The sequence below is a fragment of the Scleropages formosus genome, chromosome 3 (assembly GCF_900964775.1).
Source record: "Scleropages formosus chromosome 3, fSclFor1.1, whole genome shotgun sequence".
Lineage (NCBI taxonomy): Eukaryota > Metazoa > Chordata > Actinopteri > Osteoglossiformes > Osteoglossidae > Scleropages > Scleropages formosus.
Window position 1 is genome coordinate 4,231,037 of NC_041808.1, and position 124,078 is coordinate 4,355,114.

The 124,078-nt window shown below is 47.7% G+C and overlaps 6 protein-coding genes across 17 annotated transcripts; 2 read left to right on the forward strand and 4 right to left on the reverse strand.

The window, feature by feature from the left end:
• Window positions 1–3,744: 3,744 nt before the first annotated feature.
• Window positions 3,745–37,811, forward strand: LOC108934887 (calcium/calmodulin-dependent protein kinase type II subunit gamma-like). Of its 7 annotated transcripts, XM_029250006.1 has the most exons (22): window positions 3,745–3,879; window positions 6,701–6,795; window positions 23,936–23,995; window positions 24,436–24,490; window positions 24,589–24,654; window positions 25,850–25,922; window positions 27,058–27,160; window positions 27,246–27,329; window positions 27,414–27,508; window positions 27,596–27,718; window positions 27,822–27,905; window positions 28,445–28,487; window positions 29,536–29,598; window positions 30,863–30,903; window positions 31,050–31,094; window positions 31,848–31,902; window positions 32,346–32,447; window positions 33,634–33,783; window positions 33,879–33,954; window positions 34,076–34,170; window positions 34,652–34,900; window positions 35,000–37,811. In XM_029250006.1, the coding sequence occupies exons 1-21, from the start codon at window positions 3,815–3,817 to the stop codon at window positions 34,882–34,884; spliced, it is 1,806 nt and encodes a 601-aa protein (XP_029105839.1). In that variant the 5' UTR covers window positions 3,745–3,814; the 3' UTR covers window positions 34,885–34,900; window positions 35,000–37,811. The 7 variants fall into 7 exon arrangements, with proteins under 7 accessions (XP_029105839.1, XP_018608581.1, XP_018608582.1 ...); XM_018753065.2 differs by lacking the exon at window positions 33,634–33,783; XM_018753066.2 differs by lacking the exon at window positions 33,634–33,783 and having other exon boundaries at window positions 31,848–31,893.
• Window positions 37,812–38,181: 370 nt separating this feature from the next.
• On the reverse strand, window positions 38,182–69,619 carry LOC108934866 (bifunctional heparan sulfate N-deacetylase/N-sulfotransferase 2-like). Of its 4 annotated transcripts, XM_029250688.1 has the most exons (15): window positions 69,366–69,619; window positions 44,830–44,922; window positions 43,371–44,655; window positions 42,253–42,340; window positions 42,010–42,164; window positions 41,632–41,817; window positions 41,320–41,448; window positions 40,761–40,943; window positions 40,422–40,518; window positions 40,218–40,341; window positions 39,960–40,134; window positions 39,666–39,836; window positions 39,218–39,327; window positions 39,024–39,126; window positions 38,182–38,936 (listed from the first exon to the last, which is right to left on the reverse strand). In XM_029250688.1, the coding sequence occupies exons 3-15, from the start codon at window positions 44,391–44,393 to the stop codon at window positions 38,811–38,813; spliced, it is 2,670 nt and encodes an 889-aa protein (XP_029106521.1). In that variant the 5' UTR covers window positions 44,394–44,655; window positions 44,830–44,922; window positions 69,366–69,619; the 3' UTR covers window positions 38,182–38,810. The 4 variants fall into 4 exon arrangements, with proteins under 4 accessions (XP_029106521.1, XP_029106519.1, XP_018608551.2 ...); XM_029250686.1 differs by having other exon boundaries at window positions 43,371–44,922; window positions 69,501–69,619; XM_018753035.2 differs by having other exon boundaries at window positions 43,371–44,922.
• A 1,760-nt stretch (window positions 69,620–71,379) lies between these two features.
• LOC108934874 (neurotrypsin-like) lies at window positions 71,380–86,206 on the reverse strand. The gene is made up of 14 exons (XM_029250734.1): window positions 85,585–86,206; window positions 83,950–83,992; window positions 79,880–80,122; window positions 79,615–79,753; window positions 78,552–78,730; window positions 77,816–77,963; window positions 77,158–77,336; window positions 76,885–77,026; window positions 76,396–76,610; window positions 75,160–75,301; window positions 74,527–74,805; window positions 74,255–74,377; window positions 73,875–74,155; window positions 71,380–73,749 (listed from the first exon to the last, which is right to left on the reverse strand). The coding sequence occupies exons 1-14, from the start codon at window positions 85,699–85,701 to the stop codon at window positions 73,433–73,435; spliced, it is 2,547 nt and encodes an 848-aa protein (XP_029106567.1). The 5' UTR covers window positions 85,702–86,206; the 3' UTR covers window positions 71,380–73,432.
• A 7,694-nt stretch (window positions 86,207–93,900) lies between these two features.
• Window positions 93,901–100,666, reverse strand: LOC108934879 (arrestin domain-containing protein 3-like). 2 transcript variants are annotated; one of them, XM_029250576.1, is made up of 6 exons: window positions 100,388–100,666; window positions 99,716–99,776; window positions 99,429–99,576; window positions 95,644–95,740; window positions 95,070–95,326; window positions 93,901–94,860 (listed from the first exon to the last, which is right to left on the reverse strand). In XM_029250576.1, exons 1-6 carry the CDS (start codon window positions 100,647–100,649, stop codon window positions 94,384–94,386), a joined length of 1,302 nt encoding a protein of 433 aa, XP_029106409.1. In that variant the 5' UTR covers window positions 100,650–100,666; the 3' UTR covers window positions 93,901–94,383. The 2 variants fall into 2 exon arrangements, with proteins under 2 accessions (XP_029106409.1, XP_018608565.2); XM_018753049.2 differs by having other exon boundaries at window positions 93,901–94,951.
• Window positions 100,667–104,122: 3,456 nt separating this feature from the next.
• Window positions 104,123–110,006, reverse strand: LOC108934873 (arrestin domain-containing protein 3-like). The gene is made up of 8 exons (XM_018753042.1): window positions 109,745–110,006; window positions 108,746–108,806; window positions 108,469–108,616; window positions 106,530–106,626; window positions 105,089–105,345; window positions 104,854–104,970; window positions 104,462–104,519; window positions 104,123–104,184 (listed from the first exon to the last, which is right to left on the reverse strand). Exons 1-8 carry the CDS (start codon window positions 110,004–110,006, stop codon window positions 104,123–104,125), a joined length of 1,062 nt encoding a protein of 353 aa, XP_018608558.1.
• Window positions 110,007–117,155: 7,149 nt separating this feature from the next.
• Window positions 117,156–121,303, forward strand: LOC108934878 (uncharacterized). 2 transcript variants are annotated; one of them, XM_018753046.1, is made up of 4 exons: window positions 117,156–117,233; window positions 118,559–119,234; window positions 119,814–119,943; window positions 120,177–121,303. In XM_018753046.1, exons 2-4 carry the CDS (start codon window positions 118,685–118,687, stop codon window positions 120,613–120,615), a joined length of 1,119 nt encoding a protein of 372 aa, XP_018608562.1. In that variant the 5' UTR covers window positions 117,156–117,233; window positions 118,559–118,684; the 3' UTR covers window positions 120,616–121,303. The 2 variants fall into 2 exon arrangements, with proteins under 2 accessions (XP_018608562.1, XP_018608564.1); XM_018753048.1 differs by having other exon boundaries at window positions 118,563–119,234.
• Window positions 121,304–124,078: the final 2,775 nt, after the last annotated feature.

Genomic DNA, 124,078 nt, shown 5'->3' on the forward strand with positions numbered 1-124,078 from the left:
GGGGTGGGAGGCAGACCTCACCGGGAGCTCGGGGGAGGGCGGGCTATAGAGGGGGTGTCATATTTCTCTGCAGAGTCACCGTTTAAATAAAAACACCGATGTGCCGGAACATCAGCGCTTCAAATATTACAATAAAACGAGAGACGGAGGCGTCGTGGCTGTGGAGTCTAACCGCTGATCAGGCGTGTGGGGGGGGGGGGGGGGGGCGCGTGTGTGTGTTTGTGTGTGGGGTGAGCTATTAAAATCTCTTGCTGGGAAGAGGCCTTCTCCAGAAGCAAGTTTTCGGGGTTTCTTCACTCGCAGGTTATTAATCCCCCCCCCCCAGTCGCTCGTGACCGTCTCGCTCCCACGAGGTGAACCGTGCAAACGAGTTGCTGTAATAATTGAATTTTTTTTTAACAGCAAATGTGAAATAATGCCTAAATATTGTTAATCTCAATCCACTACCAAAAAACAATATTTTATAGGGTCCACCTGGTACTGCAGGTGTTAGAGCTCCTGCCTTGGACTCAAAGGTGGTGGGTTCGAATCCCATCTCCAGCTGTAGCACCCTTGAGCTCCAGAAAATTACCCAGCTGTGTAAGCGGGTGAATCGGTGTAAGCTGCATTGGAGAAAAGCACCAGTTAAATGAGTAACTGTGAATGTAATTCTAGTACTTGAGTACTACTGCCTCTGCTGGAGTGTAAAACCACAGTAAAAGCTGCTGACGGAAGGGAATTGAGCGTTGGCCTCGCAGTCGGAAAGCAGCCAGCAGTGACCTCCCTGTAAAACCACGAGAAACACGCGCATGCGAAGAGCTCACGGCCCTGTTGGCGGTGCAAAGGCTCTTAATGAGGCTCGGCTGCCAGTCGCCACGTATAGAAGCCAAGAGGATCAAGCGCAGCTGTGGGCAACTAGTTCCTGTGGAAGGGAACCGGGTTCGAAGTGTCGCAGGAGCTCGGCGCCAGGCTCCCAGCATCCTCGTGCTCTGCGTGCGTAGGCACCTCGAACCGCCTCTTCCTACTCGTCCTCCTCGCTGTGCGGGAGGAGGGGCTTTGAGCCCAAGAACCGGCGAAAATCCTCGATCCGAAGACGCCGACGTCCTCGGAACCTCAAAGCAGCGGTCATTGTCACGCTTTGCGGTGAAACGGGAGCCAGAGAGGTGGAGGCAAACGTACGTGATGGTGCTCGCCCTCTGGGGCCGCTTTGTACCGCGAAATCACCCCGGTAGCCAAAATTCCCCTTAGCAGGAGGTCGTCTTGTGATTATTTTTTACTGAACAAAATATCCTCAGTTCCCGACCAAGAAAGGTGGACAAGCGGGTTCGACGGGGTCTTGAGAAGTGATGTTTGGCAGCTCGAACCCGATACTCCACACTGGACCCGTCCAGTTTGATCGCGATCTGACCTCACCCGCTGCGCCACCTACCGGCCTCATTGTGACAAAGGCAGTGAGCGGGAAACCGCCCTCTGCATCCGGTCCCATTCGAACCCCCACGTCCGAACGTCTGAGGGGGTTTAAATCGTCGGCCCTCTGCGTAAAAAGGCATCACATGACTGTTCTGTACTTTCATTACTGTCATTTACTCTGGTGTGGCACACATTTCCGCTTTGGGAAGAGCTGCCCTGATTCCGTGAATAATGAGCCGCCTTAATTACAGTGACGTTAAACATGGGAAGCAATTCCCAAAGTCTGTGGGGGGAGGGGATATGAGTACAGACACACACACACACTGGCTGAACCTTTCAGAAGGGTAAGGCTAAGGTAACGGGTAGCAGAAAGATAAGTGAAACGGCAATGATAAAAAAGAGGGTAAGGGTGAGGTAACACTAGGGGAACAGCAGGGTAACAGTGGAATAACTGGAAAAATAGTGGGGTAAAGTGATGAAGCAGCAGGTTAACTGGAGAAAACAGGTTGAAGGTGGGGTGACGGTGGAGAAAAAGCAGGGTAGCAGTGGGGTGAAGTGTTGAGACAGTTGAGTAAAAGCGGGGTCAGCTGTGGAGAAACACTGCGGTGACGCTGGGGTAACGGCGAGGTAAGGCTGCGTCGCGAGGCTGCGCACGCGGCCGGTTCCTTGCGTCGGGGTACCTTGACCCCACAACCATCCGGTGTCCGGAGGGGTGGGGGAGGGGTTGCTCCGAGGACGCGGTGACCCCTCCCGCTCCTCCCCGACGGACACACAGCTCTGCAGGCTGCCAGCAGTAATGTGATTGCGGCGCATTACGGTAAACACAGAAGCCCCTGATGTGTCGAACCGGAGGCCTTTCATCCTGCGCGTCGCTCAGAAAATCATTAGAGCTCCAGCAGGACTAATGGCCTGATGGGTTTAAGTGTAGCACCCCCCCGCCCTCCGCACCGTTGGGGCTGAATGACGACATCCCTTTTTTAACCCGTCACGAGCTCTCCGCTGCCCCCTGGCGCCTCTCATCGGTGTGGCACAGCGCCCCCTACCCCCGATGGTGTGGCGGTGGATGGAGAGTGTTTGCGACCGCGGTTACGTCACACGGGGTCCGTGGTCGCTCGCCTCGAGCGGGACGGAGCCGCGTGGAATCGCCGCAGTTTTAGGGAAACGAACGCAGATTTATCTGTGGTAAGAGGCGAGGGAGCTGGGGGTCCAGTTTGGGTCGAGAACCCAAAGCTCCTGCGGAATGCAGATCGTGTGCAGGATTAACAGCGATCTTCATCCAGCAAAGGGGTAGAAAAACACGGCTGAGGCGGCTTAAGTACTGGCTGAGCCGCCGCCTTACACTTTCACTCCATGGACTCGGGTTCGAATCCCCCCGCCGCTGTAAAACCTTCGATCGGGACCCTTACCCGGATTTGATACAGTACAATTTACCCAGCCGTGTCACATGAATTCTACAATAAGAGTGATCCAATGAGAAACTGGGGGTGAGGTAGTTAAGGAACTGGAAATGTGAGCGAGGGGTTGTTGGGCTGAGATCCACGGAGGGTGTGAACAGTGGGGTGTGAGCAGCGCCAGTAGGTTGTGGGTGCGAGTGTCATGGAGAGGCCTGTGATGGGCAGTTTACTGTGTCGTCACTCGGTATTTGCGGACGACCCCAGTGAGAACTGGTTAAGGGACTTTTTTTTGTCCCCCAAATACCTGTCAAGTTATTCTGCCCTCTTTCAAGTGAAACTGTCAATTACTGTTCTTTGACTTTTCTGCACGGTACCGGTGCTGAGTGACATCAGCATGCAAAGCGGACCTCACAGAGAGCAGTTTCAGCACCTCCCATCCATCTTGACATTTTGGGAGGAAACCAGAGCACCCAGAGAAACCCACACCGAAAGTCCATAGGACTGAGAATGACCTGGTTTCAAAACTGCGCTGGACCAGTACTGCCATAATCATCATCATCATCACCACCACCACCACCCCACACGCATCGCGGCCACGGAGGAGTAAACACACTGATCCTGACAGCACATGTCACGTGGTCGGTGTTGCTCAGCGCGCCATCTGGACGGACATGTGGAAAAAGGAACTTCATTAAAATCATATTGCAGTAAATAAACATAGAGATCGATGCCATATCCTACAGGTGTCATTCGTTTCTGTTTATGCGGCACATGCTTCATATTTGGGCCTAAACGCTGAACTCGCAGCGCGCGCCCCCGAATCCCCCCTTCCCGCCCTCTCTCTCTCTCTCTCTCTCTCTCTCTCTCTCTCTCTCTCTCTCTCTCTCTCTCTCGCTCTCTCTCTCCCCTCCTCCTCCTGACTGTGCTCCTCCGCGCGCGGGCGCGCGCACGCACACGCAGGCGCGCACACTCGGCGAGGCGGACCTCCTCCTGCGGAGCTCGTGCGACAGGCGGCTCCTCGCGCCCGCAACATGGCCTCGATCGTCACGTCCACGCGCTTCACGGACGAGTACCAGCTGTACGAGGAGCTCGGCAAGTAAGACACGGGCCTAAAGAGCACCTTGCGCACCATGATCTGTACCCTGTTTTTACCTTGATCCATCCAGCGTTGAGTCTTTTGCCTGCTCCTCCTCCTGTGTATGCCGCGCGCGCATACACACACACACACACACACACGCGGGCAGGACGAGCTGATCGCGAACAGAACTGACACTGTGATGCGCATCACCGCGTTATTACCGTCATTTATCGTTACTGTATTGAACGGGCTCGCGCCACTCGCCGCATCATCGCCCTGGCTGTGTCGCGCGGGCTGCGCTCCGCTCGTGCAGCTCTTAAAACTCGGGCGTCTTTCCCTCGGAAGTTATTTGCGCAGAAGACGCGTTTTCGGTTCACGTTCCGCTCCCTCGTCGTGTGCCGCGTACCGCCGTCCTGCGGGCTCGCGCGGCGAAGCTGCGGCGGCGGGCTCGCGACTGGAGGCGCGAGTCGAGTGGCCGCTCGCGATGTGCGCGCGCCTGCGTTTGGCTCTTTGTTGTAGCAGCGTGTCACACGGGAGCCGCGATGCAACATGTCATGAGGAACCGGGGAAACCGGGTACATGTAGGTACATGAAGGTAAATGTAGAGTGATGGTACAGGTACACCGAAGGTACAGGTATATAGTGATGATCCAGGTACGCTGGCTGAAGGTAAATGTAGAGCGATGGTACAGGTACATGGATGGAAGGTGATTCATGATGAGTACAGTGATGGTCTAGGTACACGGAAGGTAACAGTACAGTGATTGTAAAGGAACACTGAAGGCACAGGTACACTTATGGCAGAGGTACACTGAAGATACAGGTATAGTGATGCTAGAGGTACACTGAATGTAACAGTACAGCGATGGTGGCGGTACGCTGAAGGTACAGGTGTAGTGATGGTAGTGGTACGCAGAAGGTAGATCTACAGTGGTGGTAGAGGTACACTGAACGTAACAGTACAGTGGTGGTAGAGGTACACTGAAGGTAGAGGTACAGCGGTGGTTCAAGTACAGTGGTGGTAGAGTAGAAATACAGGTACAGTTGTGGTATTGGTACAGTGATGGTATATGTGCACGTACAGGTAGAGAGACGGTACAGCGAAGGTACATGTGCACAGAACGTACAGCTACATGTGGTGGTACGGGTACGGTACAGGTAGCACTGTCGTGTGGAGACCCTCTGGGGTCACCGGAAAGGGCCTCCTGGAGATGTGCCTGTTGGAGAAGCTCGCTTTGGTCCACGGCTTTGCTGAAAATCACACGTATACCGAGTGTACGAGGTCCCGAATTCGCGTACTTCATTGAATTGGCTGGATTTGCTGAATTCACTTAATTCACTGAACTTACTTCATTATTTGCACAATTTACTGGATTTTACTGAATGTCCCCAGTTTGCAGAATATACCGAATTTGCAGACGTTTCGGATTCACTCTTTATTGCGATTGTAATTTGAGTCTGAAGAATTAAGTTCTCTCATTTCACTGGATCTACTGAATTCCCCGAACTGAGTCCCTCTCCCACAGACCCTGTGTTAAAGTCACACCGTGTTACAGTGTAAAGAGTCACTGTTATAGTCTGGAGAGATGCTGTGTTACCATGTAAAGCCATTGTGTTGCAGTTTATAGTCGTATTGTTACAGTGTAGAGTCATTGCGTTATGGTGGAGAGCTGCAGTGTTATATTGTAAAGTCACTGTATTACACTGCAGAGCTGCTGATTTACAGTATAAAGTCAGTGTTACCATGTAGAGTTGCTGCATTACAGTGTACAACTGCAGTGTTACTGTGTAAAGTTATCACATTACAGCACTGAGTCATCATGTTACGGTGAAAAGCTGCAGCATTGCAGTGTAAAGTCGTTGTGCTATAGTGTAGAGCTGCAGTGTTTATAGTGTAAATTCATTACGTTATAGTGTAGAGCTGCAGCGTGAAGTCATTACGTTATAGTGTGGAGCGGCAGTGTTATACTGCAAATTCATTGCGTTATAGTGTAAAGTTGTAGTGTTACAGTGTAAATCCATTACGTTACAGCGTAGAGCTGCAGTGTAAAGTAATTTCATTATAGCGTAAAGTCATTATAGTGTAGGGCTGTAGTGCTATACTGTAAATTCATTGCGTTATAGTGTAAATCCATTATGTTATGGTGTAGAGCTGCAGTGTAAAGTCATTATGGTGTAGAGCAGCTGTGTTATAGTGTAAATTCATTGCATTATAGTGTAGAGCTGCAGTGTAAAGTAATTTCATTATAGTGTAAAGTCATTATAATGTAGAGCTGTAGTGTTATACTGTAAATTCATTGCTTTATAGTGTAAATCCATCATGTTATGGTGTAGGGCTACAGTGTAAAGTAATTTCATTATAGTGTAGAGGTGTTGCGTAAAGTCATTACAGTGTAGAGCTGCAGTGTTATAGTGTAAAGTTGTAGTGTTACAGTGTAAATTCATTACGTTAGGGCGTAGAGCTGCAGTGTTGCAGTGTGATGTAATTGTGTTACAGTGTAGTGTTGCTCTTAGTGTAGAGAATCACTGTTTTACGGTGTAGAGCTGCAGCCTTAGTTTAAAATTATTGTGCTAGTGTAGAGCTGCAGTGTTATAGCAGAAAATTGTGTCACAGTATAGAACTGCAGCGTTACATTTTAGTCATTGCATTGGTGTAGAGCTGCAGTGTTGGTGTGTAAAGTCTTTCTGTTATAGTGTAAATCCATCTCGTTACAGTGCAGAGCTGCAGCGCCACAGTGTACAGTCGTAGCATGATTGCGGTGTAGAGTTGCTGTATTACGGTGTTGAGTCCCGGTGTTGCCAAGCTCTGATCGTGTTGCCGTGCTTCTCGTCCTCGCAGGGGCGCCTTCTCGGTGGTGCGCAGGTGTGTGAAGAAATCCACAGGACAGGAATACGCTGCTAAGATCATCAACACAAAGAAACTCTCCGCAAGAGGTGAGGCTGCGATGGCTGTTACGGTGTAAAGTGTCATAGTGTCGCAGTGTTACTCACACACTGCTACAGTGTAAAGTGTCCCAGTGTTAGTGTTCGTCACACACTGCTACGGTGCAGCGTTGCTGAGGTCGTAAGTGACCATGAACTACTTCGTGGGGGGCGGAGTGCGATGCCGTTGTGTGCGTGCACGCGCTCGTTGACCGAAGCGCCCCCTTGTGGCATCCGGCTGTATCCCACAGCTGCTCCTCTACCGAACCACAGGCATCTGCTAGGGTTCCATCGATGGGGCGTTGCTTGCGGACCGTGGTTAAAACACCCCGGCTGTGTGTGTGTGTGTGTGTGTGTGTGTGTGTGTGCGCGCGCGCCGCTGCCTGAGCGGCGGTAATTTCAGAGTGAAACCTCTGGGTTGCACCGTGGTTCTTGCGCAATTAACGGGACCCGACCCCCCTACCGGTTCGCTTGGCAAGGCGTGCGCCGCTGAGGGCCCGTGGCTAACGGTGCCGTTCCTTCCCCACCCCCCCCAACGCGCTCCACTGTACAGCACAGCGATGCCGTGTAAACGACTATTTCGTGTATGTGCCATTGAGCTTCGGTGTCACACGCCCATCGTTTCATAAGCCAGGAAGACTGAGTTGAAGCTCCACCCACCAGTGACACACGGGGGCAAGTGACAATGACAGTGTGCTGAGGGTTTTGATGTGCTTTGGCTGCAGGTGGGGTCGATGCCGATCTTACTCTGCTAACCAGAGATGGGAATTCAGGCTTTCCATTGGGATGTGCTCAAATCCCACAGAGGGGCCGGATCTGAACTCTCCCTCATTTGAATGCGAGATATTAAACAAAGTTGCGCAGTTCAATTTGCATGGGACATTTGTACCGCAACCGTTCACGCTGCCGGGTGGATATTTATCGAAGCAATTCGGGTAAAGTGCCTTGATTAGGCTTTATCGGTGACGGTCGTGTCCGCTCTGGGGGATCTGAACATGCAACCTTCTGGTCACAGTTGGTGTTTTGTCCCACCCGCTTCATCACTGAGGCCTGCGGAGGGGAAGGAGCCCTTTGGGCGGGGGTAGGTGTCCCACTAGAGCGATGACGTCACTGGCCGAGAGTCAACGCAGGTGCACGATTGGTTCCTTCAGCCGGGGGCTTTGATCTTCATCTCATGGTGTTCATCTCCTTTTCATTTATTTATTTATTTATTTATTTATTTATTTAAAATATTTAAATACGGACCGTTTTCCGAAGATTCCACGGAGATGTCCGTTCGCAGCGATGGCTGTTTTCCTGGACGCGGTTCACTCTTGCGAGATGTTCGCTACCCCCGCTCACAATGCGAGGGGGGCCATCGCTGCTGGTTTATCGCCGCCTCTCGCTTGGATCGCGGCCCTGGCGAAACGTAGCTCTCTGTTACGATCAAACGAAATCTCTAGCGTGAACGCGTTTCGCATTTACATTTATTCGTTTCGCTGACACTTTTCTCCAGAGCGGCTTACGCTGGTTTACCAGTTTAAACAGCTAGGCAATTCCGTACTGGAGCTGTTCGGGGTAAGTCCCTTGATCAAGGGTATTACAGCAGGAAATGGGATTCAAATCTGCAACCTCTGAGTCTAGAAGCAGCCATTCTAACCGCTATGCTGCCTGCTGCCCCCATAGTTATTCCTATGGCTGATGCATATGACTAATATATATAAAATTAATTAATAATATTAATAAATGTTCCATTCTAGTGGAGGGCAGCAGTTGAGACCGCGCTCCGTAAAAGGCTCTGGTCCCTAGACGAGGGCATCCGTGTTGGTGGCAGATGTTCATCCTCTCCTTGGCGTCCTCCTTAAGTGTCCAGGCTGCGAAAAGTGGTAACCTGGGGGTAATCTCTAGGGTGAACGTACGCATGATGATACTGCGGTAGTTACCGCGGTTGCCTGGCCTTCGCAGCGTTCGCTGGGAGCTGTAGGTGAAGACGTAGGTGCAGCTGGGGCTGTGGGACGGGTGCGGAGCCAGTAAGCGGCTTTTGCTTCGTTGTTCTATATAAGCCCTGAACCGCGGAGGATGTGTGGGCTCAGTTGCTGGGCTACCTGCTAGGGATATTCAGCATCTCTCTCTCTCTGTGTTTCTTCATCTCTCTCTGCTTTACTTATTTATTTATATTTTACAGATTGTTTTGTTTATTAATTTATGTGTATATTTTTTACATTGTCTAGTATTTCCAGCACATTTTCTAGTCCCGCGACGTTCCCTCCGCCTGTACAAATAGTTTTTCCTGGGATGTTTACGTTGGTGCTGTGGATCGGTCGTCTTTATCCGAGCGTTGGGGGATTGTCGTTTTACCGGCGTCGGTCTGGTTTGGCCCCGTTTGGCCTGGTGGTCCCTAGTCGGCTTTCACAAAGGGCGCGGCGCACTAGGGACCGTGGCTTTGGCTTTACATTTTTTTTTGCTTAGCAGATGCTTTTCTCCAAAGTGACTCACAATGTTAAGCTACTTAGGTTGCTGTAATAAATGGGTAAAAGCGGGTGGTACTCACTCAATGACCGAGTTTCGTTCCTACGACCAGGTCGTTAAGCAAATTGGTCGATAAGCGAGGAGCCGCACTTTACCGATATTTCAAACTTATTCTACTGTTAGTAGGTTTGTGTCAACCATCTTTAGCTATTGTTTTATGTCCCCTTTGCACCATTTATAACATTTTTAGTATATTTATAGTATATTTAGTATATTTTCGCCCACTTCTTGTACTATGGGGTGCAAAATAAAGTATGAATTTATAGACGAAATATGTAGTCTTGGAGATTGCGAACGCCAGTGTAGCGAATACTGACCGACTGCAGGAACGAGAGCGAGAAAGGGTGATGCGAGATGAGATGCGTGACGCTGAGACGCCGCGCCGCCGTTTCCACGACCAAAGTTTTCGTACAGCGTACGATACCGACCGGTCAGAGAGCTGGTCGTAAGTCCGCGCGGTCGTTAAACAGGTAGGTCGTTAAGTGAGGAGTGCCTGTATTTGTAATTTTTTTTTTTTTTTTTACGGGCACGATTAAGGGTAAGGACCTTACTCAAAGGTACTACAGCTGGAGGTGGGAATCGAACATGTGACTTTGGGTACCAAGGCAGCAGCTCTAACCACTACGGTACCAGCTCACCCCAGTTTAAAAACTAGTTTGTTTGGGTTGAAGCAGTTTGATTTAAGAGCCTTTCTACCTGGATGTTGTGATGGATTCAGATGGACAACGTCTTGGTCACAAAGCTGGTCCCTTAACCATTCCATTTGGTCCCTTACTGCTAGGCTGCCTGCTTATGGTACTTCTATTAACTTTGGTCCGCGTCATTCGTGATTGCTCCCATTTGGCTTCGTCGAGTCCCCCCGAGACGCGCAGTGCTGGGAGATGCACTCGGAGCGGATCGTACAGCGATGTGGAAACTGCACGTATCATCGTGAAATGGTAGATTCGGGGTTCTGGATACGCATGACAGATGTGACAACTTATAATTTTTATTAAATGTTAAGGTTTATGAGCGGGAATCACTTTGGTCCCACGCAGCGAAATAACGAAGATGCGATGCGACTGCTTTGCATGGTGCTCAATGAAATGCGACTCCCTTTTTTATTTCCTCCTTTTTTATCGGACTCCAATCAGACCGTGCCCCTCGCTTACGATTCAGTGATCCAGAACGGTAACGCGGCCGTATAGGTCAGAGGAAATGCCTCGCTCGGGAGGCCGGTTTGCCGCAGCACTTCTTCCAGTGACCGGCACGTGTCCTAACAGACGGAACTTATTATTTTTCCATATGGCCAACGTCAGGGAGCTCCTTTTCTTCCCTGTATCACCAAGGATACCGGAGTTGATTGTATCTGCACTCTTGTCTTGTCGGAGGGCTTCGGTTGGGACCTTCATCTCCATTCCGCTCCTTGTACGGCTCTGGTAATCAGACAGTAAGTACGACTTCCGCCGAGGGACGTCAGCCGTCTTCCTAGTTTGCTCTCCTGCCAGGGCATCCGCCGTATTGTGCGGCAGCTGAGGGATCATCCCATAAGCAAGGTGTCATGATGTACGTGTCATTGCAGTTGGCAGCCTGTCTAGGGAATGAGTAAACGGTTTTCAGAGACTCCCCGGCATTTAAAAAAAAAAATATGGTGCATTCAGATGCGTCACCTTTCATGTTTGTTTCCTAAACTTTAGGTCCGTCTGGGTTTTTCCACCAGTGGCACCTGTACGTTTGGCACCTGCCTGCGGAGGTCTGGGTTGTTCATTCAGCGTCTGCAGAGGGGTCATTGGAGTGGCTTGCACTGATTCTTCAGTATCATATATAATAATGTGGATGTATGTGCCCACCTCCTGGTTCCTCCCGTTATGAACATACATTTACAGTTAGTCATTTAGCAGATGCTTTTCTCCAAAGTGATGTACATCTCCTAGAAAATACAGTGTATTCATTACATTATCAGGAAGTGACTTAGATGCAGATGCGTGATTCCAAAGTGCAGTTAATTTCTTACCTTCCACCATAAGAACCAACGTACATCACACCAGTAGCCGCATAAAAGTTTATCCATTATTCAGCAGTTATGATCACAAAGCTATCGAGCGCAAACATTTACACGTTACCACGCACTTAAGAGATCAGGGGAGAAGCGAGTCTGGAAGAGGTGAGTTTTAAGACCCTTCTAAATGTAGAGGGAGATTCGGCAGATTAAGCCGAACTGTTTGCGGCGTGGAGAATGATCAGGTCTCGTAGATACTGGGGAGCAGTTCTGCTGATGCTTTTGTAGGCCATAACCAGGGTCTTACTTTTGGTCCGGGCAGCTATAGGAAGTCAGCGCAGAGAAACGAGTAGAGGAGATACATGGGAACGCTTCGGCAGGTCAAACGCAACTCGGGCAGCAGCAGCGTTCTGTATCAGCTGTAGAGGTTTGATGGCAGTAGCAGGAAGGCCAGACAGGAGAGGGCTGCAGCGTCCGAGTGGGATATCACCATGGCCTGGACGAGTAGTTGGGCAGAGTCGGTTGCGAGATAAGGACGGATCCTTCGGATGCTATGCAGAATGTATACAACAAAGACTGCAAAGTAATGATCCGTGGAATAAAAAGTGAGAGATTCAAAAGAAGCCTATTTAGGGTTAAGCTTTCAGTAGTTATGAGATTTTTAGTGGAAAAAACAGACATGATGGAACTAAGAACCTTAGGAGTGGTTGGAGCAAACTGGGAAATTAGGGACGTTTTGGGGGAGGTGACCCCCCCCCCCCCCCCTTTTTTTTTTTTTTTTTTTTTTTTTTAGGTCTGGGGTCCTGTACGAAGCCAGGAAGCTCTGTCCTTCGGTTCTTCCTCCGTCTGAGGCGTTGGCTGGTTGGAGGAGGATGCGAGATGACAGGCCTCTCTACGCTGTGCAGTTGCTCCGATGAATCATCCTTGGACGGACACCAGGTTTAGGTCCTTTTCTGCGGAAACGCTCCCGCGTTTAATAACCCTCGTGGTGCTGTGCTGAAGATCCGTAACGCGCCTCCTAAGTGAACCTATATTGCACTTTCTCCATTCCGCTTCATCTTCCGTATCTGATAACAGCTCGGGGTCTCCGCTCGCGGCGCAATACAGTTGACTCGGTCCTATTCGGAGCCGCGCGGCAGCGTGTTGGTGCATCCGCCCACGGTCCTGTGTAGGTGAGCCGAGAGGGGTGGAACGCCGTGAGATCTTAGCGGCGCTTGGAAGGAGCGCGGTGCTCTGGTTACTCATCGCAGTGGGTGTCGCGCGTCGACCACGCGGCAGCAGAAGCAGCAGGAGCAGCAGCGCTCCTCCTCGTGTTTCGTCTCGCGTTTGACCTCAAGCGCGTTGGGCGTCATCGAACCGTGCGCCTCGGGCGTGGGGTCGACGCGAGCGCCGCCCGGCGCGTCGCGTCGCCCACGTCCGATGAGAACCGGTCCCTCTGTGGCGGCTCGACCTTGCGGGACCGTGAGATTACCCATCTTCGATTAAATTAATTAATCGATCGAATAAATTAATCGATTAATTTAACACATTCGACCAAACTTGTCCAACACTGACACTTAACGATATCCCCAACCTTACAAAAGCAGCCCCTTCCTGAAAAATCCCAAGTGACCAGTGCTGTGAAGACGGAGGCGATTATTGGGTTACTGGAGTCGGAAAAAACGTACCGACTCCGACTAAATGTACCATATATGCTGGTGTATAAGTTGATCCGGTGTATATGTCGACCCCCCCCAAGATTAGAGGTGGTATATAGGTTATGGTCTATATTCGCCGGATAAGTCGACCCCCAAAATAACGTGCAACTTTTGGGCAGTCGTCGAGTCGGAAGCGATTATTGGGTTACTGGAGTCGGACTCAAAGGTTTTGTGTACCGACTCCACAGGCCTGGATGTAACGCAAACTCTCATAAATCGAAGACGTGATTTCGGTTATTTTCGGTAGTTAGAAACGGTTTTTACAATTTTTCTCAGTGGCCTCTGTGTTCCTGAGCCCTGAAATTGACACCCATTGATGATAAAATATCACAATCCCATCGATTCAAGGAAGCTTCAGTAGTTAACGTCGGTTATCGTGACGCGAGAAGATCGTTTTCCTTCGTTGGTTACTGTTTAAAACTGTGTGAGTGTTTAGCCGCGCTCCTTTAACTCTTTGATAGCTGTTACGCACCGAGCGCTGAACAAACACTCTCTCGCACACACGATACTCTGTTTATGTACTGATTTGACTTTTAATACAAAAAACAGGACGGTAAAGAGAAAAGAAATCGGTGAAATCAATGAATGGAAATGAACTGACACTGAATTACTGGATCCCCCCCACTAACTTGTGTTAGTGTCCATCTGTCTGTCCGTCTACCAGCTATCCATTCATCCATCCATCCGTCTAGCTGTCCGTCTATCAAACATCCGTCTGTCCGTCCATCCATCCATCCTCTCCATCTGTCCATCTAGCTGTCCATCTATCAAACATTCATCCATCCATCCATCCATCTGTCCGTCCATCCATCCATCCATCTGTGAGTGTGTCCATCCATCCATCCATCCGTCCCTCTCTGTCCATCCATCCATCCATCCATCCATCTGTCCGTCTAGCTGTCCATCTATCAAACATTCATCCATCCATCCATCCGTCTGTCCGTCCGTCCATCCATCCATCCATCTGTGAGTCTGTCCATCCGTCCATCCATCCGTCTGTCCGTCCGTCAGTCCGTCTAGCTGTCCATCTATCAAACATCCATCCATCTGTCCATCCATCAAACATCCATCCATCCATCCATCCATCTGTCCGTCTAGCTGTCCATCTATCAAACATTCATCCATCCATCCATCCGTCTGTCCGTCCGTCCATCCATCCATCTGTGAGTGTGTTCATCCATCCATCCATCCGTCCCTCTCTGTCCGTCCGTCCATCCATCCATCCATCCGTCCCTCTCTGTCCATCCATCCATCCATCCATCCATCCATCCATCCGTCTGTCCGTCCGTCCATCCATCCATCCATCTGTGAGTCTGTCCATCCGTCCATCCATCCATCTGTCCGTCTGTCTGTCAATCTGTCCGTCCGTCAGTCCGTCTAGCTGTCCATCTATCAAACATCCATCCATCTGTCCATCTATCAAACATTCATCCATCCATCCATCCATCTGTCCGTCCGTCCATCCATCCATCTGTGAGTGTGTCCATCCATCCATCCATCCGTCCCTCTCTGTCCATCCATCCATCCATCCATCCATCTGTCCGTCTAGCTGTCCATCTATCAAACATTCATCCATCCATCCATCCGTCTGTCCGTCCGTCCATCCATCCATCCATCTGTGAGTCTGTCCATCCGTCCATCCATCCGTCTGTCCGTCCGTCAGTCCGTCTAGCTGTCCATCTATCAAACATCCATCCATCTGTCCATCCATCAAACATCCATCCATCCATCCATCCATCTGTCCGTCTAGCTGTCCATCTATCAAACATTCATCCATCCATCCATCCGTCTGTCCGTCCGTCCATCCATCCATCTGTGAGTGTGTTCATCCATCCATCCATCCGTCCCTCTCTGTCCGTCCGTCCATCCATCCATCCATCCGTCCCTCTCTGTCCATCCATCCATCCATCCATCCGTCTGTCCGTCCGTCCATCCATCCATCCATCTGTGAGTCTGTCCATCCGTCCATCCATCCATCTGTCCGTCTGTCTGTCAATCTGTCCGTCCGTCAGTCCGTCTAGCTGTCCATCTATCAAACATCCATCCATCTGTCCATCTATCAAACATTCATCCATCCATCCATCCATCTGTCCGTCCGTCCATCCATCCATCTGTGAGTGTGTCCATCCATCCATCCATCCGTCCCTCTCTGTCCATCCATCCATCCATCCATCCATCTGTCCGTCTAGCTGTCCATCTATCAAACATCCATCCATCTGTCCATCCATCCATTTGTCCATCCATCCATCTGTCCGTCTAGCTGTCCGTCTATCAAACATCCATCCATCTGTCCGTCTAGCTGTCCATCTATCAAACATTCATCCATCCATCCATCCATCCGTCTGTCCGTCCGTCCATCCATCCATCCATCTGTGAGTCTGTCCATCCGTCCATCCATCCGTCTGTCCGTCTGTCTAGCTGTCCATCTATCAAACATCCATCTGTCCATCTATCAAACATCCATCCATCTGTCCATCCATCAAACGTCCATCCATCCATTTGTCCATCCGTCCGTCCATCCATCCATCCATCTGTCCGTCTAGCTGTCCGTCTATCAAACATCCATCCATCCATCCATCCATCCATCGTGGATGTTGTTTGGAGAGTCCAAAGTAAGGACCATACACCTCGTAAGTCGAAGTTGGGCTCTGAAATGAAACTCCTAATAAAGTCACAATGTATCGTGTCTTGGCGGTTCGACTGTATAGGGTTTAAATGTCAGTTTCAGGAGCTCGGTAAGACCGAGACGGATCGCCAGCAGACGGCCAAAGCTGAGGTCGCTGCTTCGGACCCGGTGGGATTCAAACCTGCCTGGTATTGTCCTGACGCTCCTTATGGGGAGATGTTCCTGGACGGTCTCCTTCGGTCTCTCCTTAGACGGACCCGTGAACCACAGACGCATCAATCAGGTGGCGAGGCGTCACCGCGCAACTCTCGCGGAGGACCGGGGGCCGGAACCATCCAGAAACGCTGGCAGATAAATATCGAGCCACCGTTTGTTTTGTTTATCGCCCGTTGCTCTTGGCCAACGTGGGCAGCGAGAAGTTTCCCCCGGAGGCCGCCGCGCTCATCTTGTGAGCTCCTCACACTGGTGTAACATAAACACGGAGGTGTAAACACCTTCGCATGGGGCGCCCAAACGCCACGGCCCGTTGGCCGACGTGCGTGCGCGTGCGCGCGTCCTAGTGTTCTGGAGAAGCTCACAAACACCGCCACTTCCAAGGAATAGCCAGCGTTGGGGAAGAGGAAGAGGGAAGAGGGTCAAGGGGCACTTTGTCCTAGTTTTTAAAAAAATTAATATTTTTATTTATAGTTATTTATATTTGCGTGCGAGGCTGAGGCCGGTCGACGCAGAGCGCGGGGCTCCCAGGAGCCGAGATCCACGACAGTCCGACAGGCCGCTCCGCTCGGATCCCGGTGCTCCTTCCAGGCGGAAGGATGTCGTACGAAGTTATGGTCTCGGGTTTGTGTGCTTCGAACCCGAGATCATAACTTTGTGTGGCATCCTTGCCATATCTTTTTTTTTTTTTTTTTTTTTAACATTTTGGGTCCTCGCATTGGTGTGTGTGTGCGTGAGCTTCCACCTTTGCATCGGAAGGACGCGGGTTTGAATCCCATCTCCTGCGGCAGTGCCCTCGAAGAAGGTGCTTGCCCTGAACTGCTCCAGTAAAAACCACCCAGCTGTATACATGGGTAAATCAGTGTAAATAGCTTAATACGCAAACGGATATATTTTAAGCAGGTTCGTATTTAAAAATAAATTCATCGGACATTGTCAACCTTGTTAATAAGTCTCAGCAGACCGAACTAATAGACGTAAACACTTATTTATTTAGTTATTTATTACAATCTTTTAAATTTTCATTTTTTTTTTTAAATACCTTAATTATTTGTCTACCTCTCTTTGTTTTTTTGTTTTCCCAAATAACATGGGTTTGTTTGCTTCGATCGAAACGGCGTCGTACAGTAAATGATCCTTTGGGTTCTGTTTCTTCTGTCACGATGTTGCAAATATTCAGGTCCCCCCCCCCCCCCCCACAAGTTGACCGTTCGGTCGTCTGCAGCTCCTCCTCCTTCTGGACTCCTGTTCTCCCAGGTGGCAGAGCTCTTAATTACTCGTATTTGCAGCGTAAGCTAATTAAGGCTGCGTCGGTGAGCCTTCGGGGGAGGGGAGACCGAGCGAAAACGGGGCCACCGAGCAGCGGGTAGAGAAGGTGACCGCCGCCGTCACCGCGGGCCGGAACCTGGGGGCTCGCGGTCGGGAACGGTGACCGAGCGCTTGCGCTGGACCGTGACTTGGTGTTCAGCATTGGCAGTGACCATCCTTTTGGCCTTGAGCTCATGGTAGCCTGTGACCGTGACCGCGGTCGTCACCGTGAACCCTGTGAGTCCTGGCAGATGGTCATCTCCATACCCGCCGATCTTGAGCTCATCGTTACAGTTGAAACGGTTTACAACTTGTGTTATTGACCGTAGGCAGCGAAAGCCTTGACTAAGTGCAGGGGGCGATCGGAAAATTCTCAGAACGAACCTTGAGAGAGACGGAAAAACGTGTCGAATTTTTCCGAAGATGAAAGAGACGGAAGCAAACGGACGACGAGGGATGTGGAGCTGAAGAAGCCGTTTTAGCCGTTACCCTCGAACAAGCTGCTTCCAGCCAGACTCTCCTTCAGCCCAGTTTCACCCTGGCAGCTTCGTGGTCCCGGGAAGCAAAAGTGTCTAGGTCCTCAGTTTTGGCCTGCTGTGGTGGAATGAGATCCCACTGTCCCTCAGAGCTGCTGAATCCCTCCCAACATTCAAGAAGGGTCTCAAACCCCTCTCTTTCAGAGCCACTTTTCTCTGGATCTGCTAATTGCTCCACGAACGTGTATCGCGCCACCTGTCACGGTCCGTCGCTTTGCGTTTCCCATCAACTGAACGAAGGATCGCGCGGCGACGTTCGAGTGTCTCTGTCTTCGGCTCTCCGTCTGTTGTCGACGCGCTTCCGTTTGTTCCGAGTTGTACGTCGCTTTAGACAAAGAGATTACGGCTACTGCCTTTGGGCCCAAAGGTTGCGGGTTCAGATCCCACCTCCAGCTGTTACCCCAAGCAAGGTACTTACCCTAAATTCCTCCAGTAAAATAACCAAGGTGTATAAATAAGTAAATAGCTAAGTAGCTTAACATTACAATTTGATTTGGGGAAAAGTGTTAATTAGATGAATAAATGTAAATTAATTAATTAAATGTCACACACAGGTGAGCCTTTCACCTCCTCCACCTTCTGCAGAGTACTTTAGCCGCTAGGAGACCAGGCGTCCAGACATAAAGTGACGCCTCCCGATGATGCCTCCGCGGCTCCCGCGGTTCCGTTTCTCCACCTGCCCACCGTGTACACCTGTCGGCCCCGCCCCTTCGCCACCTTCGGCGGTGGCGGCCCCTCCGGCGTTCCTTAATAATGCACCAGCGAAGCCCGTAATCCTTCCAACAAAACAACTCGTAAATTATTCAGTGGCCTCTTAACATTGCTGCTGCGAACAAGCGGCATGCCTGTCGCCCTGGGGCGCCGCGCTCACAGGGAGCGAGAGGGACGTCCTGCTCTGTGGTACAGTAGCAGTGTTCCTGGTTCGAGATGGCCGGGCACCTGCTGTGCTTTCCTCGATTTAACCTGTGCTGTCTGCCCTTCCTTTTTCCATATCCACACTGCCCCCTGTGGCCAGGTGGTGCAACAGCAGGGTTTTCTTTTTCTTTTTTTTTTAATTTAATTTCTATTTTTTAGGCTGCCATCCATCTACGTTGCTGCTAAGCCCTGGAATCTGTGTATTTTTAGTAATCCGGGCCTCGTTGACCGCCCCCCCCCCGGCCCCATGGGTAAACCTCTGCTAGCACAGATAAACGGGGGTAATCTCTTACAGCCTCCGCATCCCACCCTGCCCCTTTCCGGCGGTTTCTCGGTCACCACCGGTCAGGGGCTTCGCTCAGGCCTCAGATAAGCACCCCCAACCCTAACTTTTAAGATCTAATACAATATTTAAGTGTTAAACAAAATAAGAATTAGAAGAAAATCCAGGTGTTGAGTAAGTGACACCTTTTTGCTTCCGCTCGTCTTTAATTGAAAAGTAACGAACATCTTGTTCATTTACATTAATTCACTTATCTGACACTTCTCTCCAAAGCGACTTTACGGTGTTAAGCTACTTAAGGGTCTTTATCCAGTCATACAGCAGGGTAATTTTTACTGTATCCAGTCAGGGTAAGCGCCTCGATCGAGGGTACTACAGCAGGAGGTGGGATTTGAACCGGGGCGCTTCCAGTGCGCGGCAGCGGTTCTGACCGCTGCGCCACCTGCTGTTCGGTGCCCACAGTTGCTCTAATTGTTCATAGGATAGCGATGTACCCTGCTCACCCTGCCCTTTACTATGAATTTAGTGGGGGTACTCTGTTGGCCTGCCCCCCCCCTGGGTGATCCCATCTACATGGCTTATTGTACCGCAACTTAGGAACGTCCCAGTTGTGTTCGTAAGGTAGGTACAAGTGTACTTTTTTATTTCAGTAAATATTTGTTGAAGTAACACCTTAACGAGAAACACCGAAGCTGCAAAATAAACAGCTAAAATGTTTCAAAATCACGTGTAATAATTTCTCCATGATGTCATCTGATGTAGAATGTACAGCAAAGATCTTCGTGTGTGTTTTTAGTCCCGATAGACGTATATATTTATTTATTATACGGCAGCGAGCGATGCGGTACCATTGATGGGTGGCGCAGGTTCAACCGCCCGTTGACCGTGTGCCGAACGTAGGGTGACCGGGGGGGTGGGTGGGTTTGGGGCAGAGCAGCGGCTACAGGGCTGCGGCTGAGCAGCTTGGTTCACACGTGAATAATGAATGTGCTCAGCCGCCTCCTCCAGGAAGGTCTGCGGGGTGAAGATGTGCATCCGCCACCCTGCGCTCGTCCTCACGCCGGCGCACCTTTATTTACTTTTACACCGATTCACTTACCAGGCGCTGTTCTTTTTGGTTAGTGAGGTACGACGAGGGTAAACAAAAGTGCATTTCGCCACAGACGAGAAGATTAGTTCTCGTGGAATTGACGTTTATGCCAATAGACCTGGAAAACCTACAAAGAAAAAGCAACTATAAAATACAACTCTAAAATAATGTAGCATTCGCTTATACTTTAGTGTAGATGAAAAAAGTTAAATATTAAATGTACTGAAATTAAAATGGATTGTTCTTATCTCTATTCTGAGAGTAGAGTATAAAAAAAGCATATATAGGATGGAGAGAAAGCTTTCACATACAAGCCCACGTTTGCTACTACAACTGTATCCAATTCCAAAGAGGTTTGTTAGTGCGATCAAAGCAAATGTCATATAGGGAAAAAAAATACTCAAACATGAAGAGTTGAGTGTATAAATTTTCCTTTTGATTCTAGGCATCCTTGGGGGTAATTTTGGGGTGAACTTGGGATGAGCTTTGAGTAAATTGGGATTTTGCCCCTATAAGGAATAATGGAATTTGATTTCGTCTGGTTTTGCGGTTTTCGATTCCTTTTGAAAAACAGAGTGGGATTCCATAATGAGGGACAAGTGTTTTTATCAAGTAGATAACATAGGGCAAGTTCACGAAACAGATTGATCAGGAGACAAGTGGGTCTGAAGGAGATGGGTTTAGAGACCCTTCTGAAGGGATTCAGCAGCGCTGAGGTGCAGAGGGAGAGAGGCGAGGAGGGCTGGACGCACAGGAACGCTTCGGCAACTCGCTCTCTCGGACGAGCCGTGTCTCCCTGGTTTGAGTTGAACACCAGAACCGTTTATAGACAGAAAGGACTCTTCGTCCATCCAGCAGACCAGAGGGAGCAGGCCGGAACCTGGCAGGTCAGGGGTCGCACCGCGCACTGGTGTAATCGTGTTAGCAAGTCCCTGTGAGTCCCAGCCTAATCCCCAGCAGCCTAGCACGTCAGGACAGGGGTGGGGGGATGACGTCTCTGTCTTGTGATGACGCCTTTAGCCAGATCTCGGTTTCGACCAAGATGACGACGGCGCCACACGAAATCGTTTTTGCCCCGTTGGCGCACTTGAACCAGACAATCCATTGTGTTGTGTGTCGAAATCCCCGGATAACACTGCCGCTGCCCCGTCGCCTTCCCCCCCAGAGAGCGCGCTTAACCGTAAAATAATCCGGCCGCGTGTCACCCGAGGAGGCAGAAGGCGGTCCAAAAAACAAACCAAACAACGTTGAAAGTGGTGGGGTCTCATTAACACCTTTCGGAGAAGGCGCGGTAAATAAATATGCAAATACAGACATGCGTCACTTAACCCTGGGGATCCGTTCATACAGTGTACTTATACACACCTAGATGGTATAGCCTCGATCATAGTGTACTTATACACACCTAGATGGTATAGCCTCGATCATAGAGCAAACTTATACACACCTAGATGGTATAGCCTCGATCATAGTGTACTTATACACACCTAGATGGTATAGCCTCGATCATAGAGCAAACTTATACACACCTAGATGGTATAGCCTCGATCATAGAGTGTACTTACACAAACCTAGATGGTATAGCCTCGATGCAGTCAAGAGACGCGATAAACACATGATTTATGGTGCTGCTGCTGGCGTAACACAGCATACTGTTTTACAGTAAACTTTTTTTAATAAGTAGAAACACACACACATATACACTGTCACACACACACACTGGCTGAAACCGCTTGTCCCAAGTAGAAACAGTACACTGTAAAATATCGATAAAAATTACAGTATAGTAAATACATAAACCAGTAACAGGTATTTATTGTCATTATCAAGTACTGTGTACTGTACATAATTGTATGTGCTATACTTTTATACGACTGGCAGCGCAATAGATTTGTTTATTGCAGCACCACCACGAACATGCGAGAAACTCGTTGCGCTACGACATCGCTAGTCAATAGGAATTTTTCAGCTCCATTATAATCTTATGGGACCACCGTCGTGTATGCGCTCAGTCGTTAAGCGAAATGTCGTTAAGCTGAGCGTGACTGTAGTGCTAAAAGTACGGTAGTTTCTTGCCGGCAGCACTAGCTGCTGATTTCAGGGTTTGTATCTGGATGCCAACGGTGGAAAGTTAACATCCATTCAAGAGTGAGTATGGATTATGATGGGCACTTCAGAGGCTCATCAGGGACTTTGCTTGAGGGGCAAAGCTCTTTTTATGCCTTGACGTCACTTGGCCGCAGGGGAGAGGTTGGAACACGTGATGAAGTGGTTCGGAGGGCCTACGGTGATCTTTCCTCCAACTTTCTGGTTCTGGAACTGCGGGCCCCTCTGCGAACGGGATAGTATTTTCAAATCTGGCCTCATCCCAAGCAGCGACTCCCAAAGCAAGGTAATTTTGGAGGAGTTGAGGATGGAGCAGATTCAGGGCAAGTCGAGTTTTTCTGACTGTCTCAGGAGCTACATCCTCTACTGAGCCGCCTTCATGCTGGAGTTTGTATTGCCCCACACATTCCCACCGTCCTCTCTGAGGAGGTCGTTGGATCGGCACCCGAGAAAATGATCTTGCGAGGCAAACATTGTCAGCCGAAGCCCCAGGAGGGACCTCGCGTTGCCACCTTGACTTGCTTCAGTCCAGGTATCTGTTGGAGTGGCTGGTGCAAGGAGTCTTGAACTGGTAACGGCACGATCGTGGTCCAAAGTCAGGATGACCCCAGAGAGACCGAGTTCGGAGGCCCGGCGAGAACCGTGCTCAGAAGCCAGCTCTGTAGCCCAGAGCCGTTTAAGGGTAAAATTACAGAAGGAAAAAATCTTCTTCTGCAGGTCAGATTAGATATTCCAAGACAAAAAACACCTGGTACCCCAGAGCGGTCCATGACTTTCGGTAGCGATAACTGATAATCTCTCCATTCATCACTTGCATTTTACATTAAAACTGTACTTAGTAGTTACATAGATCATGCATGAACTGGAATCCATAAAGTAAAATACACAGTAAAACCAGGAAATGTATATACTGCATGACGGACACTTAAAAACAAGTTAACGAAATTCTGGTTTCCCCAAGAGTCTATAGATTCAGTTTAAAAGAAAATGTTACCGCAGTAAGTGAAGGAGTGGAGAGGTTCTCAGACTCTGCAGCTGTATAAAGGTGGCGACCCTGTGTCATCGGGGTCCTTTTCGGTAGAGCCGAGGACTGGCCTTGGTGCACCTCCACGGCGCCGCTTCTGATGTCGCCCTTTTCTCCTCGCTGGTGGCTTTTCCTCCTTGAAATGGGTCTCGGGGTGTAAAACACGAGGGAGATACCGTGGTAAGACGGCACCGTCGGGAATGAAACGCGGACCCCGTTTGAGAGGTGGAACGGGTTTGGGAGCCGCCTGATGCTCCTGGTCACGGCACCAAATTCTCCTCTTCTTTACAATGATGAATTATGCGCAAATGAGCCATCATGCGGTTCAGATGCTGAGCACGTTTGTGAGCGCTCTCAAAGGTCGCAGGTTTGAATCCCACCTTCAGCGGAAGTACCCTTGAGCAAGGTACTTACCCTAAATTGCTCCAGTAAAATTACCCAGCTGTATAAATGGGTAAATAATTGTAAAGTATTAACACTGTAATTCGTTTTGGAAATGTAAGTACCGCGGTTTTTACTCTCAATCAATGCAGTAAAAATGACCCTGCTGTATAAGAGTGCAGATACTCATCCAAGAGGCCCTGGACTCAGTTGCTGGAGTTCCAGGCTGAGGTTCGAGGACGATGGAGCCGGGGTGACCTCCACTCTGTCCCGTTCACCCCCCGCCATACCCCGCCCCCCGTCACCAGGTGCCAAAACACACATACACTGACCATGCGGTTGATACTCGCTAGGCCCGTACTGGGGTGCTCACCTGAGGCTTGTCCTCGGTCTCATGTCGGTATGGTTTACCCCAGGACTCCGCCCCCTCGCTACTGGTCCCCGCACTTTGAGGACTCACTGCTGCTTCTTCTCTGTTTGCCTTTAGACCATCAGAAACTGGAGAGAGAGGCTCGCATCTGTCGTCTGCTGAAGCACCCCAACATCGGTGAGTGTGTGAGTGAGTGTGAGTGCAGCAGAGTGGGTTAGAACGGTTTTTTTTTTTTGCACATTCTAACTTGTGTTTAACATGCCAGTTTGACAGCAGGTGGTAACAGTGCTCGTTCTCTTCGAGCGATTCCCTCGATTGACCGTAGCACCATTCCCCCAAGACTCTGCCCATCCCCCGTTGTCGCTGTCCCTCGTACCCGTGTCATTGTCCCGCATCGTTCCCCGTGCTCCCTCGCACCCATACCCCTGCCCCAGGTGTCGCTGATCAGTGCTGTAGTTTGAACTGTCACCCGGGTGTTCCGGAAACATCTCGGAGCGACCTGCCACCAGTAACTTCCTGTATTCACTCGGGGTGATTGACCGCTGTAAAGGGTGCTGTGAAAACAGTAAAAAGGTGTGAACCACAGTTCCCCTTCCTGTATCTGTCTCGCCCCTCAGTCCGCCTCCATGACAGCATCTCGGAGGAGGGCTTCCACTACCTCGTCTTTGACCTGTGAGTACCCGAGTTCTGGCCCGCGGCGTGTGATGTCATCAGGTGTGCTCTGCCTCTTGGCGGCGCCCATAACCACGCCGCTGTTTTCTCATCTGCAGGGTCACTGGAGGGGAGCTCTTCGAAGACATTGTCGCTCGGGAGTATTACAGCGAGGCTGATGCCAGGTGAGCAGGAATTCTAGCTGTTGCCGTGGTTACTGTCCGTTACCTGCGGTTACCGGGCACATGCAGAGCAACAACCCGATCCAGGATGGGTGCCGCACACATACGCGGCCGCTCAGAGGACACGTTCGCTACAAGGGCCATGAGTGACTCGTCTAAGAGGAAGGAAGTTCCTCTCGCGCGGATTGCGTTCTCAGGGTTGCCATGGCGATTCAGCCGTTGTATTGGCAAAGCGGCAGGTTGAGCTCAGCGGTTCTGGAAAAAAAGACGGCACAGCTGGGCAGGAGCAACAGATGGCAGAGAGGTTAAGGCTGTGAGCTGAGGCCCGGTTATGGCCCCTTTGAGCCCCGTTCTCTCCGCACATCCTTAGTCAGTCTAAATGAGGTGTGTGTGTGTGTGTGTGTGTGTGTAGTCTGCGTATGTCACTTCTGGATTTCAAAGTGATCGCAAGTGGTTCAGGGTTTAAACCGCTCGGCACTCCCTCCTCTAGGGCCGGACTGTGCTTGGCACTGGGTTTGGACCCGCGCTTGGGGCATCTCAGTGGAGACGGGTCGCAGACCCCGGTGGGGGGCGGCGGATAGGGAGGACCGCTCCCTATTGGGCAGGAAGCGGCTCTGGCACCAGTGCAGCGGAGCCTTGGGTATAGAATTGGCCAAATTTGGGCACGAGGAGCTCCCTTCGCCACGTCCGAGACCGAGCTCCTCCCCGCTCTGTTCGCCGGTCGCTCTGGATCACCGCGGTGTTCCTCGCTCTCCTCCAGGGGCCCTTAGGGTTAGGACGGGGAGTTAAACAAAACGCTGCTTCCCACCGGTTTCCAATGAGCCTCAGGCGGTCGGTCCTTTTTGGGGCAGAATTTTGGGCAGATGTGCGGCTTGGCCTCTTGGACTCCTAACCACCCTGTGTCGGCAGTCTCACCTCGACATGGACGGCGATGTAATGGGGACAGGCTGCGCTAAATCAGGAGCACAGCGACCGCAGTTACAAACAACCCGGAATTACGAACAAACAGAGTTACATCGCGTAGGGGGGCGTGTCCCTCGAGTGGGTAAAGCAGCGGGTCATGGGCTCCTTCCGACATTCTCCCGATTCCACTCTGGGATTCTGTGGCCAGTCGAGCGAGCGGTTGGTTGGTGACTGGTTCCGTTGAACCCGTGATCCAGTCCCGCTGTCAGCTGTGTGTCTTTGTGTTTCTGTGCAGCCACTGCATCAGCCAGATCCTGGAGAGCGTCAGCTACATCCACCAGCATGACGTCGTGCACAGGGACCTCAAGGTGAGCACCTGTCGCCACGGCAACCTCGCAGACCGGTGCCGCATCACCCGTCGCCATGGCAACATGCTGCGTCATGACTTTCTGTCTCCTTGTCTGGGGGGACGCCTGGTGTAGGTGTGGAACATCTGTGTAATCTGCGGCTTGGGCAGGCTGTGTGTGTGTGTGTGTGTGTGTGTGTGTGTGTGTGTGTGTGAGAGAGAGAGACGGAAGCTTGTGCCTCTTCTGCCCGTGCTCTGACCCCATTCCAGGCCTGAAGCAGGCGAGAGAGGGGGCGGCGTGGGGGTTACTGCCATGGTACATGGGACTGTTCGTTACGGGCAGCAAAAATGAGCAGAGCTGTAGCCAGCAGGTTGCCATGGCGACGACTAGCGTGCACATCTCAAGCGCGGTGATGGGCGGCACTGAAACACTCACCCAGGGTGACCCAAGCAGAGATGAGCGCCTCCTCCGGGCAAAGCACTCCTCCACGTCGTGGGCGCTGCTTCCCTACCCCCGGTGGCGCCCCCCGGAGAGCTGCACAGAAAGAGCAGCGACAGGAAAACTCGAGCGAGTTGTCGCACAAGAGGTCATGCTGTGGTGACCTGTGCCAAAACAGGCCCTGTGGGAAAGTGTGTCTGCAAGGACCTTGGTGGGAGCAGCACGCACACAGACACGCAGACAGACACACACACAGGGTTCAGTCTGCATCTTCAGTTTAAATCTTGGCGCCCCCTTGTGGCCAGTAGTGGAACAGCAAGACGAGCTGTTACTGCGCTGAAATGAACCGCAGCGTGGTACGACACACTACCCACAGTTCCTTTCGCTCGGCGGACTCGCTCACTCTCGTTCCCTGTGTGGTCAGGGAAACGGCATCCCTCTTTCTATAGAGGTGAATATAATGTGAAACAGAATATATGAATGGAAACCGCAGTTGGTGTGTGTGTGTATTGGTTAGAGCTGCTTGCTTTTGCCCTAACGACCCAGGTTCAAATTGCACCTCCTGCTGTAGTAGCCCTGATCAAGGTACTGACCGTGAATTTGCACCATAAAAATGACCCTGCTGTGCAAATGGATAAATTAGTGTAAGTAAATGTGTGTGTGTGTGTGTGTGTGTGTGTGTGTGTGTGTGTGTGTGTGTGTGTGTGTGTGCACGCAGCCCGAGAACCTGCTCCTGGCCAGCAAGATGAAGGGTGCCGCTGTGAAGCTCGCCGACTTTGGCCTGGCCATTGAAGTGCAGGGTGACCAACAGGCCTGGTTTGGTAAGATGCTCTCTGTGCGGTGTGTGTGTGTGTGTGTGTGTGTGTGTGTGTGTCTCTCTCTCTCTCACCGCTCCTTTCTGTACAGGCTTTGCAGGCACCCCCGGGTACCTCTCTCCTGAGGTCCTCCGGAAGGACCCCTATGGGAAGCCCGTGGACATCTGGGCCTGTGGTAAGTGCTGCGGCCAGGATGCCTGTCGAAGTGGGCGGAGCCAGCTCTGAGCGTGACCCCGCCCACTGTCCCGTGTGGCTGCAGGTGTGATTCTCTACATACTGCTGGTGGGATACCCCCCGTTCTGGGATGAAGACCAGCACAAGCTGTACCAGCAGATCAAAGCTGGCGCCTACGATGTGAGTGTCCAGGAGTGTGTGTGTGTGTGTGTGTGAGAGAGAGAGAGCGAGCATGTCCTGTACAACAACTCTGCCCATCTCTCCTAGTTCCCCTCCCCCGAGTGGGACACGGTCACTCCGGAGGCCAAGAACCTTATCAACCAGATGCTGACCATCAACCCGGCGAAGAGGATTACGGCTGACCAGGCTCTGAAGCACCCGTGGGTCTGCGTGAGTGTCTGCCCCTCCCCCGCTCCTCGGTCCACTTCCTCTTCCTGTCGTCTCCCTCTGCCACCGCATGACACTGTCTCCCCCTGTCCCCTCCCTCTCGCAGCAACGCTCCACCGTGGCATCCATGATGCACCGCCAGGAGACAGTCGAATGCCTGCGCAAGTTCAACGCCCGCAGGAAGCTCAAGGTTGGCCTTCCGTCTCAGACGGTCACGGGTTCGAACGCTCGTTTCTCCGTGATTTCAGCGCGATGTCCAAAGCTGTTGGCGTTCAGTGCTGCTTTGGACGTTTGGATGTCCGGTGGACGTGTTTAAGCCAGGATTGCGGTCTCTCGGCGCTCGCCGCACTTTCAGCCTCGGGTCCTTCTGCTGAAGGTCCTCGACATGTCAACTGGATTCACGTCAAGATCATGTCCTCCGGGTTTGGACGTCCGGCAGTGTAGTACTTTGTTTTTACACCCCGAGGGACTCTTCAGAGCACAACTGTTAGATACTATGTTTTACCATGACCGAGAATGTAGTTCAGCGTCTTTACCGTGGTTTGGATTCTTATTGCCGTTGTCCTTCGTTGACCTGTGGTCGCTGTTATTTTAAGTAATGATTCAATAAACGGAGGGAGAGAACGCTCTTGTCCAGGTGAGGACGTCTCCGCGGACTGTTCCGGAACACGGCACGGTCCGGGCGCGTTTGTCCCACGGAAGCTTTGACCGCCACTTCTCCTCTTCCAGGGCGCCATCCTCACCACCATGCTGGTGTCCAGAAATTTCTCAGGTGAGTGGAAAGGCCTTTGGGGGCGGAGCCAGGAGTCTGACTCCGCCTCTGACGCACCTGGAGTCCATGTGCGTCCTCTGCCTGGTCCAAGAGGACTGACTGCGTGTCCCCCCCCCCCCCCACTTCCAGTGCTTATTAGTCACACTATCATTTATTTCAACTTTATTTTTAGTAGTAGATATTGTATGAGATTTGGTCACTGACATGAGTTTTTAACCATTATTTTATTGATATTTTTTTCTCCCGTCACACAGTTCATTGTGTTTCAGCTGAAACCCCCCCCCCCCCCCTTTTACCACACGACAAGTCCACATTTACTCCATTTCCACTACACTTTTGTTTCCCAAACGCGGTAATCACATTAAAAATACAGGTTGCAGAAAAAAAAATTTACATCGACTAATTTCAGGAAACGCGACGCCAGACCTCGGTGCTTCCGTGTTCATACATGGTACGATCATGTTAAAAAAAAAAAGCGTAAAACACCTTTAAAAGCAGTCAACACAAGTTTTACACTCACTCATTCAGCTGACACTTTTTCCCCTAAGTGACTTAGTGTTTTACCCATTTACAGCTGGGTAATTTTACTGGAGCAATTTAGAGTAAATACCTTGTTCAAGGGTGCTGTAGCTGGGATTCAAACCCACAACCTTTGGGTCCAGAGGCAGCAGCTCTAACCACCACACTACCAAGTGTGTGGACAATAAACATTAAAAACTACTCAACTCATCCTACTGATACACAGTTAGAAACAGTTTTTTTAAAAAAAAAAAAAAAAAAAAAATCACACCCGCTTATTAGTCGACTGTTTTAATTTTCACACCCAGGGCTCTGTTAGGGGTCCCGCACTCTGTAGACCCCACAGGCTCCGCCCACCTGCCCCCAGTGGCCTTCGCGCACACGGGTGCATTGTTTCAGTTTTTTCCCCCCCAAAGAGGAAACGGCGGGAGGTTTGAGGTGAGAAACGAACGGGGTTTCGAACCTGCGACCACCCGGTTGCCCCGCTGTCGTGTTTCTCCTGCCAACTCAACGCCTCTCTGTCCACTAGTGGGCCGGCAGCATACGAGCCCTGCTGCTGCCACCACCAGCACTGCTGCTCTGGCGCAGGAAGGTACGTGACGAGCGCCACGCGGGAGCCCCGCCCCCTCTCGCCCGCATGCCAGCATTTCGCACGTCGCTCCTCGTACCGCACGAGCATGCGGGCTGTGGGGTCGGGAGAGCCGCGTGGCGCTCGGCCGTGTTTCGGGGACTGGCAGGAGCGGGGTTGGCTTGTTGCCTTCCTGAACCCGGGGGAGGGCAAGGGTCGCGGCGCCCCCTTCCCCCCGGCATGGAAAGAGCCCCTGCTGTGCACAGAGGGGAGGTGCTCATGGGAAATGTAGTCTTAATGGGGAGCTGAGCCAGGTGTATGTGGGCAGGGAGCTGCTGTGTGTCTGCTTTGGGCCATCAGAGGTGAAGCTACTCCTCCTTTACCTAGGTCACGGGAGGGGAGGGGGGGAACGGAGTAAAAACCTAGAGGTCACACCTTCCACACACACCTCACATACTGCCCAACCATCCTTGCAGCTTGAGTGTGTCACACTTATGGGGGGGGCAGTGCTCCAGCTCTCCAACCAGTGGGGACAGAGTGTGTGAGTGCCGCTGAACCCCAACCATGCCCTCTCAACCCTCCATTGCCCTGGTGTCCCCCCCACCTCCCTTACTTGATATTTCCATCAACTGCCCCACATCACCCTGATGTTGCCCCCTTCGCCCCCAGTGTTCCCTCATCGCACACGGCATCACGTGTCAGCGCTGCGTGTTCATGTTGTGCCGCATGCGAGCGTTGCCATGGCGCCCTGGTCGTCGCGGAGCTCCGCTCACTGCACCTTCAGCGCCTTGTGCTGGCAGCCCCCCCCCTCCCATTCCCTGGGTGCCGCTGGCTGACAAAGTGCACCCTGGGAACTGCGGCGCTTGAATGCGGAGCCCCTGGGCGCCCCCTAGTGGCCCGCAGCCTCATTGCAGCGGCGCATGAAGCCTGAAAGCTGCGTGTGCATGGAAGCCCCCCCCACCTCCGCAAATCAAATGTATTGATCTTTGTTTAAATGTCTCCTTTTTATTGTCGCCACCTCTTCCTTTTATGGAAGGTAAGAAATAAAGCAGTGTGAGACTAAGCTGCCTGTGTGTGTGTGAGAAGTGGCCCAAACCAGGGAGCTCAGGAAACCTCTACGTGCAATTGGACCGGACCATCTCTCCCGATGTCGGTTTTAGCGTGTCCGTTGGTGTGACGCGTCCTCACAAACATGGCGAAACAGTTGTACGCAGAAGATTATTTTAAAGTTGGAAAAAGCCGCTGATGATGATGATGAAAAGTGTCAATCTCTGTTTCTCTTTCGCAGCCTGTAAAAGTTTACTGAACAAGAAGTCGGACGGTGCGAAGGTGAGTGCGTGCGTCCCGGCGCCGTTCCCCCTTGTTTTTGGTTTGGGTTCGAACCCCGACCTTCGCACCGTGATGATCGGTGGGATGATGAACTAGTTAGTGGTGGTTGTGTGTGTATATGAGATCACATCTCCTGCTTCCTCTAGGAGCCTCAGACCACTGTTGTGCACAACCCTTCTGATGGCATCAAGGTAAGACTCTTCCACTTTTACACACACACACAGTGAATCTGTAAGCAGCAGGTGCTGTAGTGGTCTATTGGTTTATTTATCTGACACTTTCTTCCAAAACTGCTTATACTTACCCCTTTATACAGCAGGGATATTTTTACCGTGTCACCTCCGAGTAAGTACCGGTCAGTGGAACAACAGCAGGAAGTGGGATTCGAACATATGATCTCCAAGTCCACAGCCAATGGCTATAACCACTATGCCACCTACTGCCCACATAACTGTACATTTCTTATTTCTTCACATTGTTGAGTTCCGAATTCCTTCTCAGGCAGAGGTGTGTGTGTGAGAGAGAGAGAGAGAGAGAGAGAGAGAGAGAGAGAGAGAGAGAGAGAGAGAGAGAGAGAGAGAGAGAGGAGAGAGAGAGAGAGAGAGAGAGAGAGAGAGAGAGAGAGAGAGAGAGAGAGAGAGAGAGAGAGAGAGAGAGAGAGAGAGAGAGAGAGAGAGAGAGAGAGAGAGAGAGAGAGAGAGAGAGAGAGAGAGAGAGAGAGAGAGAGAGAGAGAGAGAGAGAGAGAGAGAGAGAGAGAGAGAGAGAGAGAGAGAGAGACACAAACCCCCCCAGAAAGGTTGCCCTGCCATGCTAATGAACTCTGGGTTTTGTTTTCACTCTTTTCTCTCCGGGCTCCGTTTGTGTCCCCTCGCTCTCTCCGTGTCCACTCTCTGCCCGCTCCCCATCCACTGTCCACTGCCCGTCCACTCTCTGTCCGCTACAGGGCTCCACCGAGAGCTGCACCACCACCGAGGAGGAGGAGATGAAAGGTAGGAAAGGTACTACTGCCCTTTACCTCCCGATTTACTCTTTGAGCTTCAGCCTGACGGGGGGCGTTGGGGTCCAGCGAGGAGCCTCCCAGAAGCCTACGTAACCATGCGTCGACCCCACCCTGCCCCCGCAGGGCTCAGATCAGCCCCCCCGCTGTGTTGTGGCGCCAGTCACACTCTGTCCTTGCCATGTGGGCTAATGGCTTCTGTGTGTGTGTAGTGCACGCGCTCAATTAAATGTCATTGTTTGTAATTTTATCATCATTTTGTTATCAGTTTATTGTGTTATTTACTATGATTTATTATTAAATTATAATCCTGCTGTCCAAACGGATGTTTTCTTTCGTGTGGCATCCAGTGTGTGCCCCCCCAAACACAAACACACACACACACACTCTTACTCACATGCGCTCCATCTCTCTCTCTCTCTCCCGGGGGGCGGCTGGCCACAGTGTCGGGGCCTGGCACCAGCTGTGACAGCGCTGTGATGAGCCAGTGCAGTGCGACCGAGGAGCCGTCGCCCCCTACAGGGTCTCCGCAGCGCTCACCGGCCAGTAAGTGGGGGCGTATCGCAGAGGCCCCGCCCACAAATCTTTCTCCCATGGAATTCTGGGACCTCTCTTTGTGCTGGGCTCTCTCTTGCCCCCTATCTTCCAGATGTCTTTACCCTTTCCAGAAAATTCTTCTTCTTTCCTTGCGGCACATGAATGTACTTCCTCTGTGACGTTCTCTTTGCTCACCTGGCGCCCCCTTATGCCACCCATTCCCGCCGCCTCCTCGTCCCCTTTACCTCAACCCAGGTGTGGAACCTCCTTTGCTTTTCCTCTCCCACTGAGACTCTGCCTCCTGCTCCTTGATTTACCATGCTGGCATAGTAAGTGGGGTCTACCTAACCCTCCTGCTGTCTTTCCTACCTTCACTTCAGTCATTTCTCTTTTTGAACTCCACTTCCCATGATGCATTTGGTCTTCTGTGTGTGGGCTTTTCTTCATATTCCAACCCAGCTTTTACTGCCCTTATGAGTTGAGCACCAGTGTGGTGTTGGTTCTTCTCGCCCCCTCCGATCGGCCTATTGATACATCTGCATGGAACACGCGCCCCACCACGACCAACCGCGACCAGGGGAGAAGACACTACTCCACCTCTCTGCAGACGTTCTCTCAGCCTCATCTAGGTGGTGGTGTCTGTCATCGGCTACTGTTTGTTTACCGCGGTGACATCTGCTACTGTGGCCAACAGGATTAATTTTATAAAATGATTTTGCTCTGTTGCGTTATTGGAGCATAGAGTGCTGCCTCACACACACACACGGAGACACACACAAAAGGCTCAACAAGCCGCACTCCGGTTTGGTATCCAGGTCAATCTGACCTGACTCACATGTTCTTGTTGTCACGGGCTGGTTCATGGGGAACGGTCAGCTGACCCTTCTGTACCATGGTTACCCTGGTCAGTGCGTCTCCGCTGGGGTCCAAAGGACCCGTTACAGCCTGTCTCCTGATTAGATCCCGTAGCCCTTCCCACTCCGGCTTCCTGCTGCACCTGTCAGATTCAATATTTGTTTTTTTTTTTTTTTTTTTTTAAATGTGGTGGTGTCCTTTAACTTCATCTTTTCTTCATGTCTGCTTCTCTTCGTGTGCAGTGCTGCATGGTCCGTGTTGTTGTGCGACGGTTCCACGTGTCCAACGTATCCAGGTGTCCGTCCCGTGCTCTGTGCTCACGGTGTCTTGTGTCTTCCAGCTGTCCCGCTGCATGACATAAAGCGCATGGCTTGGAACAGTACGGGACGTAGCTCTTGTCCCGAGTTAGGGCGCGTTCACTCGTTATCCCCCGCCGTTCCTCCCGCGCAGGCCCTTGCCCTGCCACAAGGGGGCAGCACCACGGCTCAGCGTAAGTGCAGGGCTGCGCTGCAGGCCGTAAACACGGCGTCCGCGCGCCTCCCGTCCCGCCCGCTCCAATGCTCCTCTTCCCTTCCTGTGTTCCAGCTCGCAAGCAGGAGATCATCAAGATTACAGAGCAGCTGATCGAGGCCATCAACAACGGCGACTTTGAAGCGTACACGTGAGTCCCCAGCATGCATCGGGGCTCGGCGGCAGGTCCGCGCCAAGCCGGCTTGCCGTCGACCTGCGTCGTGCAACTCGCGCGCTCCGGCTCTAGCAGTTGCATCTCGTTTCTTCCTCAGGAGAATTTGCGACCCCGGGCTGACCTCCTTCGAACCCGAAGCGCTCGGCAACCTGGTGGAGGGCATGGATTTCCACAAGTTCTACTTTGAGAACTGTGAGGAATGCTCTCCTGCCCCGTGGGGACCTTTTCTCTTTCTGTGTTGTGTTCTTTAAATAATGTGCGACAGCAAGAGGCATGGTGGTTCGAGCCGCTGCCTGTCGACTCACGTCGCAGGTTCGAATCCCACCTCCTGCTCTAGTACCCTTCACAAGGTACTCGCCCTTAGTCGATATGGTAAAAACCTACTCAACTGGGTAAATTTTCTCTTTTTAGAGAAAGCTGTACGATAAACAGGACAGCTGGTAGTGTAGTGGTAAGAGCCGCTGCCTTTGGACCCAAAGGTCGTAGATTCAAATCCCACCTCCGGCTTTAGTACCTGTGAGAAGGTACTTGCCCTAAATTGCTCCAGTAAAATTATCCAGCGGTATAACTGGGAAAATAATAAAGTAGCTTAACGTTGTAATTCGCTTTGGAGCGTCAGATGAATGAATGTAAACGGATGTTTAAATATGTAAATTTTGTCGCTCGATTCCAGTACTGAGCAAGAACAGCAAGCCGGTGCACACGACCATCCTGAACCCGCACGTGCACCTGATCGGCGAGGATGCCGCCTGCATCGCCTACATCCGCCTGACGCAGTTCATCGACACCCAGGGCCGCCCGCGCACCAGTCAGTCGGAGGAGACGCGCGTGTGGCACCGTCGCGATGCCAAGTGGCTCAACGTGCACTTCCACTGCTCCGGAGCGCCCGCCGCACCCCTGCAGTGAACCACCGCGGGCACAGGTGGGCCAGCTGGGATGGGCACACGGGTCGCCGTTAGTCGGCCATTGGACCTCGCTCTCACGTCCCCGCTGTCTGTCTCTGTCTCCCCCCCACTGCCAGCTCGCCTGGATCCCGAAGCCGATTGGAGCGTCTTGTCTCCGCATTTGGATCGGTGCCCGAAGCTGGCCGAAGGAGACCTCCTCGAGTTTTCAACACACGATTTAAAAAAAAAAAAAAGCAACAAAAAAAGGTAGAAACCAAGTGACCATCAAAGGAGTCGGACCCCAGCCGGCGGTTGGGGAGCGGCGGCCGCGCCGAGGCCGTCCCTGGGTCAGTGCATGCATCTGACACCCGGTGTCCCCGTCTCACGGATCCGGCTTTCCAAAGTCCTGAAGGTGTTTTACGGTATCAACACACACACACACACCCACACACACACACACAGCTGTTCATATATGTACTACAGTAACGAATGAAGGTTTCGGCGAGATCAGTTTCGTGCGCGTTGAAGGAATACAGGCGTCGAAATGAAACCGGAGTTCTGACTGTTTGAAGGGGTAAAAATGCATCTGACAATGGGGCATGGGGTTGGGGGAATCAAGGGGGGGGGGGCGTGGATTCTGACTTTTAGGAACCATACAACGCACATGGTGGGTGGAGCCGCTGCGGCGCGCGCAACCGTCACTCCAAATCACACAGCCAATACGATCACTAAAAGCACCAAAGTGTAGAGCTTAGGCATTTCTGACTTATTTTTGGATTGTTTTGTTTTATTTTTTTTCTTTCTTTCTTTCTCTCTCCTGGGGAAAAATGGGACGTTTGTCGTACTTTGTCGCGCTGTTGTGGAACCCCTCCTGTTCAAATGATGCATTTTGTGTTTTCGGAGACTGGTGTTTTAAAAAAAAAAAAAAAAAAAAAGACAAAACAAAAAAAGGAGGGTGTTTATTTAACTTGTATTATGTATTTAGGCACACGTGTGTGAATACACACACGCGCACATAGATGTTATTTACGTATATATGAAGAAAACGCGAACGTCTGTCACGTTCCGGGTGGGGGTAGGATTAAGCCCCGCCCATTTGGCTGCTTGCTCGGCTTGTGTTTAACAGCCTGTGTCTCCGTACCTGCGAACGCGTTTGTAACGGTACGGCAAACAAGCCTCGTTTTGCCTATTTAGTGGTGCGCCGCCCACCTGCTCGCCCTGCCCCCGCCTTCCTTTGGGTGGCGCCATGAACCGCCCGCCCACCCATGCAGCTGAAGTTGTGCGTTCGGCCGTTGAGGAGCAGCTCCCTCGTTACCGGGTGGCGGAGCGCGGGGTTTGGAGGGGCCGGAGCTCTGCCCCTCACAGGTCAGAGGCCGCACGCTCAGTCCTGACTCCCTTCTCTCTTTCATATGCTTTGCTACAATTTTTGAGGTGATATATTTAAAAAAGGAAAAAAAAAAAAAAAAAGAAAAAAGTGTATTTAAAGGAAAAATGGCGTGAACTGTTTTGCACACTCACTTTGAGACTTGATGCTGTTACGTTCACTGTACGTGGACTCGATTTCAGGTTGGCCGTCCCCGCCGTGGGGGTGGGCGTTCGAGGACTCAAAGCGGCGCGGTCCGTTTGTCTCTCCGTGTCCATCTGTGTGTCCCTGCAGTGCGCGCTGGTCTCGCTGGTCGCCGTTGTTCACCGGAGCTCTTGGCGCTCAGACCCCGGTGTGACCCGGGAGGCTCCCTGCAGTAATGTGTGTATGTGTTCCCCCCTTTGGCCAAGCCCTTGGTCGCTTGGTTTGGTCTCTACTCGTTCCTGTTGTGAGTCGTGGTCGTGCCGTGGTGGTCTTAGACGTGCTCGTTATTCCGTCTCGTACTTATTGATTCTGTACATATAGCCCAGTGGGATCGGAGCAAAGGGAAGGGGTTCGAATCGCAGCCCAGTCAATCATGCAGTTGCTTTCTGGAGAAAGGAGTTTTCACCCCACCCCCCCCCGCAGACACACACAGACACACCTGCACAGCGCATGTTTTATACACATTTGCACACTAAACTGTAATATTATGCACGTTCCGACACGGTGTGTATTTGTCATGGGGCCAGGAGAATTACACTCAGCATCTACACCCACACACTCACCGCAATGGACCAGTTCGATAGCACAATTCCGACGGAGATCCTTGCATCCCGGTTGTTCGCCGTCCTAGTGCGAGTGTGAGACGCCCGGCCAGAACAGCGAACAACTTCCTGGGGCCAAATTCCTCAACCTCACATTTTAATTAACATTTTTAAATTAATTTTTTAGCGCCTCGTGACAGAGTGCACCCCCGTCTCTCCGGCACGCCGTGCACTCTCTAGCGTCCATATCCGCGTTTGTGTTTTTGTTCTTTAATATTTAATTTGCCGTCGGGTGCGGGAATTTGGCTACCTTGGCTGATGAGGAGCGTCGCGGCAATGAAACGGAACCAAGTGTCCGGAAGCGGCGGCTCACTGATCAGCCATTTGACAGCACATGGCTCACAGAGAAGAGAATTATATATGCAGTTTGAAATGGAAGCTATATGCATGTACTTTCTGGTAAATATTTTTCACCGTCTGTGTTTATGTGATAAATGAAATTCTGTGTGTTTAGCTGCATCTTTGAGATAAATGAGAACTGATCCATCTCGGATATAAAGTTACGTATCGCCTTTAAAAAAGGAAAAAAAAAAAAAAAACCTCTGGAAAGGAACAGAGGCCTCTGCTTGCTCTACTTCATCCTAGTAAATCTAACATAACAGTATATTATGGGGCAAATTCAATATACTCACTTTTAAATTTGGATGCTGGATTTTGCATGATTATTAAACAAAAAATGAATTTAAGCCTATCGAGTGTTTGAATGTTAGTATGTCTTCATTATAGCTTTGTTATTGAAACTCGATCTGGAAGTATTTAATAAAAATAACCTTTAAAGTTTGTCAGCCCGAGTCCTTTCCTTGTCCGGGTCGTGAACTCGTGTGGGATCAGAACCCGAGCATCACCCGCAACCCAATCCCAGTGCCTCCTGTTTCCAGCTCTACACTCCAATATAGCATTTATTTCTGCAGAAATTGTCAAATGTGCTCCCACAAAAATATTAAAACAAAAAGTATTTGTACCTGCTGCTTCTGGGTCCCTGGGCTCAACCGGAGATCAGGTCTCAGGCTGACTAATGTCCGAGAAAAGACCCACTGCAGAAGTTAGTCTTCCATCCATTGTGAAAGTTGACCTGATTCCTCCTACATAACATTTTTTAAAAATGTAAAATAAAGGTGTTATCTGAACTACTAGTGACCATCGTAAAGACAAAAAGGCAAATGGCTCAGCTCTTTCGATGCCTTTATTGGGAATATACTACTGTTTTTACAAAAAAAAAACCCCAAGCAGCCCAAGTTAAGGACAAACAGTTTTAGGTTCATTTGTCGGAGACGAGGACTCGAGCTCAATTCAAGCACTTGATTTGCAATTTACCCGTCATGTTGTGTGCATCCACATCTTCTCCCGCTTCTTCTTGTATGTCTCCACCATGGGAGACATGACGCTTACCGTCTGGACTGCAAGCGGCTGCTGGGCCTGCGATTGGCCGGTCGGCTGTCAACAAGCCACCCAATCGCAGCATTAGAACAACCCAACAGTGGCTCTAATATTATTGGATTGATATTATTCACTGATGCTCCAACAACAGCTTTACTTCACCCGCAGAGGTCCTCGCGCCCCTTCCTGCCACTCAAATGACGGCTGTGTGGGACAGGTAAACGTCTCCATCTTCACCTTTGCCTGCAGGGAGCGCCCGCTCTATACCTCCTTTCTGTAGCACAGGGTCTAAACCAAAACATCATCAGCTGAGGATGTGCTCATCCCCCAGAAGGCACCCGAGGGTGGCTCCCCGGTGCGGGACGGGAACGGCGCCCCGGCTTGGCGGTTCTACTCCCCAACTCAGCGCCAGCCCTTGCTCTGCAACTCCTCTCTCAGCCAGGTGGGGGCAGCCAGCCCCATGCGTCCCAGCAGCCTCAGCAGTTCCACGTTGCGCTCGTGGTAGTGTTCTGTCAGGAATGCACGGGTCTGTGGGAGGGGGCAACAGGGCACTGGGTTAGAAATGATTATTATTGCCTCTGACAGAACTGTGCGTGAGATGACGGATGGGGGCACCTCTGGCGCCATGGCTGGGTACTTCCTGCCCTTCCCTTTGCCCAGGCACTTGGTCCGACCGCCGTCAAGCTTCTGGCACCAAAATCCTTTAGCCTCATCAAACCTGGAAGGCAGCGAGAAGAGAGTGTGTTCTATAAGTTGTCCCCGAGATAGAGACATACAAATGCATGTCATATGCAACCAGCAGCACTCACGTCAAGGCTTCCGTGTAGTTAAAGTGAGGCGTGACTCCCAGGAACCTCTGGATGCCGTCCATCACCAGTGCCGGGTTCAAGCGAAACAAGGAACCGTCCACTATCATGATCTGGATAGTCGAGTGCCCAGCAGAAGGAGAGCAAGATGTTAGAAGACTTTCTGCTCTCTCAGCAACACTTTCTCTAGTAAGTGGTCAGGGGAGCTGGATGGACTGAAAGCAGCGCTCTGGTTTCCAAAAACACATTTCAGGCAACTGGTGACTCAATTACCTGTAATGTGTGTTACAATACTCTGCTGTACAAATGTGTGAATGACTATAAGGAGTTTACAGTAATGTATTTAACAGTGTAAGTCCACTCATATAAAGGTCTGAATAATAATAGTGTCATCCTTTGTAGCTAAATGACACATTAACAATAAATGTCAGTGTGTGGGGGTCTGCGCTACCTGGCTGTGTTGGAAGTGCCGCAGCCAGCGTTCCAGGTGTGTGGCGTAGGCCCCCGGCACCAGGCTGCTCCGCTGCAGAGCCCGCAGCTCCGGGGGCGAAGAGGGTCCCGCTGTCACCACCTGGTGGAAGGTATGGTTCAAAGCAGCAGGATCCTGGTGTGCCTTCTGATGCTACATCACAGGAGGGATGAGAGGGATCAATAAGACACTGGATTAAAAAAAAAATTGTTTTTAAAATGTCTGAATTATAGTTTCAAATCTGGGTGGGATCAGAGGTTGAGGTCACACACGTACCTGGTACCAGGAGTATGCCCGGTCGGCCGGGTTGATAAGCATCGTCAGGATCTTGGCCTTGGGGAGCAGGGCAGCCACCCGCCTTGGCGCTATTTCCGAGTCGAAGTAGGCAGCGCTCTTCTCAAACAGGAAGTCGGTGCTGGCGTTGGATGGGAGGGGGAAGAACTCCATGTACCTGTGTGAAGGGGGAGGAGCTTCATGTAAAAAGTGCTCCAATCAGATTGTACACGTGTTCGCTTCAACAACCTGAGATGTTACCAGTCGATGCCACGGTGGTAGTTGGATCCACTGAAGAACTGGACCTCCTCGAAGGTTAGCTGGCTGGGGAAGCTGCTGGCGATGGCAGGGTGCAGTGTCAGGAAGTAGTGCAGGGCCGTCGTGCCTGAGAAGGCCGCAATGTTTAATCTCGACTTGCCACTCCCAGATCTACATCATCATCGAGACGACCGTTTGAGGTCTTACCGGTCTTCTGTGGTCCGACCACCAGGAACTTGGGCAGTCTATCGCAGGTCTTCTCCTTGGACCAGATGTCTTTGTGGCGCTTGTCGTGACAGGGGTTCTGAGGATAAGGAGTCAAAATATTACTTAGGTTTAACGGCGTAAATCTGTTACTCCATCACAAATAATTTTTTTTGGCAAGGACTGAAAACACCTGCAGGTTAATGTATGGTTTGTATTAAACTGGATTATTCAGCGGGAATCCTAACAAAGGCCGTGTATCACAAGCTCAAAAGAGAATTTAAAAAAAAAAAAAAAAATCAACATCCTGTGTAACAGAACCGGAGGTGCTTTTCCACGGACCTGCCACAAGGGGTCCTTCTCCTCAGGAAAGATCTGGAAGTACTTGCGAGCTAGCTGTAGCGGAGGCAGTGTTTGCAGTCGCAGGTTTGTCCAGCACTGCACGAACCGGACCAGGGACTCGAAGGTATAGAGGCCCAGCCGGTCGTTCCCATAATTGGACAGGTGAGTCATGAAGATTGTGACCTGCGGGTGAGGGGGTGGGGCCGGCGAGGAGAGGAGGGATAAAAGGGTCACATCGACTGCACGATACACTGTTTGTATCTACAATGGCAAACCTGAAGAGGTTTACACCGCAGGAGTGTCTGTGGTGGAGGGTGAGGTTGACATGACAAAATTTATACTTGTGGTGCTATGAAAAAAACTTACATTACTATAAAAATGACTATAAAACCTATTAGGCCAGTTTCCTCTTTTTACAGCATTTTTGCACAGAGGAAAGCTGGAAAGGGGCTAAAAAAACAAAAACACTGTATGTGCAAGTTGGGGGAGCAACAAAAGGTATATGCAGGTTTTTTTTTTTTTTAAGTTGAATTAATTGAGGGATGCAACTGCTGCTCACCGGGTTGAGCAGAACGGTCTGGAAGAGCTCTCCTCCGCGGATGCTCTTGTCCAGCTCCTGTGGGCCTCCGGGATATTCGCTGTAAAAGATGGTGTGTGTGAAAAGGCCACACGTCTGCCTGGGCAGGACCTGCAGGGAAAAAGACGCACGCGTACACACACGGTAGAGAGAAGACAACACACAGGCTCATGAGATCCAAATGAGTGATCATACTTAAGAGTGACCTTCGCCGGCTCAGCAAGAGATATAAAATAGTTTTCTTCATCACCATCTCCACTAGGCTGCGGAGCTAAGTGTACCTGTGCGTCTCACCTGGATGCCAGCGTGAATGAATCCTCGACGGTAGCGGGCGGGACGTAGGTGGGGATACTCCTCTGTGCTGGTCACCTGGATATCCCACACCGTCCTCCAGGCTTCGTACAATTGGCTGTGCACAGGATAAACCCCCGAGTGGTGGGGGGCCACGGCGTAGCCCATGTCCGTGGGGATCCCATGTTCCTGGCAGGTGGGGGGCCGGAATTTTTAGAGCTTGGTTCCAAAGTTCTCCTGCCAACCCCAGCTCCCCCAGGGGCACCACCCCCCCCCCAACAATCCCCATCATTTCTCCTCAACAGGCAAACAGGAGAACGAAGTTTCCCCATCTGCCCCGATCTTTCGTATGGTCCCCTGCAGGCCCCCCGCTTTGCTCACCTGGGCGAAGACTTTGTTGAGGCGCATCTGCTCGGCCAACACGCTGACGTTGTGGAAGAGGTGTGGCTGCATGTGGCTCCACATGTGAGGAAACCACCAGAACTGTCTTCTGTGCCGCAGCAGCATGTCGTCCCCGTGGTCCTCCTTGTCCGTGCCTATCGGGAAGGAAGTCCGAGGTCAGGACGCCGGGGCTGGGGTGGAGTAGAGTAGAGCGAACTGTGTCATCTCCAGCGCAGTACTCACCAGTGTGGTAGAACTTTCCAGAAAAGCCCAGGTTGAAGGTGAAATTTGGAACCAGAGTGCGAAGTCTGTTCTGCGTGCTGAGCAGAGCCTGGGAACGAGGGGGGTGTAAAAGGTACTTTACATCAGCGAATCACTGGTGTCGAGTCAAACATCATCCTTACAGCCTGCATCAGGTTGGACTGCCACTTAATTTCATACGAGCTCTAGTTGATGACAGGAAGTTTCACATAAAGGTTGAGAAAATGAGCAGGAACCGGAAATGTCAGGCTGCTCTGGCTTTTATTTACCCCACCGGTTCACTAAGGGTCTCTTTTCGGGGGGGTGTATCCAGGCTTCAGTGGGGGGTTTTGAGGTTTCCTTCCTAGTGCGAGTCCTTAACTGTGACTCCATGATGTGCACTTGCTCCCAGGTACGAAAAAGTGATCGCAGTCACTAACTGGTAGTGTCACCTTTAGCTGCAATGACTGCAACTAAATGCTTTCCTGTAACTGTAGACCAAGGTTTCAAATTACAGTGGAGGAATTTTGGCTGCCTCCTTATAACAGAACTACTTTAGCTCAGCAATATTTGTAGATTTTCAAGCAAAAACAAGCAAGTTTCAGGTCCCGTCACATCTCAAGCGGATTCGGGTCAGGACTTCGACCTGCTTCTTCAGAGCACAGCGCTGTACGTGGCAGCAAACCTCACAACCACCGCAGGAGTGTGTGTCACCTTAACTGAACTCACTTTGACAATGTTTACAGCTGCAACGGTAAGAAGACGAGATACGTTTATGGAGCGGGTTGGTCAATAATCGGTATTGAACAGGAGTTTTGCGGAGACAGTGCATTTTTATTTTCAGTCATTTTAAATTTACTTTCAATATCACTCCAAGATAACCTATATTTAAGTCCTACAAGAATTTATAGCTATATCAAAGAGTTCTACAAAATGTAAACTAAATATGGGCGATGGCTGTATTAAGCTTTTTCTGATTGTAGCTTAATGGTAAATGTGACTTCAGAGTTATAAATAAAACGAGTTGTGAACAGACTTCCGGCGGCAGCTGTGTTCGTAACCTTAGGAGTCTATTATTGAAAAGACACAACGGAAGTACAAGCGGACAAAGAATGACCCACCTCCACATCAGACACCTTCATGCGGGTCCCTTCCTTGCCTACAAAGATGTCGTCCACATCAACCAGGAGGTGGCGCTCCAGCGGCAGGCAGAGCCGCCTGGCTGTCAGGTAGGCGACGGCATCCACGAATATGAGTTTGTGCAGCCAGAAAGAGAGGTCGTTGCCAAAGAGCACCCTCTGGATGCCGTCGTGGAGACCCAGGTCCTGCAGCACTGTGGCATGCCCCGGCCCTCGAGCTCCTGGGGGCGAAGGACCTTTCCCAGCGCTGGCCAGCAGCACCGGCTCATACGTGCTGTGGTTAAACCGGAAGACGGTCCAGCCGTCTCCAGGCAGAGGCCCAGGCTCAACCGCGTTGGGCCGGGTGACGAAGAGCAGGGGGGCGGCGGGGTTGACATGGTAGTCCCTGAGATCCAGACCCGAGTGCAGCAGCAAGGGGAAGCCGCGGAGCTGAGCAGCAGGCGGCGAGTTCCCACCAGGCCGGAGGAAGCCCACCACCCCGACACTAAATTCCACGCAGTATCTGTCCAGCAGCTTGCGGTTCCAGGCATCCAGGTTCACATACTTCAATAGGTTCTCAAAAATGATGAGGGCGTAGCGGCCTCGGTCGCGACTGGCCAGCGTGGGCATGGTGCCCTTTCCGGGTGCGACCTCAGAGCGGTGCCGGAAGTGGCTCGTCTCCAAGATGGCCACGATTTCCTGGCCCAGCTGGGAGTAGAGGCTCTCCACGAACACCAGCACCACGGGGTCTGTGCGTGGGCTGCCTGTGGGCTTGACCTTGCCTGTCCGGCGGTGGCCAGCCAGCGCGGACAAGAGAGGAGGAGTCCGCTGGAAGCCTGTAGGGGGAGCTGCTGCCCCGCATGTGGCCATAGGCAAAGGGGGCGGCACCTCTTTGATCTTGGGGCTGCTGCTCACGTAGTACCCCAGCAGAGCCATGGACAGCAGGCAGAAGATGATGAGAGCCAGGACGAGGCGGTGGAACTCTGGCCGCCTTGCGGCCCGCGCCACCTTCCAGGCGCTCACCATAGTCGCCGGAGGAACGAGATGTGTGGGTGGATGAGCCGGACCTGGAGGTGCGGGCGGCGGACGCTGGCATTGAATTCTGCCGGAGGGTGCCCATGGAAGCTACGTCACCGTGACCCCCATTGCCCATTCGCTCGCTCGGCGCCCTGCGTTCCTCGCCTCTGCGGCACCCGTTCCGTCTCTCCTCGGTGGGTCCTGTCCTCTCGGCGTGTCTCCTCGCTCGTCCTCTCCGTCCTGAACGCTCCTGCTGCCGCCTCCCAGGCTCCTTAAGAGGATTGCGTTTCTGTGGGTCACGCAACCCCACCCCCACCTGGACCCCTCCCCTGCTCCACCTCCTTTCACTGCCTGCTTCTTATAGGTTGGCTGTGTCCTTCCTTAGCCACACTTTCACCAGCCACCCCCCCAGCTCACACACACATACACACATACAACATCCAACCATTTGCTCCGGCGAGAGGTTCTCCCTCCTGCCATCTTCAGCCCTTTCTCTTGTGGGTTCCTGCAGTTGCCACCATGTTCTGGACCCCCACACCTAGAGGACAGGGAACAGGAATCAGTGGTCAAACACCACACAATCACACACTGCCCATTTAATTATACAGGTGGGTAATTTTTTTTACTGTATATGTCAAGGTAAGTACCTTGATCAGGGGGCGCTATAGCAGGAAGTGGCAATCGATCCTGGATACTCTGAGTTGAGGGTAGCGGCTAAAACCACAACACCTTCTGTCCTAACGCCGGAGCAGTCAGGAGCTGCTTATCGGACCTACGTAACGCGACTCGTCGGTGAAAGATGTGATGGCAATTGGGGATTGATTGCTCGTGCCTACTATGTTTTCACTGTCATCTGGGAATTTCAAAATTTCAAGGCCTGTGTGATAGAACCTCTAACTTCTACCATCACCTGATAATGCAGCAGATGTGGGAAAAGAACCAATGTTTACAGTGAGCCGCCTTCTGGATCCTGTAACACCACCTCTCACTGCGTGTGTAGCTGAGGAAGGGCGTTATACACGCTGCCACGGAGAGTTATACGAGAAAGCCCATCAGGATTGCGCCCGTGAAAGAGGAAGTTGATGAGAAGCTGGGTGTCACACTTCCTTTGGCTTGCTCCCGACCCGGTTGACCAAAAGCAGAGCCGTCCGTCCACTGGGTCTCTGATTTTCCCATCAACCCCGCCCCCCCCCTTAACCACCTCATTTTGTCTCTTCCTTGATCGTCCTACCAACTCCTTCCCAGGGATCCCAAAATAGCCCCCCTGGCCATCCTCTCCCCCACGGAGATAGCCTTACAGGTGTGACTGGAAAAACCGTGTTTAGGATGTGCCGTGCGTGTTGGGGGATGCGGTTACCCGAGGTGACTCGACAAACACGAACATCAACATTACCAAGGATTTCGGAGCGAAGCTCAAGGCCCACGCGTGTCGCACCTCCTCTCTTTGACCTCAACTCAACCCCTGCAGTGCAGATCCTCCCCAGCTGGACCTTTGCAAGACCCTGTATAGACCTCTTTAAGCAGAGCTGACCTAACCAGAAGCTCAGGGATAAGTCCACGTCCCACTGGTTCGACAAGACCTCGGACCATCGCTGGAACCCTGGTCACGTTTAACGTCCAGAGTGAGACTCGGCGTGCTGGAAGACATCACGAGGATGGCCAGGTCACGTTTGCTGCATCGTCAGTATAAATAGCCGCCCGTGGTGGGAAAGTACCGCCCCCCCCCGAGCCTTGTCCGAACCCCTCCGTTGAGTCACAAACAGAAGGCTGGACACACCGATTCTTTAAATGCACCAGGATGAGAGGGGCCCATGCGTGTCAGCGAGCAGGTGGCCAGAACCGCAGCGGCTGCTTGGTCACGCGATGCACATGGGCCAACAGTTATGCCCCTCAACCGCTGATAAACAAAGTCAAATGGAAAGGAAAGGTATCCTGTAAACAAATCATTTAAGACTTTCGGGAACAGGACAGCAGCTAAAAGGAAAAGTGATGGCTGGGAGGGGGGCAGTGGACCAGTAGCCCCGCCCCCACAGCTAACATTGTACTGCAGATGGCAAGCAGCAGCACCGGTAACTGTAGATTCCCATTTATTACGGAGCCGGGGAGCTGATCCGACCCATAGCGCAAACGTGGCTATTAATAGCCTGTGAATGACACGGAATCCAGGTCAACCGCTGACACGTCCGAGCGCTCGCCTGCCTGCCGCTACCGACACCGGATGCGGACAAACAAAACGTTTTTTCCGCGCAAACGTCCTCTTCTGAGAATCTCTTTAGACGCGAGAAGATTCGATTTATTCAAAACAGTTCAAATTAAATATTTGCACTTTGCAGGTGTGTGCGCGTGCATGTGAGGTTCTCCTTATTAAGTACAGTCTTATATGACAAGACTCTGTGCTAATCTGCATTAATCTCCTCCTACTCCCACTGACACCATCACATCCACTTATTTCACCTCTTGGCTCCCTCATCCGGGTCACAGTGCCCGCTGTGTGATGCTCGGTGTGTGTGCTGTGCATTGGGGGGGATGATCACTGGAGCTGGTTCCTTTCAACAATGTGCTATCAGTGTCAGAGAGCTCAGCGCACACAGTAACCGCGGGGTCCCTCCTGTGTCCGGGTTCGAGTGCAGACAAATCCCAGTGGACCCCCAGGGCCACAACTCAGTGCACATCATTACAGCTGGATGCTGACAGTGGAAACTAACAATGTAAAGCATAAAGTAATATATTGATTAAAATGTCAACTACGTTTATTTACATTTTACCCTGGTTTTCAATCCTCCTCTCTGTCCGTGTTGCTTAGATACGCTCATATACAATCTTACGACTGTATTGTGTTCAGCATTTTATTACATCTTCCTCCAAATTTACTGCATATACTACTCTTATGATCTGTATTTTGAATATATCTAAAGGAGCGTTCGTCATGTCAGATTCCTTTTGTATGCAATTATATTTTCCATTATTTATCTTAATCGGATTTTAGATGGAGGGGCGAAGGGACGCAAACCACGATCAGAGGATACGGTTGCGGATGAACTTTATGTGCAGTAGCACAAGTCCACCCAGAGATGGCGTAAGAGGGTCAGCACTTGCAGACCTCCCCAGAGGAGTGTTTCCACTCCAGGGGCTTCCCTACATTATACCTGATCTTCCCCAACCACGCAAAAATGGACCTAGACGGTTCTGCCACACAAAAACCATGCTAGCGCCTCGCATTGGAAAAATCACGATCGTTTTGTCACTGCTCCAGCTCGCTCACTTGTAAGCTGTGTGTTAAAGATGGGAAATGCTGCTTAGGTTTTTTTTTTTTTTTTAAAAAAAAAAAAATCAGCAAGGTACGGTAAAAATGCTTTTTGGTACAAGGCTTCGAAAGCAAGTAAACAACACGGGGAACCAGAGCAGCTGGCCTCCCCTCACACCCGCTGGCTGACTGGGTGGACAAGCGAAACGGACACCATCCAATGTCCCAAGATCAGTGCGGGTGCCAGGTGTGTGCGTGTGTGTGTTCGTTCATGTTCTCCTGATCAATAAAGGAACATCTTAGAACGAAATCTCTCCAGAAGGATAATAACCCGCAAAAGATGGACATTATGAGGACATGACCACAAAACTAAATACATGTCTTTTTTTTTTTTTTTTTAAATAAATAATTAAAATAAACATGCAAAAGTCTTGTCACCAATTTTAATATATTTTGAGTTCCACCAGGATGGAGGTAAGAATCATTCATTAAAGAAGTAGTAGTCAAAGTAAAAACCCATAAACAATGGAAAACAAATGTGTGTGTGTGTTTGGACATCAATAGATCATTTGTTCTTTTTTCCCTACACCACCACTTTGGCTTTGTAGATAAGCATATCTCTACTCTTTTCTTTATAAACCAGACTATTCTGGTTCTTTGGCAAAATGAAATTCTCCTTTTTTGTCTATTTTTCATCCTTCTCATTTTAACAGTAAATGATGAAATGTGTAATTTTTAAATTTAAAAAAAAAAAAAAAAAACCAACATGGTCACAGCGCAGTTCCTGATCTGGAAAGTTCCGTAGAACGACTGTCATCACTTCGTCGGAGCACAGAAGGAAGAAGCTCGGAAGCAGAGTGACGACGCTTTTCGGGGGCGGATTTTCTCTGGCGTCTAGGAGGAGGAGGAATGACGACAGACCTTCTTCAGCTCCTACCTAATGAGGCCGTCGGAGGCAAAACCCTCCGCAATCCCCACGTCCACAACATGTGTCCGAGCCCCTTCACGGCCCCTCTATTACTCCATTTTACCTCATATAGGTTGAAGAAGCTTCAGAGTACGTTCCTTCTCTCTTCAACGTGATAAATGTTTGAAATCTTTAAAGCTGCACTTCGACATGAGGCCGAACCGTGTCACCGAACCCTCGGCCAAAACGGGACCGTAACTCATCTTTGTCCCACCGTTCCTGTCACCGATGTACTTCCCAGCAGGCATGGAGGTTCACACATCCAGGTATGGGAGCGTGCAGGCGTGTGGAAAGGCTCTTGGCGGGTGACAGGTGTAGGTGTGTGAGGGTGACGGGCGAGCGGGAGGAGACAGGCATGTGCGCCAAAGCTTGAAGGAAAGTATCAAGAGTGTGAAAGGTGAAGGTGTGGAGATGTGTGAGGAAATGGAAGGAGGTCTATATTTAGAAAAGTGCGTGCGTGTGTGAGAAAGAGAAGCGCCACGATGACCCAGCTGCTATGGAAACATGTGCCTTGCTGCATCCAGAGCTGCTCTGCAGGCCACACAGAGCAGTGGTGTTACGGCATTAAGCAGATGTTCCATGTCCAGTTAACTCCCAGAGTGTGTTATGCAGCTGGCAGCGAAAGGCAAACAAGCGCCACTGACCACACCGGTGTGGAGTAACAATGCGGGAAACTTCCGGAAAGCAGCAGCGGTGGAAGATGGTAGAATATGCACTGTTCATTTGCTGGAGTAGTTCCAGACCTTTAAACACAGACGGTAAAGCAGACATGGAGGGATCCAACTGCCTCCCTCCCTCCCTCCTGTTGAGTCTCTCCCCCACACACACACACACACACACACACACACACACACACACACACACACACACACACACACACACACACACACACACACACCCCAATGCCAGCAGCAGTGTTTGACAGACAGCTCAATTAATGACCCATCACACACTCCATGTCAGCAAAACCTGACAACATCGACAACTCTCCTTGACAGGGATATGGACCTGTGTGTGTGTCTAGTGACAACAGCGATGACAGTTTTATAGCGCTCTGGGTAACGAGTTTACCTGAAAGTGTATGGAACCGTCAGCTATTTTAATGGGAGTGTGTTTTCTTGTGCTTCTGACTTGTCTTGATATTCAGTGTGATTTACTGTGTAACGTAACAATGGTGTGTGTGTGTGTGTTTGGTGTGTTTCCGGTGACTAGCGATGACAGCTGAGTATGAGTCATTATTTGAATTCCCCTAAAAGTGCATGAATGATGCGATACTTTAATGAGTCCAACTTCTTTTACGTTCATGACGCTTTGACTTAAGTGGGGGGGGGAGCCAAACACTTCATGTAATAAAGTTTAAGTTGAACATGTGTATGTCGGGGTGGGGGGGGTTGGGACACACCACACGCAAATTAGTGAACTGTTCTCTCCAATCCCATGCAGGCCTATGTGGACATGTCATACTGCCCTGTAAGGGGTGGAGGGCGAGCAATCAATCACAGAGGATTCGACAAATTCAGAATCATGGTTCAACTTCGGGGGGGGGGGGGGGGGGAGATGGATGGAATCATTCATGAGAGACTTGGATTTGGACTTTCATTTTGAGTCTCCATCTCCATGGCAACGAAATCAACATTAAGACCGTGCTGTAGCCGACCGCAATACACAGCCCTGGACATGGACACGGGTTCGGAGTCGGCAAAATGTGAACCTCCGTCTCGAGGGGACGTGAATACCTCGAAGACAAGGTAGCTCGTCCACCAGGCCAATAGACACACACACGCGTGCTGCTCGAGTCCACCGCTGCCTCACCATGTCATTCTCCATGCCACCGCAGCCAAATGTCACACTAAACACCACATAAATGCTCTCAGCACCTCCAGGAGGCTCCTGGCACACTGGTACATGGGAGGGGGCCCAAGGGAAGTGGACACAAACATTTACATATATTCAAATCTATGTGTGTGTGTGTGTGTGTGTGTGTGTGTAGGATCTCTGTTTTGGAGCGGTTGAGTTGTAGGTGGTGATTAGACATCCATGCAAAGATGTCTATCAGGCAGGCAGCGATGAGCGCAGAAATGTCTGATGCTCCAGGTGGAAAGGAGAGGAAGAGCTGGGTATCATCAGCATAGCAGTGATAGTTGAATCCATGGGAGACGATGACAGTGTCGTGGGAAGAGGTGTAGATTGGGAGCAGTAGGGGGCCCAGTGGGACACCAGTTGAGAGAGGCAGAGCAGAAGAACAGGAGCCCCTCCAGACCACCTGGTGGGATCTGTCAGATAGGTAGGACTCAGACTTAGTGCCTTTCCTCTGATCCCAAGCTGACTAAGAGAGGAGAGTAGAATCTGGTTTTTGACAGTGTCAAATATTGCAGAAGGTCGAGGAGGATAAGGACCGAGGAGAGGGAGGCCTCTCTAGTCAACCAGAGCGCATCAGATACTGCCTGGAGTGCTGCCTCGGTGGAATGACCAACTTTGAATCCAGACTGATATCCATCGAGGAAATGGTTCCAGGTGAGGATTTTAGATAGCTGATCACAGGCTGCCCGTTCTAGGGTTTAACACAGTAAAGAGAGGAGGGAGACTGGCCTATAGTTTTGGACTGAATTAGGATCCAGAGAGGGTTTCTTTATCAGAGGTGAAATGAGGGCAGTTTTGAAAGCATGTGGGAAGAAGCCAGAGGACAGCGAGGAGTTGATGATCTTGGAGATTAAGGTGGAGAGCTATGAGGAGATGGTTTGTAGGAGTGTCGATGGGATCGGCTCTAACGAGCAGGTGGTGGCGGCCCTGTGTAATATCAGGAGGTCGGAGATTTCAGTTTCTGACAGTGAGACTGAGACCAAAGGCAACTCTCGCTTCCTCTCATGGTCCAGGAGGTCCAGGTTGTTCTTTGAGCAAAGCACAAACACTACAAATGCATGTGACATTCCAGGAGGTCGGAGGGTTTAAAAAACTCTGCAGGAGCTCCACTTCTCGAACCATCGCAACCGTGGTCAAAGCGGTCAAAGCTTTCGGCGGTGGTTATTTAACACAATCTCCTCCGAGGAGACGCTGCCAGCGGCTGCGCTTGTCCACTAACCACACAACTGTTGAACACGGCCTGTCCTATGAGGTCACCGCCTCATGCTCGGTCACTCCCTGGACCCAGCACACCAGTGTGTTAAAATAACGTGTAATAATTTCTTTCTTTTCTCCATGATGTGAGATGATGGGGGGGAACACTATCATAAAATACAAACATAGATGTATACAGTGCTGCTTTAAAATTTGTGAACCCTATAGAGATGGTCATTATTCTTGCATTTAATATTTAAATAAAATAAATACTAGATCTCAAATAAATACATAATTTAATGCACCCATTGTTTTTTTCTGTGAGAAAAGCATCTGCTAAATGAATAAATGTAAATGCAAATATATGACAACTTGGGCTTCACTTATTTTTACACCTGCACTACTTGCGTGTTTTTACTACACACGATTTCCTCTACAGCAACATATGGAATTGGTCATTACACATCTAATACATTACATGAGAAACACCGATTCTCATTAAATATCCATTTCATGGTGAAACCAAGGGATACAAAGGCTTCACATACTTTCAAGCAGCGCTGTATATTTATTTTACCACATGACCTTTAAAATAGGTACACATTATGATGTGCATCGAAAGATCTTCTGGAGAAGTGCTGAATCCTCCTCAACTCTCGAGAAGGGTCTCCGAAGACCTCTTTCAGACTCTCTTTTCCGAGTCCTCAATCTGCACCATAAATGTGTGTGACATTACCTGTCAAAATGACCTTTGCTTTTCCTGTGGATGCTCTATGCACTTACCTGTCATTTGCGTTCATTTACATGCTGACATCACACAAACTGACTGTACCTGGAACCACGCGTCTGTATACGTCTCTGTCGGCAAAACACACTTTCGTTTTCGCCGAGTTGCACTGTGCCTTGGAAAAGCGTCTCCTAGATGAATAAATAAATCATGCATATTTAGGTCTATTTGCAAAGCATACCAATACTTATACCAGGAACATCTGTGAGAAGTAATGAAGAACACTTACGAGCACGGTCCCTAAAGTGAACAGGGTCCGAAAATGACACTGTAGTAAAAACACACCAATGACGATGTTCGCTGGGAAACACCCACAAATTTTACACCCGCAGAACACTGAATTTAAGGCGCTCATGAGCACTTGAAAAAATATCACACGTAACACTGTGTCCGCAGGAACTGTAAATACCACCAGTGGTGGGGGGGGGTCAAAGCGTGAATCCAGGAGGAAGTGACCTCAATCCCTTAAACATAAAACGGAGGAAAGAAAATAGGAAGTAGAATATCAGAAGCTCTTTGCTGCATAAAATATGGAGTCTGCTGAGTTTCTCATATACAACTCGCTGTTTACAGGCCCCTTGCAGGGTTTTAAAAATATACTTTTCCCCTCCCATATGCGCTGTGTCTGTAGGACTCATTTCCCACGTGTCCTCCAACAGCACTGACAGCATGACAGGCCTCCGCTGGCATTTCCTTTCTGCCCCCCAGGGAAAAATTGAGCTGAATACGAGCCGCTCGCCACAGTGGGGAGGTAAAGAGAAATGCTGCAGGGCGGCAGGGTTCAAGCCGACGGGCGCTCGTCTGCAGGGGGCCCCGCAATCGCCCCGCTCTGCAGTAGATCCACCTCCAGCCTTGTTCCGACACCAGCGTGAACGAGCAAAGCTGATCCAGGTTACAAACTATACGCAGGACGAGAGGGAAAAGTGCAGCAATATGGCGGGAACTGCTGGACGGAGCATCGTGGGAAACCACAACGCTGCAGTGTCACAGGTTTGGAGCTGGTCGGCGAACCCAAGCTCACCTGTCTCTACTGAGCACTCGGGTCACACCATGTGATTTGGGACAGGTGAAAATCATCTGGAGGAATCACCTTCCTTCTCAGCTATGTACCAGGATGCCAAGCGAATGCAGACTTGGGAAAGTGAAATGGAATATTCTCAGGTGTCGTGACCTTCTGGGAGCCGATAGTTCTCACTGAGCATGTCCCCCTCCCCCTCTTGCCCCAGCTCTGTGAAACAGCCCCTCTAAAAACAACCCAGGCAAAAAAAAAAAAAAGGTGAAAAAGCTGTGTTTGTGCTATTTAAAGTATTCTCATTACTTCGAGATATTAATGATGGTTTATGACATCATCCAGCCCATCTCGCCCCACATAAATCAGGCTTTTGCTGGTCTTTGTCTAGACTACAGTTTCAGGATCTCAATGGCCTCCGAAGATTCCACACCTCTCATTTGGATCACAAGTCCTGCTAAAGGAAGTAAATGCAAATAAATAAATAAATAAATAAATTAAAAAAAACCACAAACCAGAGAATGTTTGTACCTTTGAAAATTCATAACTCAATGGTTTCGAACACGTATAGCTGTTGTATTAATAGACTCCTCAATTGTGAGAAACAGGTCTGTTACATAAATTAATTTAAAATCATTATGAATCAGTTGAGTAGAATTTGGAGAAACGGATAAACAAGATTGAAGGGATCTGTCATCATCTGAGTGGGACACGTCAGCTATAGACAACACTAGGAACAGAAAGACGTGACAAAAGTCTCAAAACGCAGCAGTCTGCAAAAATCAAGAGGCGGTCGACAGCTCTTCATTAAAGACGACTGTCTCAAATGAGATGGTTCCCGTCTCTCGCTATCTTTCTCCTGTCTGACAGGAGACGGCAGGCTGTCTCCTGCAAAAATCATGCTGCCAGTCACCATCGCAACCCCTCCCCCCACCCAGCGGGAGGGAACGCAAACCCCAGCTCCCCCTCCTGGTCGCCTGCTCGCTCGCAGACGCGTCCGGCGAAGATCAGGCGTGGGGACTCGGCGGGACACCGTCTCTGCTAATCAGGTTCTCCCAAGATAAGAGGAGGATCAGTCAAACAAGCGGAAGGAATCAAATTAAAGGAGGCAAACCACCACCCCCCACTTCACTGGCAGAATGTGCTGGAACATCACAGATTCAGGAGAGGCACACTGTCAGTGCGACACCCTCCACCTTCAATCCGTTCCTGCCATCGAATACCAGCCCTTCGCTGGCACACGTGGTCCGACACCACAGACACACACCACACACACAGAGTCCCAGCGATTTCCAAGACACACACTTCACGTCCTTTCAACGCGTCCCACTTTAACAGCGGCGGCCTGTAAAGACTGCGCTGGGAGACAGGATTTACGTGACTGCCTTGTCTGATGAGCATTCAAGGGGGGGGAGTCTTAAGACACAAGGAGACGATACACACAAAAATAGAACAAAGAGGCTGTGAGACACACAGACCACTTTCAGAATCAGACATCAGTCTGTATCAACAGCCAAGGACGAGAGTCAGTGAGAGTCACCTGGAAGAAGACAAACAGCCCACGGTGACAAAGAGCCCTGATGTACGGATGTTAACTTCAGCCCATACTCTTATTTATTTACTTATTTTCCCCACCAGAAACTGAGACGGCATCCATGTGGCATAGTGGTTAGAGCCGTCGCCTCGAAACATCCAAGGGTTCGAATCCCGGCTCCCACTGCAGTACCTTCAGTCAAGGCACTTGCACTGAATTTAAAGAGCAAAAACTTCCCAGCTATATAACCGAGTAAATCATTGTATGTAGCTTTGTGTAGAAGTGTATGGACAGATAGTTAAAGTTCATTAATCTCAAAGAAAATTGCACAAATCTGACCCAGCAGTTCAACCTGAACTGCTATAACAGGACCTGAACTGCTGAAAACTCAAACTCTGTCCACATTTAAAAAAGGTCTGAAAAATCATCTCTTCCAGATTCACTTCATGCATGATCGCTTAAGCTCATGTAAGGTGTAAATGTTCATGCACCAGAACTTTAATATCATGCCCAGATAACCCTTTACACAGCCGCTACTCCTGTAACGTACATAAATGTTTATATGTATCTCTAAAAAAAAAAAAAAAAAATAGTAGAAAGGTGATCAGGAATCGTTGATATTCTGATACTTTTATGCAGCTACTTGTGTGATGAACATTGGTTCATATGGTGGAAAGAAACAAACTGACTGTACTTAATCACACGCCAGCAACTATGTGTCTCTTTCTGCTAACTATGAGATGTACATCGCTTTGGAGAAGAGTGTCTGCTAAATGAATACAGATAAATGTAAACCTAATGAATAACTAATTAGTTGGAATAATATACATTCACACGTGAACAAATGTCCACTTGGAGTGCAGCAGACAGCAGCATGTCAGGGGGCAGCGTAACAGCTGGTTTTGTTCTGTCCGTGTGCAGGAAACCCCATGTGAGCCCTGCTCCCAACTGGGGAGGTGTCTTAACGGTCCTTAAGGACAGCTATAACAGGACCGTTTTTACATTGCTAATGGGGTATACCACCTAAAAGGGGCTTCAGGAGAACACCGAAGTGGAAACATGCCAAGAACTGTCTAAAAACAGAACTCAAACAAGAAAAAAATCCTTTTTAAGTAAAACCTTAAAAGGCCTGAAAAAAAGAATTATTAATGCTTTTGGTAACAGGCGAAAGGATGGCGTCTCCCCTGACGAGGGCGTCTTCAACCAGGGAGGAGGAACATCGAGACCTTACCGATGGCTGCTCTGTCAGTCCCCTCCTTTCTCCCACATCCTTCGTACTGCTGGGCTTCAAAGGGCAGCGTGCCGAATCCCATCCCTTGGGCCTCGCTAGAGCTGAAAGTGCAGGTACATCCTTCTATGTGACTCTGCTGACACTGCATTAGTCTTGATCTACAACCAGTCAGAGTGACGGCAGTAAAAAGCACCCAGAGTGTGGGACCGCCTTCATTCAACTCAGCTGCACAGTGTTTACAGCTCACATCTGGTCTAGTGCTCCTGATAGGATCAAGATGAACATTACTCACGTTCTAAATCAGTCAATAACAGTCATGGAGTAAGAGTTAGTGGTCATACTAAAAAGTTTCTCAAGTTAAGCAGAAAAACTAAAATGTCTTATGAAGTATTTCTTACAGCTACATCTAAGACTTTTACATAAATTAACCAGTGAAACAAAATTGAGGTGAAAACTGATCATAAGTTTTATGGAGCTGGTGTATAAGCCTTGTACTGGCAATACATACATGTCAAGAAAGTATTTGTGAACATGGAATGTGATGAAGTGACCTAAACACCCCGTTCACTAGCAAACAGTGCCCCTTGGTATCTTTTGTTCTCCTTTCTCTCAGCCTCTGGACCAAACGCCAGCAAGAATCCTTTCAACCTCTTCCTCAACCTCACGGTGAGAACCAAGGTCATGCGATGTCTATGCCAGCCAAACGGTTTCTGCGTGATGGACGCCAGCAGCGATGCCAACTGTCGACACTCAGCGACCCAGGCGTCTGACACCTTACGGGACTCGGCTCGCTCCTGCTGTACCCATTACTCCCCACTCCGTTTGAGATGGAGCTGAGAAGAGAGAGCCCTTGGAGAAGAGGTCATTTGCATGAGAACCCAAAAGAGAATCATACAGATGATGCGTCTAGCAGGATTTTGAAGCTCCCTTTACATCCCAGATTGAATTGTCACCGGATGCTCGTGGTAGGCAAGCTGCTGGAAACAAAAAAAAAAAAAAAAAAAACCCTGCAGATGGTTTCTTTCAGCACAGATGGACAAGATGTAAAGAACCTTTTCAATAATTCAATATGTAATTATAAGCAGTAAGTGGCCAATCTTTTATGGTTGTACAAGTGAGCAATGGGTTTGGGGGGGGGGGGGGGGGGGGGTCAAACAAGCTGAGAAGCATTGCCATGGAGATCCTGTTAAGGTTACAAGCTTTGAGTTCACTGCAGCTCCCTTATGGAAATGGAAACCAGTGACTCAGAAGAATCCTGGAACACAAGTGCTGTAGCAACATTCTGCTAGAACTGAAGCTACAAATTCACCAAATTTCTTGGAAGAGGAACCACAATAAAAGAAACAGTGAAGAAATTTGAGTCTCTGGGGAAGAACAAGGAACAGGAAGTCATTGACACAATGAGAATGTATTTCAATCTCTTTGTAGGTCCTGCTGGCAGCTTGGTTCGTTAAACCTTCTCCTCAGTGTCACTGTGCTGAATTATAGATGCATCCAAGCACTTTGTCTCATTGAATATGGAGCCATCAATGTCACAAATATCATCAACATAATCAGCATCAGGAGTATCCAGGAAACTTGAAAATGCACACAAATGCAGCCAGACCTTCTGTACGAACCCTAACCAGACATGTATTACCATTCAGCTGGTACTCACTAAGGAGACTTACAAACCCAGTATTCACTGAAGCACGCAACAGAAGATCCACAACCAGGGGTCCTTCCTCTGTGGTGAACAACCTTTTCAAGGTATAAATTCAGCTCATTTACAGGTAGGATATGCACTGCTGCCCAGCAGATCATTCTGAGTTTATGACAGGTCATTTCCAGCTGCAGTACTCAAGAAGTACAACAGAGCAGATTTTGGATCTCCTACCGCTGTATTCCTAGCCCCATCCCGATTTTTCTACATGATGCAAAACTTTAGACCTGCAGCTTCCTAAGGCATCACAACAGGTCCTTGTGTCACAGGTACTGACTGATGTTCCCTGGTTGTCATGGAGACCCTACTTAGACACATACATCCGTTTACACTCCTACACATAGTGGATCTAGCAGACCAGCAGGGGTCCATTTCAAACAGGTAAAGAGTGTATAGTGGCAGGAGATATTACAGAACCTGGCTGTGGTAGAGAAGAAACCTGAAACTCATGAAGAAAGAAGATCAAGGAAATGGATTTCTGCTGATATCTGACACAACCAGGATAGAGGACACGACTGGACCATTCAACAAGAGCGCCAGAGGGTTACAACCACTTTTCCAATCATCTTCTCCACACTCCATTCGACCATGATGATGAAGACAAAGCAAATCCACTCAAGGAAGGGTTCACATAAACCATTCAGTGATGCCCTCTTTAATGGAGCACATTCACAGCTGTTCCATCCCTCCACCGGAAGTGAATGAATAAATTGGAAATCAGACCAACAGGAATGCACGACAAGAGCTTCATCTTCATCCAGACCCCTCTGGAATGAACCACTGGTGTCTGGGTCAGGACAAATAAAAACATCGAGCTGGACCCACTTGGCAAAGCAGAACCAGGAAAGGACCATATCTATTAATGAGACAAACTCCTTTTGGCTCCATTTGCCTGTGTGTGTGTGTGAGAGAGAGAGAGAGAGAGAGAAAGAGAGAAACAGCACAAACTCGAGATAGACAACACAGTCCTGTCTCATGCTGTGAACCAAATTAGACACGATCACAGAGAGATACAGATGGTGTGGATTTAATTATTAACAGATTCAAAGCCATGAATCATTTATCATTCGGCATTTCCATTCTCTGAATGTAAAATACGACGGGGTAGACGTGGGCCAGCCGGCGGACAGTCTCCTTGGTGCCTTGGCTCAGCATGTGTGGAGAAACAAAGCTGGGCCAGAGGCGGTCGGAGTTTGATCGCCCTGCTGTGCCAGTGCCAATGAGGGAGGCCTGTGCATTCAAGTACTCTATTTCTCCTGGTAAAAGAATAAATTTAAAAAAACCTAATTACTTTATTTTCTACAAATTACTTTACTTCCTACAAAGACATTTCACAAATCACAGTTTTGCTTCTTTCCAAAGGTACGGCGTCTGGCTCAAAGACACCGAAGATGAAATATACAGGCCCATGTTGAACGACACTGGGCCGATGCTCACAATCTTCCCATACCTTTTCTGACAAGCGTTGGTTTCTGAGAATAATAATCTTTTCTAAATCACGATAAACTATAAATCGCTGTTTGTAAATCAATACACAAAAAAAATGTGGAGGTGCCCTGGCTGAAGTGATGTTCTGCAAGTCCAAGGGACACAAAACCTCTGCATTTGAAGTGAGTGACTGAAGGACTGAGCTGCTTTGAAGGTCTTTACCAATGTTAAAAGTATCATCTGCGGCCCAAGTGTGAAATACATGTAGGACAAAATTCAACACAGTTCTGACTGGTCAGCACTAAACTTTGAGTTTCACTGCAAGGGAAAAACATGACTGAAAAGCAATTATGGCCAATGAAATTGGCAAAAGAAAGCTCAGAATAACTCGTGAAATCCAAGAGGTGCTGCTAGTGGTTTCCAGTAACAGTGACATCATTGGTTTTTGGAATAGGAAGTTATAATATTGACTGTGACAAATTCAAAAGCAACGAGAGTCACAAACACATAAAAACAAATTTTTCCTTTACAAATGTACTCAAAAAGTATCTGTGGCAAACACTGCTCTGAAAAATACAGTTTCTCAGGATTCCTGCTTTGTCTTTGTTTCCCCCAAGGTGGGGTGTAACTAGTATGCATGGCTGAAAAGTGGTTGGTTGTGTTGAACCACCTCCAGCTCACCCAAACATTATAAGAATCCAGACACCCAACGAACGGGATGTGAGCCCATGCCTGACCCATGAACTACCTTACCACCCCAAAATGATTCCCTAGAATCAAACACCCATATGATGCCTGCGATGAGGCCCAATGTACTAAGCAGAACAATCCCTTCCAGATAAACACCGTGGTGCCCGTGTTCCCAGGACTCAGACAAGGTGGGGACAAGCGGAGTGCATTGTGCTCCGTGAATAATTTACTCCCCCAGCTGAGTCAGACCCAGATTAGAAGAGCTGACGCTAAAAATTAAATACACATGAGGGACCCTACCTGGAACAGCCTGCACAACAGAAAAGACTACGGTACAAACCACAGGAAGGTGGGTCACCAGGAACTTCACGACACTATTATGTCCCTACAACAAGGAAGCAATTTATCTTGGTCGCTTAGCAACCTCGATAATCCAGTTCTGGGCGACAGGCGAGCAGGACCACGCTGAACAGCAGAGCGAGAACAGACACGGTGAGATTGAAGTAAAAACAAAGAACAGAACAAAAGACAACAACGAAGCACGGTGAGAGAGAATAAAGTCAATCTGAACACCGACACAACATGAAAGCAAAGACACAATAATATGATGGATGACTCCAACATCTCCTCTCACCAAAGTGGGCCCAGCTACCACTCATGGGCAGTTGGAGGACCCCCCACGGTTTTGCCATCTGTCATGCCATTACCCCTCGGCCTGCCTGTTCACCCTGACTCCACAGGGAACGTCTGCTTGACCAGGTGGAAAAAAGAATGTGTGCAAAGAAACACTGACTAGGATCAGGTCCAAAACAGGTGACAAACCAGTCATCATAATCATCACCACCACCATCATTCTAATATGTGTTAATCTACACCCAGGCTTTTCATATGGAACACAGGTATTGGCTCCTCACAAACTTCACAAGATCAAAGGAAAGGGAGACCCACCAAAAGTAAGATCTTCAACAGAATATTATGCAAGCATATGGATATCATATGGATAATTAAACAAACACCAACTTTCAGGATGCCATTCCACACTGTCATGCATTGGCAAAACATTTAAACACCAACAGGAGCAGCAGCTCCAGCAAACTCTTAACATCAGAGGAAGGAAACCTCAGCCGTTGCTACAAAGATGCCCTCTGACTGTTGAATTGGCCCTTTCAGCAGCACGGTTCAGCATGCGGCTCCCAGGGAAGCCTGGCAGGAAGCAACGTGGAGTCCGACGGAAAGCGTTGCCCCCATATTAGCGCCCCAAACCGCCGATTTGTTTACACGCAGTTCCTGGGGTTTGAGGGTCGACATCAGGGCTCCAAGGGGACTTCAGAGAGACTTGTTTGAGGAAGACACCATTGTCGCCTGATTTTCATGTTATTTTTGACTTGACGCCAGAACGCAAAGTGACGCATAAAGATTATGGATGATTAACTGCCACATGGATATTGAAACAGACAGAAATACAGAAATTCTCCAACTTAGACATGATATAAAAAATAGATCTGTTTGCAAGTCTATTTGTTTATAAGTGCTAAATATAGTCCATTTGCAGAAAAACTGTGAAACAGACAGATAAATCCCACATAAACATAAAAGGTAAAAGTAGGAAGTGCAATAACTGCAAAAACAGTGGATGAAAATAAGCAAGAAAAGTAAAAATAAGCACTGACAACTCAATACCACTTGGCAATAAGGTGTTATAGTATTAATTCAGAACATAAGCAAAATGTAATATTTTCTTGTTCAGACCAAATCCCTAACGTCTACTTTCATTTCTGTAACACTATTACAGACACAGTATTACTACCACTATCAGCAGTTTTTCCTTTATTTGGTGAGTAAACAAAATTGCAACCAGCAGTGATGCGGACCCCAAATCACAGCAACGTCAACAGAGGATGAGTCTTAGCTGCGGCTGCCAGGACTGCCGGGTCTAGTGGCAAACACCTTGCAGCGATGTGGACACATGGTCAGGTTTGTTTGTATCTGATTGTTTGTAAGTTGAAAGTTCGTAAGTCTGTCGGCTTGTCATTAAGGGCTGGATGACAGAGCTGAAGTCATGACCATGCCAAACCAACATCCAGCCACAGAGAGGCGTGTGTATGTCCGTGTGTTACCCACCAGACTCCCTCCTCAAAATGACACCGCAGAAGCGATGAAGGATTTAAAAAGGACTAATTTAACGAGTCCCCATGGACAAGAGGCTAACAAAGGCAAACTCATCTCTCACTCCACTACTGATGAAGACAAACGAGAATGACACACACAGATGGGGTGGTGGTGGGGTGCGATTGCCCTTGAGAGCTCCAGCTCGGGCTTTTGGTGAATTACCGATATGCACAGGCTGTGACACACATGCCGTCTCACACACACACACAGCTGACAGATTGATAGGATGCATGTCAACATAAATTAAAAGGAAAAATTAATGAGATACAAATATAGTGTATAAATGTGCACGTTCCCCTCACAAATGCACACACCATAAGTCCACAGCACATCCACACCCAGCCAAGAAAAACAGCTGCGTCTTTCCACCAAGACCAACACGCTCAAAAATACTTCAGGCAGCAATTTCCTACGCCAAATAACAGTTTCTGGGTCCAACATCTGACTTTCAAACAGGCCGACCTCCTCCTTCAACCTTGAACTGCCCCCCGGCGAAGCAGACAATCCACCTCAGATATTCCTCTCCTAAATTAGTGCCCTGCCCAGGAGGGAAAAGGAACAGGGTTCGTGGGCTCCTAACAATGATGATGGACTTAATGGACTTGTTTCATCACCATTTAATAAAAGTGATTCTGCAAACAATATCTAGACACTTGCAGAACGGACAGCAGATGGGTTGTGTGTTATTGATAACACAGCTGCCACAGGGAGCTAAAGGACAGAGGCGACCCAGCCAAATCCCACACACACCGCAGTGCATTGTGAATTGTCTATTTTACACTCTTCTCTAAGGTGACTCACAATGAGAAGTTTCTGCACTAAGCTACTTACTGTGATTTAACCCCTTATACACCTGGGTGATTTTTAATGTATCAATTCATGGAAAGCACCTTAATCAAGGGTATTACAACAGAGGCAGGGATTTAAACCTGGGGTCTTTAACAGCTAGACGACAGCTCTGACCACGTCACCTGCTGTCCTGACAGAATAACGGAGAACTAGTTTATGTAAGAAATAAGGAACAGGATGCTTTGTTGTTCTTTTCCTTTAAACTACTTCTCTGCCTTATATTCCATGTATGATTTGTTATAGCTGCACCATGGATTATCAATTATGCGACCCAACACACCCCGGTCTTTCACTTGAGAGCACTGCACTGCCGTTTTAAAAAGTAACCCGTGGTACTCTACCCCATTGCCATCATTACAACCTGAGAGCAGGAGCCCAGGCTGATCTGTAAGTAAAGCAAATGCTGCTAGAAAATGGAAAGCTTCAAACTTTCAAACAGGAAAATGTAGTAAAGACTACTGAAGTTATTTTATTTTTATGGCGACTGTGATACAACTAACAAAACAGCTGCCTGCCGGCGTTCACCGTCTGCCCACTCAGTGGAAGGCTGGTTTCATATCAAAGGTGTCAGAGGCTTTGCTCATTGACGGGCAGCGGGAGTCGTACCCTGTGGTGATGTTACTGATGTTGCCTCAATCATTCCACAGCCACCATTTGCCCTGGATGAAGGAGCTCAGTCAGTGATGGGAGAGAAGCAGCAGATAAGGGTTCCTCACCCACAGGGTCAGCAGTCACTTCAGGGAGGAGGGAGGAGAAGTACAAATGAATTAAATCGAAGGAGTCACAACATCCTTTTGCCATTTCCTCTTCAGTCCAGGATGTGGGAAAAAGTAAGAACCACCTCTCAGTTTGAGCCACAAAGGGGAATTCGGCCCCTGTTCTCTTTACAGCTATTGGACCAACAATTTAACTGAAAGTGAACTTTCATTGATTTGACTTGTCGAATTCCCATCAGGTTACTAGTTTAAACCCCACACAGACCTGCTGTCAAACCTTTGATCACATTCAAAGTCAAAACTGATTTAACGCATTTCCACCTGTGTTAAACAAAATTGTAACTCCCTCTAGATGAAAGTATTTGCTAAGCAACTAAATAATTTAATGTAAATGCATTTCTCCCATCCACCCACAGGTAAACAGTTTTCTGGCACACATCCCCCTTGGGCTTCACTTAAGCTCTTACCAAGTTTTCAAAGACAGACAGAACACCAGTTCAGAGCTCCATCAAAATATGCTAAACTATAACTGAAAGATGACAACTTGTCAGGACTTTGTGGATTAAACCAAACACCACATGTGTTTTGAGATGTTTCTGAGCAATTAATGCAAATCAAAAAGTGCCAGGCTGCAAGGGAAGGGGTTCGTGAAAATCCGGAAAAACAAACCGGCCAGAACAGTCTCGTCCAGTGACTTTAAACAAACAAAAGGAGTTTCAATTATCTGGAGAACCCAGTGGAACACAACAGTTCTGCAGTGCCATTTTGAACTCCCCGTTAAAGAGCTTACTAATCTGACACTAGGACTTCAAAAGTTGTTTTCCCTCTCTTTTTAACCTCCCTGTTACAGATGATGGAAATCAAGTTCGGTTTGAACCCCACAAGCTGATCAGCCCTCATTTGCCAACTCCTGGCAATCTAATTATGAATCAGAAAGATGCAAAGTAGTACAGTAAAAAAAAAAAAAAAAAACTATATTACATTTTAGTCACGTAATATTTCACGTGAGAGACAGACAGGACAAGGAAACAAAAATTCTACTTTAATATTCTCCTCCTTTTTATATGACGCAGTTTACTTGTCCCATGGAAGACAAACACATTGTTGACCCAAACATTGCTCTTCCACACAGTGTGTGTTAAATAAACAGGATGGCTGAATGGCCAAATAACAGCTAAAATGTGCTATTGCTCTTTAGCAGCTTACACAAGGAGGGGGGGGGGGGGGGGGGGGGGGGGAATCAGTACTCCATTGGCACACATTTAAATCGGCATATCCTCAAACAAAATTTTCAGGTTTCTACATAATATATAATTACAAAGGGGAACCCATCGCTATACACCAAGTGATTGCCCACCACTGCTGCTCAACACATCAAATTGAAAAATGTGTCAATGATGGCTGACACTCCCAATTTTTCCCTCCTCTTCAACCACAAGGCACTAAATTCCAGAATGGAAACTAAGGATCTAAAGCTTGAGAACAAGATGTCCCAGTCCTAGCCTACAGGAAGAACAATCATAGCTGAAAATGACCCCAAACGTTTTGACAGATGTCCTCCTGTAACAGCCCTCTGCCTGTTTCAGTGCTGCAAAATCTTCAGCCACCAATATTTGGTTACTGATGTATCTGCCGCCGGTGGAACTTGAGGATGCCGAGACATTTGGCTCCGTACTCATCAGGATTTAAATTCTGCAAGTTACAGCACCGCTTTAGAACCTCCTGACATCAGTGGCTGCCATTTACAAAAAAAAAAAAAAAGGGCTTCATAACCATGTTGTTACCATCAAAGAAGAGTTAAGGTGGAAGCGCACGGGGGCTCACACATCCCTGAGTCACTGAATTTGTTGAGGGATGTTTTTTTCAATGGTTCTCCCGCAACACCTCACCGTATTAATGAAACAAAAACATGAGCAGGTGGTCCTCGATTTACGATGGGGTTACGTTCCGCAAAACCCATCGCAAATCGAAAATATCGTAAGTTGAAAATGCATTAAATTCATTTAATACACACTTCTTAGAGACAGACGGGAGATCCAGATCGCTGCCGCTGCCCAGCATCTCAAGAGAGTATTGTGCCGCACATTGCTTGTCCAGGGAAGAAAAAAAAAAAAAATCTAAATTTAAAGTACGGTTTCTACTGAATCTCTATCACCAGCTCACTATCGTCAAGTCGAAAAAAGGGCAAGTTGAACCATCATAAATTGGGGACCACCTGTATTAAATGCAAGCCCACTATGTACTCATTTAACTGCCTAGGAGGTATTCTCACCCAAAGTGATAAAAAAGGACTGCAATGTAATGCTTTACCTATTTAAAGTAATTTAGATGAAAGGCTTATGATGTAGAGTCAACTCTGAGGTCACACACCCCAGTTCCACAAACACAACACCTCAAGCAGGTTCCTGCACCATCTGAACCGCAGGCTGACCCCACATGGCCTTAACACACACAACCCCATGACGTAAAACAGATGGCGAAGGTCACCACCACCCCTGAATGTCACCGCGGCGCAGAGGCTCCAGCTGTTTGGTTTGCTCCAAAGTTCACCAAATCACTGCTTTGCATTCTAGAAGAGTCCAACAATTCCCTGCAGATCCCATTTCAGGGTGAACAGCTGCATTCTAGGCGAATTAGATCATGATCATGCAGCCACCAAAGCGGTATTATTATTACTCAAAGCTATCCACCACCCGGGTTTGACCTCTAAGTCAAGGTTTCATTTGGTTTTGCAACAGCTGGAAGTGTCCACACATCCATGAAATAGTGCTCTTTCTGCCAACAGGTCAGACTATGCCCCTGTATGTGTCAATGGCTAGCTAAGCAAAGCAAAGTTCTTCTGATCTTGGTAAGTACAGGTCATCTCAGAAATGTACTTAATTTTTTGGAACACACAGGGCTCAGAATTTATTTTTTGTGTCTGGTTGTCCATAGGAATTGTACCTTGCCCCATTCCCATTAAATTTGGGATCTGTCCAATTTTTAAGTGTATTGCAAAGGCAAAACTAAGGAAATGTCCAGGTTTAATGAGTCCTTGCGACCTGTAGCCAAAGCGAGCTAATCAGGACATCACATGAAAGAAAGGATTCTTAAAAAAAAGGCTCCAACATAAAGAAATCGCCCAAACTTGCAAGATGCAAGGGCCATTTCACTTTATTTCTGAGAAATGAGAGCATCTTATAGCAAGAAAATTTCAAAACAAAAATGCAGATGACAATTAACATCACAAATTGTACAACGGCAGTTGTCATTTCCCATTAAATTTCTCAATATTTTACTTTCATTTACTGTCCTCCTGTCTACCAGAAAGGTATCATGTCTGCAGCTATGTCTCCTCTTAATGTAATGCATAAATTGTACTTTTGCTGAGATGTACGTCGCTTTGGACAAAAGTGTCTGCTAAATGAATAAATGTAAAATGTAATGTATCAGAACGATTGTCTGTGCCCGGGTTCAATTCAAGATGAGACAGCTTTAAGACCGTGAGCTGGTTGAAGACCAGAGGGGCATCAGGAGGACAGGTAGGGAGAGGAACTTCTCATCTTGGACAACTGAATGATGAGTCCTCACAATCCAGAAGAGTGCATCAAGAGCTGCACAGCCACTGCTACTGTTTTACCATCATAATAAAGTTGTTATTGGGAGTTACACAGCCAACAGCCCCCCCCACAGAGTACCAGTCCAGGGATTCAACAGAATCTCTGCACTGTTGGTCACAAAAACTGGTGGTTGCGGCACATGTGGCCATGGAAGCACAAGACAAAGAAGGATAAAGAATCTCCTCATCGTTAACTCTATTTATACCTTCTCCAGCAGTAGGACTCAACCCCAAGACAACCAGAGAGCACAGACTTACCAAGAAGAATCTACTTCCCTGACGTTCCCAGTGTCAAGTCCTTCACTCTTAGCACCCCTCTCCAGCCACCTCTTCCCGTAAACATAACAAAGGAAAACAGCGTTTCACACATATCACGTCTGTACTAAAGTGTTGCTCCCTGAAAGAATTCAGTGTGTCACGCCGCTCTTTTGTTATACTGTGTTATAACACGTGTCAGAAGAGGAGACTTCAAGAGCTGTCAGGGTTAGGGTAGCTTTGGGTCCATCGGAGGAGTCCTGGAGAGCCTGTGTCTGTAATCTGCTACAGTTTGCCTGAAAATACAGGTGGGTGAGGGTTCGCAATGTAAAAAGTACCCTCAGGACAAAATATTGAACTATTATCAATGACTGATTGTCCAAGACAGGGTCACGGCAGTCTGGGGCCTATCCTGAAAACACAGTTGGGGCACGGGGCAGAATACACACAGACAAACACACACAAAAATTAGAGTCGCAAAATCACCTGAAACACATCTTTGGACTGTGGGAGGAAAGATGAATGGGGTAGAACACACACAAGAAAATATATAAAGCAAGAGAAAAACTGTAAGGTGCTGTCAATTATATAAAAATGATAAGCCACATAAAAGTAGCTCCGTGTCTTAAATCTCAGGAAACTACCACAGTAACAGATGTATGGATGTCATATATTGTACAAAAAAGATGAAAAGCAGAGGTAATTAAAAGGCCAACTTAAAATTTAAATGAAAGGACTGACTGCACTTCAACATACTAACACCAACACAGAAAATACACAAAAAGGATGCTTTCCTCTAAAAAGAGACTTCGACTACAGTACTTGAGCTAAATTACAAATGAAGTTTAAGATTTACCTCACATTCAGACTCAAACACGGTTTTAACAACATTTACGTCGCTAGAGGGTCAGAAGGCGGGAAAAATAACGGCTTCAACGGTTTCTCACAGGTAACGGACGACATGCTAACTGGGCTAAAGATGCTAAGAACGACACGGAGAATAAATATATTCGGGGTAAAGTGTGTAATATTTTCTCCTTTTTCGTACTTTACAAGAGGATATAAAAATAAAAGGCGAACAGACAGCTGTGGCATTTAACTTAAGTACGAAACTGGAAGTATAAAACCACACGTCTGCGCCAGTTTAGGGAAATCTCTTTAAAAACTGACCGCTGGGCTCCTTTAAAAACGTCAAATAAATTTAATGTTATTTCCTGTTTTTAAAATAAACATAATAAAAAGCCTGGTTTTCACAGACTAAAAAATTGACAGAAAATGCCTCAGACGGTTTGAACAGATCACGGAGATCTGTCCACACAAAAAAATATACACCCAAAACACGGTTTTCCTCAGAAAACTCCTTTCAGAAAAAGAATTTCAATATAAAAATATCTCGCAAAATGCAAATTAATGTGTGTTTTGCCTGATGTTTTAAGTTATATTACCGAAACAAAAAAAAAAAAACGTAAGCTGCTGGTGTTTACGCTTACTTTCTTTCAGCGGTTCCCCAACCTGAAACCTCACGACTGCACATAATCTGGATTAGATACAACAAAAAATATTTAAAACATCCGAAAAAAAATAAAAATCCAGAACAGATAACAATGCGAAACGACGCACATCATCTCGCGGCGCTGACGCTTTAAAAAAAAAAAAAAAACACAATCTGCTCTTACTGAAATATAATTATCATATTACGGGAAAATATAATTTCATATTTATGAAAACCGCTCGCTAAATTATCCTACCTTTTAAAATCCTGTGTTGTTTATTGACACAGCATCATGTCATGAGGGATCTCCCGAGAGCTGCGGGCGAACAGCCGCTCCTGGCACATTAAATAGAAATAAAAATAAAAGAACGCGTTTTAAATGTCCACTGACCGCAGATGAGATGCAGTGAGAGGCGTTCCCGTCACTGCCGCCCTGTTCAGAAGCTCCAGAAGTTCATGAGATGTTGGTGATAATCAACAGTAGCAGCAATGAGGTTCCGCCATGTTCCTCCAGCAGCTCAGGACTGAACCACTGAGGCTCCACGGGGGAAGGAGGTGTCTTACACCACTTTTTACCATGGATCATCAGCTTCTACTGTCTTCCAGGTTTCACTGGTGTTGAGAAGTTCATGAGATGTTGGGCATCAACAGCAGAGCTGATCCTGTAGCTCAGGACTGAACCACTGAGGCTCCATGGGGGAAGGAGGTGTTTTACACCACTTTTTACGGTGGATCATCAGTTTCTACTGTCTTCCAGGTTCCAGGTTACACAACTGGGTATTTTACTGGTGTGATTCAGGGTAAATTATATTGCTTCCAGCTACCAGAGTAGGTGTTATTTTTACTAGAAGGACTTGAACCCCCAATCTTCAGGACACAACTCCACACCCTTAATCACTCCACTGCTTAGTGCTCATGATTAGAACTCTGTGTATTTATGCTTTATGATAATAATTTTGATGTATTAGACATTTTTTATTGTGTGGTGTAATTATTTTATCAGTTATATTACGTGAGGAAATATTGGCTCATAATCCCTGTACATTTATACACATCGTTAAAGAAAATGATATTTTTAGCATTATGTTGCAAATGTAAAGTTTATTTTACATTTCATGCAAATTGGTCCAGTGCACTTCATCCCCCATGAAGTCACTTTGAGTATAAATAACCCTTATTGTTCGTATTTTGAGGATTTGTTGAAATATGCATGAAGATGGATCTCTTGGGGCTTCCTGGTTCCTTCCAGGCAGAACAAGGGTCCAAATATTAGTTTCTCATAATTACTCCTTCTGGGAAAAATATACCATGTGTACAACAAATGAGATAAATCACGGCGGGGTTTGGCCTCTATTAAATGGTGGGACATTGATAGTTTGCTTTCTGAGTGTGTGGGAGCCATGAAACCTGGTTGTGAAAGACACTGTGTGTCCAACTGGCTCCTCGATTTGGAAACACAATTTCAACCAGGAGTGTGTTTGTGACTTGTTAGGTCTGTAAGTCACTTCTTCCACTTTCATTCACAAACAAAGGGTTAAAAGTCCAGAGATGCTTATAATTATTCACAGATTAGGTTCTGTAATAATAAATGTGTACACACACACATTGTCTGAAACCGCTTGTCCCAAGCGGGGTCGCGGGGAACCGGAGCCTAACCGGGCAACACAGGGCATAAGGCTGGAGGGAGAGGGGACACACCCAGAATGGGACACCAGTCCATCACACGGCACCTCCAGCGGGACTGGAACCCCAGACCAACTGGGACAATAAATATGTAATATATCTCTATGGCACTCAGGAACACCAGACAAACTGTAATCACTGACGAACTACATTGAATTAAGGTGGTCCCACATGCCTATTTTATGAGTACTTTTTACTGCCGCCCCATTCGGGAGCTATAGAAGTTCATGAGATGTTGGTGATGATCACTCACTCACTCACACACACTGTCTGAACCGCTTGTCCCGTATGGGGTTGCGGGGAGCTGGAGCCTAATCCAGCAACACAGGGCATAAGGCAGGAGGGGGAGGGGACACACCCAGGACGGAACGCCAGTTCGTCACATGGCACCCCAAGCAGGACTCGAACCCCAGATCCACCAGAAAGCAGGACCTGGTCCAACTCACTGCGCCACTGCGCCACCGCGCCCCCCTGGTGATGATCAGCCACAGTCTATTGACTCGGAAGACAGATAAGTGCGGACAATGGCTCTCTTGGGGAGGACGGGGAGGACGTGCGAGATGGAATCTCACCACAGCACGCGTTGCAAACACAAGCAGGGCTCAGTTTATTGGTGAACATTTGCACAAGGAAACACAACGCATTTTTTTACAGCAACACCAGATGCAAATGGCAGCACAAGGTACAATGAGCAGAGCGACTGGGGTGGGTGACCGTAACTGCCCCCACCACCCCTCCCCCAACACCCCATCCCTACCCAAAACAGAAATGTACAGGGGTCAGTTCAGTGGCAGGCAGAGGATTGCAGGAGGCCTCAGGAGCTTGGTTGCTATGGCAACAGCGGGGAAGGACAGGGTCAAACCCTCTGATGGGCAACAGGAAGTTTCAGGAAACTGGACTAAGGTACCGAGACGCGTTAGTAACAAAGATGGAGGGGGGGTGGCTTGCTGGGTGACCTCCACCCATTAGGGGTTTGGGTCCATCGATGGAGCTGCCGTGTGTCATCCAGGCCCAGACACGCCCCTCCCTCCCTCCTCGAACCCGATGGTCCCCAACATGAGAGACATGGCCCTTGTCCTGACCACCCCCCCCCCCAGTGAAGAGATCCTCAGACAGCCTCCATCCTTCCTGCTGGACGTGACCTTCTGGATCAAACCTGCAATTGCTCTGTGTCCTGGGGAGAGTTTACATCATAATTTAATAATTCATAACCGCTCTGCAGATATTGACATAAACACTTCACTAAGTCATAAATCACAGTAATAGAAAAGAGGGGACAGGAAGGTATCGTATGAAATATTTGAAAAAAAAACACTCTACGCCACCGACGGTCTGCCATTCGAGACAATCCCCCCCCGGGAGAAATATGAAAATTCATACATTACGTTACTTTGTCTCACATCTTTGACGCACTGCTATGGTTTGGATTAAGAAAAGCTGCGAGGAACAGGAATAGTAGGAATATTATGCTTTTTAGATGCTTTACAGTACAATGCACAGCGAGACAACTGAGTCCAAGTTTCAATCACGAGTACAGACACAATGGCGCCGCCTGCTGGAGGTTCAGCGCATAGTTCATTCATGGAGAGCAAAACAAAGAAACATTCAGAAAGTACTTTTTACACAATCCTGAATTAAGTGTACAGTAAATCAGAACCTGATCGCACACTGAATAAAAAAATTAAACTTATTTATGATCTCTAGCCTTTCCACATGGAACCCCCCACATCTGTCCGGTCGGAATAAACACACGCTTTGGAGAGAAGTGTCTGCTGAACGAATAAGCGTAAATTATAGAGGTAAATTGACTTTCTCTTTTCGTAACTGAAACATGGCATATGCTTCTTCAGTCACGAGTCATAAATTTTAATTTAAATAACTGACATTTAAGGTGGTCGTCTTAATTTTTCGCCATGTTTCAACGATAAGACGGGTTTTGATAATGCTGAAATATGGGAGCGTGTTCGATCAGGTTCGTCATCAGAAAGGCCTTTGACCTCAAAGTGGTTTTCGGTCGACAAGCGGTCGAACGGTGAGAAGAGTTAGGAAATCCAAGTCTAAGCTCTACGTCACAAGCAAACCCCTAGCTAATATCACCTACGGCACGACACTGGGGGACGGACGCTCCGCTCAGCACTTCAGCCAATCCGAAAGAGGCCCCAGACCTCTGACCTCGCATCCAAACCGGAAGCATGGAAAAGCAGGACACTGATGCATGCAGAGGGAATGTTCCGGAAACAAAACGTGGTTTCCACAGTGACATCACTCTTGTCCTCAGGTTGCCGACGGCGGTCGTTCCCGTGAGCCGACGCATCCTGGGCTGCGTTACAACAGTGGCTGAGGTGTCGGTCAGGTACCCACCCCCGTCTTGGAGGTTATGGGGTTTAAGCCTGCAGGGCGTCAGGGTTCTCCCCCCCAACATCCACGGAGAAACTAATCTACGTCGTTCTGAGCAAATAAAAAAAAAGCGGGCCGACACCGCTGCCGGCGGTACAGTATACACACATATTAGCGGCTTAGCTTAGCTCTGCTGGTCAAATCCAATGATATTTTTCATTCTGGTCGTAGCATTTCTGCCCCCAACCCCAACCCCAACCCCAACCCCAGAGAGTCGCACAGCCCTGGAGGTGCCCCAAGGTGTCAGATCTCTGCCGGGCCCCCCGTGACGTGCTCGATCCAGCGCAAGAAGTGGTCGACTCGCGTGTACACCCCCGGGAAGATGGGGTCAGAGCATCCGTGACCCCAAGACAGGATCCCTGTGAGGACCCAGATCCCAGCGCGGTCCTGACACATGAGGGGCCCGCCTCCGTCGCCATGGCAGCTGTCCGTCCACTGGTCGGCCCCCAGGCTGCCCGCGCACACCATGCGGTTGGAGAAGCGATCGCCGTAGCGCTGCCTGCACCGCCATGCTGGCAGGAGGGGCACCGAGGACTGCAGGAGGGTGCTGGAGCCCGATCCTGATAGACAAACAGGAGAGGAGACGGAGGACGAGAGGGTGTGCGGGACACATCGTTATCATGAACAGCCAATCAGAAAAGGGGTTTATTATCACTCCATTTTGAACAAGGGAGCTGCAGCATACCTGTGATGACGCCCCACCCTGTGATGACGCAGGTAGCCGGTCGGTGGTTCCAGCTGTCTGCCGAGAGGGCGGGGAGGCAGGCTGCGTTGATGCGGTCGTCAAGGTCCGTGCACTTCCCTTCTGGTCCCGGCAGTCGCAGCAGCGCTACGTCGTACTCCCACCCGCGCCCCTCAGAGCTTCGGTATTTCTCATGGATGACGATCCGCTCGGGGGTGAGGCTGTATTGCTCACCGCGGAGATCACCGAGCCGCAGCACGTAGCTTGAGGGGTCTCCGCCGAACCTGAGCAGCAGGGAAAAGCACAGAAGATCATCAACGCGTAGATAGAGAAAAAAACAATGGCGCACACAGTTCAACTGCTGGCCATCAGGTGGTACCTACCTCACAAAGCAGTGGGCAGCAGTCAGGGCCCAGCAGGGGTTGATGAGGGTGGCGCTGCACAATGGATGACTTCCTGTGGGTTGCAACACGGGCCAGAGGGATACTTGCCACGGTGACTCCCCACTGTAGGGAGACAAGGACTCAAACTGTTAAGAACTCATATACACCAAGAAAAGGAAGTGACACTGAGATCGAGGTGCTGATGGTTGTGGTCAAGTTTTAGGTTGAAATAATGTCTCCACAATCATGTCAAAATGTGTGTTTCTTTTTACCTGAGTGACTCCTCCCTTCCCACAATCCTCTTCCCGTGTTTCAGTTGACTGGTTCTCAAACCACAGGACCGCCCTCCTGGGATGCTGCCCTCTACTGGCTCTGGGTCGTGGTCACAGGTGACCCCAGCCCCATCACCATGGCGACAGTCCTGGATGCCCCGGCCCCCGATGGGGCAGTCTCCCAAGGTGACCTCCTGCCCTGAGCACCTCACACGGCCCCAGCGGATGGCGCCATGATCCTTGCCAAAGTAGAAGGCGGGACGAGCCTTGGAGCGCCCCCTAGAGGAACACCGAGGTAAAGGCTCAGGTATGAAAAGGAGAATCCCTGTCACTGTCACTGCTCAGTCACAGCAGCAGCAGAAGGGTGTCAATTTAAATGCCAGGGGGACAAACTAAGCTGCCAATGCCTGTTTACTTTAGTCTACTGGGGTGTAAATAAACATTGAGTGCGAGCTTTGAGCACATCAGCAAGTGGAACAAGGACAGGTGATAGCAGCTCCATACGGTGGGGAGACACAACCAAAAAAAGGACTCGGTAATAGCTGGTGGAGGTAAAACACAGTAGTTTTTACCAATTTTTAGAAAGTGGACTTGAGATTGAAGGTCATGAGGTCCCCAGGTGGTCACACTCACCCAAACCCAAGCTGCCTACACACCACGGCCGCGTTGAGGTCATTCCAACCGTCGACACAAACTCCACCCCATTGGCCATCAACGAGAACCTCCACACGGCCCTCCTTGTGGCTCCGCCCACCAACCAGCCGCATCGGGGGCCCTGGGAGGGAACATGGAAAAACAGGATGGATCGCCCCCTTAAAACAGGAGGAAAAGTGTAACAGACAAAGTACACCAGGACATCAACTTACAAACACAAATTTTGTAAAAAAAAAAAAAATCAAGCTACGGTGAAGTAAAAGGGGGCTGAAAGACTTAATTTACTCTGTTTTCATCCACAGTTCAAGCTGTCGGTCTTCTTATATACTGGTCACACCAGACATGAGACAGTTTACACTGTGGGCAGGGTGTAGGCACCCTCTTGAGCGGTGGAGTTACCCGGTAAGTTCCTTTCAGTTATTTATGGTTTTTAGCCTTGGGGTGTGTCTTTTAGTGTCTTACAGGTCCTGTCATGCAGTCTTTATGTCAGTTGTTTATTTTTTCAATTTTATCATTGGCATGACAGTTTTTAGGATTTATTTATTGAATAAAGACTGTAATCGTCAAAATAATGAATGGAGAAATTTTTACCTGTCGAGCTAGACAGTGTATGGAACCAAACATCTTTGCTGGGTGGGTAATCTATTCTGATCCATAAATATAAAAAAAAAAATCTGTACTTTATCTCCATTCATTTTGTGAATCCGTTTAATTTTTTTGTTTTTTTTTTCCATCCGCTAGCAAGATGTGTCTGAAGGTATCAGAAAAGCCTAAGAGAACTCATAAGGGTGTTACGCTTAGCGTAACACTGGACGTAATTAAGCGTTTTGATCGTGGTGAACAAATATAAAATTACCATATAAATTAATGGTAATTGCATCTTCGCTTTACGCCATTTCGGCTTACGAAAGGTTTCAGAGGGATGCTATTCTTCCGGATAGCGGGGGAAACGTGTATACGTAGCTATAATTTAAAAAAAATGTGCTCACCCATAGCACGGAGTCTGAATGATTTCTGCTGCCATCTAAAGGCAGAAAGCGGAAATGCAGTCCATTCTCCCTCCGCCAGATAGATTTTTTTTTAAAGAAATTTAGCAATTGACATGAAGGGTAGAATAGTTATGAAAATCCAATTAACAATAAATATATGGGGAAATGTTTGTATCAATGGACAACAGATTGTCCTGGTCATGCAGACCGCAGGTCAAAATCGTACCTGTGACAGGTGGAACCGCTGGAACCTCGTTTGTCTCGGCCCCGCCCTCGCAGCGAATGCCCACTTCGTGGCTGTGCTCGCAGTTGTGTCGACCCCACGGCCCGTGCTCGCAGTCCAGCAGGGAGCGCTCCGTGCCTGCGCAGCGCACCCTGTCCAGCAGGATTGGACCCAGTCCCTCTCCAAACACCCCATCGGGAGTCACCTCAGCTCGCCCCCTAGAGGAACATGTTGGTATTACAGCACTAGGAGGCTAGAGATCCGAGTTACGCAACATTTACGTTAACGGTTTTGTTAGGAAGTCCAGATGTTTTAATGCAAAGTGGCTTTAAAAATCCATGCAAAGCGCTATGATATATTAAGTAAAAAAGTAAATCAGTATTACAAAAATAACATGCTTATGAGTTAAAACTCCAATCAAATGAGCCGTGGATGTTATGAACGTTGAGAAAGAGGATGGTGGCGGGAGGTGACAAATGGCTGGGGACCCACCTGAAGCCTAGCTGGCGGCAGACCACCTGGGCATGGAGCTCCGTCCAGTTCTGGTTACACACGCTGCCCCAGTCGCCAGCGTGGTACACCTCGAGGCGCCCCTCCCATGGGCTGTCGGCCCCCACGAGCCTCACCACCCCATCTGCAAGGCAGTTGTCAAGGCATTGTGGTGCGTGCGTGTGTGTGTGTGTGTGTGTGTGTGTGTGTGTGTGTGTGTGTGTGTGTGTGTGTGTGTGTGTGTGTGTGTGTGTGGGTAAGCGTGTACCTCCTTACCAGTGTATGGGCTGCAGGACACTCCAGCATCCTCCATGTGGTCACAGTTGTGCTGCTCCCAGCCTGGATGGAGACATTCGTCCAGCGACAGCTCGTTGCCAGAGCACTGCACCGCATCCAGCAGGATTGGCCCCGAGCCCTGTCCGAAGTGGGCCCATGACCAGGCCTTGGGGATGCCCCTGGTACACACACTCAAAGAAGTCGAAATGCCACACTGCAGGAGGTCTTATCAAAGACACTGCTAGAGGGAATACTGGGACCGATTTAGATCTGGGATCATAACCTGGTGCCCATGAACCTCACAGTCCATGGATGGGCTTCAGGGGTCCATACAGTGCAGTTGTGCTTAGGAAATAATATTGTCTAACTACACAAAAGTTAAGAACAAAATAAACTGTTCTGCAACTATCTACGGCATAATTCTACATGGAGATGATCCAATTTCAGTGCATTAAACTGGAGGTGGGGGGGCGTCCATGGCTCAGAAACAGTCCAGAACCTCTGGTTTCATCAGTCTCCTGCCAACTAATATTTATATAACAGCAGACCAGTGTTAGAGCAGTACTGCAGGCAGGTGGTACTACAGCACAGTCATGGTGGTACTGGTTAGTGCCGCGAGAGTACTGGTTAACACCATGTTAGCAAGAGCGGCGCTCACCCCAGACCCAGCTGCCGGCAGACCACCTCAGCGTCCACGTCGTCCCACTTGTCATCGCAGATGGTGCCCCACCTTCCATTGTGGTAGACCTCCACTCGGCCTTCAAACTCCTCCAGACCTCCAACCAGCCTCAGGGGGGCACCGTTGCCTGGTGGAAAAATCGACATGGCATGTCAGTGAACGGGGGGGCTCGCCACAGCTGGGTGGGGGCACTGCACACTCTAAAACAGCAAGAAACCTGGGAAAGTCATCTCTGACACGTTTTATTTATTCATACTTTGCTGCCTTATTGACCGTAGCAAAATATTACATATTTAAGCAGGATCCATGTAGATATGTTGGAATAATAGATTAATACATCTCAGCTCAGCGTGAGCAGATAGAGAGAGTCCGCAAGCTCTCCCTGGTTGCCATGGCATCGGAATATACCAGCCTCCCATCCAAGCTCATTACCGCCTTAACAACACCCGGGAGACCCTTCCCGTAAGCCTCAGAGAAGAGCTGTCACTCCTTCCCTCACGGGATGGTGCTGCCTCCATACCCCTCTTCTGAGTCACTTTGGGAAGGAAGACCCCCCCCATAGGTCCATTGTTTTGTCCCATGATTGCCGCTTGCTGCCACAAGGGGGCGCTTCGCTGCTGAACTAAACCTTAGCATGGGAACGTGCGTTGGCAAAGATGGTCTTCGGTGGCCTTCGATGGCCTCTGGGCACAATCAGATCTTTATGTTTTCCTACCTTCAGGTGGAGCACACACGATTCCGGCCTCGTTGCCATGGTTACAGTCTCCGGTGACAAACTTCCTGCTCCGGCACTCCAGGAGGGAGTTCTCGTTTCCACGGCAGCCCAGCCGCTCATAGTGGAAGAGCCCGGCGCCAGGCCCGAAATAGGAGTGCTGGAGCGCGGTGCCGATCTCTCTGAGGAGACAGACGGAACGCGCTCAGTGCGGTTGCATCACGGGCCAGCCAGGTGTCTCTGCCAAATGCTCAGCAAGCTAGCGGCTACACCCACACGCGCAGACAGCCACACACACACATGCAAATAGACGAATACATTTAAATGTTCACATGGACAGAGAAATGCTCTGCAAAAATAATACATTTCTTTACGTTTCTTTAAATAAGTGCAATGATTCGAATGGCTGAGTTATGAATTTTCATACAAACCCTTTCCAATATATGTATTTATTATAACATTTTCTTAACTTGTCCTCCAAAATTCCTGCCTATTGTGGCAAAAATGCAACCTGTGTTTCCACAACCAACCAACAGATGGCAGTAAAGAGCCTCCAAACATTGACCGCATTGATTCAACTCACTTCCAGTTGTTCACAACTTTTTCTGGTGTTCCTGAGTCTTGGTGATGCACAACAAGGTAACATTGTGACACTGAGTAGGACATTGTGCAGACAATGCTTTTTATTGTACCATTTTAAACTACTTTTCCTTTATCGTAAGTTGAAGAAAGCAAACATATCGTTACATCTGGGACTTTTTGGTGAACCTGGTCTGTCAATAAAATGAGTGATATTAATATTGTCTCCATTATTAAGCTGTTATTGATTGTCCCTTAGTGGGAAAATGGACTTCGGATTTATGAACAGACCAAGTTACAAACAGAGTTCCAGTCCCACTTGTGTTCATAGGCTGAGGAATCAGTGTAAAAACAGGACAGAGGGACTCAGAGGCTCCGTGTCTCTGTCTCTTTCTCTTCCCCCTCCATCACTGCAAATACCCACAGCAGGCTGGGTGCGAATCAATCCTTATCGTCATGACGTAGGCAGGGCTTCCTGCTGTCTTACCCCAGGCCCAGCTGTCTGCAGACCATGCTGGCATCACGGTCCGTCAGGTGGGTGTCGCACACCGCTCCCCACTGGCCATTCAGATACACCTCCAGACTCCCACTTCTGGGGGAGGAGCCACCCACCAACCTGGCCGCACCTGTGCAGGTAAGGACGAAGGGAATAGAGATCCAAAGCCGTAAATACTTGTGTATAAGAGCACTAACCTTCTTGAGGTCCGTCACGCAGGGTAACGTGCAGACGGAGGCGCTGCTGAGCCCCTCACCCTGGTGGCAGTCGCAGTAGGCCCAGCCGATGGCGCCTGAGCTCTGGCGGAAGAAACACCAGGGGTTGGACTCGCGGTCGGGGTTGCGGCAGTAGTTGTGGTCACCGAGGCCGCGCCCGGGGTACTGCTGCACGTAGTCGGGGAACTCGGTCCAGCGCAGGCACGGCGAACCCGAGTCCGTCTGCGACACGGAGCCGTTGTAGTAGCCGAGCTCCGTGAAACCTTCTGAGCAGGACAGGGGGGCTGGGGGCAGGTGCGTGCGTGCACACACACACACACACACACACACACACACACACACATACATACACAGCCACGGGGTTATTAAAGCAGCCTCTCAAGTAGTCGCACTGTGTACTGCAATTGGGTTAACAAAATAATATAAATACACACACATTTTCTGAACCGCTTGTCCCATACGGGGTCGCGGGGAACCGGAGCCTACCCGGCAACACAGCGCATAAGGCTGGAGGGGGAGGGGACACACCCAGGACGGGACACCAGTCCATCGCAAGGCACCCCAAGCGGGATTCGAACCCCAGACCCACCGAAGAGCAGGACCCGGTCCAACCCACTGCGTCACCGCGCCCCCCTCTATAATATAAATAATTTATTAAAATACATATATTTATCTATTAAACGTAAAGAAATTTAAGAAATTTACTTCAAAATAATGTAAATACACACACACACACACACACATTGTCAGAACCGCTTGTACCATACGGGGTCGCGGGGGAACCGGAGCCTACCCGGCAACACAGGGCGCAAGGCCGGAGGGGGAGGGGACACACCCAGGACGGGACGCCAGTCCGTCGCAAGGCACCCCAAGCAGGACTTGAATCCCAGACCCACCAGAGAGCAGGACTGTGGTCCAACCCACTGCGCTACCGCGCCCCCCATAATGTAAATAATAAATATCTATTTAATATAAGCAATTAAAGGTATCAAGATAACTGGAACATATAGAATAAACCCCCTGAAGAGCACACCCAATCCCCCACCACACACACACACACACACACACACACTGCAGCATCTAATTGTCAACAAATCTGTGAAATTGGCAATCTACATGGAACAAGAGCGGCTTCTCCACAGCTAGAAAATGTGCTATCTGCCAAAGACACACACACACACTCAGCATGGAATCGCACAAATGATTTGTATTCCACTACTTATTGTTATTTTACAAAGGGGCGGCAGGTGGTATAATACTGCCTTTGGAATCTGCCGTCGCAGGTTCGAATCCCATCTCCTACAGTAAGTCCCTTTATCAGGGAGCTTACTCTGAACTGATACAGTAAAAATAACTCAGCTGTATAAATGGGTAAATCAGTGCAAGTGGCTTAATGTTCTAAATAACCTTGGTGAAAATTGTTAGTTAGATGAATGAATGTAAACATTAGTTATTGTTGGTTTTACTCTACATCCAGTGCTTAAGGTGTGTTAAAATATATGAACATGGTGTAAAACATGCATGTGTGCTGTATGCACCGTACTCTCGGTGCCCTTTCTCTGCATCTCGGAGGCGTTGAAGACTCATCTTACTGCGTTTTTTACTCGTTAATCTGCTTCCGCTCCTTGTGGCTTTAATGGCGCCAGACGGGAGGCGAATCGCCCCGCTGATCTCTATCTGCGCAAATGAAAAATCGCGAGCGAACAGGGAACGTGGGGGTGGGGCTTCGAACCAAGTCAAGGTCACGGCGTTCGCTCTCGTCCGAAATCGAACCCTTGCCCAGAAACGCCTCCTCTTCCGTGTGTTTGTTGTTACGCCTCCTCTGTATACGGAGAGCTGCATGCAGGCCTCTCGCCGGCGCCCCCTGACAGCGGTTTTATGAGATTTTGCTTGCCGTCGCACTCAGGGCGCGATCGGGGCTCTGTTCCGAACACACTAATCCGAGGCCCTCGGGGGCCCGTTCACTGTGCGCGTGCTAATTGCATTTATACAGCGCGGCTTAATTGTGCCGCACACTTGGCGAAATCCTGGAGCCCAGAGAGACGACGCCTTGTGTGCCGCATTGTGTGTGTGTCCACACTTATTTACAAGGCACAAAGCAGGGTGATTGTGGGCCGTGTCATTGCCGCCGATGCCATTCCCACCCTGTGAAGAAACACTCCTGTGAGCATCACCCCACTGCTGTGAACAAACACTAATGTGAAGAACACCCCACTATTGCAAACACAGCTGTAAACAAACACTAGTGTAAAAAACACCCCAGTATTGCAAACAAACACTACTGCAAACAAAGACTAATTTGAAGAACACCCCAGTATTGTGAACGAACACTAATGTGGAGAACACCCCACTATTGTAAAGAAGCACAACTGCAAACAAACACTAATATAAAAAACACCCCAGTACTGTAAACAAACACTGCTTCAAACAAACAATAATATAAAAAACCCACTATGGTAAACAAACACTACTGCAAACAAACATTGATGTGGGAGAACACCCCACTATTGTAAAAAAAAAAACACAACTGTAAACAAACACTAGTGTAAAAACACCCCAGTATTGCAAACAAACACTAATGTAAAAAAAACACCCCAGTATTGTAAACAAACATTACTGCAAACAAACATTAATGTGGAGAACACCCCACTATCGTAAAGAATCACAACTGCAAACAAACACTAATGTGGAGAACACCCCACTATTGTAGAGAAACACAACTGCAAACAAACAGTTATGTAAAAAAACACCCCAGTATTGTAAGCAAACACTAATGTAAAAAAACACCCCACTATTGTACACAAACACTACTGTGAAGAACACCCCAGTATTGTCATCAAACGTGAACGTTGATGCAATGCAAAAATGTGAACAAACAGTAATGCGAACGAACATCAGTAACATTAATACTAATGTGAATGGTGCCCCACTGCTGAAAACAACATCTCGCTCATGGCAACAAACATTCATGAGAATGAGATCTCACTATTGCAAACACTAATGTGAATGATACCCTACTAACATGAACAAACATTAGTGTGAACAAAAGCCCCACCAACGTGAACGAACACTAATGTGAACGACGATAGGGGGAACAAACCCTAATGGTAACACTGGAATACTGTAAACGAACACTAATGAGAAAAAAACACTAATGGGAACAACACCTCACTATCGTAAACAAGCATCAGTGTGAAGAACACCTCACTAATGAGAACAACACTCCACAACAAGCACTGAAATGCAGATATCATGTTTTGCTAAGCCATTATTTCCATTTTTCTTTTGTATTTTCGCTATTTTTAGCACCAGCTCTCTTTATCATCCAGCAAGGAGAAGGAAACAGAAAGCAAGGCAACAGATGCGGAGCCTCCGATCCCATCTGGAACCAGAGCTCCCGTTTCCTATCCAGCTGAGCTGCGGATCCGGCTCCGCCCCGGCAAGGTGCCGTTTCACAGGCCCGCCCACCACAAGGCGTCAGGTTTCAGTCCCAGGAGGGGACCCCAGCTGTACACGAGTGTGAGGCTCTTAACCACATTGATTTCTCAGCATCCATGTAATGCAGGAGCCTCTGCTGAATCTGTTGATCATGGTTCTTCTACACACAAGCAGGGCTCTCAGATCTGAACTGTGTGTGAGTGTGTGTGTGTGTGTGTGGGGGGGGGGGGGGGGCTTATTATTCACCATCCATCCGATTTGAAAATTGTAATTTTTATTTATGGTAGCATTTCAAAGAAGAGGTGTATAACTGTATTTCATAGTGTCGGCCTTGCGCTGTGTGTATGTGCGTGCGTGCATGAGCCTGCCTCTGTGTGTGTTTTGCTACTAGAGAAGAAACTGACTTTGCTGACCATCGACTTCAAGCCGAGAAGATTTATAGCTTTACGGTTCAACTCCAGCACCTCCCCCCACCTCAACTCAGACTGCAGCAGAGCGATGGCAAAGCCAAGGGGTGTGGCCACCACAGACTCCACCCACATTTCACAGGTGAGTCCTTCACCCACCAGAAACACACAACGCTGACAAGCCTCAACACACACACACACACACACACACACACACACACACACACACCAGGCCGGGAGGAGAAAGAGCCCATGAAAGGACCTACCTGTGCTCTGCAGTGTGTTCAGGTAGCTCACTTCAGGGATCACCTGAGGAGGGGAGAGGTGTTGGACAGGTGAGCACGACACCCAGCCAACAGGGGGCACACCTGAGGGTGTCAGGTTCCGAGCCCAGGGCAACAAGCCTCATTTAACGCAAGAAAAAACTGTATTTTCTAAGAATATTCATAAATCTGAAGAAATTCTTCAGAATAACACACATCTGGTGTTATGACAAAAATATTCCAACGTGAATTTTCATTTTTTATTGATCTCCACTATTAATGTCCCTGAGGGGGTGCGGTGGCGCAGTGGGTTGGACCACAGTCCTACTCTCCAGTGGGTCTGGGGTTCGAATCCCGCTTGGGGTGCCTTGCGGCGGACTGGCGTCCCGTCCTGGGTGTGTCCCCTCCCCCTCCGGCCTTACGCCCTGTGTTGCCGGGTTAGGCTCCGGTTCCCCGTGACCCCGTAAGGGACAAGCGGTTCTGAAAATGTGTGTGTGTGTGTGTGTATTAATGTCCCAGCTGAGAGCTCCTGCAGAGCCCATCCTGTCTGGAGGTCCCACCACATGCTCTTGTGATTTGACCATAAACCTCTATGGGCTCTGGTATCAATGTTTAACCGCTGCGCCACCTGCTGGCAGGGAAACAGAACGTTCAGATTCCTCATGCTGGGGTCTCATATCGTGTTTGTTCGTGATCATCATTCACTGCTCCCACACTGATAGCCATGAACGGAATCAACGTTCCGCTTTCTTGTTGCCTTGACCACTGGTCACCGGGTTCACGTTGAGCTTTCGGAGGAGAGCAGGTGGTGGGCAAATAACCCCCCCGTGAGGGAATGTGTGAAAAATTTCACGGAGTTTGTTAAATAATCAGAGGTGTACGACAGCAGGGACATCACAATCATCACGGTCGTCACGGTCGTCACCCGGCTAACTGAGCCTCTCATCGGTAACAAGGCAAGTGACCCTTTAAACATGTGACGCCCCATTTAACAGCAGCATGAACTGGTCGGTGCTGTTCCTCACCTGGAGCCGAGAGGAGTTGAACCCACAACCTTCAGTCTCAAATTCATATACATTGTACATGTACAGTTATTTATTGAGGTGCTGAACTGTGGTAAATCATTTGCTCAATTAGTAATTCTCATTTTACAATCACGTATAATTTCATGTATATATAAGTCAGAATATATAATTTTGTTTTTAGAATTGTTAAATTACATGACTGCAATTTAATCTAAATGATAAATATGCCTTGTTTAAAATATTGATAAACAGGTTAATGATTCAGACTTTCGGTACAGTTACAGATATACTGAGACCAGGAAGATGAATGGATACGAGGAGGATCTCTCTCTCTCTCTTTTACACACACACACAGGTTGTGTGAAGGTTGTGGGAACGTAGCCCCAAGGTTTCTCAGTGAAACGGTGTCACCGCGGACACACCGCTCGGTCATGATCACTGAGGACCCCCCCCCACACACACACACACACACACACACACACACCTCGAGCGCAATGAAGTGACACAAGACCAAAAATCACGCTCCAGGGCGCACGAATACACCTGCATCTTATAATAATAATAATAATAATAATAATAATAATAATAATAAGTGACAGCAGCAACCACCCACCTCCGCGCGGGCTCGCAGCCCGCAGCAGCACGCGAGGATCAGCGCGAGGGCTCCGGCGCGCGCCATGCCCGTTCCGCCGCGTGCCGTGGGCATGTCATCGCCCGTGTTCACCGCCATGGGGGCACACAGGGACCTTAGCCCTGGTGACAGCCATCGGGCACCCGCGACGGGGACGCGCGCTCCCTCCCTCCCTGGTCGGTGACTCCGACTGCAGCGCGTTCAGTGCGAAGGCGAGCTCGCGGACGCGCGTCCTTTGTGAGGGAGACGCAGAGCAGCGCTGCGAAGCACGACGCCCCCTGTGCGCGCTCCCGCGCTGCGCGCGCCTCCGGGGCTCGGGTGCGAGCGGCGCCTTACTGCACCATCAGCAGGTCCGGCTCTACGTCCAGGTTCCGCTCCGAATCTGTCACTTTCACGAGCTGACTCGATGCTCGGCGGGATGGAGCTGCTCCTCGCGCACAAAGAATGTGGTTAAAGCACCGTTTCTTCAGATTACCTACACTTTGCTTCCCTCCCCCCAATAACCCCTAATAAACGTGGCTTGACTAAGCGCGCGCGACGTTAACAGGGCAAAGCTCCTCACCTGCGCCTTCCCCTGAGCGCGTGCCCGCGCGCGCGTCCCCGAGAGCGCAGCGCGCCCCAGTCAGACCACCAGTGAATCACAGCACAGCAATCAGTGTCCTCCAGAATGATGGGGACAGAAGGGATGTGATGGGAGGGCGGAAGACATGAGATGTCGGTAAATATGTCCAATATTCACAATGATGGCTGTGTCAAACTGCTGAACTGCGTGAATATTAATATGAAAAGCTATGCATGTGTCTCAAAGGCTGGTCAGTGTTCTGCAGCCTCCACCCAGTGTCCATCTCCAGTTTCCAGGTGGAGAACCTGGACTGGACTGGACTGGGCGGGAGGTGCCACGACTCACTGTCCATCTCCTTCCGCAGGCCTCGGCCCTGACGGAACCCCGTGGGGACGGCGTCTTCTACAAATTTGTATCTCCTAACTCCACGTGTCACGGCCGAGTTTCAGAAGACGGAGGATTTCAACCACCTGTACATGGGGTCAGAATCCACCCCTTCGGACAGCAGAGCTGCTTCCGGAATGAACACACAGCAGTTCCCATGTAGCTGGGAAACGCCTCCCGTCAGCACTCACACACCATGTTTGATGAACTCAGATATGAATACAGTTTCATAATATATGAAATAATACTGTATATGTAGCGTAATAAAGTCCATCATGGATGTTCTGTTCTCACCTGCAGCGGGCGGGTGAGGGGTCAATATCCTGTAACTAATTAAGCAAAAGTGACCGACCCAACTTGTCAAGATCCTCAGATTCATCCAGCTGCATATAAAACATAAAATCTGTGAAACGGATCCATAAATTATTTTCATTTTAGTCATCTGTAATAAATACAGTAATGTTCCGAAACTGATCTGAGTTGCTTTGGTTGCTGGAATAGTGTCATGATGAGGAGTAACACAAGCCCAACATGCTCTGAGTAGGTTTCGAATGTCAGTTTACTGGAAATCAAGGTTTTAATGGACACTGTAATCAATCATTTGTAAGAGATGGAAAATTATTATTAATCTTTTTTCATCTCACCCTTTTGTCCCAGACAATTTGCACTGTTGATAATGAAATTCATGATATACTCATTTATACAGCTGAGTGTTTTCACTGTAGTACCTTCATCAAGGGTAGAGCAACAGGAATGGTATGCGAACCCAGCACCTTCAGATTACAAGACGACAGCTCTAACCGGGGCACTTCATAAAAATTACTTAATTGTGAGATACATGTTCACCATGTCAAAACAGACTTATGAATACATTTAAATTCCATCCCCTCCTCTGGCCTTTGATGTAGGATTTCATCCCATAGGGGATGACAGACGCAGGAACATGAAAGGAGCAGCCCAGCGATGTCGGCGCCCGTGGACTCTGAGATGTGAGGAACGGTAGGTGGGGGATGTTCATGTCCTCATTTCACATATTATGAGCCTTCAAACCACAGCCATATTTGTTAGAAAGGCTCCGCAAACAAGACAGCGGTCGCCAATATATGACATTTACATGGACAGAAAAAGTGCTACTTGGACAGAAACGACATACAGTCGGGATATTTTTCCCCTAAGAAAGAATGAAAAATATTGTTCGTGTGGATCTCGGTAATGTAATTAATCACCCAACTGCAGACCACATGCAGGCCTTTTCAGCTTTTCATGTTATTGTGTTTATGTAAATGTATTTAGGATTCTGTATGCATGTTATGGTTGTACAGTCGACTGAATGCTTAGTAATGACACTGTACTGTTACTCCCCGCCCCCCCCTTTCCAAATTTCACCACTTTTGGGACGTGCATTATTTTTCGGCAGGTTTTGGTTTTTCCTTTGTTGCATTTGATATTTAGGGAGGACTGTCCCTTTAAGTGGGTCACACTCTCTCGCTTAGTGGGTGGAAATCATGTATTCTAGTTTACATAGAGATACAGTTTTAAACAGCAGGTTTTTAATTAAAAAATATAAAAAATACACTCAATTTAGTTATTTTAAACTTTATTTTTAAGTTAAAATATCCCTCTGTGGGTCCAGCAACATATCTATGGCACATAGTGGGACCCAGACGGCATTACTCTCATAGAACTGGGATTACATCATTAACATTTTATTGCTAATTTTTAATGTTCACCGCTAATTTTTAAGCCATTTATATTCCAAATATTTGTTCTCTTTTTTGGAAATGGAAATTGGAAATGGCTCGTCTTTCCGCCTGAGTCATCGTTGCATCGTCAGCCTTCCTCGGGGCGGCTTAGCCGGGGGCGGAAGAATAGCGGATGTTCAGCACAGGAACACGAAGCTCCAGCAGTGATCTGGGAGGCACGAGAACAAGAGCAGACATGGGAAGTGCCACGAGCGGAGACGCGGACGAGGAGGCCTCGGGTCCGGAACCGACTTCCCTAATGGATCCTCTCTCCAGGACTCCTCAGCAACCGGGGAAGAACCAGGAAACCACGTTCCTCACTCCTGCTAATTACCTTCTTCTGATCTCTCTTGTCTTTTTAATAAATGTTTAGTGACGGAAATAGCAGGTCTCCCAGCATACTCGAGAAAGGATGGAACGAACAGAAGTGGGGTTTCCCAGGCGATAATAACAAGATGGCACAGTTCCGAGGAGGACCGATACTAAATATTACCTACCGTCACACACCCAGTGGTTCTCCAGTCCAGTCCCAAGGTTCGACAGTGACGCCGCTGGATGGGTGTGCTGATTCCAAACGTCACAGTACTCAAGGAAACATTGTTATTCTTCACCTGTTGGACATCAGACGTTAGATTAACCTGCAGAAACCTATTAATATGCTGTAGAGGCACATATGAAGAATTATGAAATCGTCTAGTTGAGTGGGGCTCTCCATTGGCTTCCTCACATGGGCCTAGGGTTCTGAGCAGAGATGGGACAACATGGCCCACCTTCTGATGGAAACATCTAAGCACGTCATCTATGCCGCACTTACTTCCACCGAAGCATGTCCTATTTATTTATTTACATAGCATGTTTTTTTTTTTTTTATTTTTTGAAGCAACTTCATGTAACAGGTACTTCAGTTTTACTTCATGACCTCATTTTGCACAATGTGAACCTGAAACCTTCCGGTCAAAGTCCGTCCTGATCTTTCTCTAGTCGCCAATAATTTGCGTGTTTGAGTGGATCTGAGCTGTGGAAAACATTACCATTGATGGTGAAGAAGAATATAATTATACAAGTATACCCTGGTCAACACCCGTAGGCTTCCGCGGCTGGTGTCAACTGACTGGGCATTTAACTCTTCTGGATTAGATTGTGTTGTGTAGGACACTGGTACCAACCTTTTGCTTCCCCTGTTGGAAGCATCTTCAGGGAGCTTCCACGTCTCGTAAAGGCTAGATGTGAACTGGAGTGTTTGACGAGGGTGGGTGTATTTCGGGATCCCGCCCATAAATACACCCACCCTCATCAAACACTCCAGCTCACATCTAACCTTTACGAGATGTGGAAGCTCCCCGAAGATGCTTCCAACAGGGGAAGCGAAACGTTGGCATCAGTGTCCTACACGACGCAGTCTAATCCAGAAGAGTTAAATCCCTGGTAAGTATACCTGGTTTTTACTTTGTCAGTGAGACATGGCAACGCTACCAGCACATTTTCTGGTCTTCATGGTGACTCTTCCAGCAGAGATGTGAGCAGGGCCGCAAAACCGTCACAATTATGGGGCAGCTCTAGAATCCTGTGGAATGTAGGACAGGAGGACACAGAGGGGACGTCGTCCTCGCGGGACTGCTGGAGACGACCAGCGGAGACATGAGGCAAAGCGAAACGTGGAAGCTGCTGTAATGATCTGCCACGTTATTTTATAGAAGTCCTGCTCGTGACTATTAAAGACAGTTTAGCAGGAAAAGAAACAACCAAAGTGCATTTATAATTTTGATGTTTGTGAGCGTTCTCTATGCTCTCATGACCTTTGATCTGGGGAGGTCATGACTGTGGGCAGACTCTTCTAACAGTGAACGAGAAAGAAGGGGACAACAAAGGGTTGAACCACGGGCGCTCTGAACCGTTGGCCTTCTGGCTGTTACAGCAGCAGAGATTTGACACACCCACACACACACACACCCACACACTCACATTATATATTCAGCATTTCCTTTTGTTTTGCGTGCTTTGGTCAGATTTGTTCTTACTGCTAAAAGGAGGTCAGCTGGAGTGAAGCAGGTGCTTTGACTTTGAGGACGGCACCACTAACCGCTACCTGGACAGGAGTGTTGTCAAGGTGAGGACGGGATGTTACACACCGCTCAGACTCCTGTACTGCAGACTGGGGGTCTAGGAGGCGGTGGGCAAACAAGGAAGCGAGTGAGAGAGGAAGCAGGTTGACTGCCCTCCCCCCATTTCTACACACACTCACACACAAACACACATATCCTTGTCCCGAAACCCCTTGGACCCACTGGCAGATCCGGTGTGCTGTGATACAGCTGGAGAGGCGTCGCTCGCCGTGCTGCCTGCGCCCAGAAGCACCAGTTCCGAATCCCATTAACCCCCCACCGTGGAAAGAGAGCGGGGCCGTTGTCATGGAAACAGCTCGGGAAATCGCAACACCGAATTGCTCCGATTCCCCCCCCCCCGCGTCTCGTTCTTTCATACAACGTGCTGCTAAACTGCACCCCCAGCTTCCTGTGCTGCTCCCTTTATCAGCGCCGGGGGTAAGCGTAGCTGTCGTGTGCTCCGAAAGACATATCCTGTCATTTATTCGCAAATATGTTAACAAATACCTTGCGGAAAGATTGTGACTGCCTTGTTCCTGACAGCGTGTCCTTTGTGAAAGCCACAACCGATCTGAACAGATAACAGCAGTTAAACAATGGCGACCGTGGTAAAGAGAAGGAAGGAATAAAAACACTTATATTTTATGCATTCCTTTGCCCTTCAACTTATGAAATATGAATAAACTAACAAAGAGGGCCGTTTGTGGCTCATCTTGGCATGATCTGTGTGGAACGTCCTGTCTAGATCATGCAGACCACAGGGATGTCAGAAAACCGGCGGAGTGATTCTAACCACCTCTGCATCCCACTTGTCATGAGACCTGTCATTCCACCTCCACCTGGGATGCAGCTTGGGGGGACACCAGCAGAAAAGACTGTTTGCGAAAGCAGTCGCGTTGTGGGGCCAGGTTGCACGATGGGTCTCAAAATGAGGTCTGAGGCTCGTTGAACCCATCCTTAAAACAGAGGCTGACAGGCTCACACTCCATCTCATCCCATGAAAGGAACTGATGTTATTCTGAAGTGTAAGTTGTGTAATCTTTATTAAAGATTGAGTTGAGGAGCGCGAGCAACTCCAAATGGAATGACGCTGGAAAATGGACCACTGTCCCAGGGGGACTTCGATGCTTTCAAGATGATGAGGAACAAACAGGGATGCTGCTGGTCACAAAAAATACAAAAATGGGTAATCTTTGTTGCATCACATGGCGCTGTTGTCAGGTTTTTGGACCTGCAGGAGGGAGGGTGGATTGCATTTTTCATGCAGCTTGAAAAGAGGGGAGAGATAAGAGGAGAAGGAGAGGAGTGCAGGGGAAGTTGCAGCTCATGTTCGGTAATTTCCCTGTAGGAACTCTAATTAGGCCACAAAAAAAACAAAGGAGAAGCATCAGCAGAGATCTGTGTGACATCCTCAGTTGGGTCTTGGAAGAAGGACTCAAGCAGAGGAGCATGACTCCATTAGGGCAGCTATTTGAACTGTGTTAGGGACTGCAGGGAAGCAGGGTAAACATGCTCCAGATGTGTGGAATCTAACATGTCTCGGCCACGGGTGGTCTCCTGGACCTCCATCCACCTGAACGATCCAGAACTGTCGGCCGCACTGACAACAGCAGTTGTAAATTCTCGTGGAATTCCTGCCTGACATCTTTCATCTTATTGTCTCGTTCTTTTTCTGTTGCTTAGGCAACACAGATGCTGAATTTCACACGCTTAAAGAGGCACCCATCCATCCATCTGCTGTGAACAGTCAAACCAACCTGATGTGCTGGAAACAGACTGAGACGTCACGCCTGTTAGCTATTAGCCATTTTAGCTGTGAGCCATGCTAGCGTTTAGCAAGTTTAGCTGTTTGTCAGTTACGGTGTTAGCCATGTTAGCTTTTAGGAAGTTTAGCTGTTTGTCAGGTACGGTGTTAGCCATCTTAGCTTTTAGCAAGTTTAGCTGTTTGTCAGGTACGGTGTTAGCCATCTTAGCTTTTAGCAAGTTTAGCTGCTAGACAGGTTGGCTTGAAACAGTTCATCGAATGTTTGTGTGAACGTTTTCTCAACTTCATGTTGTTTTTCCAATTTTAGCCCTTCGAAAACATTACTGAGAATTATTTTGAACAAGGGGCAGCTCACAGATGACTCCCATCACGATGAACATTTACCGTAACAAGTTGTGGGATTTCAAGTGACACCGCCACCAAAATGTGTACAAGTTGTCAAAATATGCCAAATTTGTAAATATGTCTGAAATAACAAAATATCTGAGGGGAAATCTAGCAAAGGAGCTCCTGCAAGAGCAGAATTATATGACTGCTACACACCTGTATGTTCATATTGTCATTGTCAGTGTTAACGGTACGTTTAAATACATTTTGCCTTTAGACACAATTTAGAACATTTTTGTTATATATCAGCTATTTTACATCTAATTGACCATTTTGTAATAGCTGATACTGTACTGTAAATTTATTAAAGGAAACTAGCTGTATAGACATAGTCACCACGGTACAAGACACTTTTAATATTTTAAACTGAAATGCTGCTTTGAACCTACAAATTAATGGTTAAATATACATATATTTACAGCATTTTTACTGTGTAAAGACCAGTTCCGTGTTCCTTCATGGTTCTTGTGAAAATGAACCCAGCTGCCTGTTTCAGATGCATTTAAGCCTGCGGTGACATTACACTCCACGTGGAGTGTGATAGATGTGTGAGCTAAATGAATAATGTATTGTTTTCTGTGTGGCACAACCGCATCACAGTGAACGGTCTATTTCCACTGACAAATAAGCGTTTATCGTCACCGCGCCCAGGCCTTGCCACCGTGGGCGGGTGTCTACTGCCACCTGCTGCTGAGGATCTCGCAGCTCTGGCAGTAAACTGGGTCAGTGGGCCTGTTGGTTCAATGGAGGGCAGAAACATCGATAGCTGGATCCCAGTTCTTTTACAAGGAACAGGCTTGTGGTCTTCGCACTGCTGCAGTAACAAGCACAATATGTTTTTATGCAGTTAATCAGAACAAATATATAATATGTAGGGGGTGCGGTGGCGCAGTGGGTTAGACCACAGTCCTGCTGTCCGGTGGGTCTGGGGTTCAAGTCCCGCTTGGGGTGCCTTGCGACGGGCTGGCGTCCCGTCCTGGGTGTGTTCCCTCCCCCTCTGGCCTTACGCCCCTGTGTTCCCGGGTAGGCTCCGGTTCCCCGTGACCCCATATGGGACAAGCGGTTCTGAAAATGTGTGTATATAATATGTCCATTTTGTTGTTGTCTCACAGTGTCCTCCACATGTCTTTGCAGCACGGAATGGTACTCTTAAGTCTCACTATGCTCAGTCTGTAACGCCGAAGACTCAAAAAGACGGTGGTGAGTCCAAGTGCTGACTTTAATTTCAAATCTGTAATTAATTGCTACAAATCATAAAGTCTCAACAAATTTTCTGACAAAACACGACACGGTGCTCAGGAGCGGGGTGAAGACTAACAGGATCAGCAAAGAAATTTGTAAATGTTTATTTGGTTCTTTAACAGTCCTCCATATTTTATTGCAACAGCAAAAGTGCCACTAATTTCGGTAAAGATATTTTACATTTAGCTTAACTCCAAAGCAACTTATTCTGTTAAGAGTACAATTATTTACCCATTTATAAAGCAGGATAATTTGGCTGAAGCAGTTTGGGGTAGGTACCTTGCTCAAGGGTTCTACAACCAGGCATCGGATCAAACCTATGACTTTCAGATTCAAAGGTAGCAGTGCTAACCCCTACACCGCCAACTGTCCACCTACTTTACTGAAGAAAGCTAAAACATGTGTCTCTCAAAAATTCATTTACATGTCAGAAGTCAAGAAAAAAATGTTAACAAATAAAAATGGCCAAGCAAATTAAGTACTCAGAAAGGAATGCAAGCAATCAAAATTCAGAGTTTCCATCCTGGGAGCAGATTGTCCTTCAAGTTGATTAGTCATTGATTCGTGCCCAGACTTTTTCTGAACATGATGTCGTATTTAAAGTCCATCTGGCCTAGAGAGGTACCTTCTCCCCGCTCTCAGACAGAGATGGGTACAATCCAGAAGCAGTTTGCCTTGGACCTTGACCAGGCTGGGGTTCAGTCCCACCTGAAGCCCAGTAGGGTGGAGGTGCCCCCGGGGCAGTTGATGTTGGAAACTGATCAAAAGCAATATAGGGGGGAGGTGCCCCAGGGACAGCTTGGGGTGGGAATACGCCTGCGCCACCTGGAGATGGATGTGGATTTTGGGCGGAATAGTGTGGAGGTGCAAATGGGTCAGCTTGAGGTGGGAAAACAGCTGCTTGGGCATAGGGGGGAGGAACTCCTGCTGGGTTTGATGATATAAAAGGCCCAGATAAAGGCTGGGGTGGAAAAAATGCTGGGGCAGTTGGGTAAGCAGCACCAGGGACTGCTGGGGGTGGATTTGTTTTGCCAGTGTCTCCAAATGTGCTGAAAGGAACAGACAGGTCTGGTTCTGCGGCAGGAAGGAAAACATAGTCAGCGGGAAGGACAACAAAGGGTATCTTGAGCTCTGGGTCTTTGGCATAAGGGATGTTCAGGTAGACCTGTGAGGGATTAAAGCAAACAGGACAGAATATTTATATTCTCAACATGAACAAACAACAACATCCAGCAGGGAGCTGCTTGGACACTCAGTGCAGTATGAACCTGTGGGACACCTACCCGGAGCTTGTACTCCACTTTGAGGATTTTACAGTTCAGGATGGACACAGACAGGTCACGGGGAAGGTCGAGCACTTGAACAAGCATCTGCTGCGATTTCCCAGGGATTGGCTTCCCAACCGCCTTTACTACCTTTTTCATGTAAAGGTTCCTGCGCCCATTGGCATAGAAGTTCTGCTTCTGGGTCACACAGAACTTGGGTGCAATTTCTCGAGAAGTGCCATTATCCACTTCTACTGTGACCTTTAACCCGTCACCTGTAGGGAGTCCAAATGAAAAACCTGAGTGTTTGTGGTTGGAGGAACGAAAGGCCATCTGCAGTGGTGGTACTGATAACGGGTAGAGAACTGTCTCCATGTCTTTTACAAATTAGGTAAATTTGTTTATGATTGACACTATTTAATGAAGTAATTCCTTATTTCAGGAATATGTTACAATAAACAGTGCAGACCTTGAACTCAGCTATAGTGACCTGCCAAACAGAACAAATTGACAGATACTCAGATCATATCCAGTGAGTACAGAGAGCTGAGGGGGGCTTCTGAAAAGCTGTTGAACCATCTTCTCTCATCACCTTGCCGGTAGCTCGACTTGTCCAAGTTCACGTTCATGTTGACTATTCCAGAGGTCAGAAAGTTGTATTTCTTTCTAATGGTTTCATGTTGGGGTGACTGCAGGACGAAAAACATGAAACATCTCTCATTTTCCCACCATGACAATCCCACTGAGGGAGGAAGACAGAAGAGTTTTTTACACTACTCAACACAATGTGGGTTTTATCATTTGTGAAAGACCCACTTTTCCAAAAATTGACAAATGGAGATCAAGCGTGACAGCACATCCTTATCACTGATCGTTTGCAGCACAGTTCTTACATTTCCTATATATCATCATGGATGGATAGTGACGAGTTACTTTTATATTTATTCATTTCGCTGACACTTTTCTCCAAAGCGACTTACAGTGTTAAGTTAACTTGCACTTAAGTACACTCCTACAGAAACTGAACTTTTTGAACTCCACATCAGCTTCTCAGCTTGTTACTCGGCCTTTTGGCTAAGATCAAAATATAGTACCAGTGATTTTAGCGGGGGCAGAGTGCAGCTTAATACAGGACTGTATGTGGCATGACTGGGGCTTTTCTGAGGTGAAGCTGTGCTCCCTAGTAGGGATTTATTAATTTAATTTTTTTTGGGTAGCCTGCCAAGCTTGAGGTGCAGGGGTTTGTGTGGCTTGTCCTCTGTCCCTGCAGGGTGATGCAGAGATTTTTTTTTTTCAGTGTTTTATACCAGGTAGTCCACAATAGGTTTCTCCTTCAAGACATCGGCAGCCCTTGGGGAGGACGACAGAACATTGTTGGCAGCAAGTTTCATACAGAGTGACTGGAGACAGGAGGTCAGGAAATGGATCCAAGTGCGGGTCGGCTTTATTTCAGGACAGGTTCACTGGGACAGATGAAAATCATGGTCATGGACAGGCGAGGGTTGTTCTAGGCACAGACGTCAGTAATTGGGCAAAGTAAGACTCAGTTATCAGGCGAACGTGTAAGGGTCAGAAGTTAGAAGATGAGAACACAAGTGGGAACGAAGACAAGGAGTGTAGTCACAGAGCTCTCTTTATACCGGGCTGGGTTAAGAAGCTGCAGGTGCGGTCGCTTGGCTTGATCCCAGGGGCATGACAGCGAGGACGGCGGCTGGAAGAATGCAGGCTCTGAAGAATACCATCCGCTTCCGCTGGAGGAACCAGGACGAGGCTGTCGAATTTCCCGAGCGGATTCCTTTCATTCGTGAGATTGTCTTCGGACTCCTGGGACTTCTGGCAGCATACATTGTCTACATCCAGAGGAATGGGCCACTGAACTTCTTCAACGTCATGCTAGTGACCAACAAACGTTATCGGAGGGCATTAGAGACATGCAGGGTGAGTACCATGCATTCCAAGGTGCTCCCCTATTCCACATGGCCACTCTGGAGGACAGACACAAGAGTTGTGACTGTCCACGTCTTCGACCCCTTCGTGTCAGCGGACATCACGGCAGTTTTTCTGTGGGATTTTGCCAACGTCTTCCCCAGACATGAGGAAGACTGGGACATTCTGGGCATCTGGACTGGACGGTGGCGCTTTTTAGTTCATCTGCATCCCGACCCTAGATGGATTGCCACTTGGGCAAGGCAAGAGGCTACCTATTTTATCAGGGTCGGCCTCCCTCCTACCATTTGTGTCTTGGCCAGGGACATACTGCAAGTATTTGTAATATCATAAAGTGCCAGCAATGTTTGGAGACCACCTGGCCAAGGACTGTGTAGGCCCCTGTCACTGTACCCAATGCGGGGGAGAAGATCATCTCTCCCGCAGCACAAGCTGACCTATGCAGGGGTGGTGCGGGCAGGAGTGGTACTGACGGGGGATGGTGTGGGAGCCCAGCCTGCATCCGGCAGCACTGTGGAGTAGCGGGGACCAGCGGCAGGTGCTGAGGTAAAAGAGCTGTTGTCCAAGGCCAGTGTGGCATGGTCTCCTTCGCTTGGCACTTCTGAGGGGTCCCGGGCCGAGGAGGAGAAAGACACACCTGGTCACATGGACAATTCAGAGGATTTTGCGGAGTGACCAGAAAGAAGGGGTGCAGGAGGGAGGCTGGGCTGATCTCTGGTACTGTACTGGGGGTGCCGGTTTTGACTGCAATCTCCCAAAAGGGCTGAGAAGATCCTTTCTCCTCCAAAGTAGTGCTCGATCATTCAGGTTTATTAGTTACCGATTTGTCTCGGGTAGGGTCTCCCCCTAGGTTCAGTTCGTCAGGGCCAGGGGAAGAGCCCCACCTGACAGCTGGAGGATGGAGATTTTTGCTTGGAAAAACAGTTTGAATGTTGATTTTTAACTTGTAGATTTTTGTACCATTTTAGATTTAATAATGTTTTAAGTTTTAGATGTGTGTTGTTTGAATGTTTATGGTTTTTAATTACAGAGTAAAATCAGAGTGTAGAAGTTTGGCATGGGCGCTTGAGTACTTTTTTTCTGGATGTAACACATTGTGGTATTATTCTTTACTGTTTTTCTTAAAACACTTTTAATGGTTAAGGGTTTTAAAGTCCCAGGTTTTCTTGTCATAGTGGATATTTGTACTTGTTTTTAAAGTATGATGTTTATCAGTCTTTGTATTTGTAAAATCAGATGATTTTTAGATGAGTGAATAAGCTCTGTCATATTTATGATGTTTTTATGATGAAATGTTTGGATGTGGTTTAGTGTTTGTGATTTGTGATGTAAAATTTTGGAGAGTTTTAACTCTTATTCTTATGGTATGAAATAAAGTTATCAAAAAACCTCCACATCAACCAAGTATTTTCTAAATAGATAACAAGCTCTGTGTGTTTTCTAACCAAAATGCCAATCTCAGTATTAACACTGGAACACCACTTAAATAGTCCAGTTAGATACCATTTAGCCAGCTGCATTAAGCTACCTGAGTAGTTGCTTGGTCCATCCTGATTTTAATAATCTAAATGAACTATTAGCTAGCTAAAAAGCTATCAAAAAAGTTAGAGTGATAAAGTAAAGATAGTTCAGTGACTTCCGCAATAGAGCTTTGTCTTCCTTAGGATTTTTGGCATCCTACCTGACTGGCCTTTTTTCCCTTGTTAATTATTTGGACAGTTTGGGTCTTCTTCTTATGGTACAGTCAGTAGTGTACTGGTTAAGCATAATGGCTTGTGATTTAAAGGTGATTCTCCGGAATCCCACTTCTGCCACCACTGTATAGAGTATATCCTTCTTGCAATGCACTTACTTTGAACTGATACAGTATAAATTCCCAATTGTATAAGTGAATAAACAACTGTAATATGCTTTGGAAAAAAGTGTCAACTAAACGACAAATGAATGACAGAACTTTTTTTCCCTTTTAGGGAAGCAGATACCATAGATGATATGGCTGATACAGTAAAATGTTAAAATTGTTTAAATGGGGAAATAACTGAAAGCATCTTAGTTTACAAACTAACCTTGTAACTGCTTTGAACAGTGACTTCAGCCCAACAATTCTTAAAAATGATACCTTGGAGACTGTGATGTTCTATTCGTTTTGTACTTATTTCATTTATTGACTGTACCTAAGTGTTTGATAGAACAGATTTAATTTCATGAAAAGAATGCATAATATCTTGGTGATTTAACTGACGTATTTAGATTATCATCATTTGAGCTTCATGATTCATTCACTGATGAGCTCAATGAAGACTACTTCTAGCAGCTCATCGAGAGTAAAAACCACAGTACACAAGTAGTGGCCAGATCCAGAAATGAGACAGTCCTATAAGACCTCTTTAAAAGACGGACTCTAGTGTGAACGCTGTACAGGGCACGCACCATGAGTTGCTGGACACACAGGTCAACCTTCGACTGAAATGTGAATGGAGACTTAGCTCTACTTGGTACCCGCCACGAACGACTCAGTTTGGCCTCCACCTTGTACTGTATAGAACCATGGGCTCCTTTAAAAGTCGAGGGCAAGCTTCTGAGAAGGGAAAAAGAAAAATCCTGCTGAAACACACACAGTGTTTGTGATGAATGCCTGAGGACTCAAATATAAATTATATAAGTACTGTTTTGGCAGAAATCTAGGTGTCCATTATCCCTTTCACCGCAGTTCTTACCCCTGTGGGATCTGAAATGCAAACTGGTACACATGGTTTCCGGGAGCAAGGACAATATCATCTGTGAAAGGAATGTTATCTTTATTCATATATATTTTAGTACAGGTCACAGCTACGCATGAGAAATGGTATCCAAACTAAAGTGATAGATAAAAAAAAAGCGAAAAAACTTTAATTTTACTTGCAGGACAGAAATGCACTAATCTGACATAGAACTTGATGATCACAGATAATAAAGTGCAAAGATAAAATATGTCCCTGGGCGGGGGGGGATACTCTCACGGGCTGGTGAAATAAATTTTTTATCCCCATCATGAATGCCAAAGTACAAGATCAGGTTTCAGATCTGCAGTTATGAATGACAGAGATGTCAAGGTGTACAGTCAGAAAAACAAAACAAATGCAAAACCGGTTTGGCTGATGCTGGGAATGTAAGAATATTTTTTATCCTGTAGCAGCACACGTTACGCAGAGGTTGTGCTTAAGAAGTTTTGTACAAATATTTTTACTATATGCCGTGTTATAAGCGCTTATCAATATTTTGTTTACCATTATGCAGCTTTAACACAAGCTTATTATTCTTCTTGTATTTCAGATAAATATTTGCAAAAGCTCTTCTTCTGTGAAAATAAAAAAATTTCAACAATATTTTTCTTTCGATGACTCACTCACTTTCATCTTTCTTCCGAGAGAGGATGATTTGATCCAGTTTGAGGCATTTCTCCTTGGCGTGGTAATAATCAGTGTTTTCACCATGGCTCTCACTCCAGAAAACTTCTGCTTTGCCTCTGACTTTGACCAGGAGCGTCTCGATCTTGGTTTTCTTTGTAATCACCACAACCACCCAGCCTGTGAGGACATCTCCGTTGGAAAAGGTGTTCTGCTCATTTATAGGGTCGTAGCTTATGGAAATACTTTTCACTGAGCTTGACATGGTTCAGTGGAGATCCCTGAAAGGCGATCAGGTGAAAATGAAGCGTCGAGAAGTTCTGAATACCTGCTACCTGTGCTTAACTCCTCCCACCACAAAGTTTTCCTGCAGAACCAGTCAGGACATTTCTAGAGCCTGGAGACACACCTTCATAAGCAAATTACAATAATTTCTGCATAGGAAATGTTTTCTTTGCCAACGTTCGAAGTTCAGAACTTTGCCTACTTCTGTAATATTATCAACAGTACAGAATATCCTCCATTGCTCAGGATTTACATTCCACTTCAGGTCACAGTTTTCATTCTAAAAATGTTTAAAATGTGGGCTTTGTTAAAAAAGTACTGGTATGCCATAGTATTTTTTTCATTTAACTTTATGTAGAGAGGACAAAGGCACACTGAGAAGGGAAGAAAATTGAGAAACTGAGTAAAAGAAACCAGAATAAATGTATTTCTGTGCTGTATTGCTGACAGTCGAAACAAAGCAGAGACATCCGAATGGGTGTCACATGATCAAATGCATAGGGAACATCCACACAGACCGAACGGGTGTGAGAAACCGAAAGCTTTGTGTGTTGATGTACAAAGAAAGAACAATGCCACATTTTAGAAAGCGGAACATTTCCTGGGTTATGACCTCAAAATCTTTTGGTCATTACTTCCAAGGGTCATTTTACTATGGTAATTCCAAAGTCTGTTTAAGGCACTCTACCAAGCTTTATGATGGTCAGTAAAGACAACTGACTGCAAAAATTCAGTCTTTTTACAAATGGATAGTGACAATATAGTGTTCACAACTTATCTGATTCTGGGACCTGATCTTGTCAAAGGTCACGATCTCCAAAGTGTACTCAAAAAGGTCAAGGTTGTGAAAATATGCTAAATTTGGAACTACATAGTAGACCTGATATATATTTTTTCTTTATGGATCAGAAAGGATTACCAGCCCAAAGAAGGCGTCTGGTTCCACACACTGTCCAACCCAACAGGTAAAATTTTCTCCATTCATCATTTCTGAAAATTAAAATCTTTATTCAGTAAATAAATCCTAAAAACTGTCATGCCGATGATAAAATCAAAAAGAAAACCAATAAAATCAATAAAACTACCTAATATAAAGCCTGCATGACAGGACCTTTAAGACACTAAAAGACATACCCCAAGGCTAAAAACCATAAATAATTAAAAGGAACTTACCAGGTAACTCCACTGATCAAGGGGGGTCCCCTGGCCTGTTCTTAGGGTGTTACCATACACCTTACCTACCGTTCTTGGGTGTCTTCCTTTTCACAACATGTCTCCCCTATTGACATTTTAGTAAAACAGGTGAATGGCACAAATACATCCATCCATCACCAACAACCGCTTATCCCAAGAAGACAGAACCTTACCCAGCAACACAAGACACAAGGCCAAAGGGGGAGGGGACACACCCAGGATAGGACCCTAAGGAGGGCTTGAACTCCAGACACCATACAGTGGGAACCGGCCAAACCTGCTGTGCCACCTTGCCCCCGAGTGGTACAAATCCATTTCCACAATTAAAAAAATTACACCCACACAGTAAACTAACCTACACTACACTTATCTAAACCATAACATAAATAAATAACGAGAATAAATAAATAAATTCATTAATACAAACACACCACACGTTAGTCATTTAAAAGTGATTACTTAAAAGTGCAATAAGTGCTATAAATTATAAAAGATTGTGCAGTTAAACAAATGTTTTAAAAAAGATTAAAAAAAAAAAAACCCTACACTTAACAAAAAACACATCGCACACCACAAAACACACATACGTTCACCAAAATAGGGGTTGCGGTGTTTTGTAAGTGCCAAAGGACGTGTGTTACTTACGCAAGGATGGAGGTTCTGCCACAGATCTGTGGGGTTGCAGCCAAAAGAATCCCTTCCACCACTCTTTGGTTTCTAAGTAACCCCTTTGCGTGATATCCTTATCCATCCTAAACGTTAGGTTGGCCTCGATTTTATGATACACACCCTGGACGCCTGTGTCTACCCCTCTCTGGACCAGCTGGGTTCTTGCGTTCGAAAGCATTTGATTAGCTACGCTGATCACCAGCCACATCTGGGCAGCTGCTGTCTTCTGAGCGCCAGGGTTCCATCCCTCAAAACTTTGTTGTTCCTCAAAACCATCTACAGATCGATCTTCCTACACAGATGGGTCACCAAACGCCAGACCTCCTGCACCTGTCCGCTTCCCAGAAGGCATGTGCAAGAGTTTCGCTCTCACTGCACTGGAGTCGCTTTTTACATTGTATATTTAAATGAGCCAATTATCTGGAATGAAATCCGTGGAATCAGGTGATTGATACATGCCTGTAGACATTAGTTTCATGTCGTATCGCAATTCTTGCAAAAACTGACCATTTTGGCTGCTTCGGATGTAGTATTGTAACGACCCGTGTTGCTGGGGAGTGCCGTGTTTGAGCTGGAAAATGGGTTTTTGTAACTAGCTGAGAATTGCGGGTAAAATGTAAATGAAATGCTCAAACCTCTATGGGGACGCATAGGCAATATAGGGAGCTTAGTGTCTGCTGGCCAGTGCGGGAGGAAGGAAAGTCTGACAGGTGTTAAGGAGGCTGGGAATGCTGGCTTGAGGTGCAGGTCCTTGAGGAAAAGGGGTCCTTGGACATATTCCTCGGAGCAAAATTTCCTTGGGTTTGTGCCTATACCTCTTGCTGCATGTTGGTGTTAGTAAAGAATGGTGTTCCTGTGTCCTACTTTGCCCAATCCGAACCCAGAGTTCAGCGTGCAACGGCATTTAAAACCTGTGGTGACAACGTTACACTCCATGAGGACTGTGACACCCATTTAATGCATTGCTCTTTATGCAGCAAAGCCACAGGACAACAGACAACTGACATAGGTTTACCGTTCTCACGCCCAGGCCATGCCATCATGGGCGGGTGTCTATTGCTACCTCCTGCTGAGATCCTGGAACTCTGGCGGTAAACTGGGTCAATGGGGCCTGTTGATCCTCTGGAGGGCAGAAAGAGCTACAACTGGATCTCAATGCTTTTGTCTACAAGAAACAGAGTTGTGGTCTTTGCACTGCTGCGGTATCAACAAGTACAATGTTTTTATGCTGTTAATCAGAAGAAATATGTAGCATGTACATCTACTCATTTATTCGACGCTTTTTCTCAAAAGCAACAATGTTAAGCTGCTTTACAATTATTTACCCATTTATACAGCTGGGTAATTTTAGGGGAGGTACCTTCCTCAAGGGTACTACAACCAGAGGGGAGATTCAAACCTCTGACCTTTTGGGCTTAAAGGCAGCAGCTTTAATCACTACACTACCAGCTGTTTTTGCTGTTGTCTAACAGTGTTCTCTGTATGCTGTTGCTGCACGGAATGATACTTTTAAGTCTCAGTATGTAACGCCAAAAACACAAAAAACTTTCTGAGTTTAATTACAAACATTTAATTAATTGGTACAAATTTTCAAATGCCAGCAAATTTTTTGACAAACAGATACGAGAGGGAGCTCGGCACCAGAGTCAAGCCTGACAAGGCGAGCAAGAAAGCACTGATAGCTCAGGAAAAAATTTCTCTCTGAACAAAACTGTGGTAAACTCAAGACTCCATATAGTTGATCTGTTTTGACTTCTGTTTATAGATCATTCTGACTGAGGAATACAGGTTTCCACTTGGAGGAAGGTTCGCCTAGTCATCTATTAATCGTTGATTCATGATTAGACTTCTTCTGAACATACCGTCACATTTGAAGCCCATCTGGTCTAGAGAGGTACCTTCTTTTCATTCTCAGACAGAGATGGGTACAATTCTGAAGCAGCTTGACCTGCATCTGGACCTGGACCAGGCTGGGGTTCAGGCCCACCTGAAGCCCAGTAAGGTGGGGGTGCCCGTGGAGCAGCTGATGTTGGACACTGATCGAAACCAGTATAGGGAGGAGGTGCTCCGGGGACAGCTAAGGGCTGAAACACCCCTGGGCCACCTTGAGATGGAAATGGATTTAGAGCAGAATAGGGTGGAGGTGCTAATGGGTCAGTTTGTAGTGGGAAAATTCCTGCTCCAGAACAGGGTAGAGGATCTGTTCCTGGGTTTTGTTTCCTTAAAGCCCCATGTAATGGCTGGGGTGTTGGACAAGCAGCCCCAGGGGCAGTGGAGGGTGGATTTGTTTTGCATTTATTGCTGCCAGTGGCTCCACTTGCCCTGACAGGACCAGGTTGTTTTGTTTTGGCAGCTGAATGAGACACATAGCTAGCAGGAAGAATGACAATGGGCATCTTGAGCTCTGGGTTTATGGCGTAGGGGATGTCCAGGTAGACCTGCAAGGAAATAAACGAAACGGGACAAAATATTTATATTTTCACAACAAACGAATGACAATAGCCAGCAGGCAGCTGTTCGGACACTCAGGGCAGTATGGACCTGTGAGACACGTACCCGAATCTTGTACTCCACCTTGAGAATATCACAGTTCAGGATGGATACAGACAAGTCATGAGGAAGGCTGACCATGCGAACATGGGTTTGCTCTGATTTTGCAGGAACTGGCTCCCCAGCTGCCTTTAGCACCGTATTCTTGTGCAGTTTCCTTTTCCCACTGGCAAAGAAGTTCTGTTTCTGAGTCACGCAGAACTTGGGTGTGATTTCTCGAGAAGTGCCGTTACTCACTTCCACCCTGACCTTCACCGTCTCGCCTGAAGGAAAGTCCAAATGAAAAACCCAAGTGACTTTTACAGGAAGAACGAAAGGCCATTTGTAGTGCTAGTACATATAATGGTTAAATAACTGTCTCCGTGTCTTTTACAAATTAGCTAAACTTGTCTTTGATTGACAGTATTTAACTCTGTACTTCATTATTTCAGAAACATATTATTGTAAGCAAAACTCCAGAGCTTTAACTCGCAAGTAACACGTCATATTTAACATTGACTCTTTTCATGCCCAGAGGCTACGGTAATGTGTTTAATTTACAAATAAATAACAGATGGACTCATCTTACTGGTTAGTTCAACATCACCACTGGGAAGCAGCTCTGAGATCCAATAGGATTTCGGGTCAGATTAATCATATAAATTAGTCTGGAACATTAACATCCATCTTTATTAATGTGTCGGTGAATGTAAGATGGAAATTTTTTAGTCTCAGAGGTAAACACACACACACACACACACACACACACATTTTCTGAACCGCTTGTCCCATACAGGGTAACGGGAAACCGGAGCCTACCCGGCAACACAGGGCGTAAGGCCAGAGGGGGAGGGGACACACCCAGGATGGGACGCCAGTCCATGACAAGGCACCCCAAGCGGGACTCAAACCCCAGACCCACTGGAGAGCAGGACCCGGTCCAACCCACTGCGCCACCGCGCCCCCTCTAGAGGTAAACATTAATAGCTATTAACTTAAAAATCCCAGGCAAATTTGCATTTTTATTCTTTATATTATGATTTTTTTCTACCAGCCATACATCACACACACATTAGCCGAAGTCACTTGTCCCGAGCGGGGTCGTGACGAGCCGGAGCGGAACCTGGCAACACAGGTCGTAAGGCTGGGGGGGGAGGGGACACACCCAGGACGAGACGCCAGTCTGTCACAAGGCACCCCAAGGAGGACTCGAACCCCAGACCCGCCAGAGAGCAGGACCCGGCCAAGCCTGCTGTGCCACCACTCCCCCCAGCCATATATTTTCGTACTAATACAGCCCCACTTATTATATAAGGCTAGCTAATTAAACTAAAATATTGTAACTTGTATTACTCAGCTGTGGTGACCTGACAAATAGAACAAGTTCAGAGATACTTGTGTCATATCCAGTGAGTATAGAGAGCAGCACAGGCTTCTGAAAAGCCATCGAACAGTCTTCTCTCATCACCTTGCCTGAAGCTCGACTTATCCAGATTCACCTTGAAGGTGACATTTCCAGAGGTGAAAACTTTAAATGTCTTTGTGATGATTCCTTGTTGGGGTAGCTGCAGGAGAAAAGACAAGACACAACTATGATTTTCCTAAGATGACCATCCCTCTGGAGGAGGAAGACAGAAGAGTTTTTTTACACCACATCCATGCAATGTGGGTTTTATTGGTGAAAGACCCACTTCTCTACTGGCAAATGGAGACTGAGAGTGATAGCAGATCCTTATCATATCTATATGTAGTAAGAGGTGGATAGTAACTTTTACTTTGTTACTTGTACGTAAACAAACTTCTACAGAAATTTTACTTCTTGGCATTGACAGATCTTAGTTGAGTATATCTATGAATAAAAAATATCTTTATATTCTATTCATTTCTATCACCCTTTGCTCTCTAGCTATGTATTGCAAAGGAAAAGTTTAAACATTTACAATTATATGTTTAATTTTCTATGCCGATAAGACGCGGGGTGTTGCTACTAAAAGTATTGCTAATAGTAACCAGATGCAAAGCAGAAAACAAGAAGCTGTAACCTAGTTAATATGGAAACACCTATTGCTTAGTTGGTAGGGAACGTTCCTTTCTGAAAAATTTTGTAGCAATGAGGAAAAAACCTATAAAAAGCAAGTTAACAACCTTGTAGCCAACAAAATGTATACCATGAACAAGTGACACACTGAACATGTATGAAGTTTGTTATAAATTGTAAGAGTTTTTGTTGTTCGGAGAGACTCCCTGATCTCTCTTGCGAGCGAGAGACTCTCGACCTTCGGCTGAAGTAAACGATACCACAAGCGAACCTTTCTCCCGCCTTTTATTAAGTTGGATGGTGCAAAATTTCTTCCACAGCATTTTCACATTTTATGTTTTCACTTTCTCTCGTTAAAACCAATCAATTCACTTTTACAGTGAATGACTAGCTGTGTATGCCCATTGTCAACTGACTTTTGTGGATTTCTTTGGCCCATGTCAATTGTCTGTCAGTTTTCATTACTTTACAGTAAAGCTGGGTAGTTCCTCCTTATTGCATAAAGTGGTTGTCTGGAATCCCACCTCTGCCACCAATATATAGCCTTTTAGCAATGTACTTACTCTCAACTGATACCGTATAAATACCGTGGTGTAAACATGGATAAAAAGTTGAATTTCCTTTGGATAAAGATTAAATGTAAAATGAATGACAGAAATTTTCTCAGGTGGTGGGGTTGTCACCTTGCAAACCAAGGACACAAGCTTCAACCCCTGCTCCTGCTGCAGTTGTCACACCCACGACCTTGCTCCAAAAGCTCGCACCTGTCCAAAATCAGAGCAGCCGGGTATAAAGAAGCTGCACTTGCACCCCCTCATTGCGGAATCTCGTCAGAGAAACCCGTATCTCCTGTACTCACGAGTGAACCACCGACTACCTACCCATCCTTCCCAGTCTCTCGTCCTCCTCCATCCCTCGCTCCCCACTCCCAATGTCCACGGCTCCCGACTCAGACATCACCTCGTCAACCACAATTCACCCCGAGATCAACGTTTGTGCATCAACTGACCCACACCTGTTCCCGACCACTACTCTTGCCTGCTCTCCTGTGTATCAACAATAAAGATCCTGCAACTGGGTCCACACACACATACCTCAATCTCCTGCACACTTCATTAACAGAAGTACACTTGATCAAGGCACTTAACGGATATAGTAGAAAATTATCCAGGTGTATAAATAGATAAGGAACTAAAAGCTCCTTAGTGCACAAAGTTAATCTTGCATCTCCCTTGGTCAGCTAAATGATGGTTAAAATTTATACCCTGCAGACTGTGATCTTTTATGTGTTTTGTATTAATTCGATTAATAGGTAATATCTCATGTTTTTTCCTCAATTTATTAAAAAGATATATGGATAGGCACACACCATGAGCTGATGGGTGCTCAAGTCAACCTTTGACAGAAACATGAAGGGAGAGATGGCTCTGCTTGGTATCCGCCACGAACGACTCAGTTTGGCTTCCACCTTGTATTGTATAGAGCCGTGTTCTCCTGTAAAACTCGAGGGCAATCTCCTGAGAGGGGGAAAAGAGAAATCCTGCTGAAACATATACAATGTTTGTGATAAAAGCCTGAGGACTCAAATATAAATAAATTAAACACCATCTCCGTGATTCCGTTACCCCATTCACCGCAGTCCTTACCCCTGTGGGAGCTGAAATATGAAGGGGTACGCATGACTTCCAGGCGCGAGGACAATATCACCTGCAAAAGAAACATCTTTATTTCATATTTATTTTTGGGTTACACGTGGAGATGATTGACAGCATCCAGAATGAAACTATCACAATTTTTTAAAAAATTACTTGTACAGACCGTCCCCAGATTACGAGTTCTGTTCATAAGTCTGTCTTTAAGTCAGATTTGTATGTAAGTCGTAACAGTTAAGTATGTTTTGTATCTAACGTCAGTCAAATGTTTGTCTTAGTATAGATAGTTTATAGTGCCCCTTTTGATGCATAAAAAACATTAAAGAAACACTTCCAGATACACTAAAAAATGTTTAATATAACAATAGAGTAATAATAATAATACCATGTAATGATAATAACGATAACAACAATAAATATAACTACAGCATTTATAACAGAAACATAGACATAGCCTTTACATTCACATTTAAATGTATTCATTTAGAAGATGCTTTTTTTCCAAAGCAACGTACATCTCATAGGAAACACAATGTGTTCATTACATTAGGAGAAAGAGATACACAGATGCAGACGAGACGTGTGATTCTTAAGTACAGTTAAATTTGTTACTTTCCACCATATGAACCAATGTTCATCACACAAGTAGCTGCATAAAACTTTATCAAAATATCCACGATTCCTGATCACCTTCCAAGTAAAATTTTTCTTTTTTTTTTGTAATGGGGTGGTTCGTAACTACAGGTTGTACGTAAGTCAGACGTTTGTAACCAGGGGACTGCTTGTATGCAGTTTTTGAAGCTCACATCAACACTTAATTTATCGCTCAGCAGCATTAACAGAAGCTTCAGACATATTTTGGTAAGAAAATATATTAGACCTTAGATATCGGAAACACATGATTATGTATGTATACATATGTATGTATGTATAACAGTTGACAGTCAAAAACAGTTTACTATTTACTATCATGACATAATGAATCACTTTCACCTTCATCTTTCTTGGGGGAAAGGAGGATTTTATCCAGTTTGAGGCACTTCTGTTTGGCGTCATAAATATCAATGCGATAGCCTTGCTGCTCAGTCCAGAAAACTTCTGCTTTGCCTCTGACTTTGACCAGTAGCGTTTTGATCTTGGTTTCCTTGGCAATCACCACAACCACCCGGCCTGCGAGGACATCTCCGTTGGAAAAGGTGTTCTGCTTATTTACAGGGTTATAGCTTACAGAAATACTTTTCACTGAGTTTGACATCGTTCCGTGGGGATCCCCGAGAGGCAATCAGGTGAAAATGAGGTGCTTGCAAGGCGGGGGATATCTACTGCTTGTGCTTATCTCCTCCTACTTTTCTCACTTCCGTTGTAAGGGAGGTGCCAAAAAGTTTGTTTGCAGAGCTAGTCAGAGCATTTCTAAAGGCTGGAGACATGCCTTGATTAAGTATATTACAGTCATTTACGGGTAGGATCTGGCTACTCTGTTTTCTCAGTCAACAGAACTTTGCCTGCAGGTGAAGTAGCAAGATTGACAATGAAGTTGATTAGAAAGTTTGCCATTGTTCAGGACTTACATTCAACTTCACTCAGACTTTTTCCATTACAAAATACACACACACACACACTTTCTGAGCCGCCTGTCCCATACGGGGTCGTGGGGAACCAGAGCCTAACCTGGCAACTCAGGGCATAGGGCTGGAGGGGGAGGGGACACACCCAGGACAGGACGCCAGTCCATCGCAAGGCACCCCAAGCTGGACTTGAGCACCAGACCCACTGGAGAGCAGGACCCGGTCCAACCCACTGCACCACCGTACCCCCTACCATTACAAAATACACACACACACACACACACACACACACACACACATTTTCTGAACCGCATGTCCCATATGGGGTCGTGGGGAGCCGGAGCCTACCCGGCAACACAGGGCGTAAGGCCGGAGGGGGAGGGGACACACCCAGGAGGGGACGCCAGTCCGCCGCAAGGCACCCCAAGCGGGACTCGAACCCCAGACCCACCTGAGAGCAGAACCCGGTCCAACCCACCGCGCCACCGCGCCCCCTCTCATTACAAAATATTCCCTATTAAATATTGGCTGAAGAAATAGTCAAAATACTGTAGTATTTTCTTTAACTTTATTATAGTGTACAAATACAAACTGAGAGGAGAATGAAATTAAGAAAAAAGAAGGAGAAAAATTACTGTGCTGATTGCTGAGAAGCTGAAATAAGGCAGAGAAATGTGAATTGGATCAGACTGGGCAAAATCGCATTCTCTGCACACGAGTCTTAAGCATAAAAAATCAAAAATTTATAAATTTTTCATTTTATAGGAGTTCTGAAAAAAATGTACATGTTGTGAAAATTCCATAATTCTAGACCCAAGATGACTGCTACACTGGTTTGTTAAACAGAAAAGCAATGTTTATTTGCAAGAACACCAGACTGGAAAGTACTTCAGGGAAAAAGGTAGACACTTCGCACCGCAGAACTGCAGTCTCTGGTTGCTGGTGTCTCTTTGTGCAGACCGGGGACCCGGGTGTGGACCCAATTGCAGGATCGTTTGTTGCAAAGGTTCTTGGGACAAGGCAGTACTCGTAATCAGGGACAATCGTGGTGAATCCGAGGCATAGACGTTGTACGTGGGGAGAATCCGAGGACATGGTCGATGAGGACGTTGCGAGGGTTGATGTCACAGCAGACAGGAAAAGGTACAAGAAGACAGGTGAGGGGAACAAGGAGGGAGGTAGACAAGAGAGAGCTGATAGGGCTCTGTGGAAGCACCACGATCACAGGAGGAACAATTGTCTCAAAGAGATTCCATGACTGGGAAGGAGGGGGCTTAGTTTTTATAGCTGACTGCTCCGATTGTCATCAGGTGCTTAATTGGAGTCAGTTGCTGCTGGTTGTGGTGCGGGTGTGGTCATGCAGTTGGTTTCTCTCTCTTGGTGAGTCACTATGAACCGTCATCTAAACAGACATCTGGTAGTCATGGCAACTAGATGTTTGTTCGAAGTCCCTAGGTGGAGGTGCTGGTGTGAAATAGTGAATATTCAATAAATTACATATTTCCAAAATGTTAATTTTTACCTGGAAAATTATATATACCTAAGCATCCTAAGATCTTCATGCAATTTAGTTCTTTTCAGTTCAGTTCAGTTTCATGTTTCTTCTGGCAATATCTACAGCTACTGAGGTTCTTTCCCCTCAGAGTCAGTTAGAGATGAGCAGTATTCAAACACACCTTCTACTGGATGTGTCTTTGGCTCAATTTGGGGTGTGCAAGGACACTCTTGGTAATCAGATTGAGATTCCTCTGGGCAAGTCTGGGGTGGAAATGGGTCGGCAGCATTGCAGAGTAAAGGTGGACATTGACCGAATGAATTAAAGGCTGGAGGTGTGCTAGAGGAAGAATGAAGCGGAAGCATATCTGGTGCACCATCGAGTGGACATGATTCTGAAGAAGAGGGGTCACTGTTTTCACTGCCATTCCCAACTGCTCCGAATGGTGTCGGAATGTCTGGCTTGGTCGCCAAAGTACGTGCACAATCTTCAGAGACAATGACCAATGGGAAACCAATCCACGGGTCAGCTGCATACGGAACATCCATATAGACCTGAAAAAAAAGAAATGAAGCAGAGCAGTTTTGAGAAATGGTAGCCATTATATGTCAAGGTGCAAACAAAATATTAGAAAAAATAGGGCACTTCCTGGATTAGGGGCCGGGTCATTAGTTCACAAATCATTTTAGTTGGAAAAATTTACGCTCGTTTTAAGGAACGAAGTTCTCCCCAACCCTCGACTCTGGACATGTACCTTAAGGACATAATGCAACCTGATGATACTGCAGTTGAAAAAAGAAAGAGGCAGGTCATGGGGGATGGTGAGCATTTCGGTTAGACTCTGTTGTGTGTTGGTGGGAACTGGCTTCAGCATCCACTTTGCAACTCGAGTCGTGGAAGTTTTGGTTTCTCCTTCTGCGAAATACAGTTGAACTTGCTCCAAAGAGATCTTGACAGCCAGTTCTCGTGAAGAGCAGTTGTCAGTTTCCACTGTGATCTTCATCGCCTCACCTGCAGAACAGTCCCAGCATTAGACACCTGTTCAGAAAACCAGGCCAACTACCGTATCTGCAAGCAAACCAAAAAGAACGGAGAACAATTTGCCTTTAACTATATTCCTCTATAGTTTTATAAAGTGTCACATATAAACACACAAACCTGTGATTTCTGTTACCATGAAAAAAACATTCCTTTACAGTTTGGCTCATATTAAGACAGAGATGAAACTGAGAGCCAGTATGTCACTTGCTTGGTATTGTCCTTTTTCCGGAGGACACCACAGTCCTCTGATAAAACATTTAGGTTAAACATCCCTAGCGGTTGTTGGACTGTTCAAGATCATTTTGGGGACTGCAAATCTCCACTCCTAAAAAGACTGCTCTGCTTGAGCAAAACTCATCACCTGGCATGTATGCCTTCTTATCCAATCTGGCATTCATGGAGACTCTCCCAGAAGTAAAAACACTGAACTTCTTCTCAACAGACCCATAGTGAGGTGTCTGTAGGACAAAGAGCACATGGAAACCCCTCACTCACAATTTATATTTTCACCAAGGAAAAGGCAAAGCAATACAACGGCTGTGTATAAATGTCAATGGTGAACAAATACTGCAGTGCAACTGGCAGTAGCGGTAAGGGTAGCACTTGTAAGGCGTTCACTCTGTTTTACACACCATCAGCCGAGGGCTGCTCACGCCAGCCTTTGACTGAAAGATGATCTCAACATCGTCTATTATTGGCAACCGCCAGGAACGCCTCAGTATGACCTTCAGGGTGTATTTGATTGAGCCATGACTCCCTTTAAAGGATGAAGGGATGTCCCTGTGAAGGAAAAAAAAAACAGAAATCCGACTGAAAAATAGCCTGGAAAATTCTGGGAGAACCCAGTCTGGTCGTGAATCAAGGTGTCAAAGACTGCAGCGCTCAGGCTGCGGGGCAGTTCTTACTCTTTGGGAAGACGAAACTTAAATGGGTACATGTGGCTTCCAGCAGAAAGGGCAACACTGCCTGAAAAGAACAAGTTTACATTTTATAATAAAGCAGTGACATTTTTGGATGTTTGTGATAACTGACCATGAGCATTTGCAAACAAACTTCCCTTCTGTCTGACCTCCAAAGCACAGATTCACATCCCATTCTCACACCAAATGCAGCGATTCCTCTGGAGACACTCCCAGGTGACAGATAAACCTGAGCGTTACAATACTGAAAGCACCATAAGCTCTTTTAACAAACCTGCTATATTAATATATTAATGTAATATACATTAATTATGTTTATTAATATAATGGATTAGCGTTATCGCTGTAGCCTGTAGCAGTCAACACAAAAAGCAAGGAATCCACTTCTCGTGGCAAGTGCGGCAAATATAGTACTGTGCAAAAGTCTTAGGCACCTGGTTGGGGTAAAAAGCTGTAAAGCTGTAAAGTGAGAATGCTTACAAAAATAATGTTCTTAATTAACACACACACTCACACAGGCTAAAGCCGCTTGTCCCAAGTGGAGTCGCGGCGAGCCGAAGGCGAACCCGGCAACACAGGGCACAGGGCTGGAGGAGGAAGGGACACACTCAGAGCAGGATGCCAGCCCGTCACAAGACACCCCAAGCAGGACTCGAACCCCAGACCCGCCAGAGAACAGGGCCAAAGCCGCTGCGCCACCACGCCCCCCTCTTAAGTAATAAACATTTAAAAATAAAAATTACTGAATAAATTCCTACAAAGCTTAGTAACCATCCGTCATCAACAACTGCTTGTCCCGAGCAGGGTCGCAGCAGGCTCAGCCGGGTCTCGCTCTCTGGTGGGTCTGGGGTTCGAGTCCTGCTGTGGGTGCCTTGCGATGGACTGGCGCCCCATCCTGGGTGTGTCCCCTCCCCCTCCAGCCTTACGCGAGTGTTGCGAGGTTAGACTCCGGTTTGCTGCGACCCCACTTGGGACAAGCGGTTTCAGTCAATGTGTGTGTGATGTGTCTGAGCTGAATTAATTTCTCTTCCCACATGTCAAGGTCCCCATTTGTGAAATGCTCTCACAACAGATGGTGCAGCGAGAGACCTTTAACGCTCAAATATCAACTGTGGACGTCACCGGAAAGCAGAAGAGCTTAACTGATTATAGTAACTATTTAACTACTCTTAAATGTCAAAGGAACAACTGCTCTAATATTGGGGTGTTAACACATCTCAAGTGGAGTTAGTAAGTATGCATAACATGATGGCCATGACACTGAAGCTGGACTACGTATTTGGGGAAATACCTGCTAATGCAGTGCTGCCGCTCCACATGGGCCTTGTCATTTATCACCTTACCAAGCATCAGCCATCATGGGAAATAATTAATTCTGACAATTTTGTTTATATTTCTATTACATTCATTTATTTAGCAGACGCTATTGTCCAAAGCAACTTCCAATGAACTCTATGTAGTGTTATCAGCCCACGCACCTTATTCACCGCGGTGACTTACACTGCTAGATACACTACTTCCAATGGGTCGCTCATCCGTACATCAGTGGAACACACACACTCACTCTGTCACTCACACACTGTGGGTGAACCTGAGCAGCATGTCTTTGGCATCACAACCCTGGACATTTTAGTGTAAGCCAGTAGTAAGAATAGCTGCTGTGATAATAATTAACAGATCTTTCCAATCAGTGCAACCTGTAAGGAGAACTTCCTTAAACCACAGTGCTAAGTGTGAAACTCATGGATCTGTTTTCTTTAACCAGTGATCATGACAGGCTTTCCAAGAGTCAATAAACGACAGCAGTTAAGGATCATAAATAAGCACAATAAAACAAGATGGGGGTGAGATGGCGCAGTGGGTTGGACCAGGTCCTGCTCTCCGGTGGGTCTGGGGTTCGAGTCCCGCTTGGGGTGTCTTGCGACGGACTGGTGTCCTGTCCTGGGTGTGTCCCTTACGCCGGGTAGGCTCCATGACCCCGAATGGGACAAGGGTGTGTGTATTCATCAACATATTGGTCTGTAAATAGCTTTAAAATCAAGACAGCAATTTGTGAAAAACAATTTAAGATTATTCCCTTTGTACTCGGTGGGTTCAGAACTCACCGTTATCGATAACATTTTCATAGTTTGTGTTAAAAATGTAAAGGGTCCAACCTTCAGCGTTTGACGGTCTAAGGAGGATGTGGTCCAGTCTGAAATATTCATCTTTTGCAGAATATGTGTCATTTACGCCAATACTTTGCACCTCCCAATGCACCTTGGCTCGGCCCCGCACTTTGATGACCAGCTCCTGGACTTTGGTATCCTTGGTCAGCTGGAGGATCACCTTGCCGCCCAGCACATCTCCACAGCGGAAGGTGTTCTGCTCATTTATAACATTATACAGCAGACAGAAGCGCACGGGAGAGGGCATTGTCCACAAATCAGAAAGAACTCTTAACGTTGATCAGCTTGAAATGAAGCCCGTGGAGAAAAGCGCAGATCTGACACCTCTACGAACATTACTCCATCCGCACGGTGCCGGAAAGTAGGAGACACTTCCACAACGGAGGTCCAGAGTACGAATGAGGGCACGTTATGTGAAACTTCTGAGAACTGCCCATGGGAGTGTTCCTTCCGGGCATTTTGCAGACCCATAAACAACCAATTTTATGGCATGAACCTTTGGACTGTTCAGCGCAGTCTTGTCACCGGTTGATGTTGTCTTATCTTGGCATAACAAATAGCAAAGTTTCATTATAGTGCTACAAATATATTTTATAATTATATTGTGCTGGGGAGATCATTTGAGACACATGATGGGTTTGCTCTCAAAGGCTTTTATGCTGAACACAGGTGTGGGTGGGTGGTGGTCAGTGCAAATAAACTGGGGGAAACTGCGTTGCGTTGTTACATTCTGAGTAAGACACTGGGCTTAATATGAGATTAAATTTTTTATACACAAAGGCAATGTAAAATTGTACTGTTGCAGAGAAAAATTGAGTTTCATCAACTTTTGTTTTATTTAAAAAGAGATTTTCTAGTTAGTTATCAGGATCAATTCCTTGGTATTCTATTGTTACAAATTGACAGACGTGCCTTGTACAAAGCCAGAGGCAAATATACCTAAATATAAAGAAAAAAAACTAGAAACTAACTAAAAATACCTTTACGCACGTACCTAACCCTTACACCCCACGTACGCGCCAGATAAACCTCAGCATCATTCACACTCATAGCCGGAAATCCACCCCTAAGCAACCGAAAGTTTGAATGACATTGAGATACCCAATAGCTTGAGGGAACTGTCATGATTGACAGTTTCAGTAACCAATAGACGCCATGTGTTGGACTGCGGTGGTCACGTGCTTAAGCATTTGGGGACTTCCGGGCTCTGCCGAAAAAGAGAATGGTCGCTTGTTTGCAGATTGACTGTTCCAGGATCAGTGCGAAACAGCTAAAAAGCGCCTAGTAAGAGCGGTAAGTAGGAGAACCGCAAGCCTGCAGTGGCATTCGGTCAGCGCTGGAGCCCCTTCGGCTCACGGCACACCGACGGCCGCTGTGTCTTCAGTTATATTAGTGCGTCGTGTTTGTCACAGTTTGAGGAGGACGTTGTTCGCCGTCCTAACACACAGTCGAACACGAATACGAACATGAACGAATATTAATTCCATCACCGTCACTGTCTCCCCGCACCGTGCCAGGATCGGTGTGTGTGCTGCAAAACTTGGCGGCGCCTCCACACGAATTAAAGCTCCTCGGCCAACTCAAACGTGGCGCAGCGCTTCCGGATTATTTATTACTCGTGATCGTTATTCATTAAAATTCGGAGGGCTGCCTCCATCGCGGCCATCTGGTCCTCCGTTCAGGGAACCCTCCGAATTTCAGTGACGTCCAGCATACCCCATTGGCTGGAAAAGTCACGGACCGTGGGCCATCTGGTACCCTGGTTGAGGGAGTCCTCCGAATTTTAACGATGTCCAGCACAAAAAGTGTGTCCAACACACCCCGTTGACTGGAAGAGTCACTGTCGGTCATCAGGAATGGAGCCAATCATAGAGAAATATTAGAAATATTGGAGAGGCATTACTACTGCAGGTGTCTTAACTAACCTGAAAACACCAGCTGAAGTGGAATTGTCTTCATAAGCCTTTTAGTCCAATTTATATAAACATGAAACAAATAAAACTAATTGCACACATTTGCTTAATGACTTACATTTATGCACTTCTATGATATAAATATTAAAACTGATAGGGTTGGTTTGATCATTAACCTATAGAGTTTGACTTTTGAGATCCTGGCAGCTGTTGGTCTGTGGGTTGACAAGTTTGCAGGGTTTCAAGTGGATTCTTGCCCTTTGAAAGAATGATCCGGAATGGACCTGGCATACGGGACCTCTCACCCTCACCTTACCTTTCTGACATGGGAAAATATGTAATGGTTCACATTTGCACTTTATTACTCTGATTTAATATCCCTGTTTTCCATTTGCATCTACTGCTTTTCCAGTGCAGGGTCATGGTAGTTTAGAGCTTCTCCCACATGCATAGTGCACAAGACAGGGAACTTCCTGGACAGGGCACCAGTCCATCAGGGGCCAAACACACACACACGCATTCACTCACATAGTCACACTATAAGGGTTATTTAGAGTCACAGATTCACCTGAAACAGGTCTTTGGATTGTGGGAGGAAACCAGAGCACCAGGACGAAAACCCACGGGATCACAGGGAGAGCATGCAGACTTCATATTCAGATTTAATTTGTTTACTGTTTTCTCCTCTCTAAATGGCTGGACAAGCCAGTAAAACCAGGATTAAATCTTCTTAACGAAGATTCAAACTGAAAGTGAAAAATGTGAAGAAGAAGAAATCTTGAGCGAAGGCAAGCAGACGCAGACAGGGAGAAGCCAGCGGGAGAAAAGGGAATGGAGATCAACCCGTGCAAGGAGGGCGAGGCCCTGCAGGAGGTGCAGATGGTGGAGGTGGCCCTGGAAGCACCCCTTGTGGAGATAGTGGAGGTTCTCCACAAGGCACAGACTGAGGGTCTCAGCGAGGCCACAGTGGTCACACTGGGCCAGGCCACAGTAGAGGGTCTGGGCAAGGCGCTGGTCGCCGGGGTGACCCAGGCGCCAGTTGAAGTGGTGACCGAGATGGGCGAGGGGCAGGAGAGCGAGCAGCCAACCGAGGTGCCAGTGGAGCAGGGATCTGTCCCCGGGATCCCCTTTGCGCAGGTGGCCTCACTCCTCGACCCCAACATGAAAAGCTCCAAGGCGCTCAAGTACCAGATCCATTACGACGAAGTAAAGAGGAGGCTGGAGTCGCCGGAGAAGATGTCCCTCCGCTCATTGGCGGCCTACACGCGTGTGAGCCGCGGACCAGCCAGTCGTAAAGCCCTGCTCGAGATGCTCAACTCCTTCGGCCTGTCGCCCAGCACCACCACGGCCGTGTCCAGCTCTTTCTCCAAGCTGACTGAAGGTAGGTGTCACAAGCTTCTGGGAGTGCTTCTCGAGATGAGTGAGTAGATGTTTGATTACTACCACGGTACAGAGAGGAATGTGTCATGGTCGAATCGCTGAGGAGGGGTGGGCAGCCACTGGGACTTGGACCCTCAGAGTTTTATTTTTCACCCCTTTGGTTGTGACTGGGAGTTTTTTTCTTTTCCTCTCCACTGTTGCTAGCTGCCTTACTTTATTATATGTGTTTTATATGTACTTCTGGATAATTTTCAGTAACCTTATTCAGTACTCTGTGTCAGTTCAGTAAGAAGAGTAGGCAGCTGATGGTGTACTGGTTAGAGCTGTTGCCTTCGGATCTGAAGGTCACAGATTTGCTGTAGTACCCTTGAGCAAGGTACTGTACTTACCCTGAATTGCTCCATTAAAAAATTACCCAGCTGTATAAATGGGTAAATAGTTATAGGTAGCTTAACATTGTAAGTCACTTTGGAGAAAAGTGTCACTAAATGAGTAAATGTAAAAGTGAAGTCGTGTATAGTTTTCCGTCCTTTTTTTTAAGCAGAATTTAAAGACAGTAAAGTGTGCCCAATGTTGACAGGTGACACCGCTGCCCTCTGCAAGGACATGAGGGAGTTTGCTTCGCAGTACATGGATTACGACAACGTGGCGAAACAGCTCGTTCCGGAAACCAACCAAGTGCAACACTGGTCCAAGATCATCGAGACGAGGTGCATGGTGATCCTCTCACTCTTTAACTCTTTAATCCTCCTTTTTACATAATTTCGAGGATCACCGTCATGTGTTTTGCACAGTAATTGACACTATTTTATAATTTCTACAATTTTTTTTTAAGAAACGGGTCAAATCTTTTCAGCTAAACGACTGACACTTGTGCGTCTAGCTGCTTTCAGAGAGGTTCTGAATGGGAAAGAGTCTTGAAAAGCCACTGTTTTCTCTTTAGGAACCATCTAGAAGAAATGAGGAAGTGCTTCCACGACCCAGAAAACAGCAGGACTTTCAATAACGCCACGCACGGTTTCGGAGCCGGCATGATAGACGTGGCTTTTGACATGATCAACCGCGTCATAGAGAAGCAGATCCGGATCCTCTCGGGGGAGGCGGAACCCAAGGAGGCGCAGAGGGAGAACCGGGTCAGGAAGCGCAGGGCCAGGGCCAAGACTGAAGGCAAGAGCAAGGTGAAGAACACGAAGGCCAGGAAGGATGAGGCGGAGACCGAGAAAAAGACAAGGGCCAAGGTGGCCGATAGGAAGCGGGCCAAAGCCGACCCGCCTCAGTCTGAAGCGCAGCCAGAGATCGAGAGCAGTGTCTTAACACTTGTTTCTGTCGGGTATGAGACCATCTCCAGTGGCCTGGAGCCAACCAGTACTGGTGTGGCATAGCAGATCTGCACTGTGGGACGAACACACACACGGGACTTTATGCTGTACCATGCAGTACCATCGCTGACTTACTCCCTTAGTTTTACTTTTCTGCCCATAGGCTTTGAATAGCAACAGGGTATCTCAGTTCTGCATTCTTCACAGATTGTGTCCCTCAGTAGATGATGACTTTGGCTCAGTTCTGAACCACCCATAATTGCTTGGCTAATGACGTACCCTCGGTCAAAGTACTTACCCAGAAAAAAATACCCAGCTGTATGGATATAATTTGAATGTAAGCATCAGCTAAGCAAGAAATAATTGATCATTAAAATTTGCTTTACATGGTTTTTAAACTCCAACTGAATTAATTTTATTTTAGATTTTCAAATGCTTTTTCTGGGAGGCTGAGAATTTTGAATTGTCATGTTTCTAATTAAGATTTATTTTTTGTAATTAGTAATAACAAAGTGTACAGTAATTCACTTTTATCAGGTTTTTAAGCCTCTGGTAAGATTGGTGGGGGGGTTTAACATTCTTGACTTTAACCAGTCTAACGTAAATTGAAACGCTTCACACCACAGATGAGTTTGCACCCATTTTACCCTGAAATACTGTATTTAGTGTCAAAGCTATGGGAGGCAGCTTGCTGAAGATGCCAGGAAAAGAATGAACTGGTAGTAAAAAATGTGCATTTCCAGTGGGAGGGTATTTCGGAATACTGTCTTCTGAAGATGTGCTAAATAAAGTTGTTTTTAAGAAACAAGCATTGATTTCAACTTTTTTACTTACATTTTCTTCAGTTGTTTTAAAATGTAAAGTAACGATATCTCATTTGTTATTCTGGAAAAATGATTTTGTATTATTATTATTGTTGTATTATTATATACACCATTGTTTTGCATTGTTCTGTGATGTAACTAATTTCATAGCTCTATCTTCTGGGAATACAAGCTTTTGAGGTTCTCCTCGTAGGCACCGTCCTGGCATGGTCAAAATCAGCATCTCCAATGTCCTCCTCGGGATCTTTGGCTGTTCAGCGTAAATGGCTGTTCTTGACCCTCCGAGAATCCCAAGAATCCAACAATCTGGAATGTGTTTATGAGAAGACAGGTCTTTTCCATCACCTAATCCAGCAATTTCGAGAGAAGCAGCAAAGAAATATAACAGCAAACACATGGCAGGATTTCATGCTGATGCAGACCGGTTGGAGAAGTACAGGTCAACAGAGAATCATGGAAAATTTGAAAATTCAGTAGAAATACCGGAATTGCGTCTTCACCTTTCCGGCGTGATGTGTTAACCTTGCTATTGGCACCACCTTAGCAGCTCTGGGCAGGCAGGAGGGTTGACTCAGGAGATTTGATGAGATTTAGGTCTAGGATGGCATTAGCATTGGAGATTGGGAGAGAGCGGGACAAGTGGGAGGAAGAGAGTGCGGTAAAACCTCTGTGTTTGTGAGCAGCGGGAGTAAAAAAAGGTGGGATTACTGAGCTGCTGAAATGTTTTTACTATTCAGACGACTGTGGCCGCGGAACCTACGGTAATGCCTGCCACCGGAGTGGAGTCAATTCAAGAGCACGAGCGAGACGGGTAGGGCAGAGTGCGAAACCTGCTCCTGTCTCTTGTGGGGTGACTCGGGTCCCGGGCCACACCCCTCCTCCAAACGCAGGTAAACACCAGGAGGGAGAAGCTGCCACACCCATGGGTGAGTAATGACCACTTTGTGACTCTCCTCTCTTTACCTTTTGTGTGGTGCGATTCTGCTGCTAATGCTGCTATGCTAGTTGTTTCAAAATCGTCCTTGTAACTTTATGTAATCCTATTAGGTCATAGCAGTCTGAGTCTCTGTAGATGACAGAATGAAGCAGGTTTGAGAGGGAAATGGGTTTGGGGTCTACACTCATTCTGGACTCTCAAGGCCCCACCCACATCTTAGTATTTACAATACTGAGGATTCCTTGGTCAGTTTACCCACTGTTACCACGGCGACTCTTCAACGCAGAGTGCTGCACTTTATTTTACAATGTGTTACACACAAAACCCAGGCTGGCAAATGCACTTTGGTCCCTAATACATTAATGTTTAGCTATTTTCTTTGCTGTTTAGAATTGTTAGACTAAAAAAAATCGTGACGTTCCATCCGTTTTGCTCACACATTAAGCAGCGGCCCGTAATCCTAATGGGACTGATACACTGGCAATGGCTTTTATATTTGTGGATCGTCAGTCAGAAACTCTGCTAGATGAGTAACTGGTGGACTCAGTGCAGTGTACTCACAGTTCAGTGGTGCCTTGTACCAGCTGTTCCCCTCAAACTGACAAGCGAGAGCTGACAAGGGCCAGCTGGCAGGTTGATCGGGCCAAGTTGGCAGTCTGACCCCACACAAGCACCACCGCAGACGCGTACGCGTCAACACACGGGAATCTGTCTCACGCCGTTAAGCCTCCTGAGCGGCCATCAGGTTCATATTCTTACACCCACTTTCTTCAAGGTGTAGTTACCCATTGTGCCCTGAGGTCCAGTCTCGTAACATCTCAGGTTTGCAATGTCATGACGTTTGACGCCGGCACCCCCCTCAAGGTGGCTTTCTGACCCACAGGGTCCTTCCGCGAGGCTCTCGAGGCCATCAGCGTGAGTACGGAGCTTGTGGTCGAGGAACTGAAGCCTCACCTGGACACACTGTTGGTGGCTGTGCAGGAAGGCAGTGAGTTCGCTGGGTTGCGATCCAGTGACGTGCTGCTGCATCGCATCGCATCCCATTAATACACATCTGAGCCTACAGAGGATACAGAAAGGGGTGGTCTTGATGTCGCACGCCAGGCTGTACATAAAAACTGAATTAATTTCATTAAATTTATGTTCACAGAGCACTCTTCTCACCAGTGACACAACACTGAACAAAATTACTATAAATGATCCAAAGATGACAGTTATAACACTTCTAGATGGCTATAGAATGAGGCAACTGTCAGCTGAGGAGAGGACAACAAAAAACTCCCAACTGTAAAGAAAGGAAGAAAAATTAACAGATACTTGGACCTCTAGAGGTTTACTTTACACAGAACTACAGTATATTACACATAATGATTCTCCACATAACTATACAGAATATATGGAAACACTCCTTCTTAGAAGTATCTCGAACCCAGACCGTCCTCATTTTGTGGGGCTGGCTGAGAAGCTGGAAGGTCAGACCTCAGTTCTTCGCAGCCTGGAAACACGGAGATGCCGTAATCCGCGCCTCAGTGATCCGTGGGGCTGATCAGCCGTGACCGTATGTGCACTGATCCCCCCTCCAGTCGCAACACACACTCGCACAACCAGGTAAACAACACAGCACTCAGGAAAAAAGGCAAATCTGCAGAAGCTCCCCAGTGGCCTGGAACACATATTCTGGAACTGACCTATAATTACTATATTTTAATGCACTTAACGGTATAGCTGCACTGGAAAAATCTGTGCTTTGGTCTCAATGGTACTG

Excerpts from the sequence above, each read along its gene's own strand:
- LOC108934879 (XM_018753049.2), bottom strand. The coding sequence starts at position 100,649 with ATGTCAAGCTCAGTGAAAAGTATTTCCATAAGCTACGACCCTATAAAT. Across the intron at positions 99,577-99,715 it reads GCATTTCAGATCCCACAGGG|AAGCTTGCCCTCGACTTTTA; the intron begins GTAAGAACTGCG and ends TTCCCTTCTCAG. Across the intron at positions 95,327-95,643 it reads CAAGTCGAGCTACCGGCAAG|GTGACGGGTTAAAGGTCACA; the intron begins GTGATGAGAGAA and ends GACTCCCTACAG.
- LOC108934887 (XM_029250006.1), top strand. The coding sequence starts at position 3,815 with ATGGCCTCGATCGTCACGTCCACGCGCTTCACGGACGAGTACCAGCTG. Across the intron at positions 23,996-24,435 it reads GCTGAAGCACCCCAACATCG|TCCGCCTCCATGACAGCATC; the intron begins GTGAGTGTGTGA and ends CTCGCCCCTCAG. Across the intron at positions 27,906-28,444 it reads ACGCCCGCAGGAAGCTCAAG|GGCGCCATCCTCACCACCAT; the intron begins GTTGGCCTTCCG and ends CTCCTCTTCCAG.
- LOC108934873 (XM_018753042.1), bottom strand. The coding sequence starts at position 110,006 with ATGTCAAACTCAGTGAAAAGTATTTCTGTAAGCTATAACCCTGTAAAT. Across the intron at positions 108,617-108,745 it reads ATATTTCAGCTCCCACAGGG|GAGATTGCCCTCGAGTTTTA; the intron begins GTAAGGACTGCG and ends TCCCCCTCTCAG. Across the intron at positions 104,520-104,853 it reads AACAACCTGGTCCTGTCAGG|GTGGGCCTGAACCCCAGCCT; the intron begins GCAAGTGGAGCC and ends ACTGGGCTTCAG.
- LOC108934866 (XM_029250686.1), bottom strand. The coding sequence starts at position 44,393 with ATGGTGAGCGCCTGGAAGGTGGCGCGGGCCGCAAGGCGGCCAGAGTTC. Across the intron at positions 40,944-41,319 it reads AGACCGTTCTGCTCAACCCG|GTCACAATCTTCATGACTCA; the intron begins GTGAGCAGCAGT and ends CCTCACCCGCAG. Across the intron at positions 39,127-39,217 it reads AACTACACGGAAGCCTTGAC|GTTTGATGAGGCTAAAGGAT; the intron begins GTGAGTGCTGCT and ends GCTGCCTTCCAG.
- LOC108934878 (XM_018753046.1), top strand. The coding sequence starts at position 118,685 with ATGGAGATCAACCCGTGCAAGGAGGGCGAGGCCCTGCAGGAGGTGCAG. Across the intron at positions 119,235-119,813 it reads TTTCTCCAAGCTGACTGAAG|GTGACACCGCTGCCCTCTGC; the intron begins GTAGGTGTCACA and ends CAATGTTGACAG. Across the intron at positions 119,944-120,176 it reads TCCAAGATCATCGAGACGAG|GAACCATCTAGAAGAAATGA; the intron begins GTGCATGGTGAT and ends TTTTCTCTTTAG.
- LOC108934874 (XM_029250734.1), bottom strand. The coding sequence starts at position 85,701 with ATGGCGGTGAACACGGGCGATGACATGCCCACGGCACGCGGCGGAACG. Across the intron at positions 75,302-76,395 it reads AGCGGTTCCACCTGTCACAG|GGCCCCCGATGCGGCTGGTT; the intron begins GTACGATTTTGA and ends GTTCCCTCCCAG. Across the intron at positions 73,750-73,874 it reads AGGGTGGGGCGTCATCACAG|GATCGGGCTCCAGCACCCTC; the intron begins GTATGCTGCAGC and ends TTTGTCTATCAG.